Genomic DNA, 136818 nt, shown 5'->3' with positions numbered 1-136818 from the left:
AGAATATAATTTATCTAGAAGACCATTTAAGAAAAATGTATATATTTAATTACTCGATATAAATATAATTTGTATGGGATGGTGGCCAATGATGGAGCACATGGCCACCAATCATGTTGATTCGATTAATTGGATACTCAAGAAATTTGTCAATAGGTACGCTGGTAAAATCAACATATTTAAGGTATAATGCATTGTTCAATAAAAGAGAGAGAAGTCGCAATCATGCTTACATCCGACCAAGTTTATATGTAAATACTAAACAAGGTCATCGAAGATGCACAGAAAAAGGCAAATGCTCACACTGTTCTTGAGTTTGATTAATGCAACACACACTTCTTAATCCAAGAGACAATAAATCCTAGAAAGGTTCAGTTTGCTGGAGATTTCACAGTCAAGCTGGATGAAAGGTAATGTGACTATAGCAAAATTCCAGAAATTGCACATGTCTTGTGTAACAATCGTGCCTTTTGCCTTTTCTTTTAAATAAAAATAAATAAATAAGAAAAAGAATTAAGTCATCAGTTTCTTCACTATAAAAGAATTTTTAACCTTAAGCAACTTTAGAAAACATTTATATTCTTTTTTCTCTAACTCTCAAGAACCCTAACAGAACAATATGAGAATGAGCTCTAGAGAGCACCAGAAACGCCACCATTACTAATGGAGAATGCTTGAGCGACTACATCGAGGTAATTGATGAGTTACTTGTGCTTAGAGATTAAAATAAACATGTGTAGGGATCCCTAGAGGATTAATTTTGAGTTGTTTCTTTTTTTTGAAATTAAATTTTGCTTTTTTCCTAAATTTGTTGCTTGTCACTGATATTAAATTTCACTCGTGCAAATTTGATTTATTTACATATATTTCAAGCTTTATTTCACATAAATCATTTACATGTTTCAAGTTTTGATTTCAATTTTGAATTATATAATAATAATCATATATATATGGAGCTATACGGTTTTTTTTATATACACATTAATTGTCATTACGACCTATTGCATTGGTTTCAATTTCAAAACCCAAGTGAATTGCCAAACCTTAAATTGATTTTTCGTATGAATAACTCTTATGGCCTGATATTACATGTAATTGTATTGTGATGTATTATATATATTTTCTACATGTAAATATATTTATAAACTTTGAAATTAGATATATTTTATTATTATAATACATGCTTACTTATTAGTTAAATATTTTTGTAGTTAGTTAATCGAGACTTAAAGGATGCATATCAGTATTTTATACTTACTATTTTGATTTGGTTAGTGCATATAAACTACCTAGAATTTATATTGTTATTAATTAATTGACATTGAAGATGTTATAGTGTTGTTTTGATATAATTTTAAAAATTATTCGAGTTTATGTGTATGTATATAGGTTGTGTCTTATAAACATTATTATGAATGTATAACATGATATATGAGTATAATTGAAGTATTCGATGAATTGTGAGTTCATGTGTAATGAGTTTTGGTGATGGTTTTCACCGTGGGAATCCGACAAGTTTAACCATTAGAGGCGCGATGAGTTAAAATAATTTTGAAAATAATTGAGATTTTGAAAAAATTGAGTAATTGTGTATATTGCATAATTTATAGGTAGAGTATGTGTGTTAAAATATTTTATGGGTTGGATCTGAATCAGGGGGAAAAAATCCTAATGAACTTCTTGGAGTCTAAGCCTTGGGGTAAATATTTGGTTTGAGTGTTCCTTTAAGTCTGTATGGATCCCACATGATTGGAGCATTTTCGCAAAACAGACTAACTCTGACTGGTGATTTCACTTAGTGAGGGTGACCTAATTTACCCATTGTGAGACATGTCTTGTCATATACTTTTATGCGTCCGATAAGGTTTTTTACTGAAAATGGTACCACATTACATGTAGGCTTGAGTCCCGTGTATATGTTGCATAACGTTTGTGTTTAACTTCCATTGAGTTAACGACTGAGATTTTTGTATTATTTTCTGGAGTGTGTGAACTTGAATACGTGTGAATAATGTGTGTGATTTTGTGTAATGAGATTGTTTATCTAAATTCAACTCTAAGTATTATATGTTTTGCATGCTCTGGTGTTTTATTATATACGAATGTGATAACTCACTCTCGGTGTGTGTTTGTGTTTGGGCTGAGGTGAGCTATCATATGATGAGTTTCATGTTATAGATGGAGAGGTTTAGCCCATACCAGAAAAAATGCTCTGATAATTGTGACCTTGAGGCATAGAGTTTAATTTCATATATTATAATTTCATGAAAAATAAAGTTGTTTTTATGATTTCAACTTTAGTGTGACTTCTTTTCATTTAGAATGAGTGACTTTGTTTTGAGCCAAAATAATTTTATCATTTGTTTGAATTATGATTTCACTAAGTGAATGTGAATATTTTATCCTTGTGAAATGCTTTTATTTAAATGTGTTTTAAAAATTTTAATTAATTAAGCATTATTATTTCTTTTATTATTAGTATATATGTGTGTGGAGTAGAGGGTGTCACACCTTGTTCTCATGGTGTTGCTACTTGTAAATATTTACCATGAGTACATGAACTACATACATCTTGTGTATAGGTTAAAAAATGTCTCAAACATATCTAAAGAATTTTTTGGAGAATTGCATAACGAAACGTATTAATCATCGTATCACGAGCCAATGATCTACCTTGACCCAGACAAGAACATAAATTCTAAGGATCATCCTCTTTTCTCATATCCACACCAAAATAAATATCGAAAAATCAGATCAACCAAAGTGATGTTCAAATTCAAAAGACTGCTTATATTAAGAAATTAATTATTGGGAAATCAATTTCATAACATCAAAAGTAATTTTTTGTTTGCATTATTTATGTAAATAATTATTTTTATTATTATTTACGTGAAAAATCTCTATACGGTAATGATATATATGAATTGAAAATAACGGACTAAAAAGTTCAATTTTTTTAGGGTTGAATATATAAATTTTTGTATGTAAATAAACAGTTTTTCCTATTATATTCTTTTTTACACTGACCCAAATAAATAAATAAATAAGCGAGATTACATTTTTATTTGTTTATTTGGATCAATACATCTCAATTGCATCCTTCTTCTCTTTCGTTTTTGTTTGCTCCTTTGTTTTTTATTTTATTCTTTCTTCATCTAAACAGAGCAAAAGACGACGAGAAAAAAGCAGGGAAAATTCGAAAGCCTTGAGAATTAAGAATCTTTGCCTTTGTTTGTTGTGTAGCTGTCAAATTTGGTTCGTGCTACACGTGTTAAATGATGACCCTAAAGTCAAGTCAAGTGTTGCAAAAGAGGCCCTGAATAGAATAAGACAGTTGAGGCAAATATTCAAAGCCAGGAACAACCAGCTTTGTTGTAGCTCACTAGTCATCAGGATTGCGTACGGTTAAAGTGACTTATTCCGGCAGTTTTGATGAGTTACAATTTCAGCAAAAACAAAAAATGAAAAGTTAGAGTGTTAGACAATTCCGGCAGTTTATTCTCTAGTATTTACATTATATAAATATTTATATAATTGTTTTAAAAAATATTTTCAAAATAGTTTATAATATGTTTGTAAATTATTTACAACTTTACGGTATAAATCATAAATATCCTCCAAAAACAATTCAAGAATTTAATAAAATCACTGTATATTAACAAATTTGTTCTTTTAAATATTTAACATAATTATACATTTAAAATTTAAAATCAATACATTAATTAAAGTAAAATAACTCATACAAATTGGTTCATATATTATATAGCAAATATTAATAATTATTATTTCTTTCATTTGTAACGTATATAACTAACATTTACCTAAGAAAATTTATACACAAATTATACAAATCAAACATAATTTTTTTAATTAAATATATCATTTATCCACATGTGAACCAAACTTACCTTACACTGAGTGACATGCATGTTGTGAGCAAAGAAGGCAATTGTCCCCACAGATTAATTTATTTTACTTGAATATATTTAATAAATATATTTTTTGCCCCCATAAAAAAATAAGGATTGCTCCCATAAGATATTTTAAAAAAAAATAGGAACATAAAAAATATAAATAAATAAATTGGTATTATTTTTTGAAACAAAAAACTCATAATGTATTTCATCTATGAAAATATTATAGATTATTTTTTTCTCCCACTAAATTTTTTTGAATCCGTCACGGCTTACATCATTGCAACAATCCAATAAGTTAAAGAATTAGCACTTTATTTTGGTGTTATTTTCTAATGATAATCAGAATTTTATCTCAATAACTTATATTGACCTTTAAGGCAAATATTTAATAGCAAAATTAACAAATAATTATCAAATTACTACTGATTATAAAATCCAAAGATAAATGAGTATCCAGTTTAAGAAGTAATTATCAAATTCAAAGATTAAGTTAACTAGTTTATTAATTAACTCCTGTAAAAAAGAATTAAATTAAATGATATTATCAATTTTAGAAACCCAATTCATTTATAATTAAAACCAGAAACTATTTTTTTTTCATAATATGTAAGACCGAATTAATCGGCAAATCTAATCTCAACAACTAAATTAATGTTTCACTATATTAAATAATAACAACAAATAAGATGAAAAATATATATAGAATAATATATAAAATTAATTTAAATATGATAAACGGCTCAAAATGTTGAAGTGAAAGTAAAATCAAATCAATCATTATTATAAAGTTAAGGCTCGGATCTGACGACTCTTAATGATTCAAGTGGCAAAATCAAATCAATGGTTATTTTAAAATTGATGTTTTGATTTGATGACTATAAAATCTTCAAGTGAAGTTTACATAAATATATAAAAGATAATAATAATAGATCATTATTTTTTAAAGTTAATAATCTTCCATTAATTCTAGATGACAATAAATCATACCAATGATTGTTGTGAAGCCAAATCAAATTTTCAATCTAATGGCTCAAAAATGTTAAAGTGGAGGTTACATAATTCAATAAGATCAACGGTTATTATTAAGTTAAAATTTTGATCTAACAATTCTAAAAACTTCAAGTAAAGTTTATATATAGATAGATAGATAAATGTCATAAAATATAAATTAGTAAGAAGTCAAATAATATACATATATTCAATTTAATATACTAAATAATCATAAAATTAGTAATTATTAAAAGTAAATATTATAATGTAAATAATTATTTTTAATTGTAAAATTAAAATTACATTATCACTTATCTATAATAATAATAAATAAGATGAAAAATAAATACAAAATAATATATAAAATTAATTTAAATATGATAAACGACTCAAAATGTTTTAATCTGATGACTCAAAATATTAAAGTAAAAGAAAACTATATCAATGACTATTATAAAATTCAAATTTTAATTAGGTGGCTCTCGATGGTTTAAGTGATAAAATCAAGATCAATGATTATTTTAAAATTAATGTTTTGATTTGACTACTATAAAAAACTTGAAGGAATATATATATATATATATATATATATATATATATATTAGCAATTCATATGCATACCTAATAGCTTGGCCTATTAGTGAAACTTTTAACATTCCAACAGAAGGCGAATAAATTTTTAGGTTAAATTGTATTTTTATCTTCCTAGTTGTTTCTAATTTTGATTTTAGTCTTCATTTAAATTTATTGATGAATTTCATCCCCTAGTTATGTCAAGTCTTGAAAATGTGATCTTCAAGTTCAGATTTAAACATAAAGAAATCTTAGTTGTCATGTGTCACGTTCTAATCGAACATGAAAATGTGTGTCCAAGAGCCCACTCTAACATGTTTTTGTTCATCGTCCAATCAAAACGTAATACGTGACCGTCAACACAACATTTCTATGTGACACTCAATGTTTAAATTTGAATTTGAGGACCACATTTACAGGATTTGACATAATTAAACGACTAAATTAGTGAATAAATTTAAAGAGAGACTAAAATTAAAATTAAAGACAACTAATGAACTAAAAATACAAATTTACCAAATTTTTAAACACAATCATAAAGAAACACAAAGTATCTTGAACAACATAAAAAATCCATTCCCCACGTCAACAACATCAAAACCTCCTACAGGTCTCTAAAACCTTCTCTCGTCATAAACTTGATTGATTTTCCTTAAAGTTTCAGAATCACTACATCTTTCCACGAATTCCAACCTAATTCTTGAAGAATACTCTCCAATGGTTTAGACATACCCTTAATACAAACAAAAACAAAACCCATCCAAAAATAAATACATCAAATTTTTCTACTAATAAGTTCTTCAAATTGTATTATTTTTTAACTACTTTTTTATTTCCAAACATTCTCAACTAATATAATCTGAAATCGATAATATATCTCCAAATGAAGTAAAAGAAAATTAATAAATAAAACTTATACTCTAATTTATAAGTTTTGCCAAAAATTTACTTTAAAAAAATTTAAAATACAAGTACTTTAAGAATTGAATATTTGCTATAATTTGAATACAATATAGATAAAGATAATAAATAAACATATATATATATATATATATATATATATATATATATATATATATATATATATATATATATATATATATATAGAATCCAAAGACAAATTCCTTTCCTTAAACTTAACAAAATAAAGATATGCGTGATTTTTCAAACAAGAATACCAAATATTTAAAATAAGTTATCTCTATTTTATACATGTGGATGTCAAACATTTAAGGCTCTTGTTATTGGTCGGGCAATAGTTGGATTTACAAAGAAAAAAACATCATATTATTTTAATCTTTTAAAAAAATAGTTCCAAGACGGATTATCTTCTCTCTTTTTTTGGCATAAATGATAAGTGAAGGAGAACGCAAACATGACAATCCCATCTACTTTTTTTGGCATCAAACACCATAAAAAAGATAAATACTACTAACAAACCTTTGAGAAGAAGAAAAAATAAATTCAGTGGGTGCAAAAGATAACTAGATAACCACGTCCAACTACGTGAAAATAACAAAACATACACATAGCAACATAGGAATGCAATTCTTTTCAAAACTCATTGAGGCTCCAGCTATGATTCCTGTCCATGACTTGTTTCGACAATCATTATGGACCCCTTCGCAATGTTCCCATGACTGATATGCTGAAAGAAAGTAGTAGAGGACTAATACTTGTTCTGATTTATTTTCGCTTAAAATGAAGTAGAGGACTAAAAGCACCTAGGAAAATACCACCGCTGAACCTAGTGTAAGCTTTAACGATCATTACCCACCACTAGAAATTATAAAGGAAATTTTAACATATTAGCCAATTTCTGAAAGGGAATAAACTTATAAAAGCACAGGCACAGGACCAACAATTTGAAAAGGACAAGCACCACCAGATATAAATTCAACAGTTCATAGGTAGATATAAAAATAATGAAAAATGCTAGTTAAATGGCACAAGAAATTACGAATGAGATTGTATTAGATATGATGTGGAACCCATATCATTTCATGAATCCAAGTCAATTTCAACAAATATAGTAAGGAGTGTGTTGGAGCTTAAAAAGAGTGTGTTATAGTGTTTACTAGCACTTGTCGAAGAATAATATAAAAGCACATATACCCCATTGGACTTGTAGTTGTAGGCAAATGCCAGTTAGTTGGCACTTTTAAAATCTTGGTCAAGTAGACAAACTCATTGAGCGATGTATGTCTCTTACAAAACATGAGAGCAAAGCCACAAAACTACCAAAGAAGAACACAACAGAAGAAACACCAATACAACCGTAAAAGAGAAAAGCCTCAAGATATCATTAGGATCACCAATTGAAGCAACAAAACAGAATACTAAACCACACAGCTATATGCTTTAGGGATATGCTTTGCATATATATAGGGTATATAGCTAACAACATGGTTAGTTATCCAAAAAAAATATTAACTATATACTGCTACACACAAACAACATGAGCAGATGACCGTCACGCATACAGTTTGCAGTTGAGGGCCAGGTAAAACTCCAAATCGAGCTCTCATGGTTACTACTCATTAGTCTGTGTGTGAGAAAGAGGAATAGAGAGAGCTGATTAAGCTAGAATGAGTAATATATCCTTCCTGAACCGAACATGAGAGAATGAAAGAGAAATCCTCCCCAGATAGTTCAAAACAAAGTGAGCAAGTATTGCCGCGAATTATTAAAAGACTAACATGACAAGAATAAAAGAAAGGAGCTCATCAGCATCATTTGGCGCGACAAGTACCAACATACAAGAAACTACCTACATGAACATGCACTACTAATGACCCTTAACCTTATCATCAGCAACAACATTGAGAATAGGCAAGCTACTAAGGAACTCATCCAGCCCCTCAAAAAACCCAATCCCTTCAATATTATCCTCAGCATTCCCATTCACATTCCCTTCACCCGGGCCATACATAGGCTCCTCCACCTCATTGCTAAACTCCACATTCAAATCCAACTTCCCCAAATTCCTCTCACTCCTCCTCCTTGATCCACCCAATGCCACCGCCTTCTTGCTAGATTCCGGCACCACCACCGCAATAGCACCACCAGTACCACCATCCACAGCCTCACCATTCTCCACATTGTCATTACCATCACTATTCTGAACCCCTCTTCTAGGCCTCTCAATTGTAGTAGGTACCCTTCTAACATCACCACCACCACCAACATTGCTACTCTTCTTCCTTCTTTTCCTTTTCCTCGTGGTCCCCTTCTGATTCCCGCCACGCCAGTCATCATCATCGGAATCATCCTCCGTCGTGTCGGAACCACCCTCCACGAACTCCGCAGACTCGTCGTCATCGTAAAAAACCCAAGGCCCCTTCTGGTACCTACCATTCTCCTCACCCCCCTGCAAAGCGCAAGGAAACAAAGGGGAAAAAGGGTTCCACTTGGAAGAAGACCCGTTAATGTCCTTGAAATCCCCGGAAAACCCCACAGGGAAAAAACCCCAACTGCAAAATGAGCCAAAAGTACCATCTTTCGACGGCGACGGTACAACCACCCCATGAAACCCCCTCCGACAATTCTGGCACCGCAAAGTACAATCCTCGTACACCTTCGGATACTCGTACATAACGTAACAGTAAGGGCATGCGGTCCAGAAACTCACCCCTTCGGTCTCGACGTCACTCGCCCGAGTCAATTCGGTCGCATTGTCCACCTGACTCGGCGGCGGCGGTGGAGGCTCCACCTCTACTCTAGGCCTAGGGCTTTCCCTTTGAGGGAATTGGTTCGGGTTTAGGTTCGGTTGCGGCGGCTGAATCGGAAAGAAGGCCACCGGGGCAGGAGAAGCGAGAGGTGGCGGCGGCGGAGGCGGTGGTGGTTGAGGAGGAGGAGCGGGTTGAGTGAGGAGTCTGAGTTGGTTGTCGTAGAAAGCCTTTTTGGTTGGGTTGGAGAGTACGGACCACGCGTCGTTGACGAGAGTGAAGGCGTGAGAGGCGAAAGCGAAGGGGTTGTGGTGAGGGTCGAGTTGGGTGGCGAGGCGGCGGTACTGGGCAGTGATGTAGTCGATGTTCTGAGTATAACGGAGGACTTGGAGGATGGCGTACCAGTCGAAGTGGTCGTTGATCCGGGCCTCGCCGGCCATGAGTGTATCAATGACCGTTAGAAGGAGCTCCGTGGGCTCGTATCTCGGGTCGGACTCTCGGGCCCGGATCGCGAATGAGCGGGCCCCGTGCAGGTCACGTGCGCTTAAAACCTTGTTCGCTGTGTAAAGCCATCTCTCCGCTTCTGCTCTGCTCCCTCCTCCGTGACCCTGACCATCCATTTCAAACTACACTCACTTACTCACTACCTAGCTTAGAATGTGTCAGTGAGTGAGAGAGGTGAGAGCCTCAGAGGGGTGTTTTGGTAATTAAAAATAGGATTTTAGAAACGAGTATCACATGGGGTGACATTGACCTTGACTAAGGCTAACACATGAACCAAAAGGAAAAAGGAAAAAACAAAACACCTTGGTCTCACATATAAGGCCCCCCGGTCTCGGAAGAAAGACAAACAAAGTTTTAAGGTGAGACTCATTATCCCACATTTGACTTCCCAATTCACTCCCACTCAGTGTGTTCCGTTTTATTTTAATTTTATCCACTCTTTCTTTATTTTTATTCCCGTGATCAATTTTGTTCATTCTCTTTTATATTTCCTATATTGTCATTTTAAATTACATGCTTAATGTTCTTAAGTTGGATTTGATCTGTCTTTTAAGACAATAAATTATTATAATAGTATCTCGTTTAATGACTTGGTATTAATTAATTATTGGTTTAGAGTAATTCTGATTAAACCATGTTTTATGTTAATTTAACAATATCTTATTTAAACTTGGTTTTAATTAAATTCATGCACTATTATGATCTTTGTTTGGTTAAAGAATAAAAGAAAGAAAATAAACATCTCATCTTCTTTACTTTGATTTCAATTTTTTTTTCTTTTTTTTCACTCTACAAAACCAATAAAAAGAAAAAAGTAAAAAAAAAAGAAGAAGATAAAAAGACACAAATCACAATGTCATTTCCTTTGTTTCATTGGATAGATGGTAAAGGAAAAATGAGAAAAATAATACACAATAATTTAAAATTTTGTTTCCTTTTATTTACTCTTCAATTTAAATTCAATTTTTTCTTTCTTCCTAACGTAGGGTTAAGTTTTCTCAAATTTAAATTCAATTTTTGAATCTAAAGAGTCGACCTTAGCCAAAATTAATACCAACTAGAAAAGTAAACGTGACTCGTCCCAACCTTCTTGACAAAGGATAATAACAACACATTATTACTATTCAAGGGTCAATTAGATACCGTGTATTCGTGGCCTCATGTAACATATTCATATGTTTATCCAAAGTTTTTAAGCTACTTAATGTAACTTGCATTCATAAATTACTTTTTTAAGGTCTCACTAATAAATGTACCGAAAATATTTATCAAAAACAATTAATGCGATGTACTACTAAATATTTTTATATTTAATTTATTAAATATTTATTGATTATTTTCTACTTTTATTGCCTTAATAAATACATTAGAAACATTCATTATCGTTTTCCTTATTTTTGTTTGCAGCTTATATTGACACTTTCAACGTCTTTTAACGGAAACACAGTGAATTTATTGTACAATTCTTACGACAGTAACTCCGTTCTTTTTACACGAGCTATTTTCTTTCGTTAACAAAAATGACAAGAAGGGATAAAATCCTAAATTTTGTCACCCAGGGCATCGGTAAAATATTATGAGACTAACTGAAGTTTAATTCTGAAAATTATTATATGTACCTAAAGTAAAAGAAAATGTATTTTTCTTCTATATGTAATTACTAAACTATCAATTGGACATTAGTACATTTAGATAGAAAATTTTAACTGAAAAAAATAATTTATCAAAGAATTTAAATTTTTTTAATCTAAAATTTATTGTTTGAATTTTTTTATGAATAATTTAAATTTTTAGAATTTTAAAACAGAATTTTAAATAACTAAAAATTGTGAAATTTTAATTTTCTTATAAAAATGAGAAATTGAGATTTTCTTATTGATCATAACTCTTCTCTCTCTCACGTCGATGATCTTCTTCTTCAAGCTTGCGGAGCGTCGATCAGGTGCGGGCATAGAGGAACATGTAGAACTGCACCCGTCAGTCAGGGGAGAAATCGTCGTTGCCCATCACACGGCGGAGGTGCTCGCCGGCGTGGAGGGCTTAGGTCATGCCTTACGTCGTTGACTAAATGCTTTGATCGAATGTAGTGGTGTATGTCGTTGTGTTCCGATTTCCCTGCGACTCTCCATGCCCAATCAGTATTCTTCTCTTTCGAAGCACACCAACCTTATCTTTTCTTTTCTTTACATTCATTTACTTTCACCCTTACAATTTTAATTTTTTTTATTCAAACACAATTTTAAAAATGAAAGAATTTCAATTGAAATATTTCAAATTCTTAACATTTAAAATTTTCTCATAATTTTAAATTCCCCCATCAAGCATACTCTAGAGGATTTCTTCAGAAAATAATTTCTACTACACAAGATGTTTAGAAATTCAAACTAGTGCATATAATCAACTTAACTAGACATTTTTTTTTATTATTAAAATTTAATTTCCTTAAATTTTATTTTGTATATATATAAGTATTCTAAATTTTAATTTTGTCTTAATCAATCCTTAAATTTTATTTCTTTTACAAATAGGTACCGTTAACTTTATTTTTTTTAAAAATGAATCTCTAATTTTACCTTTTTTTCACATAAACACCCAAATTGTAATTTCATCTCAGTTAATTCTTAAAATCTATCTCTTTTATAAATAATTTATTACCTTTTACGGAATAAAAATACAATAATGGTGAAGACTAGTCTTTATTTTGAATAATGAATGGTGTAGACTAATCTTTGGGTCTATTAGAACTCCAGTATATTTTTCTCTATGATTTTTTTTATCCAAAACTTGTAAGATACTTGAGTTAACTTGGATTGACAACTTACTGTCTTACTAATAATGTACTAAAAATATCTATTAAAAATTTAATACAGTGTATTAAGTTTTTTTAGTTATTTAAAATATTAAATATGTTTATACTTTTTAATTTTATTGATTATTTTTTTACCTTTCTTACCTTAAAAAATATCTAAAAAACTTATATAGTCACTTTTCCTTGTTTTGCGTTTTGAAAGAATACATTGAATTTATTTTACAATTGTTATGATAGCATCTTCCACCAACCAAACTATTTAAGCAAAATAAAATCTTCCCCTAGAAAAAAGTAAAATAAACTCTTGCTCTCATTATTTTGGCGAAAATACATTCATTAACAGCGTGAATCATGATTAATGTGTTTAACAACAAGATTGTTCATCTCTAATTATCGAAGTTGTATATTGATTGGGGGGGCGGGGCGGCGGATACATAATGTATTATGAAATTTGATCGAATCGATATTAATACAAAGTTCCCCCGGATTCAACTTCTTACAATTTAATCCTCAAAAAAAATTCTTACTATTTGAATATTGATTTCGTATATTAGGGAAATTTACTTATAATTTTGTTTTTCATTTTAAATTTTTATCTAAAAAACTGCCATATTATTTTCATTATATTTTCTGTTTTCAAATATTTGTATAGGAAAAAGCATAATAGAAAAAAAAAATTATTTACACTATTTTCTGTAATTTTTAAAAAATAAGAAATAGGATGAAAACAAGTTGGCAATAAAAGCAAGAAATTATGTACATATTTGGATTTGGATACAAGTCATAAATTATTTTGAGAACTTCTCTAGTAAAAATATAAAATATATTTTCAATAAAGAAACTTTTAAAAGAACTTATAACTTGTATCTAAATAGACTTTATATGATACACCGAGTTGTTATGGAAAACAAAATAACATTTGGACCCATTCAATTTAAAAAAAAAAAGAACAAAAAAAAATGAACAATAAAATAACAAAATAATGTGAAATTTATATTTATATATATATTTTTAATGTAAAACTTTTATTTTAATTTATTTTTATTCATCTTCTTATTGGCATCCTGCAGAGATTTAGCAACACGATAGGCCCCCTCGTGCACGTCCTATTTTAGGTGCAAATGATCCCCCAACACTTTCAACATTTTGCTAGCACCAATTTCCCAAGTAAAATTAGGAACTTTGAAAACATTCGTTTGGCATTCAAACAACCATAAAATTTCATATTAAAATTACATATATTTCACGTTATCATATCACATATTTAGCACATTTTTATTTTTAAATTATTATATAATATCAAAATATTTTATTAATTTCTAAAGTAATAAAGTTTAGTTTAAGTACAATTTTGTAAATTAAAAATAACTAAGTTTTAAATGAGTTAAATAAACTAAAATCAAGTTTTAGGTTTTTAAAACAATTCAAGTTCAAACTTTTAAGTAGACTTATTTAAATAAATGATTAAATTTTTGCCATTCATTTTTTTATAAGTGAAACTTAAATTTCTAATGTTAGACTATGACTCGACTCTCGTTTACAACTTTAGCCCTTACCATGTGCGGAAAGCAAATCCAGATTTCTGATTATTTTGTCGTTCTAACTTGAGTGTGATATGACTGTAGAAACGGATAATTTACAGAGAAGATAATTTCCAGAAAATAAGAGAAATGCCACTTTAATTACCTCGGTTCCTAAGGTAGAGAATAGGTATAAACTTTCTCAATTTAGACCTATTAGTCATTGTGATGTGTCATACAAAGCATTCATAAAGGTCTTGTCTTTTAGATTAAGAGAGATTATGTAAAAGGTGGTTAACTCTACTCAATGTAGTTTTGTACCTATAGACAAAGCAGAGATAATATTGTCATCACTAAAGAGGTGATTCATTCTATGAAGCTGAAGAAAGGAAAGAAAGGGTGGATGACTATCAAAATTGACCTTGAGAAGACTTATGATAGATTGAGCTGGGACTTCATCAAGGATACTTTCCAAGAGGTAGGTCTCCCATCAAATTTCATAGATGTTTTTTATTGTGTCTCAACCTCTACTTTTAAGATGTTATGGAATGGGGAAGCTTTGCATCAATTTTCCCCTTCTCGAGGTATAAGACAAGAAGATCCATTATCTTTGCATCTGTTTGTTCTTTGCATGGAAATATTGAGTCATATTATCTTAGTGATGGTGGAAAATAATTTCTGGAAACCTATTAAAGTGGGAAAAAATGGTCCTGCTCTTTTACACTTAGCCCTTGATGATGATTTAATGTTATTTGCGGATGCTTCTTTAGATCAGGTGGATGTCATTTCAACATGTTTAGATTTATTTTGTGAAAGTTCTGGAGAAAAAGTTAGTAAGGAGAAAACAAGGAATCTTCTTTTCTCATAATGTGCACTGGAGTGTGAGGGAGGAAATCAATAATGGCTTGGGTTTCCAACGAACAAATGACTTAGGAAGGTATTTGGGGATTAATCTTCATCACAAGAGAGTTTCTAAATCCTCTTATAATTGTATTTTGGAGAGAGTTCAAAAGAGACTTAGCAATTGGAAGACTAAAAATCTCTCTTTTGCAGGTAGAATAACTCTTTCCAAAGCTGTTTTGAGCTCAATTCCTATGTATGCTATGCAAACTGTTATGTTGCCTGGATCTATTTGTGACAAGGTGGATCAACTCTGTAGAAGTTTTTTATAGGGGGATACAACCGATGAAAGGAGTGATCATTGGGTCTGTTGGGAAGGAATTTGTTCACCAAAGGAGATTGGAGGTTTGGGATTACGACAGGCTCGTCATGTTAATGATGTCTTTACGATGAAAGTGGCTTGGGAACTTTGTACCAAAAATGATGCTTTGTGGGTACAAGTTATTAGAGCCAAGTATAATTGTGGGGAGTTGGGGTTTCCTGTTGTGAATAAAGCTAGAAATGACTCTAATCTGTGGTCAGTAATCAAATCTGTTAGGGATAAATTTGTAACTGGGTGTGAAGGAAATGTGGAAGATGATGAGTTAATTTGGAGAGCTAGTAATAAAGGTGTGTTAGATATCCCATCAGCTTACAAAATGATTGCCAATTTGGATGGTAGACAGAGTATTCCTATCTTTATTCTGGTTTGGAGGTGGGAAGGATATGAGAGGTGGAAGATTGCTAGGAGGGCTCTTCCTACCAACCTTGCTCACTGGAATAGGAAGATGACTTTGGAGTTTTTGTGCCTGTTGTGTAATAAGGAGCCAGAATCAGTGATGCATTGCCTTCGAGACAGTGAGGAGGTTAGGTAGATAAATAAATCTTGAGCATCACTTGAGGCTTGGAGACAATCTGTACAAAGCTGGAAGCTATAATTACCATCACACGGAAGCATCTATGTTACGTTGGAGACAACTTCATCTAGGTTTTATGCGACTGAATGTCGATGGAGCGTGTGGAGGGGTTATCGGAGATCATACAGGAAAGTTTCAAGGAGCTTTTGCTTGCAACCTGAAATCTTGTTCAATTACTCAATTGGAGTTGTGGGCCATTCTTCATGGTATCAACATGGCAAGGGAACGAGGTTTTATGGCGTTGGAAGTTCATTCGGATTCTGAAGAAGCTATTCAAAGAGTTCAAGGTTTACAAGTTTCTCACAATCTTGACAAGAATATTGTGGACTCTATAAAGACAAGAATAGCAGCCAGAGATTGGAAAAGGATGCATACTAATAAATTCAAAATTCATGAATGAAAATTTCATGGAAATTTATCTATGGCCTGACAGTGACATCTACAAGAATGTTGTGATGTGCTACTGCAGACAAGACTCGTGAGCCAAGGTACATATACGCTGTGTGCACACTTTGTACTTTGTCTCTGTGATGCACTAACCTACCTATTCGTTTACTTCTGAAGCATTGTTTTGCCTTGACAGGAAGTTGAATGGGGAAGAGCTGCTAGGAGTAAAAATTCAGGAATTACAGAAGCTAGAGAAACTAATAAGGAAAGGTTTGGCTCGGGTTTCAAAAGCAAAGGTTTGTTCTGTACCTTTCTGTTCTCTTTAATTAGTCATTATGTATTTGCAAATTTAATATTATTGGAGTATAAGTAAGAGGAAGAAGTTTCATGTTGATTATGGGAACCAACGAATTGAATAATATATTATTGACAAAGACTTGTACACCTTGAGACAAATTTTGATATGAGAATGAACACATTAACATATTATTGACAAGGGCTTGTAAATCAAAAGACAAAGTTTAGGTATAAACTTAAGCATTTTAGATATTATTTTTCGACTCGTACAATAAAGGTCAGCTTCTAAGGTACTACACCTAGCTAGTATTGCCCAATACCTAATTAATATTTGACGGTTTTGATTAGATGTGTTGTTTAGTCTACTTGTGTGCTTTGTTTTTGGCCAGTTGAAGGAGATCTCCTTGGTCAATGTTTATTGGAATGGTGCTCACACTTTGCGAAAATTATTGTATATATATTGCTCTTAATAGGTGGCATATATTGGTATTTCAGATTAAATAATAATTGTAAAGGATACAGCAACACTCAGGAAAAAGATAACACCGTCAAATTAAAATGTTATGGGCCTCTTTGGTTCATTTTTTATTCACTTTTAATTTGTTTTTAATTTGTTTTCTGTTTTTAGAGATTTGTATAAGAAAAAAAAACTAAGTTATTTTCAACATTTTGTGTATAAATGTTTAAAACAGAAAATAAATTGAAAATAAAATGACAATTTTAATTTTCAGTTAAAAGTGAAAACAGAAAAATGTTTTTTTTCAAAGTAAACAGGCCTTATTGTTTTCTTACAAAGAAGAAAATATTCATATTTCATCTTCTGTCGTAATAATTCTACCAAATCTCAAGAATTACTGATTCTTTTTAAAAAGTTAGTGTAAGATCTATGAAGGGTGTGTGCATTCCAACTATGTTGGCATCCACATAAACCCACCAAGAAATCACATCAACTATTATTAAAAGAGAGAAAAAAGGATGAACAAATTGGGAAGATTATGCCAAGACCTAATCATGTTAACAAAATCTGTAATTTGGAAATGCTGCCGTATTGCAAAGGAATTCACCCCTAACTAAACTTGGGGTATTATCCCACCAAGTGTAACTAATCCTAGAGTCATAGCCATAGTTAGTCAAAATGTCAGTGCAAGAATTCCCCTCCCTGAATATATGAGAGTAAACAAAAACTATATATTTTTACAGAAAAAAAAAGGACAGTTTTCCCAACACCCGCGAAGCTGCCAAGGGACTAAAGAAGGTTTCTTAAAAGCTTGAATCACTAAGAGTGAATCACATTCTAGTCTAATAGTCTTCCTCAGAACTCTTTCAATGTCCAAAACTATTCTTCATGCAGAGAGTTGAACTAACGTAAGACAACCAACAAACGAAACAGGTAACTGGCTTTAAAAACTTATATCATTTGTACTAGTTTTTTAATTATTGAATCAGATCATTATATATGTGTGTTGATTTTACATAGGAAGTCTTGCACACGATCAAGGGCAGTCATTTGGGTCATCTCTTCCTGGGGATAGTTTCTTGATCATTCTATTTAACTCTGCATATATACTTGATTTGAGTGACTTGAAGTTGTTAGAAATCTTACCTTATAGATTATAATTCTAAAATAGGTATATGGAGTAAAATGTTGTTGACAGCGACCACACAATGAACATAAATCAATGACAGCAAAATGTTATTAGGTTTCCAGCCTGTTATAAAACGCATTCAAGGTTCCTTCATGCTTTAGTATTCAAAACTTATTTAAATCAAGATCTTGCTTTCAAATCTCATGAAAGCAAAAAAAAAAAAAAATGTGATGAGGATGAAAATTTTTATAATAAATGATCAGTCAAATTTTCTATTAGCAACATGTTTTTTAATTTGAAGCGAACCTGGGGCTCGATCGCATATTCTTTTGTTACTTGTCTGTTTGATACGGATACACAAATCTTACATACTAGAAGACAATAAATGCAAACATTTTTCCATAGAGTCTCAGATACAAGGCTGAAGCTAACATGCTCAGTAGCTCATTAAATTTTATTTTATTTTTATCAAAATGAATGTTCTGGGAAACACAGGTGTGTAATAAATGTTGGTGGAGGAGAATGTAGGCCTGTAATAGATCTAGCAATGATAATCCATGCTGGATATAGTTATTTTTTCACTAACAATTTACAATCTTTGTCCTCCTGCGCGGCTTTCTTTTGCTTTGGCAGATGGAGTAGGACGATGTGATTTTAAATGATGAAATGAGAAACAAAAGTATCACCTCACTAAATCTAATCATTATTCATTTAACACGTAATTAAATTAAAATGATGTCATTATTTATTATTTAATTTATTTTAAAAATCCACAGCGCCACTAGCTTCAGCACTGTCCTCACCGCCTCTTGGTGCCACTGTGCACCACCGCATTCGGCGGCACTCTGGGACCCCAGTTCACCTTCCGATACTCCTCATCCCCAACCCCAACCCCCTCCAAAAGCCACCGCTCGTTCTCGTTCTTGAAATGGAAATAGCAATCTCCCAATGTTGTTATTGAAAGAACACAGGAACTGAATCAAACACTTGAAAGGGTCTTACCAGAGGACTCGGGCACTGCTTAAGTGGGAGAAGCGAAAAATGTTTGCCACAAGTCGGCGAGAAAATGGTGGAGTTTAGGAAGTCGAGCAGGATCATTTCGGCATTGTCGGGGAGGTGTTTGAGAGAAATGAGGTGGAGCCCAATGACGCCGGTGTATTTGTGAAGGGGTAGTGTTTTTCTAACGGAAGGTAGAGTTTGTCACAGGTGAGGCTGAGTGGGGCTCGTGGGGTAGAGGGAGGAGGAGGAGGAGAGAAAATATAATCAAAAAAGAAAAAGAAAAATAATTTAAATAATAAAAAATATATTAATATTTAGGTATTGATGACAAATTTCATCTATCATGTTATTACTTTACAAGAATATCCACATATATTAAATTGAAACATAAGAAAACATAAAAATATAATATGTCAGTCAGGTAGACGATAAAAAATAAATTATAGATAGTAAATTAAGAATAATCTATTTTTTAGATATGATAAATATATTTAATTATATAAAAATTAAAATTGTGAAAAAATTACAAACACGGGATAGTACGGTCTCCATTTATCCTTTTGCAAACAATTTGTTGTAGTTAGAGCGTCAAGAGAGATTATGGCAATCTACAATCATCGGAATTGCTACTATAAAGTATACACCACAAAAAATTACTAACATTGAAAAAAACATTTACATGTGTTTGGATTGAGAATTTAGTAGGAGAATTTATTTTTTTTAAAGAATTTAAAATTATTCATGATAAAATAATTTGTTTAAATAGAGTATTTGAAATAAGATTTAATTTCTGGTATTTTTATAAATCATTTTAATTGACTAAAATAGTGGATTTTAAATTCTCTCAAAAATATAAAATTTGAAATTCTTTTTTCAGAGATGCCCACTCTAACTTACATTCTTACTCGTGACTCTTTTTCGCTCAAAACTCACAACTATGGGTGACCAAAGTTTTTACAACCAATATCGACATAAGTTGTTTTTCAATGATGTTGGTCAAGATTTTTTCGATCAAAATTTTTTTGTATGATGTCAACCAAAACTATTTTTTGCTATATCTGCTATGATTTTTTTTAGATGATGTTGATTAGGGTTATTTTCTCACTAACGTCACTCATGGAAAGTTTTTGCTAACGTCGACCAAGGATTTTTTTTGTCGTTGTCATCCAGGTTTTTTCAGTTGATGTTGACTAATGATTTTTTTTACCAACGTTTGCTAGATTTTTTCTACTTACATCGGTCCGGATTAACTTTTGAGTAAACATCTATTAGGGTTTTTCAGCTGACGTCAGCTAGATTTTTTCAGCCAACATCAGTCAAAGCTATTTTTAGCCAATATCGATTAAGGTTATTTTTTAGCCGATGTTAGCTAGGGTGTTTTGGCTGATGTCAACTAGATTTTCTTAGCTGACATCAACTAGGGTTTTCTTGCTGACATCAACCAAAACTATTTCTTAACCACATTAGCTAGGTTTTTTGGTTGATGTTTTTTCTGCTAACACCAGCTAGATATTTTTGACCAACATCAGACATAACTATTTTTAGTCGACATCGATTAGGATCTTACAGTCGACATCTACTAGAGTTTTTTCGGCCGACATCAGTCATAACTATTTTTTAGCCAACATCAGCCAATATCATTTTATATCTGATGTTGGGTAAGATTTTTTGTCCGACATTGGTCAGAGCTATTTTTTTTGCCAATTTCGACTACGGATTTTTCGGCTAATGTTGACCAATAATGTTTTTCAGCCAACATCGGATAGGTTTTATTGGTTGGCATCAATCAAGCTATTTTTTAGCCGATATTGGTAATTTTTTTGTCAACGCCTGCTAGGATTTTTTAGGCCGACGTAGGCTAAAAATAGCCTTGGTCAATGTCGTTCGAAAAGACCCTAGCCGGTGTCGGCCAAAAAAACCCTAGTCGACGTTGGTAAAAAAAATCTAGCCAACATCGACTAAAAAATAGATTCAACCAACGTTAGCCAAAAAATAGCCCCAACTGACATCAGCTGACAAATATTCCCAGCATATTTTGACAAAAAAAATCTTATTTGATGTCGATCGAAAAATAACCTTGGTTGATGTCGGTTTGAAAACATCACTGGTTGTGGTCAGACAAAACAATCCTAGTTAAAATTATCAATATTTTATATTTATAAATTATTAAAAATTGAAAATATTTTTTAATTAATATTTCAAAATTAGATTGTGTTTATTTCTATAAAGTTTAATATTAAAAATTTTTCTATTTAAAATATAAAATTGAAATTTTGCATATGAAAAAAATTGAATTGTCCTATCCAAACAAATAATTTAAAATGAAAAAAATTTAAATTGATTTATCCAAATAAAACATTAGGGTTAATGGTTAATATTTTTTATGACATCCAACATTGAAGGAGAAGAAACCTACCTGTCGCTTTACAACAATAAATCCAAAATCCAAGTACTAATATAATCAGTTTTGCTGATCTTTAGGATTAATGGTTAATATTTTTTTTGGTTGTAACTCAGTATATGTCTTCCAAGTTCCAACCGATACTTGGAGATTAATTCCTTTTTGAAACGTAAAGTAATACTACAAAAATTAAAAAATTGTGAACAGACCGTTTAAATTATATTTATATCATATATTTTTGCAATTGTAGACAATTATTATTATAATTCATTAATAGGAAAGAATTTTATGTTTTAATACACTAGATGAACAGTTATTTTAAAATTATTTATATAATTTAAAGAATTTAATTAAAATTTATTAACAATGTAAAAAAAATTGAATCATAGGTTGTCGGTCATAGTAAGATTATTAAATTTTGTAATAATTAGTAAAAAAAATCATATTTAGGATGATTACTAATTGATTGACAATAGACAAAATTTTATACTAACAATATAGCAAAATTAAACACACGATTTAAATCGTATAAAAAACATTTTTATAGTAATACTTAATTTAAATTTATATTTAAAATAATTAATTGTTAAGGACAAAATAAAAATAAAAATCAACAGATAAATTATTAATTTTTAATTATAAATTCTAAAACATTATGTTGGAAAAGTTATTTCCTTTGATAAAAAAATAGTAAAGATTATAATCAAAATTTTAATCGCATTCTAAAAAAAAACAGTGCTCTGACAACTTTTTCCTACCCCGACCATTTCTTTTCAAAATAGTTAATATATTATCCCTGCATTGTACGTATAAGTGAAGATTGGTTCAATTGAATTGACTTATGGCGTATTTGCAAAACACGTTAAGTCAGATTGTTAATATGAAGTTTCAAACAAAAGTTTGAGAACATACTTCAGGTTTTATGGGAAGTCAAAGATTCTAATAATTATTAAAGCACTTGAAATTAAAACATCTTTTTCTTTTTCTTGTGAAATATAACTTTTTTTTTTTGAAAGAGGCAATAGTACGTTAGAACTTTTCATTTATAATTAAAAATACAAGCAGGGTAATAGCATGAAATTCAGATTGGAAGCATGTATCTCAACTCAAGTATTGGCATCTCCAATATCATGTTGGGTATTGTCCTCATAAATACTTCTCTACGATTAGCAAATTGAGTAGATGAAAAAAATAAATCAAATAGGTCCCGTAGAAACGTCGCAGAGTAAGACAACACGCACACGCTAGCATTACAAAATGCAGACCATTGGTTCCTACTTCCTAGTAAGGTGGGACCATACCCTAATGAAACCGACCAAACAGGGTAATGGTTTTTTCATTTACCTTTTTTTTATCATTTTCATTTACTGTTTAAATTCTATAAATAGTTATTATTTTGAGATAAAATATTTAAAAGTATATTTTTTGTCATTGTGTATATAGTGATTAAAGTAGTAACTTGTTATATATTTATTTTTAATAATTTTAATTTTGTATATATTTTAGAAATGTTATTGATCTATATCTATTAACCAACCTGTTTGACTCATAAATCATTAATAGTTGAGCTAAACTAGTAAAGTTTCAATCCACTAGTGAATCGAATCAACTCAATCCTAAAATCCTAAAATGAGTTGATGAGTTAAGAAAAAAGTAATAAATAAATTGAACTAATAGGTTAACCCAACTCAATTTGGGCCAATTTTAAGCTAAGCCAAAATAAGATCAACTTTAGATTTTCAAAATCTAGACCAACCTATGCATCAAGCTAATCAGGTCAACCATCAAACTTAACATATTTTAACACTTTGAATTTAAACTTACTTATTATCATTTCTATTTTATCCATGAAAAGGGTGACAAAATAAGAATGACATACACTACTATGCTCTAACTTATCCTAGCCCACATAATTAAGGACTCATTTATTTACTAGAATAGGATAAGATTTATTCTATCTCAGTCTGTTGTTTCAATAAGATATTTTATTATTTGATAACTATGAAATTTGAGTTTAATTAATAATTAATTTTGATTAAGAATGATTAAAATTTATTTATTTTACTGTTGTTTTTAATAGAATAATGAGATTTTTGACATCATCTTAATTCTTGACCAACAAGATTTAAAAGAAGGAAATTTCAAGTACTTGAAAGAAAAATTAATGCAAAAATTTGAAGAAAAAAGTTGAAGACTAGACAGCTCGTTTAGCGTGAAGAAGGTCCCATGAAGAAACCCAAAAGCGTTTTTAACGCAAATCCCCTGCTAAGGGCATGCTCGCCGCCATACTCGCTAAGCCTAGATGTCGTTGCGTTCAACGCGTGATCACTGTCATACCCGTTAAGCCCAAAAGAAAACGCTTAGCGTGAGGTCGCATGAATTTTAAGCTACCGCCTATAAAAAGAGTAGGAAACAAATGAGAAAGACACATCAATCTCTCTATTGAATACACCAAAAGCCTAAACATTTCTGATAAGGGAAACTCTCTTTCTTTAGCCATTCTCCCCTTCTCCTCTATTATCCATTCCTTTTCTTCTTCTTCTATCCCCTTCAACCTCTAGAATGTAAAGTTTCTCATGGCAATGAGGCTAAACCCTCCATTGTTGGGAGCCTAGGACAAACTCTTGTAATGTAATTCTTCCTTATTATCTATTTAATACAATTCCAATTTTTATTGTTCTTTTCTATGTTGTATTGTTATTGATTGTGCTTTGATCACTCATGTTCATGTATTTATTTAGGAATTAATGCATTAGAAAATGATTATTTTCTAGATAACCGAGAAAAAACATCTAAATAAAATAATGTCTAAGAATATAGTGATGTTTATTTAGCCTATTTCATGCATATTTAATCTTAATGTGATTTACTATTTTATCTTTGCAAAGGAATTTGGGAGAGTAAATAGATAAATTAGACTCTTCATACAGTGAACCAAAGATAGAGTATCATAGTAGATGCGAGTAAAAACTGAGATAACATTAGATAGAGAAAAATTATCAACATTGTACCACAAGTAGTTTTGGCATGTTAGACTCAACACATTTGCATTTTAAATTCATCTTTCGCATTCAAGTTATTGTTTATTTGTCTTGTTCTCTTGCCTTTTACTTTTTCACTTATAATTCTTTATCTTTTCCACTCTATTAAAAATTGGGTTTGTACCAATCTAAAATACAAAGTCCATGTGGACTCGACTGAAACTCAAACTTCTGTTTTACTTTATCACTTGTGACAATATGATACACTTTTCAATGAGTTAACATTACCTCATCTTTTTTGTTATCTTATCTTATTAGTTTAATGTATTTTTTATCTTGTGAAAGGTACTAAATAAAATTACATGATAAGATAGTACATACATATGTCTCTATGACACATAATATTATGACATATAACATTTTGCAAGAAAAATATATTATAACACACATATAATATTATGTAAATATATAATATAATAATATATACATATGTATTCAACATATTTCCTTATACACATTCATAAAACTCTGACATATAAAATTAAAATATATTATTGATCAAAATATTAACATATGAAAAATTAAATAAATACCATTCATTTTAAAAGAAATTATTCAAGAATAATATTAATGATAAAACTTATATCATTCATCATGTTTATATATGTTTCTTTATGATATTTTTTCCCTTTATGATTTGTTATAAATTTTTCAATATTATTCATGTCATTGATTTTGTAGTTAATTTATATATTATATAATTGATCTCATACATAAAATAAAATAGCATATATATTATCTCTAAATTTATCTAGTGTACATTAAATATGAAATATTTTTTTTATCAAATTCTAGATTTTTAACTATTTTTTATCTATCTTATTAACGACAAATAGGATCGTATAAGATGAGATGTATCTTTTAAGGATAAAAAAATTATCAACATTATAATTTAATTGATTAAATAGGATATATAAATGTTATAAATCGATAATAATATATTCAATTCCTACCAAATAAAAAAGTGTAAAAAAATTAGATCACCACAGAAATTACAGACAAAAAGCAATCGCTTCCGTACAATTTGCATGTACATGATGGGATCAAATTGAGTTTAATTTAATTAGAACCTTTTTTTGGCGAAAATTTAATTAAAACGTTTGGTGAATGATGTCATGATGTTTTTTAAGGAATTTAATTTGAGTAAATAAAGCATATATTGTAATTGTAAAGGATTTCTATATTGTTATATAGTTCCTGTAAAAACAAAAATAGTTATATAGTTATAAATTGTATTTTTGATAGTTTTTTTTTGTAATAATTATTTTTTAAAAATAAAATATAAAAGGAGAGAAAATTTTGCAGTTTAAACTAAAATATAAAAATACACTTAACATGTATTATGCGGCATTCTATTATGCTGCATTATTTCAAAATCGTATAAAAAAGTTAGATAAAAATCTAGTTAGTTAACGCACAGGAAAATAATTGTGCAAGGAGACCATAAATAGTTTCTTTGACTCTGACATTTTTATTTTTAGCAAAAAAAGAAAAGGCTTAGCAAAGACAAGAAAGCGGATTTGATGACATAAGTCATAAATAGAATTTATAAATAATCTTTACTAACGTCACCCTTGAAAAAATTATTTTAAAAGTTAAAAAATAATTAAAAATATTTATTATATTTATATAATTTAACATGATAAAATATTTTTCATTAAATTTTTTCTTAATTTTAATTGCTTAAAATTAACCAGTACAAAAATTGATATTAACTACCACCAATAAATTATTGATTCGAGTGGTATTAATTTGGATTTCTTTAAGGAAGATATTAAATTTGAATCTTATAAATAAAAAATATATAATTGAAAGAAAAAAAATCTCAACTAAATGCGTCCAATATGATTTTTCAGATGAAAATTAATCATCAATAACATCAATAAATACTTCTACCAATAATATAACTAAAAAAAGATGATATAAATTATAAATAAAAAAAATTAAATACTTTTTTGTCTCTACATTTTAGTATTTTTTTAAATTTTGTTATTGTAATTTTGTTATTTTAATTTTTATAAAATATGTTTGTTTTATTTTTTTTATTAAACATTTTTTTCTATCTTTTTTTGGCATAATTTTGTTTTTGGTTTAAATAAAAAACCCTATTTAAAATAATTTTAAGAAAAATAATAAAATAAATACATTTTTAAAGAATAAAATAGAAAAAAATTATAAAAAAAGTAAAATTAAAAAAATGAAAAATATATTTAAATATAAAAAAATTAAGGGTGTGTTTGATTTGCATTTTCATTTTTTGTTTTCATTTTTAAAAGATTAAAATTCTGAAAATATGTTTGGTTTGACTTTTTATTTTCTGTTCTCAAGAAATAAAAATACTGAAAGTGTGTTCTCAAAAGGAAATTTATTTTTAAATTTGCTTAAAATTACATTCATTGTGACCGTATTTTTATTTTACTAAAAATGAGATTTCTAATTTCAACTGAAAACATTGAAAATAAAATTTTATTATTTCTAATTTTTAGTTCATTTGTAAAAATACTTTTATCGAAAATATTTTTAAAAATCTAACCAAAAATATTTCTATCATCATTTTCTATTTTTAATAAAAATAAAAACAAAAAACAATCAAATCAAACACCCGTAAAACATTACTAATGTTTGCCAAAATCCTCACACAGCAAAGAGATCAGTACAAATGGCTAGAGATCATATCACATCAGTTGTCAATATAGCTGGCGATTGATACCAGTAGCTATCTGTACGGAAAGGCTTAAAGGAATTAAGAAAATAAAAAAAGTAGAAGAAAAGCTCCCAAATGGAAAAACCAATAAAAAAATAAAATACTTTATTTGGTAAACAATATAAAGTGGTCTTCCCTTCTATCTAAATTCCAAACTGAGCAAATAGCAGCCAGAGATTGGAAAAGGATGCATACTAATAGATATATCAGAGTTACCCATTAGCTAGGGATAACCCCATCATCATTCATTTTCATTCCCTTCTCTTTTAGCTGCCATTAACGTGTTTTCAGGAATCATTCTAGCCATCCATTTCTGGTAATACAAGGAATTAAGGTAAGGGTTCATTTCATTTCATTTCTCTCGTATGATAACTTCACTGTTCAAACTGAAACACCTTTTATCTGCAAAATTTCCAACCCGTAAAGGTTTGTCCCAGATTCCTTGCAAATTAAGGCCTGTATGTTTCTGTTATTTCAGTAAAGTTTGTGTTTTTTTTCCCTTGTGTATATATGCTTCCCATAGTCTTAATTCGTTGTTTGTTCTTGGAAGATCTATCATGGTATATGGTTTTCTGTCAAAACGCCCCATAACCGTACATGCATATATATGTTGTTTTCACCTTGATCTGTTGTGTTTATGATACTTGTACATGTGGAAAATGTTTGTCTACTCGAATATCTATGTATATTGGGTCGGAATTTGTATATATATATGCATGATTATGAAAGGTGTGTAATTGTATGTATAGAAGAATTAATATGGCGAGAAAGAAGATACCGATCAAGAAGATCGATAACATAAACGCGAGGCAGGTAACATTCTCAAAGAGGAGAAAAGGTCTTTTCAAGAAGGCTCAGGAACTGTCAACTCTTTGCGATGCTGAGATTGCTCTCATAGTCTTTTCCACCACTAGCAAACTCTTTGAGTACGCTAGTTCAAGGTATATATATATATATATATATATATTTCCGTACCATTCTCTTTACTCTTTTTTCTTCATCATTTTCTATGTATGTGCATGTCAAGGGAAATTACTCACAAACGTACTAACACTAACTCATAATGTCCTTTGTCATCATCTTATTCTTATCCATTTCGTTACTCCTTTTTTTGGTGAATTTTTTTATACTCCTCTATTTATTTTTATAGATAGAGATTGATAAGTTTTGATCAATGGAATACCAAGGTTTTAAAATAAGGTATGCAATTATGATTTTGGCTGCAACGTCAAAGTTTTTGAAGTAATATTGTCTACAATCACAACACGATCATTATTGATTATTTGCTGCATTTGTCTATAATTTTTTGCATTATCATAAAATTTTGCAACCATAATTTAAAACCTTAACAATTTTTTTATAATTTAAAAGTTAAAACCTTGCACAATATCGAATGGAAACTCAAAAATTGGGTGTGTGACTAAAAAGAAATAAAGAGAGAGAAAAAAACTAGACGCAGAGAAAAATAAGAAAAAAAAAAGATGAAAGTGAGATAGAAGAGAAAATAGATATATGATAATAATAACTCTTGATGAATTTAATTAGAATATTTTAACTCTGTAAAGTTTCTTACACTATAATTTAATTATTAATTATCATGTAAAATTTGAATTTTATAATAATTATTTTATTTTAAAATTATATTTAAACTGATTTCTAAGTCGACGACACTAAAAAAATTTTACTACATGAAAATTAAACTCTAAATTTGATATACCATATTTTTAGAGAAAACCAATAATGCACTGTGAGTTCATCATTATACACATGTATATATGCTGTATTTTCATTACTGGTTTTTATAGCTCTGAGATTTTCAATTAACTAGTTAATAGTTTTCTACCTAAACAAAATAGTTGCTTCTCAATACCAAAATAATAGAAAAAATATTTGCGTTCTTTACAACCTTCTCCGTTAAACTTTTTCTGAACATGTTCTCAACAATCACGCAACTTTGTTTTCCTTATACTGTTTATTATTTAGCTAGCTGCTTGCATGCATGATGCATGTATCTGAATTAACGCTTATTTAAGGATATATTACTTTTATGGCATATTATCATGTTCTTAAAAATTATATTTTCATGAATATATTGATTTTAAATATTATTTCGGAGTATATATACTTCAAAACATGCTTGGTTAAAATTTAATATTTTTTTAAATTAAATGATAAAATAAAGTAGAAGTGAAAATAAATATATATAGAAAAGGATAAAATTAGATTATATAAAATATCTCATATCCTCATAAAAAAAGTAACATATCACCATCGGTTACCAAAAGTCAAACAAAATATGAAAATGCCATTTCAATTTCATGAGAATCAATAATGCCTAAACATACTTTTTATTTGAAACTTACATCAAACATGAGAATACATGATAGCAACATATATAGTCAAGAACTATGATCAACACTACTAGTACAATACTATAGGAATACTAGTACAATACATTTTATACATCAATACACATTCTCTATAGTCTACAGAACCTGGTAGTGGCCGCAATATATATATATATATATATATATATATATATAATGACAGCTATAAGTTTGAGCTTAGAATTACAAGCAGACTGTCTAAACCTTCACCACTAACACTAACCTATCCTAATGAGTTTAATCTCTTAGTACATTTAGTACGTGATCATGCAAGCAATAATATGCATGCATGCCTCTGCCAGAACACGAGCCGGAACCTTTCCTGATTTATAACTTTTTATCTCTTCAAGAAAATTTTCTATGCAAGAACAATAATCGGTACCGGCGGCTCATGTTGAAGAGATAAAAAAAAAAAAAAACTCAACCTTAGTAAAGTCCGATAAAGAAATCAAATGAAACAATTAAACTATATCAAAAATAAAATTTTAAGAAACCCACATGCTTGAGAGTATGGTTTTACTTTTCCAATAATGACTAATCACAGAGGAAGAATGTATTCTAGGAAGACTTTATCTAGCAATGTCAAGGTTTGAATCCTGGAATCATATATTCTGGGAAGACTTTACTTAACCACCATTTTTTACATCTTGTAGTTTTGCCTGTGAGAATTTCCGGTCAAAGAGTCAATTTTTAGTGGTTTCTCTGAAAGTTATATTCGGTCTTCTGCTTTTTTAAATTGGAATATTTTCCATATATTGATTCACTTTTCTTTAACCTATATTTGTCTTCTCCATACACACGAGCTAGCCATTTGATTCCAAAGCTACAACTTGGCTTTCGATCGAATAGTCAATTTTCTCAACATATAATATAAGCGGGAACTATATGCATTGAGGCACTAGTTAGCTCATAAATGTACCATATATATACTAAGTCTTGAAAATAATCCAAGTTCCACATCGACTAAAAATAATCTCACATTAAAATATATAAGTGAGGGACAACCCTCACCCCTTAAGTTAGCTTTTTAAGTTGTGTTAGGCTTCTTTCATTATACATTTTAAGACTAAGATTATGAGCTTAATGCACACCTATTAATATGAATTTAAATGCTTAATTTGGTTACTCCCCAAATTTGATTTTAACTACTTGATGTAATACAATTGGATCAAAAATAATCTACATTGACATAATATAAAGTTATTGATTCCATGAGCCCATACGTTGGTTCAAAAGAAATAGTAAGAGGAAATTTTGAATTTTAATTTTAATGTCCTTGTTATTTCTCAGCATGCAACAAATACTTGAAAGGCGTGATCGGCATTCAGGGATTCAAGGATTAGTTAATCCATCTATTGGTCAACAGGTATAATTACGTTTACTTTCCAATATTCCTTGAATGATGAATTAATAATTATGCACCTTTTTTTTATCATGGAACCATGAAAAAGGGGCCTCTGTTTCTGAGCGGGAATTGAATATTTTACTACAATGAGAAAGCAAGTTCAGCGCAGTACTCCTGCTGTTTGCTTTTTTTTTTTCTTAGTTTTTTTCCTTCTCGGATGATTTTAAAATGTTTTATTTTGAAGAGTCTAATGATTCTACCTAGTGGAATAAGTATTATTGTTACTTGTTACCGGCTAAGCAATCTCTCATGGACATTTGAAAATTGAAACAATTGTCTCACGATGATTCTATGGATTTCACGTCAGTTATTTTTCAATTTTCTTATCGTAGATTAATATTGATGCAGTTGTATATCTAAAGTGAATCTGCTCTTGTAAGTGCTTGGCAATTAGTGAATGAATTTTTTTTTTGAAGTAGACAATTGGTGAATGATATCACAATGTTTCTACAGCATTCTGCATCCTTACCTCGAAAGGAAAATTGGAACAATGAAAAAAATAAAAATTGATTTAGATAAAGTTTTGACTTTTGACATAGCTAGCTTGCTTAAGCATGCACAATTGGAAATCAGGAGAGGCAGTTTTTTTTTAGTTTGAAGTTAATTCTGAAATATTCTATATGTACGTATAGCTTGGAAGTGACTCCCTTGGCATCCTGCGAAAGGAAATAGAACATAAGACTAATGAAATGAGGTATGCACTACACTGCAACTACTTTAATTTAGACTTATATATATACAATGCATGCGCCATAAAAATATACATCATTGAGAGACATCTTAAAAAATAGTGGGCCCTGAATGTTAATTGCTGGAGGCACTTGTGGTTGTTTTTTTCGGGATGTCATAGATAGATTTATTTGGTGTAGGCTTTGTATGTTAGTCCTTGCTGGGTACATCGTGGTATTTCAATTCCCCGGTTAATCTATATTTATATTATTTCAGAATATAACTATGGGGTAACCTTGGGATGATAGGGGAGTTTTGGGGGTTTGGACAATATAGATTTGTTTTGAATAAGGGTTAGGGTACCCTTGATATATATATATATATATATATATATATATATATATATATATATATTCTGTTAGTTACTGATAAAAAAAAATTTAAGACATGGTTTCCATAAATGCATCTTTAATGCAGTCAGTTGAATGGGGAAGAGATCCAAGGATTGACAATAAAAGAATTGCAGAAAGTGGAGGAACTTCTTCAAAGACGTTGGACCACTATTTCAAAAATTAAGGTTCGTCCCAAATAAATTGCACTCTCAGTTCATTAGTTGATTTCCCTTATGGAATGAAATCTAGAACTCGATTGTACCTGTAAATTTATTCAACCTTGTGCTTAAGTTATGCATGCTTTTGACACGTGTTAATTTCAGGATGAAAAAATTATACAAGAGATCAATCACCTTAAAACAAAGGTAAAAACAACAACGCTCAGATACATATCAAATATTTTGTTTGAGTTATTTATTCGTAGTTTTGGTCAAATAAATTTCATCCTTTGTGATGTATGCGGAATTAATTTAGTTTTGAGGACAACGTATCATACATAGTCCTAAAATAGGATTAAACAGTTCGAAAGCAAATTAATTTCTAAATGTGAGTAATCTATATGTGGAAAATATTTGTAAATTATTTCAGCGTATCATACATAGATCCTTTGTGATCTATAATAACTTAAACTATATGTGGAAAATATTTGTAAATTAACTTTGTGACGTTATAGCCATTTGTGAGCAACTTAGGTGAGGAACTAGATATTGGAACTTGTAAAAGGTTGCGAAGAAAACATTATTTCTCAAACTTAACGGGAATCAAAATGAAATGTTGGGAAATCTAAGAGATTGGTTTACTGATAGAATCGGATATATATATATATATATATATATATATATATATATATATATATATATATATATATATATATGTCCAGAAGCCAAGTGACCTAAATCTGGAGGCTTATGAGACCTCAACAATCCTAAAATGTGTGAATGATCGGGGGGGTATTGAATGCGATTGTCCTATATATGTTGGCCAGTTTGTTTGGTTGAACAGTCCACTGCCCTTAATTAAGTGCCGAGCCTAGAAGGCATGGGTGCTTCTAGCTGTCAATTTCTATGGCTTGGGCACTTGTAATGGTTGGCCTTTGTGACAGGACGATTCGCAACCCTTCAAGTGCCAACGCCTGAAAGACCCCTCAAGGTGTCAAACCTAAAAGGTGTATGCTCTTCTAATCATCAACCTTTTTGTAGTTGGACAGTCCATAATCCCTCTAGCGTTGAGCTTGAAACACTTGAAACACATAATTCAGTCTGCTTCTGTGGTCACCACTTCCCAAAACTCTTAAGTATTATTTATGAGTCACATCTTTTATATGTCCTTCATTACCAATGGGACACATTGTGTGACCATTCTTATCATTAAGAAGGGTTGATAGGCTCATAACCAAGACTACCAATATAGAATTCGACATTGCATATTCACCTAAAACCTTAAGACGTTAGTTTTTTCCTAACCAATGTCAATCACTCAAACTTGATTTCCAACATGAAACCTAAAAGATACAAGTTCAACTCATGAAGTTATTAAAATAATTTGAAGAAGCCATCTATCTGATTCAGAAGCCGGAAGAGGTCCACGTGATATATAGAAAATAAGCTGAAGGTATTATTTATTCGTTATATATAGTAAAAATGAAGTGTTAAAAATGTGTATTTTATTTTGTTGTTTATAATAATACAGCGTATAAGCAATTTTTCATCTATCTATATTCACACAACCTTTTTCTGCAATGATGTTTGGCAATGTTGCTCGTGAAGGAAGCCAAACTTATGGAAGAGAACCAGAAATTGAAGCAGGTGGTTACGCCTTTCAAAATCTTGCCCATTTATTTCTGGTCCACGAGCTTCCTGATAGAGATACTTTATGACTTAGCAATAACTGGTGTAAATAATGTAATAGAAATTTTTATGTACAGAGCTTCGTACGAGAACAAAGGCAACCATACGAGTCATTTACCTGCAGTTCATCTGAATTTCCTCCAGACTGTGGTAATTCTGACACATCTCTCAAGCTGGGGTTAGTTTACACTTTATCCTATAATAGTTAGAACATTTTATTACAAGCTTAGTCATTCATAATACATTGTAATTAACATCTCAACATGTTTAATAACATGTCTAGTAATAAAACTTACCGGGGAGAATACAAAATTTATGGAATACTTCCATAAATCTGGTGTTACTTTAGAAGCTTAATTCTTCTGATTTGTGGTTATCTTATCTTTTTATTTTTTTGATTGGCAATTTGTGCTTATCTTAATATCTATGTATATGCAGGTTGTCTTTATTTGAATGAAACAAAAATGTTGGTTCAGAAGACTATAGTGAGAAGTTAACGCATTTGGTTCTATTTCTGTCTCAGCCAAGATCAATGTTGTTTTTTCGTATTTAACAATTTGCTGGTGAGTGGAGTGCATGTAATGCTAGATTTTACAGGGAAAAAATTCACAGCTGGAGCAACTTATTTGCTAAACTAAACAGAATATTGCAGTTGCCATTATGTCAGATGTGATAACCCAGTGTTTGGTTTATTTTTATTTTTTGAAAAATAAATAAATATTATTTGTCTTTCTTCATAATTCTTAAAAATATGAAATAATATAAAAATAGTATAACTTGGATTACAACTATAACAACTAAGAAATAATATAAAAATTTATTTTTGATCAAACTATATAACTAAGAAATAAAAATTACAAATTAACATCTAATGCCTTCTAACTTGGATCCCATCAAAAATACTATTTTCCCTTCAAGTTTGGATTGAATACCTTTTAACTTGGATCCCATCTAAATACTTTTGTTCTTTTTTTTCTTCTTTTAGGACAAATCAAATGAAAGAACAATTATAAAGGTTTACCGTTAATCTCCTTCCTCTACCTCCATTCAAAGAGACACAAAGTACAAAATATATGAGTTATCATAAATTTTCTTATATCCGATTCTCGTCTATAAAAAAAAATTATTTTCTTTAATTTTGAAATATAATTTTTAAATGTATGTATAAAAATATTTGTACCTTTCAATAAAAATATTAATGACTATTGAAACGAGAATCACGTGCCCGAGTTTTCATTTAGTCCTGAAACCTGACCATGTGTCTCACATTAATGCATTGTTGCATCAAGCTATTCGTACAGAAAAGAAAAGCTGAATGCATATGTAAAAAATTAAATTTTAGAGCATGTGATCTACCATCTACTGTAGTACTTTTTCAGAATACGCCCCTTAGCTAATAAATGAAAAAAAAAATCAGAATTAAATCATATTTCAGTTAAATGTATAATTTAACTTTATTATTCAATTATTATAATTTAAATTATACAAATTCTTAATAACTAAAATATATTTCATAATTATAAAAAAGTATATAAGTAAAAATATTAATTCTAATATGTTTCCAATTCCAACTCCACTTTAACAAGTTAGCAAAAATTCAAACTCGATCTCGACTCTTATCAAAATGCGTTTTTTCTTTCAAAGTCAACTTGAACTCAAAGTATATACGCATGTTCATAACTTAATAGTCATAATTAATTAGTTGTATGCAATAAGTAGGATCAATTATTTATCAACTATGTTTCATCTAATATAAAAAGGAGTCTCATGTACAAAATAAAGAGATGAATGAAAATTTCAAACTTTACCTTAACTAAGGCTTTTTTTTATTTTCTTTGGTTTTTCTGAGTTCGTATTTGCATAAGCATTTATAATGTAACCTTGTGCTTGGTACGTAACGCGTTTCAGGACAGTACGTGCACGTGGATCCAATGATTGTTTTTGCTGTGTGTTCGAACATGAGAATTTATGTTGAAAGCAAAATGACGAAACAAACACGCACTAGGTTTTCCTTCGAATTTTCGTCAAATGACGCAAAAAAAGCCTAAGTAGCTTTAGTTGGATTCATGTCCAACAATAATAACACGCGTATTACCAAACATGATCCAATTTAGTCCAACAATAATAACACGCGTATTACCAAACATGATCCAATTTAGTTTTATCATGAAAGTTAAAGACAGCTAGGTTCTACTATATGTTTGTATTAAGTTGAAAAATATATCATCATCTAGTATTAAAATATATATTAAATACTAAATTCATAAGTTGAAAAATAATTCAAAGGAAAATTTCACATTAAAAATAATTAAGTTATAAATAAAATAAATAAATCAAATTAAAGTTATATTTTTTAATAAGTAAAGTTCAAGTTTTTAATTAAGTTTCTTTTAAATAAATGTTAAGTTTGAACAAATTATTCTTTCACAAGTCATATATAAACTTCATCAAGTTTGAACAAATTATTCCATATTGTTAATTAATTAAATATCATCTTAAACATAATTTTGAAAATCAAGTAATTTTTTTAATTCTATAACAATCAATAGCTAAGATTTATAGTAGTACCTTAAAAAAATGTGCGAGGTCCTATAAAAAATGTGTTGGATGACGGGTATCGATCAGTGCGTACGATGATAATAAATGGAATAAATGGAGAGATAAATGACTAAATGTGGCATATTCATGTCTTCCCCCACACCGTTTTTTCTTTGGAATCAAAGGACTGGGGTTAGTTTTTGTATTTAATTTTGATTTGATTTTCTTTCTTTACTTTACGCTTCTTTCTTCTTTATAACCCATTTATCCTGGCTAGCTAGGGTTGCTTTCGCTTCTGCATTCTCGATCGCCAAGGAATCTTCTGCCTTCCATCGTAACAAGTAAAGTAACATAATCAACTTCCTTTTCCTCTTTTACTGGAATAATTTCTCTCACGACACATTTTATTTTCGCCAATCACCATTTTCCTTCGCCCTTATCTCTGTAAGTACGAAAACGCCCAAATCATAATGAGTCCTTTTTTTTTTTTTAATCTTATTTCATGTGAAACTGGATCACCCTCAGAAGCAAACAGAATTGAATATGCATAAATATTTTAAAATTTTCTAGCTAGAGTTATATATTCCCGTGAGTTGTTGCTCAGGAAAATGGTGAGAAGGAAGATACCGATCAAGAAGATCGACGACGTAACTGCGAGGCAGGTGACATTCTCAAAGAGGAAGAGTGGTCTTTTCAAGAAGGCACGTGAGCTCTCTCTTCTCTGTGATGCTGAGATAGCACTCATAGTCTTTTCACCTGGTGGCAAGCTCTTCGACTATGGTAGTTCAAGGTACTTTAATTTCCTCTTCTTTCTCGCACGCTTGAGTTCGAACAAATTCACCAGAGAGAGAGAGAGAGATCAATTCACAATAATCGAACTAGAAATTTTTACTTAGCTAGGACATCCAAATTCTTATTACTCGTATCAATTAGTACTAATTGCGTTGATATAGCTAGCCTCTTTTTTCTTTCATCTTATTCATGCACTATTATTTTCACTCGCTAAAATAGGTTCCTACGTGCCATATAGCTAGCATTACTGTTTAATTAATTCTTGATGTTATAAATATCTTGTAGTACCACTTTCCTCTTGTTTCTCTATTTTGTCATTTGATTTATGTGTTTAAAATTTAAAGGATAAATAATCATTTTTGTGTTTGAATGTGTAAAATGTTAATAAATTCGTTCATGAATGTGTCACGTATATCTTTTCATTAAGACGAAAGTTAACAGATGAATGAATTTATCACATTTTTTTTCATTTTCGGAGATTAAAATTTGAATTTTTATCTTTCGAAGATAAATTTATCAAAGTTCTACTTATTTAGGGATGAAAATATGTATTTATCCAACTTTAAACCAATAGTAGTGGTTGACATGTAGAACTGTTAAATATATACTTTATTCACATGCTCTTTCAATAAACTAGTATATAAATGTACTTTGGTCTGTAACAATTGCTTTACGCAGAAATATGTAAATGTGCAGTCAGGATGTAACTCAGTAGGGAATGATGAGCTGTTGTATGTAGTGATGTGTAGTGCAGGTATATTTGCAAGGGTTATGTAAGTCAGTAGGAATTGAAGGGCAATTGATGCTCTTTATGTATAAGGGTTGGGATTATTTTTTTTTTTTCACATACTATGGGTGTCTCTTAATTCATTGGATCAGAGATTAATCTTTATCGTGGTGCATATTTGCTGTTAGTCTAAGGAAATTTTGCACATGGTAAGAATCAAATACAAATTCTTCAATTAGATAGATCGTTCTCATTCATGTGAACGCAACAGAATCTTATACCACTACATCGGGTCGGGATTATTCTTTGTATATTTAAATAAAAATTTTTGGTTGAAAAAAAACATATAAAGCAAATAGGAATAACTATTTAAAATAATTATCGTGCTTAACTAGATTTTTAATCTCTCAAATTATTTTTCCTATTAGTGCATATTTTTATGACCTTTTTAGTTTATCTCCTTAATTTGTAACCAAAAAGGAATTTTATATATGCTGAATGTGCTCCCAAACAAAATCCATCATATTTAGCAAATGATAAGAAAATTATCATTTATAAAAGGTTGGACTTGTAATTCATCCTAAGAAAATTAGAAACTCTTTGAAAGAGGAAAAAAAGAAGCTAATCTACCAAGAGACGGGAGAATTCTATATGTTATTTCTTCTAACCTTTGTAAACTTTTTTTTTATATAATAAATTAATTACTAGCTAATAGTTTTCTATATGAATTAATAACAACTAACTTAATTAACTTTTATATTAATTAACTTATTCTATATGTGGCCGGTTTACAATTAGATGACATATAAATATTATTTACACTTTTCACCAGAAAATTCTTATTCAAGAGTTATTTCTTCAAGAAAATATCTTATGCCCCAAAATTTAGCCGAAGATTCCCCCAATTGGCTAAAAGGAGATATAGAATTTTATTATAAACATCAAGTATTAAGTGGAACGAATTTAAAAGGAATTAAAGGAAACATATAATTTACAAGTTTAAGTTTTATGTATCGTTAATATAAAAAAATTATCAACTAATAAAAAATTATCTTAGGTATAACTTTTAAAAAGTTATTATTAAAATCAATAAAGTTGCTATATATAATTATTTATAATTAAATAATAATTTTTAAAATCAGTATCACTACATTCTAATTAAATTTCAAAACTTATACAAGTTATTTATACATGAGTTTCATCATTATGCATGCAATGCCAGAATTTTATATTGTCAAACAAATAGAAAATCATATTTGGTTTGACTTTTTAGATAATTACACTCTTTGTTCCACTTTATATGTCTTAGCAAAAAAAAAAAGTTCTAAATTAGTTATCATTTTATAAAATCAATGAAGTATTTTTTCCTATGAACTATCCTTAGTGGAAGTAACTGTCATTGTGCAATAAGTGAGAAAAAATCTAATTAATTAAAGAGATAAAAGATATATGAGGAAATCATATAACATTAAATCCAAAATATTAATTATATTTCTTAATTAATATCCATGTCACAAATAGAGTAAAACAAGAGTATAATAAAAATTAATAGATTATCATAGTAGTTTATGATTGAATAGTAGCCTAAAAAAGCTTTAGGCACTATGTGTGTGTGTTATATTTATTTTTTATACGTTTAGTTGTTTAATTAAACGTGGATATTTATGTAAGTTTTTCTAATAGATATTTAATATAAGTTGTTTATTATTAGAAAGAATATCCAAATGTGTAAACATGATGATAAGAATACAAATAATTAAATCCAAGTTTTCCCCCTAGAGAGATTAATATGCAGTCTTTTTTGTTGTTTGAAGTATGCAGAAGGTAATTGAAAGGCATATTTTACGGTCAGAGCTTAACCTTGAAAAATTAGACCAGTCGTGTCCTACGGAGCAGGTACATTTCATTTAATTTTTTAATTTCACTAGTGATGTTCAATTGTGTGTTCAAGCATTTGAATGACAAAAAGAAAAACAATATTTGTGATTATGTATGCTCTTGTAAGTTGTAAAGAGGAAGAAATAATGTAAGTAATTAGTGAGAATGTCCCATTAATTTGAAATAAAATGATTACTATAACAGAAGTTGGGGGAAGTAGAGAGAGTTAATTTCTAATAAAGTAGTAAATTATGATTTAAATTCCTGTGGAGAGATAAATTTATATTTATGATTATGCCTTAAAATGAGATTATCTCTTTCATGGAAAATACTGGTGTCGAGAGAGAAAAAATTGAATGAGAACGACCGTACTTGTCTTGAAGGAAATCTAGGCACATATAAGCTGGTGTCTAAACTTGAATTTCATCTTTTGGACATGTGCTTCAAAGCCAAATTTTAAGGATGCTACGTATAGACAAATTTTGCATTAACTGTAACGTACTATATATTGCACCGGTTTGCTTTATATATCTCAATCTACAAGATTTAAGTTGACCCTTAAAAAGTAAGAGGACAACACAAACAGGATCTGTCATTTCTTCTCTTGCTAGTGTTTTCTTTGCTCAAACCGTTTCTTTTTCCTTTCCTGTTCCTTTTTCTTGCATGGAGGTTTAGGTTCAACCTCGGTCTTCTTGGCAGGAGGAAGACCCCACTAGTCGCAGCTCCAAGAAAGTAGAGATATATAAAGGATGTTGGAGATGATGGTTCAGGTTTTAGCCATATGCGTTTGGATGTGTTGGGAAAACTCGGACTTTCCCGTTTCGTGAAGTTAAGATAGACACTTAGTAATTAAAGATAGTATTGGGAACACGATTATAATTCTCTAATATGGAGATTCTTCCACTATACAAAGTGATAGTAGGGTTACAAGGATATGTTTACAAAATTGACTTACTCTATGGTGGCTCACTAAAGTTTGAGGATAGAGACTTCCCAAGCTATTTTTCTTCTCTCTCAAAGAGGCTCTTCCTCACTCTAAGAAGTGGATTCACTCTTGTCTTGAATGGATAGGAATGAAGGCTCCTACCCTTATTTATACTACTCCACCTCCACAATGAATGGTGGAGATTACTTGTATCCTAGGGTGGAGACTAATTCTCTAGAATGCTCCACACATTCTAAGAGTCTCTACACTTTTCTACTCTTTTTCATACTTTTTCATAAGGTTCCAGAAGCTTCCACACATCTCTAGAATATTCCAGAGGTTTCCACATTCTTTCACAAGCTTCTAGAGAGTTCTACACTACTCTAGAGTTCTCTAGGACGTTCTAGAAAATTCTATACTTTTCCAGAAAGCTCCAGAATTTTTTAGAACCTCTCCAATTAAGGAGAGATCCCAACAAATCTCCCCCTCCCGACTTAATTGGGGGGTAGTAGCAAACCGGCACCTTGGATACCTTATGTCAATGTGCTTTGGTCATCATGCAAGGATTGCTTCTCTTCTTGCATGGCTCTTCTCCACTCCACCAATTCATAGGTGTTATTCTCATGCAAGGATTGCATCTCTTTTTGCATGACTCTTCTCCATTCTTCAATTTTGTAAACACATCCTTGAACATGTCTCCATCATGAGCGACGTTATCCTTTATCTTGAACTGCACGAGCTAATGACGGCTCCGGATGAACCTGACTCTTGATACCACTGTTGGGAAAAAAACTCGATGCGAGGAAATACCGGGGAGATTCCTAACGTGGGACTTCACCTCACACTTGTACTCCAACAGGATGGTCCACACAAAACGCTTCTAAACACCTTTTTACAAAGACAAGCTCGTTGAACTAGAAGATTTTCATGGATCATGGATGAACATGGAAGATTCAGATGAGGAGGACCTACCTGAAATAGGCTCCCTATTGAATTATTCAATGATTGTTTCCTGAGAACTTAGAAGGATAAGTTCTGCTTGGGAACATCTTGCAAGGCTATGTGTGGAGTTAGACCTTAGAAGGGCGTTAGTGACCCACGAGATAATTAGAGGACATCCATTGTTCCTTGAATATTAAGGTCTGCATTCAATATGTTTTGCTTGTGGAAGATATATGGACATAAAATAGATCAATGTGATCATGAGAAAAACCAATTAAGAGGCTATACTTCACGGAATCACGAAGATGTAGGCCAAGCCAAGAATAGAGAACAAGTTGTCAAGGAGGGGAAATCTTCGATTATCAAGGAGAAATCCACTGTGAAGTTTCGTCCCTATAACGGAGAGCATGCTTGCTCTTATGGAAATCCACTATGATGCTTCTAAAGCTAGAAAAATGATTCAAAGGCTGGTTTTGATGACTGTGCCATAGTCGATTCGAGAGGCCACCCAGTTCGGGGGGATTTGGTGTGTCTGGAAGACTAGTGATTGGAAGAAGGTTGAGGTCCTATCAAAGATAGGTCAAACCCTACATCTGAAAACAGTCAGATTCCATGTGCTGAGGATCCTTCGTTTGTAACTACCGTTTATGGGAGCCTAGCTTAGGGAAAGTCTTCGAAAATAGCTTTTGCTGGAACTCTAGAATATCTTAAAGTTCTAATTGGTGGAGCTAGCCATGGGTTGTTCTAGGATATCCGCGGGTGCAAGTTTTTATTTTTTTTTCATCCCTAATCATAGGTCTATTTTGCTTAAAACCTCTCTTAACATGAAATCATGATGTGTTTAATTCGTAGGCCCTTTAAGACAATTTGGCTCACTTTGCGGAGTGTACGTGTATCAACAATGATTCCAATCCCCGTGATAATTGGCTAGTCTTCATTCAGTAGTTTAGAAGTGATGAATTGAAAGACTAGATCAGAAGAGAGTGTATGGAAATATATTTAGAGAAGCTTTGCTAAAAGATTACAAGGAAATTGACCGCACAAGATGTTGAGTTTCCTAATCCGTTTTAAGTCAATCTTCAAAAAGAGTTTAGAATGAATTAAAGCTTTTGATGTATAGGGAAGAAATCTTTTGATTCCAGAAATCAGGAGGATGTCAATTGCTTAAGTTCGAGGACAAGAACTCCAGATATTTCCATTGCACAACTATCGTTAGGAGGAGAAACTTTGTGGAGAAACTACAATGTCTTTTGTTATAGTTTAACTTACATTAAACAAAGACTACATATATATGCTTATCATTTTTCTTGTTAGTATATGACATTTTTTTAGTAGTGTGTGTGGAGGTCTAATTTGTTTAATTTGGTGATTGTACAGGTGAGATGTAATTATGCTGATTTGAACAAGGAATTTGCAGACAGGACTCGTGAAATGAGGTATTTCTAACTCGGAATCGGTTGATGATTTTATCACAAAAGTATTCATTTTATGATGCATTTAAATTCAGTCTATTATAATTTTACAATTTAATCATAGACAACTGAATGGAGAAGAACTGCAAGGATTGACCCTAAGGGAACTTCAGAAATTAGAAGAACGACTTGACTCATCCTTGAACCGTGTTTATAAAGCGAAGGTTTATGAATTATGATTCCCTTCTCTGACACTTTTAATTTCTGGTTTGGACACATTTATATTTCTATTCATACTCTTTAACAGGGACAACATGTGGCATGTCTTTCAGGTTGAAAATTTTATAAAAGAGATCGGTATTCTTAAGGAAAAGGTAGAGTTATTCTTCATCGTCAAAATAATCTTGTGCATTTATTTTTCCCCCGGCCCCGGTTATAATGAATAATAACAAAATCAATTGCTCACTATCCCTTGAAAACAACTTTTTTGAGAGGGGAAATATTAAACTTAACACACTGATCCCTAAGATTTGAGTTGAGAGAATTCTTTCTGATTTGAAATCGTTGCAAACGGGATGGATTGTAGATGTGTTGGAGAAAAGAGCGCAGCCAAATGGAACCAATCCTGGTTCTTGCAAATCCTTTTTTTTTTTTCTCACTCTTTTACAAGTCTAAAGTAATTCGGCTCGTAAATTCTGAAAGGGATCATCTTAGGCAATATAAAACTTTGTTATCGTTAAATAGTTAAAATTTTAAAATACTATCAATTAACGTGATGTTATAGTGTAATTGATCATATAATGTAAACACCATATTGTTTCAATATCTTAAAACAAATGCACTTACAATTTGTTGAACTAAGGTTTGATGTGTAAAGCACAAGGCATCACTTAAAAAAATCATATACTAATGATTAGTTGTTAAATCTGTCTCAATTTATAAAGGCATTATCTAATGAAAATATAATTATTAGTATAAATATTGAAAGTACTTACAAACATTATATTTGGAAATTGATATATAGATGATGCATCATATTACAATAACAGTTCTAGATCTAGACATGGGATTAGAGAGATTTTGTATAAAATTTATTTAAGCTTATAAAAATAATTTATGACTTGTTTTTTAATTTATTTTAATATTTTTATGATTAAACTCATGACAAATTCTTATTCGATTATGTTTATTAAATAATTATTTAGTTAAACCATTTACCTAGTAAAATGTCATTTACCTAACAAACAAAATATTAGGTATTTGGATTAATTCTATTGTTATAGCCTTTATCTATAAAAAAAAACTCCAAGTTATTAGTATAGTCATGAGTTTATAGTAAGAATATGATGGTTTAATACAAATATTTGATGTATTGAAAATATGTATTAATTTTCTATATCAATTAATTATGAGAAAAAAGTTATGCATCAATTATGTAAAAAGTTTTATTTGATAATCTAATTATAATCTATCATATATAGTAAGTTTGTTGACTTTTAAAATAATTATCTTAGTAATTCAAATGATTATGATTGGATGAGGGTGTTCATATGTGCATAAACATTAAACTCTTAAATTATTTATTATTATAAGATATCACACTATTAATATAAGAGAAAAAAAATTATGCATTTACGGTATAAAAAGTTTTATAGTGTCATTCAATTATAATTTATCATGTATGATAAATTTATTGACATTTAAAATAATTATTTTAAAATAATTCAAACGATAACTTGTGATTGAATGACAATATAAAATTATTTTAAATATGCATTACACTCTTAATATAAATCTGGAATATGTTCAACTGAAAAATGTCATATAGTTTTTCTTTCTCGTCATGTTACTGTTGCAACATATGTTTGTCTTATAATCTCTCTCTCGGCTCTATGATGTTTAGTTATCACTTCTCATTTCTCAATACAGGGAAAAAAACTCATGGAAGATAACATGCTGATAAAACAGGTAATTGGTTTTCACGGAATAGTCTTTCTATTATTTCATTACCCAGAAAAAAAAATGAGATAGAATCGGTTGCATATATAGTTACAAGTCAAAAAGACTTGTACTAAATTTAAACTATCAATTAATATAGATAATCCTATAGTTTATAGTATCTTAACATATATAGTATCTTTAACATTAATTAATTAGTTACCTTTAAGTAATCACAGTCCCACGTACAACCGTAGCCTTCCCAACTGCACATGGGTATTTGTTCATAATTTGCGAGTTCTTCCCACAATACCTTCAGATTCCCACTTCCCATTATACTTGCTTGCTTACACTCGGCTATAGATCTCATGCATTTTCCATGTTATAAGATATTGCAAAGTGCAAATTTGGTCTCACCGTACGTGTGTTCATGATCTATGACACTAGCAATTGCATAGATTGAACTGTCCACGAGTCTTCTACTTCGGATTCAATGTTTCCTTCCCTCGGTTTGTTTACAGTTCATTCCATAAATTCCCATTTTGTTCTTGTTCGAAAGGATTTTTCATGGCACGTGCTCATTCCTCATTGTTGTGGCCTCGCAATGTGGCTGCCCTCTTAACTGGTCTGTAGGGATGAACATCAATTAAACGGAGATCTTAACAACCAGGATCTTTAAAACATTGATTAATGAACTAAAATGAGAAAACATTTATTGTGGTGATCATAAAAGAGTATTAAAAAATCATGAACATCACAATTTTACATATTCCAATAATTTTTTTTTTAATTCCTTCACCAATCCCTAAGTGTTTGCCTTCAAACAAGATGTTATACCAAATGACATTCTTATCAAGTATTATCAATCATTTTTTTTTATCAGCAAAAATAAGTATTTATATTAATGAAGTACCAGGGGTACTCTAAAATACACATAGTGGGATCAGATTTTTGGTTCCAAGGCAGACTTAATATAGTCTATCAAAGAATCAATTTCTGGGTACAAAGCATATAATAAAATCTAATAGCAGTCTATCATTACACCCTGAGCTACCTACTAAAACCACTTGTGATGTTAGTAGACCAGTGGTTGTAATGGATAACAAAATCCTTCGCCAAGTTTGGAAGCCACGTCCATAACAAAAAGACTGCATCGTCCAGCAGTTTGGTAGCGTTAAATATATCATTAGAAAAGATGATTTTGTTCCTGTGTTGCCAAATAGTCCATGTCAAGGCTAACCACCACCATTTCCATCTATTAGTCCTTATCCCAACATTCACTTCAGAAATGTGTTGGAGGAAATGTTGTTTTGGGTTCATTGGGAAGACCCCTACCATGTTCACCCAAGACCACGATGCCCACCAAACTGGTATGACCTTGCTGCAGTGAAAAAACAGGTGGCCTTCAATTAGTCCTCTCTTTTTTAAGGTTGACATGGTTTATTCCAACACACCAATAAGCTACTCTCTTATTTATATGTGTCTCTGCTTCTCCAAAAAAAAGACCTTTGAATGTTAAGAACTCTCTTTGGGACTTTAGAAAAATTATGTAAGAAATATAATGGCTACATGTTAGAATATATTAATAATTCGGCCACTAAAGAAAAGATATGCTTACCTTTCGTTTTTACTGATCTCTTTCTCATAGAATTTAATAACAGTTGCTAGGTTGAGAACTTTCATGTATTTGCCCCTACCTGTATATCTATGTCTATACTAACATTTGCAATTTTGTTAAACAAAAAACCCATATCAATCAAATTAAGCTTAATAACTAATTTTTTTTTTTTGGAAAATACTAACAAGTATCTTTAAGATATTGATTATGAAATTAAAAGTGATGAAATGCCTTTTATGAAAAAAGTGTTAAAAGTATTCTCTACTGTGATTTCAATGTAATCCAATCATAATTACCAATAAAAAATATTTATTAATTTCTTAAATAATATTTTTTTTTATAAAAAAAATCTCTTAAATAATCTTTTTAAGACATTCACTCGATAACAGGACTTTTTTTGTTAGCATATATTAGTTTTTTTCTTCTTAATATTGTTCCTCTTCTTTCTCATTGTAGATGATAAAATTACCGAGGAATGAAATATGTTCGGTCCAGAGACATGAGCATGAACAAGGCCAGCTCTTTGACACCTCCCTCACGTTGGGGTAAGTTTCTTGAAGATGTGCCACTAATTCTTGAAAAAAATCATAATGGATTTTGTTTTTATAGAGTTTTAATTAGAACATGTGAATGAATGTATATTGTGAGGAATAGGAAATCATAAGACGATTAAAACTTAATTATTTTCATGCGTGCAACTCGAATGATTAGTTGTTTTGCTATGCCTTGCAGGCTACCTTTTCCTGCTGGCTCAAAGTAGAGTTTCTGAGCAATGAGGGGACCATGATGCTGCGTTTTAATTAGTGTGAAAACTGAAAAGGAAGAGTGAATCACCAAGGATAAAATGGTTCACGTATGTTCAAGTATAATAGATTCTAGTAATTCATGTTTGTTATTAGTGGGACCGTAATGGATATGGTTTAGCTATGATATTATTTCAAAAGCATATGTTTAGACTGATTGCTTTGTATCATTTATAGGTTTAAGAGTTAATTATGTACATGATAACCCAATTGAACACCATTGACATTTAGGAAGTCATGATTTGCACTAGTTATGCATCATTGTTGCATAATTGTATGCACAAATAGATCTCGTTAATGCTAATAACTAGTTTACCTTAAGCACAAATTGTTCAGCACTTGAACTCTCTATTCTAGCCACCAACAAAGAGCACCAAAGGGACTATAAAGCACTAAGCTAGTGTGAGCTTATGTAGAGGTTGTTAGCTATGTTGATCTTATTTCAAGGTTTGATCATAAATCATGATATACATCTTTGTGCTTACTGATGACCTAATTGTTGGTTTAATTATTCGGCATCAAAACTAAGCATAAGATCGGGCCTACGTTGAGTTTCCTTTAATTCTTGGGCAAAAAGTTATCCAAGCTTATTATAAAATTAATGTATGGTTCAATTCCATCCAATTTAGATTTAATATCAAATTCAAATAAAAGCAATGTTTTTGCATTTTGGTTTCGATTAGTTTTTCAGTTTTTTTTTAAAATTATTTATTTATTTTTATATGAATTTTAAGAGAAAAAAAACCATATATTGATAATGTAAAATATTTTTGAAACTTCTTTAAATTATAACTCATCATATATAATAAATTTATTAAATTTTATAAAAAAATTAAAAAATATACTAATCATTATTTGTAATCAATGAATGAAAATGTAAAAAATCATTTTATACCATATATCATTAAACTCATTTTAAAATTAATTTTATTTGAATGACTAATAAAAAAAATTAATATAATGTTGGATTTAATAATATCTTAAAGTCTCCTGGACTTTAAAAAGGACATTTATATCATCATAAATAATAAAATAACAAAAGACCAATATTTTTTTAGATTAATTTGGTAAATAAAATAAAGCTTCGGTGCAGTTTTCCTCTAAAAAAATTGTTGTTGTTTGTAAATAAAATAAAGCATAGGACTTTTGTTATTTTATTATTTAGGATGATATAAAATAGTATATTATCATTTATTAGAATAATTTTTTTTAAAAAAAAATCAAATTGACGGTCTAAATGGATTTAATTTGGTAGTATTAAACTCTAGAAAAGTAGTACCGTGGAACGGTGGAAGGTAGTTGACTGGAGCGACTGAAGTGAAGAAGGTACATACATACAACAGGGGTCCATGAGTTGAAAGGGGGAAAGTAAAAGGAGATCCAAAAGACAAACATTGCTTCTACAAATCCAAATGCATATTTTTTATATATAAAACGCATAACACTTCATCAACCTCACAGCCATTTGTATTTTTCTTCCCTTGGCAGATAGTTTTCTCCATCTATCCGAATCGCTTTCACTCACTCGCTTCATGACTCGGCGCAAGCGATCATCATCATCTTCTTCTTCCTCGACCAAGAAATTCGAGGTTTTCGAATTCAATGACGAAGACGAGAACGTCGAGAAGACCTCTCGGAAGATTCTCCGCAAGTTCGCAAACCCTAGCACTAGTAGTAGCAGGTCTCGCTCTTCCACCGTCACCAAATACGACTTCCTCCAAGCCTGTAAGTCACTCACTCCACTCTTTCAATTTCCCGTTCCTTCATTCCCATTCATCGTCATTCTTCTCTGCAGTGGCGAGCGGTACCAATTCCAAACCTCTCTCCGATGACGTTACCGCCGATCCTATTGACCTCGATTCCGAGCAAGGTACGGATCATCCATGCACCAACTCTTTCGTCCTTCTTCCTGTGCCTGATTATCGTTTATGTGCTTTTTTTCTCATTTTTCGAGTGATTCAGAAGAAGAAATGAAGCGCTCACCGGAGGAAGTTGCCAACAAACCCTTAGAGGTTGTTGTTGATGATGATGGTGGTGGTGGTGGTGGTGGTGGTGGTGGTGGAGATGGCGGTGTTGTTGATAATCGAGGAAAATGTGATAATCGGTGTTCAATAGACACACCGCTGCTAGACTCCGCTGATGAAGAGATTCCAGGCCACACTGATTTCGCTGAAAGCGATTTGGACTCGAAAGTAGTAATAATTAATCATTTTCTTTTGCATGCCATGCTTTTCCTTGCTTCGGGCGAGAGAAAGTCGTGGATATTTTCGTTGAGTTTTGATTTAATTTTGTTTCAGAATCAGTCACTTGATGTGGTTTCTGATGACGGCGATAGTAATCAAATGAGTTCCTCTTCGACTTCAACTTCAAATCCCTCAGAAGATGAAGGTATTTTTTTTTCGTTGCTTTAAGATTTTCCAAGTGATATTTGAGGTATTGTTGTTTTGCTAATCAGTACTGACCCTCTCTTATTATGTACTGGTTTTTTCCTTTACTAATTGTCAGTTTTGATTCTTGTTATTTTAGTTAATTTCGAAGAGCAGCTAGTGGAGGATGATTCTGCTGCATTTGAAATTGTAAGTGTACTTGTCATGGTTTATTAATTATTTGCTTAATTGCGTTACCTGATTGCTGTAATCTGTGGAAATTACATATGAAAACTTCGGTTTCATTTTGGAAAAAAATGAAATGCATTCTATGTTCTCTTATCTCATTTGCTTTAGGGGGAAAGAAATCAGATTATGGCATTTTAAATAATAGTATCATGACAACTGAAGTAGGAGAGGAGAGACCACAAAAAACAATGAATGAGGGAAGGTGTGTGTGTATAGGGGTTTTTTCAGACGAGAATTTTTTTTTTTTTTTTGGCAAATGTTAGTTGTTAATTGTTAGTGGGGGGTTTGAACACATGACATCTGCCCCTCCCTTCACCCTACACCACCAAGGCAACCTTATAACCCCTAACAAGAAACTTCTTAAGATAAGAAATGGGAACCTTTAATGATAGCCTTCAGATTACAATTAAAAACAATTAACAACTAAGACTAAAACACCCTTAAGTGAAGGCACGTGCCTCTATTATCTTCTCACTTGCGACAATTTACATTCAGGAATCATCGGACTTGTTATTAACTTGTTTAATCAGACGAACTCCCACCGCTGCCATATCTCACGCTCAACTTTGACAATCCCCCTGTAATACCAGAATGAAAACACCCTTGGCTTCCCATGCGACCCAAGCGACAAAGGCCTCTTGCTCCAAAAATCACTACTCCATCACTGATACTTGCACGATGAAGCCATGTCAGCTTCCGTTGCCATCCTCTCCGACACGAGACTCTGCTCGAACCCAAACAAAAAAGACTTCTTCATAAGAAAATCCTCTGAATTAATGTTCACTTGGTTTTGGTTCTTTCTTGGAGAGTGGTCATTGACAAAGGATAAAGGAGAGGGTCTATGCTGATGTGGTGCAAAATTGTGTCATCGTTGAGGCTTGGTCAGATTCTCACGACCATCACCGGTGGAAAATTGGCATAAAGGGCGAAGCAGCGTTAATCTTAGTTTTAAAATTAACTTGATTTTGATTAATTGTTGATGTTGAAAGATGATTATTCATGTGAAAACTCATCATAGGATAATTTTGAAACTGGAAGAAGTGTATATGTAGAAAATAATAAAGTTAAATGACCTAAAGGTATGTGTAGTGTTGAGATTCCTTACAACCATCACCGGTGGAAAATTTTGCGTAAAGGGTGAATCAGCGTTAATCTTTAGTTTTAAAATTGACTTTGATTTTGATTACTTGTTGATGTTAAAAGATAGTTATTTGTGTGAAAACTCATCATAGGATAATTTTGAAATTGGAAGAAGTGTATGTAGAAAATAATAAAGTTAAATGACCTAAAGGTATGTGTAGTGTTGAGGTTCCTTATAAAGGAATGCTGTATAAAATGGAATTATTTATTTCCATTCTATAGTGTTATGTTATTCTGCACTTGTTTTGGTTTTCTAAAATCATTAGTTTCCTAATGGTTGATAGACTTTTTTTCCCCATTTATTTTGAAAACTAAAATCTGTTTACCCTCTTTTATACTCTTCAATTCATTTGGTCTGCATGTGTGATCTGATCTTGTCAACTCAGTCTTAAAAGATAGTTTCCAAAATCCTGTTTATTATTGTACATACATGTAATTGTAGGTCTTTCATTGCAATTATTTTTATTTAATAATATTTGCTCTAAAGTGAAATATTTTATATGCTTAATCTAGTTCATTGAGATATTGAATGTATGTATGGATTTCTTATTTTTCTGATAAACTGAACTGGTTTCTTGATGTGCAGAATGACATAGAAAAGGTGGTTGATGTCATCCCTAATTTTATTCAATATGAGGATTTATATTCCACTAGGTCTCGATTAACATTCTCATGCAACTCCCTGAAACTTGAAGGCTCAACAAACAATGGAACTAGGGAATCTTTTAAAATTGAGTGGGCAACTGAAGAGATTAGAAAAATTGAATCGTGTTGGTTTGGAAATGTAAGTTGCCTTTTCTTTTTTTATTAATCCCTCATAAATAAATTTGATTTTCTTCTGTCTGTAGATTGAAACAGCCTCAATCAACCTTCTCCTTAAACCCAAAGATTTTACAGAAGCTGGAAATACAAATCAAAATCCAGGTTTGACTATTTTTTGAAAATTATGTTGATGATATTTTTTCTGTGCATCAATACGGAGTATATATGTTCTCTCCTTATGTTTTTAAATTTGAAATTCTTAATTAATTGCAATTGTGTTGGTGAGTATATGGATATTATATTCATTTCATTTATTCTATTTTTGTTTGATTTGATATTTAATCTTAATAAATTCCTTTTCTTATTCAAGAATAATTTAGACGGACACCATACCGTTTGCTGGTTATAATTTTCTGTCTGTTTTTTATTTTTGGGTTGATCATCTTGTTATAATTTAGACAGCTGCACCTCATGTAAAAGCTGTCAATAATTTGCTTAACAATTTGTGCAGGTTTTAAGCTGTTGAAATTCGCTGTTTATGATTCATGTTGGTACAAGGCAGAAGAGGCAATCAAACTATTGGACATGAGATACACAGATATATGGAGTACATTTCTTGAGTAAGAATGTTATTTGTAATTCAATGGAGTGTAAAATGTTTTGTAATTGCAATGATGTTTGCTTTTACAACCCAAATTATATATTTTACTATTTTTATGGATCAAAGCAAGCATAACAAATTCTCTTATCATTGCTGATCAGAGGAAATGAAGAACAAGGCTGAAGGTGTATCTATATAATGTGCTCTCTCTGCCTTAATTAATATATAATTCAGCAGGGTGATCATTTTCAACTTAGATAGATTTCATATGTCTTTATCAATTAGTATTATGTTTTAGTATCTCATCCTATTTAGTTTTCAGTTTCTGTTGTGGTGAGATGGATTTCAGTTTGTATTAGTTTTCAGTGTTGTTTTTTGTGAAAGTTGTCCACATTTTTTCGTTTGATAGTTTTTTTTGTTCAATTGTCTGTTGCTAACTATTATAAGGTGTTAATTAGTGTTACATTTTATTTCCCCCATGCAGTGTTGATGCAGATAACAGTGGAAGTATTTCTGCATTGGGGCAGGACTGCTTTTTCTCTCAAAAACATTATTTTCCCAAGTAAGTCCAACATTTTCACTTCTGTTATTGCAGTTTTTTGAAATATGATCTGTGACATTGAGTGTTATAAATAAAAAAAAATGTACCCTTAGCTTTTTTTTGCATGCCACACCATAAACCTTGGTTCTGATGGTTATTAGGAAAATTATCATACTACACCTTAATAAATTCCTTTTGTTTGTATTTATTTAGCAAATCTATTTTTGGTATTAGGAAATCTCTATCGGTGTAGCATGATAATTATTGAGGAGAACTTATTTGTTAATGTAATAATGTATTCTGCAGCTTTGATGAGGCCTTTGATGAGGTTATTTATCCAAAGGGGGAGCCTGACGCTGTTTCTATTAGTAAGAGAGATATTGAGCTTTTACAGCCTCAGACATTCATTAATGATACTATCATTGACTTTTATATCAAGTAAGCATAGTAGCAGAAACTATAACCTTTATGGATTCAAGCCTAGGATGTTGCTATAATTTATTATTCAGAAAGTAGTGTTCACCCACCTTTTCTCCCACACATAAATGCACATATTTGATCTTTATCAGTCTCATCTTCGTTTTTTAGCTTGATAGAAATTGATTTGAACATCTTGTTATAAATTTCCCCATTCTTTGTCATATGAACTGACATTTGCTAAATCTGGCATATCTATAGGTATTTGAAAAAGAAACTCCCAACTGATGAACAGAACAGGTTTCACTTTTTCAATAGCTTCTTCTTTCGTAAGCTTGCTGATTTAGACAAAGATCCATCAAGTGCTTGTGATGGTAGAGCAGCATTTCAACGTGTACGCAAATGGACAAGAAAAGTGAACCTTTTTGAAAAGGATTATATCTTCATTCCTGTAAACTACAGGTAAGAGTCCAAGGCAATATCTTGCTTGCTCATGGATTTTGTTACCTTTCAAGAATTATTAGCATCTCAAGTATTATTGATGTGTCTTGATGACAGTCTTCACTGGAGTTTAATTGTCATTTGTCATCCGGGTGAAGTGTCATGCTTCAAAGGTAAGATATCTTTCCTTTAAGTTATTATTCTATTGCTTATGCGGACATTCTTCATTTTATTTGACTGTCTTGTAGATGAAGAAATTAAGGAATCTTCCAAAGTACCTTGTATCTTGCACATGGATTCCCTAAAAGGAAGTCATAAAGGTCTCAAGAATGTTTTCCAAAGGTAGCATGTTGATAGCTGAGATTGACATATATGTCCACCTTCTATTTTCTAGTTTATGATGATTTGGAGGTCCATTAAATATTACCCTCTTCTTAGAATTTCATTCCATACAAAAATTGGCATTTTGCTGTTGCAAGAAGTTGCTTGAATACATTTTTGTAATTTCTGACTTAAAAGTCGAAGTAACATGGGATAGACTCATGGAATTGGTCCTGCTGGTATAACTGTTGGCCATTGGATTCTGGTTTCTTCCAGAAACCTAACTACTGTAGAATAGATTCTGTGTGATTCGTACTCTGGTATTAATTTGTGGAGGCTTTTTTTTAAATCTTTTTAGTGCATTAAAAATCCAAGACAAAGCCAAGATAGGATATATACATGAGATGTGTAAATAAATTACATCAACTGACAATAAAAAATTGTGAAGGACATCTAAGGAGGCAAATATACTGACACCAGTCTGGAGGAGTTTAATTCTCTCTGGATTGTGCATTCATGAGAATCTTTACATGAAAGTGTTAGCCTTCCATGTATTGTAAAAGTATTTCAAAAATCATTCCCTAGATTTCTGCCCAATATTCCCACATATTCATTCTTGTGGGGAGGTGGATATGTTCAATTCCCATTGCATGGGAATATATTTTGACTTGTGAAATGTCTAAAGTACCTATCCATCTATTATTCTATTATCATGTTATCAAATATGCATCTCCATTTCATTGATGGTTGTGACCACCAGCCACTGTCCATTGTCACCAGTTGCCAAAATTCAACCACCATACACTACTACCGGTGATTGACAACTTCAGCCACCATCATCAATCACCGAAATCTCACTACATTTTAACCCTACCAATGGTTAACTATGAATGGTGACTTTGGCCACCATAGGCATCACTAATCACCAAATTTCAGCCAACTCTGGACCCTACCAGCATAATAGTCATTCCTGTGAAAAATTTGTTAACCACAATCCATATCAAACAACTAATTACCTCAAGCCATTGAGGTGTAAACCATTGAAGTTTCATCGTAGGTGGCAAACAGCTTGAAACTTCACAAGGTTATAAAACAGCATAGTAACTGATATTTTGTCTGAGGTTGAACCAAATGGTTTCACAAGGCTTTATTGGCACTGTTTTATTTCCTTACATTACAGGAATTTTGATTTTTGATAGCCACTACAGAAATTTGTTTTAACAAAATTTAGTTGAAATGTACTTTATTTAATCCAGTAAAAACTTGTTTAAGTAGAGTTCATCTGTTTTCTGTCATTGTACTGAATCTGACAATGTTTTCTTTTATATCTTTTGAAATGGCAGTTACCTATGTGAAGAATGGAAAGAGAGGCACAGTAATGTAGTGGAGGATGTTTCTTCTAAATTTTTACATCTGAGATTCATCTCACTTGAGGTAGTCCCTCTCCATACAATATAAGGAATCCAGTGCAACTTTTTATTGACTTCTGTTTTTCCTTTATTTTCTATTTCAGCTGCCTCAGCAGGAAAATTTATATGATTGTGGCCTCTTTTTGCTCCACTATGTGGAACGTTTTCTGGAAGAAGCTCCAATCAACTTTAACCCTTTCATGATAACGAAGTCCTCCATCTTTGTGAGTGACTGCCCATTGCATCAAAACTTGAACTTGATATGTAATCTCATTTTGCATTTTCAGTGATATAATGTTTGACTTTTAGTTTCATTTCAATTTCTCAAGTGGCATCATTGCTGTTGTATCTTGCATTCAGGTTTCTCTGATGATGCTCTGGCTGATTCTATCAATTGCTATGCTAGACGAGAAAATTTTAGGAAAATCATGACAATATGCATACACCTATGGCACTCTGCCTTTTTTTTTTCTTTCTGAAATTAAGAAGAGATTAGGGAACTTCAACTAAGGAATGTATGAGCTAAACTAATGAAGTCATTCCCTGCATTTAGTTCCAACCTGCTGTAAAAATATTTTATTTGGAGAAATCTTTTGAGCAATTGGTTACTTGTATTGTAGACATGATATGTGAAATGGTTCCTTAACTCATAATTTAGTTCATGACATGTACGAGTGATGCTCCTATTTTTCCTTACATTCGTCTTTTTACCCCCCTCCCAAAGATTGTAATGTTCTTATGCAAAGTGTTTTATACTGCATTCTGTTTTTTATTATTTAATTTATTTTACATAAGCTCGTCAATTTTAGATTGCATTTGGTGCTTGTGCTTGGGTGTATCAGATGTGTGTTTGGTTGCTTGAGTTTACCTTTATTTTCCCTTTATTTTCAGATTGGGTTATTTAGATGAATAGTCTTTCTTAATTGCCAACATTCTTACATGTGTGTTTTTAGTGGCACCTGCATTTATATTTTATAAAAAAACATCTCAACAATGGTCTGTGTGAGAAGCTACATGTTTCATTTGTTAATTTTTACAGTTGACTCACGGTTAAATTTCTTCTTTTCATTTTCAGTTGAACAGCAATTGGTTCCCTCCACTGGAGGTTTCTCTGAAACGATCTCATATACAGAGCGTAATTTATGATATATTTGAAAATAATTCTTTGCAAGCACCTCATACTGATTGCCTTGACAAAGATCTTCTTTTAGAAGACCCTGCCATTATTGTCAATCCCAAACTGGAAGAAGATTCCCTAAGGGGTTGCTGTTATCCAACAGCTTCACCCATAAGAGTTGCATCATGTTTGACAGGACCTGGACTTGTTTCCAAGGACTTAGTGGCTGTTGTAACTTCACGTTCTGCTTGTCTGCAGATGTCAGCATGTCATCAGAGGGGCTTCCTGTCACCATTAGAGGTAAAGGAATTTCAATCATTGAATTGATTACTAATTTCATAGTTATTTTATCTACAATTTGTTCCTATTCTGCTGGTATGTTTTCTACACGACATTAGCCTACCTTGAAAGATAACCCAGGGTTACAAAATTCAGATCCATTTAATTTTCTCTCTGGAATTGTCATAATATAGATGTACGTGTTTATTAGAAGCTTTAAGTACATTTTTTGAGGCGTCTAAGTCATGTTAAAAAAAATTCTATGGCAGATGGAATTAAAAGGAATGATCTACTGGCAACATAGTTCAGCTTCTGCCCTTGATTCAAGGGGGTAGGCGAACTTGGACAGCCTGTGAAGAAGTCACCCCAAAACTCAAAAAACTATATATCACTAAATCACAAAAGCAAAATATAAATGAAATGTGTAGAAAAATTCATTAGTTTGACATTTAGAATAAAAAAAGCTTGTGATATTTCACAGGCTAGAATGTCAAGTCTACAGTCCTATGGTGTTTATAAATATTTCTCAATTCCCTTCACCATGATGCCCCTCCTTTTTTGTCTATTTCACAATGTAAATTAGTAGAACTAGAAATGAAGAAATAAAATGGTTACCCAGTTATTCATCTGCTTAAAGTAGTTAAATTGACAGAAAAAATCATAAAGCAACTGAAGATTTTCTTGCTCTAATACAGGAAATTGAAGAGTCTAGTGAGGAGACTGTTTTATCATTAGAGAGAGAAAATTCTCAAGTTGGTATATTGGCATATGATTTCCCAGCCACATATGTCAGCAATGATCATGGAGCATCAGAAACATTTCAGGTTGGGTTCTCTGTAAATTTTGTGGAAGCTGTTGAGAGCCATTCTCATTCAAGAACATCTACTGGTGTATCCTGGATCCCATCGAATACAGCTACTCATGAAGACCAGCCTCTTGAGAAAATCGAAGAGTCCAGCATTCCTGATAAGACAGCGCTTGAGTATTTATCAACCTCAGTCTCTGGTGAGGAGCTTACAGACTACACTGTTCCGGATTCTCCTGTCGCAAATGATGTTGATGTGAGTGTTGAATCTCATTCCTCATTCCGGAATAATATGAATTCAGTAACCCATCAAATATTTGATCTGACTCACAATACGAGTCTCGAAGATAATACTTTAGTTAGCAAGGAAGAGTCACTAGCATTTGAATCTGATGAACGAGATGCCAAGAGGCCTAAGCTTATGAATGCAGGTGGTCCAAGTCGTAGATTCACTAGAAGCATGGTAAAAAAAGCATGTGTAATGTCTTGTGAATAGTGTTAGTAGCAGCAGGGTGGCTATAAGCAAATTAAATGTTAATATATTAAAGAAAGCATTAACCGCAAATTAAAAAGGTTTTGGTCGTATCAACATAGCCCCGAATGGTGGAGCATTTTGTGTAAACCCCTTGCCTCACCACTGCAGGATGACGTATAAAAATGTATAATTTTGGTGGGACTGTTTAAATAATTTAGACAAAGCCGCTCATATTTCGTCATTGTGTAAATTTGAAAGTATCGTTTAGCCCTTTCAAATGTGGTGGATCTATATATCATCTAACATTTGTACAACAAATAAATCGATAGTATTTAAACTCAGATAGAACCATCAGCATCATTGTGCAAGTCCGTGTTAATGCCTCACATGCACATGTGTACCTTTGGGTGCTGTGCACTTAGACTTCTAATACAATTCATACATTACGATTAAGTCCATATTAATCTATAGCAACCTTGTATGAAACTGGGAAGCAACCTTAAAAGATTAAAATGCTAATACTATACTGCAATAGTAAAAAGATAAATCGGGTTAGTTTAATAAGTGTCACATACAGTACTATGATGGAGTCAAACCGAATCTTGAAACACTGTTTTTGTGATATATTTTTTCAGTGGTGACCTCATACATTCAAAGTGCAGTGAGTGTGCATAAAAGAGAGTGCATCTCATAACTTACTAGACTCCTCTCTAATAAATCCCACGGTAAAGAATCCTTTCTCACTAGACATCTCTCATTCCTCAACTCTCCCTTTGAATCAAGTAATTTCCCAACTAGCAATCTCAAGTCTGGACTAAAAATCACAACTCCTTGAAAGCAACTTAATAAGAGTTTTAGAAATCGACTAAGACTCCCGTTGAATCGAGTAATTTTCCCACTAACAATCTCAAGTCTGAACTAGAAATCACAACTTAAAAGCAACTTAATCAATGATTTAAAAATCGACTTGGACTCTCTTTGAATCAAGTAATTTTTCACTAACAAACTCAAGTTTGAACTAGAAATCACAACTCGTTGAAACCAACTTAGTTAGAGTTTTAAAAACCGACTTGGACCCAGTGGATTTTTTAGAGACTAGTTTCACGGCTTGTGATTGTAGGGGTATCCGACTACAATCCCAAATAAAAATTAAAAAAAAAAAACAGCAAATAGAAAATCCCAGAAATCAAAGGTCAATCCTTGGAGCAGGTCAAATAAAAAAGTTAATAAAATTTTGCCACCATGAGAAGAAACGAAGACAGAATAAGAACTTTTCGGGTCGGGTCGGGTCGGGTAAATGATCCGAAAGTTGGGTGGTAGGTTGCTCTGCATATATTTATATTATTATTAAAAAGAAATATCAAAGTTTGAGGGGAGACGGAGAGAGAGAGAGATGGAGGAGAAGACGGAGAAGGTGAAGTCTGAGGCAGTTCAGATAATTGAAGCGTTTGAGGTTCTGCCTAAGCTCGTGGTTTTCGATCTCGATTACACTCTCTGGCCTTTCTACTGGTTCGTTCCTTAACCTAACCTAATTTAATTTATACTCTCCAATGATGAAATTATTGTGAATTGTTGTTGAAATTTCAGTGAGTGTCGATCGAAGCGCGAGATTCCTTCTCTGTATCCCCACGCCAAAGGCATATTGTTAGCTCTCAAAGAGAAAGGCATCGACATTGCCATCGCTTCTCGCTCGCCAACGGCAGACATCGCAACCGCTTTCCTCAACAAATTGAACCTCACCCCAATGTTCGTCTCACAGGTATGTCTTATTGGAGTTATAAGGTTGACTTGGTCGTAAAAGGAGAGGGAAAAGTCGTGGCTTCAATTCTCCTGTTAACAAAATAGTTATCTAGTGCTGTTCAATTCCAATTTCCATAGCATGCATTTATTTGAGTTCACTTGTGATTATTTGCTTTATTTCTTCAGGAAATATATTCCAGTTGGACACATAAAACCGATCATTTTCAGAGGATTCATTCGAGGACCAGTGTCCCCTTCAACTCCATGCTCTTTTTCGATGATGAGAATAGGAACATCCAAGCGGTAATACATACATACTTACTACTTACTTTTTTATCCATGAAAATTAAAGACGGTGTCAGAAGATTTACAATAATTCACGTATTACATACTCACACTCACACTTTTGATGTTAATTCGTTGGATCATCATAGGTGTCTAAAATGGGAGTAACTAGCATTTTGGTTGGAGATGGGGTAAACCTTGGGTCGTTAAGGGAAGGCCTTACACAATTCTCTCGAAACTGGAATGCGTCGCAGAAGAACAAGCAGAAATGGCTTTCCAAGTACTCCAACAAGTCAGATACTTCCAACCCCACTGCATGAAATTTAACATCCCATTGAATTTTCTCTATCTGGATTCTATTCAGAACCACAGTATTTTGTATCAGTCGTTTCCCTTAATGAAGCAAACTGGGAGAACTTGAATAGAAACCTGGTATTTCCAACAGCTATATACTTGAATATTCAATTGGAATTTTCTATGGATTTGATTCAGAAACTATTTAATGAACTTAAATAGAAGTCACAGCTTTCGTCCTGTTCCCTATTTGTGAGTGTTGTTATGCAGCATTAATGTTATTGGATAGTAAAATTCACTTTACCGGAAATTTTAGATGGTCAGATTTGTTCAGAAGTTAGATGATCTTCTGGAATGCAGAATTCGGCTTCTCTAGTCTTTGTGCCTTTCTTTCTTATCCTTTGCCTTTCGTTTATGCACCAAAATATACATTTTTTGGTACTATTAAATTTAAAATGTGCTAAAAGAAAGTTAATGCAACTTCTGCATAAATTATCAAAGAATTCAATCATTTAAAGAGACTTGCCCATGTGGCTAAAGAATCAGAAAGAACTTTTCCAACACTTTGTCAATAGTTTTGACCACTCACCTAATCCAAACGTCTCAGAAAGAAACGTGTGGCAATTACTGAAACAAGAAAATATACAGATATCGTCAATTACTTAAAACAACAGAATACGTCGTTTGCTAATGCAAATGTAAGATGTTTGATTTCCAGCTTGCTTGTGAAACGGGCAAACGGCCAACACCTGCATATTCCATAGAACTTCTCAGATGACTGATATCTTAAAAGTATAGCACCCAATAAAACCAGTTAAAACATGGCTTAATTAAATTTTGTATTCCTTATAATTTAGTTTATATGAAATTTTGATCCCCAAGTTTGTTTCTAACTAGCTGAAATCTCTTTATTGTTCTTTTTTTTTATATATAAAAAATCTTCAAATTCTCATTTTTTACTCATTTTTCATACTCAAATTTCACTGACTAAAATATCAAATTCTATCCAAAATAAAAGGATTTCTAATTTTTCTTCTTCTGTAAATCTTAATCTTTCATCCTACCAAATCCTTTTAATATTTTCAAATTCTCACTAAATTTCTAATTTCTAAACCTTTAAAATCATTCCATATCCTAAATTTTTCATAAGCCTCACAAATATTTCAATAAAAAAATGAGAATTTTTGGATGTTTTAGGTGAAAGAAAATTGATAAAAGGACTAAATTTACTTAATTTTAAAAATAGAAAAACTAATAAACTTGAAAAAAAATTGAACCAAAAATACAATTAAACCTATGGTCTTATGAAACAAATTAGCACCAACTTACACACAATTATGGGAAATTTTTGGGTGAATGAATTATCCACAAGGTAAATTCAGTTAATCAAGATCTGAATGTTAGCCCACAGTATTGTCTTCAATAGTGTTGTAACAGAATAGTAAATGGCTTTTCTATTATTGACAAGATGACGAGTAATAGGGCTTCGCTAAAAAAAAAAAAACAATGAGGTTCAGGGAAAAAATATTATAAGCTTCCTATCTGTAGCCAATTTATTACCTCCATTTTCAACTTATCTTGGTACACATTTTTTTCAATATAGTTTTGAGGGACGGTTCGCCTACATGTGCATTTAATGTCATCAACAATTGAAATGCCAATGCGAAGAGGAAATTGTTTCTGAACTTGTACCTTTTTGGCGTTTTCATCAGCAAGATCACAGATTCCTTTTTTGATCTACATATGCAAACTATTAACCTCTCTCAGTGGCGATCGCCCATCAAAATTTTCTTCAGTTTTTTTAGTTGTGGGAAGAAAAAGAAGACTATTTGCCCTATCTCTAGCAGACTCATGTGGATTGTCACAAACTACTGAACCCATTTCTATTTTATTTTCATCTTCAGAAGTATTCAACACCTCCCCCAACATCTCCGTCAATTGCATATCCCCACTAGACAACTCTCCAACTCTACCAAAGATGTCTTCAAATTGTGCCAACATATCTCCCCTTTCTGTCGATAAGTTCATGATGTCTTGCAGCAAATTTCCGTTCTCAAACTTGAGCTCTGTTATCATGAATTCCATGGTCTGCTGTTTATCTGTCAAATTTTCATTTTCAAACTTCATGGCTTCCAGTGATGCTTGAAGCTGCTCTGCTTCTTGTTTTAAATGGAAGATTGATTCTTCTGATTTCTCTATTCTCATGTTCCTTTCTTCAATTTCTAGCTTTGCCAGGTATTCTACATTTTTCAATGCGTCCCTAAGCACACTGACCTCGACCCACTTTTCCACTTGTTTTGAGAAGGAAAAGCACAGCGCACCTAACAAATCTTGCTCTGATGTTGTAGCTAGCCCCTGAAGGTGATCTATAGTTTGATCTTTCTTGTCTTTAATCTTCAAAAGAATTTCTTTCTCCTGCTTGAGGGCTTTCTCTGCATCCAGCTGTGCATGAATTGCATCTTTTAATTCTTTTTCCATGGATTCTTGCTTCAAGCATTTGACGGCTATATCTTTTTGAAGATCCTTTATGCAACATTCCCTCTCCTCTACAATTTGAATAAGACCCTTGTTCTCTTGCTTACATCTTTCTGCTTCCTTCATTTTCTCTGCATTGCAACTTTCCAATAAACCAATCTGCAGTAGTAGGTCTTCAGTTTTTCTCTCCTTATCCTTGAGAACACAGAGCAGGTTTTCATTGGCCTGGTTAAGGGCTTTCTCATTCTCAATATGTGATAGAAGGGAAGCTTCCATCTTTTTACTAGTTCCCTGAATTTCTTCATAGGAAACTTTGAGGGTTTCAGCAGTAGACTTCCAATCCTGTACTTCACGATCTAATCGAGATATTTCATCATTTTTACCGGCTATTTCATGTTCCAGCACTTCTAAAGCCTCAAATGCTGCACTTTTTTCATATTGTAGGGTGTATTCCATCTGCAGTAGTTGTTCTTCCAAGATTAGTTGACCCTCATATGATTCCTCAAGCTTTTTCTTTTTTTGTTTAAGCTCTTCCTCCAACAGAGAATGTTGTTGTGAAGCTTGTGTCATAGTTTTTAGAGACTTGTCTTTCACTCCCAATTGCTCTGTAGAAATTAGAAGCATATTTTCATTCTCTTTGACATCAAATGCTTTATAAGAGTCTTCCCTGCCCCTGAATGATTTGGAGTAAGTCTCAACAAGTACAGATTTAAAGATCAAGAGTCCCAAGCGATTCTCTTCAATGGCATAATAACAATTTTCCAATTCCATCTGAAGCTCTCTTATTTCTTGTTCTTTGTTGGCCAGTGTAGACTTGAAAGTAACAATATCTGCTTCCATCTTTGCCACTTGATCACCACATTGAGATTCTTTAGACTTGAGAATTGAGGCACAGTTTTTATGCACCTCTTCCAACCGTCTAAGCTTGTTGCGGAGCTTTGATGTCAATGAATTTGCTCCACCATTATTGATCTGAGCTTCCCTGAGTTCTTTAAGTAAATCTCCCAATTCCTTATTATCTTGTTCAAGTCGAACAATTTTACGTTCTAGTTCTCTCACCACCATCTCTTTCTCTCCTAGTGAGTTTCTCAGCTGTGCTATCTCATCATTTCTCAGAATGGTCAATTGTTGTATCTCTGACTTCTTTTCCTCACATTGACTGAAAACATTCTCAAAGCTAGATTTGAATTCAGAAAATTCAGCCTCCAGGAGTTTCCTCTTGCTCTCTTCATGAGCCAATGCATGGTTACACATCTCCAAACGTGATTGAAGTCCCTCCACATTTCTTGTTTGAGAATCCAAGCTAACCTGCAATGAAGACATTTCCTCAAGCAACACAGATCTCTCCTTGTCCCACTCCTCCTTGCTCAATCGTAACTCGACTTGAAGCTTTTCATGTGCTTCTTCGAGATGTTTAAACTGTTCATTCCTCCATTTAATCTTATCTTTCATGCTGATATTCTCTTCCTCCAGTTGCAGTATCACATCATCTCTCCGTTTCAGCATTGTAGCTTCCTGCGCTTTTTCCTCTGCTTCTGAACACTTCTTCTCTGCAGCCAACAAGAGTTCCTTAAGGCTAGAAACTTCTTTACTGCTGGCACAGGCATTCTGCTCCAGAGAATCATTTCTTGCTCTCACTTCATCTAAAGCCAACCCCAACTCTCTATTACTTTCCTCCAATTTGAGCAACCTGTCAGCAGAACTGACTTGGATCTTTTTATTCTCCGAACTCAAATGTGCAATGTGTGTTTCCTTTTCCTGCAAACTAGACTTGAGATCTTCTAGAATCTTCTTCAGTTCATGGATCTCCTCAGACTTGAGATCGAGCTCACGTGCCTGTACCTCAGCCAGCTTCTTAGTTTCTTGAAATTTGAGAAATTCTTCGGCACGATCTTTCTTCAAACCGTCGAAAAGTTGTGTTTTGAGTCGGCATTCAGCCTTGAGCTTCTCCACTTCTGCTTTGGCATCGTCTAACTCAGCATACACATTGTCCATTCTACTCTCACCCTTCCAACACAGAGTTTAACTCAGGAATGATATAATATAACAATAATAATAATATTACAATACATACGGACACAATGTTATTTCGATACAAGCATTAAGCCGTTAAATGCTCGAGCGCAAATCAAACTCAAACAACAAAAGATTTGATTTGAGAAATTAAAAGATGATTGAAGAATGGCAACTGTAGCAGATCTGAGAAATTATACATTCGTGGAATTGAAAAATATTCGTATTAATGAAACATAATCTAGGACATGCGATGTGTAGTGTAGCGAAGTGCGTTAAACAAATGTGAAGAGTATATTTTAGATTCGGTTAGGAGATTTACCTACCTGGTGCCGGGCGTTGTTGAGAAAGGGAACAAAAGACGCACACAAATCTGAATCTCATACGATTGCTTGAACTTATCAAGCAGTGACTGCGGCGGCAAGGACGCGCTCTTTTTCAATTTTGAATTTTCAAAGTTTGTTGAACTAAAATCATTTAAAATATAGAAATTAAAAATATCACTTTTAAATTATAAAGACTAAAAAAAATCAATTTTAAAACACAGGAATTAAAAAAGAATTAAAATGTAAAATATAGGAATAAAAAAACATTTTCAAACTATAGACTAAGAAGTTATGAATTGTGAAACTATATGGATCACATGAGTAATTAAACCTATCTAAAAAAAAATCGTTCTTAACATTTCTTGCTTTAATTTTGACTAAGCTCCTTTATTTTAAATTTTTAAAGTTAAAAGGTAGGTTTTCTACAAAATTAACAATGTTTGTTTTAATAAATAACAATTTTTGTTTTTAGTCTCTTAAAAAAATTGTGAGATTTGTATCTCATTATATCTTCTTATGCACCTTTGTTGATGCTTTTTTCAGTAAATAATAAAATTTTTTTAAAAAAAATCACTTTTTTATTTTTATTTGTTTGTTTCAGCTATTCAAAATAATCAGATTTTTTTTAAAAAAATTTGATTACAATTAAAAGCTATTTGAAACAACTTCTCATAGTATTAAGTACTTCTTTTGTTGCACTTCTATTCATAGTGTACCAAAAATAAGTATTTCTTTTGTTAAAAAAATGTTTTTTCTGAATATAAACAAACATGAATAATTTTTTCCACTTTTTTTTATAAAAAAAAATCTTCAAGAAATAATCATTAAATTATTTTACATCAGAATCACTTTTTTTTTTTAATTTGAAACAAATTGGACATTAACTCTATCATGGATATGTAACTTGCTGATATTTAACAAAATGACTAAAAAAAATACTAATATAAGATTCATAAGGAATCACTTTGCTAACAATTTTTTATTAGGGACTAAAAATCAAATATGATTCTAAGATCAGATAATAAAAATATATTTTAGCCTAAAAAATTCTATATCAAAATTTACTATTATCTTGCTTTTAGAATAAGAACATCCAAATATATAAAATTACTTCACTTTTAAAATCATTTTACTAAATTAAATTAATTCAAAATTAATTTTACAATCATTTATCCAAACACACTAAAAAATTTAATCTTGACACGGAGAAATAACTCAAAAAACTGTTATGTCCTGAAAGCATTACATTGATAATGGATCAAATAAATTGTGATACTTGATAATAATTAAATATGATCCCCAAACTAAATTTAATGAAGGGACAATGTAAGTCTTATGGTACAGTACATTAGTAAAGGACATATAAGAATGTCTTCGCTTATATGCAACACACATAATTTTTTTGAATGCCCTTTCATCACCTAGCTCGGTATTGCTCAATTATCCTCTCCTAATTTGGAGGAAAACTGGCTGCAATGGATGGGCAAGATCCTTATTATTTGCGGTGTCATTATTCCTGTGACCATGTGGATCACTTGGTGTTCTAAAAACAAGCTTGTTTTTTAGGAGAACCAGGACATCCTTACGTCTTGGGCCAGTAAGGTGCATACTTTACTGAAGTGTTTCTAGTGGTGATTTCATATTTTAGTTGAGATTATGAATTCTGTTTAGCGGCTAATTTCATACTATCTCAGCATCAAATTATAATTTTTAGCGACAGAAACTACTCTATCAAGTCATTCTTCAAAGAAGTTCACGAATATAAAGTGTTTATCTGAACATCGGTTATGATTGAATTCATTCTTAAGAATAGAAGTTGAAACATCATTTTGAATATTGCTTATACATATTTACTCAATAGGTCAATTTCTCCCCTTAAAGAATGTAATTCATTAGTTTAATTGAACGAACAATAGTAATCAACAACACTACCATAATCAGGTATTCATAGGTTGTTGCCTGTAGAGGTTTGTTCACTGTGTAATGAGACAATTTCAGCACTACTTTCAAAAGCTTCGAACCTATTCTGTTATAAGCAGTTGTTCAAGTTCTTCTCTACGCCGTTCCAACTCCTGTTGAGTGTCCATAGAAGCAAGTAAATTTTGTTGATCTTTCAGAAAAAGAAAAGAAATTACTATGGATTAAATGGAGATAGAAAGTCACAGAGAGATAATATTAGGAACTCTATCAGCCATTAAGAGTGAAAACAGAAGTCCATGCTATGAATCTTTATGCCAAATCTCCACGAAGGATGATGGAGAAAGGGGGCAAGAATACACAAACAAGGATAGTAGTATTCCAATCTGAGAACAATGGTGTTGGCAAAGAGAAGCAAACCTCAATTCGAAGATTATTGAAATAACAAGTAGGGTATAGTCCTGTAGATACAATCCTTTAAAGAAAAACAACAATAATCTATGATGTCTTTTCTCTATCAGGTGGATAGAAAAAGGTTGCAATAAAAGGGCATATAAAATGTTCCAGCATTTAAGTTTGCTCATAGTACAATGTTATGTTATTAATTGCTATTAAGGAAAGGCAAAAACTACAGATATGCATATGGAATGCAATCTAATCTAAGCCATATTACCTGAAGATCCTTTTCTGCTTGCTCTCTAGAGATCTCTTGCTTCTGGCGAGAACGTTTCAGTAAACCAACGCAAAGGATTCCCTTCAAATGGTAATACAATGGAACAGTAACTCTTAGAATATAGTACATAGAACCCTGTCCAAAGGTTTATCAAACAAAGGCAGTGGAAACTAAAATAGATAGCAAATCTTCCGGGAAATAAAATACACGGTATGCAAATTAAAACATTTTAGAATGATTTTTTGTAGTGAAAATGAAAAGTATTAAAACAAGGGTAAAGGCAAGATGATATAGAACCTGGTTTAATACAAATCATGCTCTTTAAAATATAAACCTCTGTCTGTCTGTCTGTCTGATGGTAAAACATTCACAGCACAATATTTTTGAAAAATCAATAGAAAAGTTATAAATTACAAAATGAACATAACTTCATATATATAAAATAAAGTAAACATCAAATCGTTTGTATTATCTATAAAGCATACCTACATTTTTGCATACACAACTAAAGAATTTAAGTCATGTCAAATTAGTTTGTCCTCTTCAACAATCTTACCGACACAACATAAATTGAGCCACAAGCAAGAAGCATATAGCACGCTATGCCCTGGAAAATTACAAGTTCTTTTCGCTCCCCACTATAGTCAGGGAATGCCCTAGTCATGACTGCTACACTGCAGAACAGAAAAAACCACGACTAAGAAACCAAACTACGAAGTTTATGCATCATAAATTCATAATGCGAACATAAAACAATTGCAATTCTACACTCTACAGTTATTGGAACACTAATTATAGGCAATAGTAGACAGCCAATTATGGTAATACAAGTGTTGTGAACTCAAAAACTTCTACCAGCTAAAACCCTATTGTGTAAGGAGAAATTAAGTAGTCCATAACCACTACGTGCCTATGATCCCAATCAATTTCTCTGTGACAAATACTCAAGTTTTTAATTTATGAGAGAGGATTAATAACACTTAATCATGTATCCTGTAGAGATTTGTAAAGATCATAATGGTCCTAAAGTACTTAATATTTTATTGTTGTGTAAGGTGTCACTGTTAAGGACTAAGAAGAAAACCAAGATAACCTAAGCAACAAGCAAAAGTAAGCATCATAAAGCGAAAACGTACAAAATCTGCAGCATACCCCTGCCAACCCAATACTCCAGAACCTGTAAAGCAATGCATGAAATCAGGTTCAAGGAAGTGAGAAAACGGACATTATTAGTTCAGTCAGCATCTACAATTCAATGGCTATAACTAATTAACCTTCCAGAACTTGATGATGAAGTTCCATTCCGTCTCAGCCAGAACCACGAAACACGCTAGGAAGACCGCGTAACACCGAAATATGCCATCGAAAATCTGAAGGACAGGACACAACAAAACACGCAACGAATATTGAATTAGAAAAGCCAATGACATTAACATTAGGTTTTAAAGAAAGAGAAATAGACAGAGGGATACATCGTACATCGGATTGGTGTTTGAAGGAGCGAATAGCAGAGAGGACGTTAACGGCGATGCAGAGAATGGCAGAGAGAACGACAACGAAGCTGAAGCATTTGCACAGCGACAAGAAAGGGTCTGGTCTCGTTGTTCTTAGGCTCAATCTTCTCGTGCTGGAACTTGAAGTTAGTTGAGGCACTGCCATGTTCTCTCCCTCACCTCCTCTACGCATTTTCACATAAGAAGAAACAAACTCTTTGTTATACAATTTTATTCATTCCTGTTTTTTCTTCTCTTTCACTCTTGTTGTTTTTTTCAATACCAACTGCGTGTATTACACTTTGCTTGCTTCTCCGGGATGGGATTCTTCACCTGCCATTCAACCCATGCATGCATTACGTGTCTGTCTTGTCCCCTTTCCACCACCCCGTCAAGGGTATATATAGCAATTATTTTTTTATGAGTTATATATACTGACACTATAAATTCAATTTTATACTATTATTTAATTATAAATTCTCATAATAAGTAAGAAAACAAAAAAAGACTAAAAATAAATACTAAAATAAAGTGAGATTCACATTTTTACATTTTATTTTAATTTACAATTTTCATTTCATTTTCTTTTCACACTCTAGGGAACGGTAGCTTCAATTTGAGTGTCAATAATACACAATACCTATATTTATTTTCAGGGTTGGTTAAGTTAGTCACATTCCACTGGTTTCATTCTCAATATATTTGCTTTTCTTTTATCGTTATATTTCTATCACGAAATTTTCCGTATCAAGAAACTAAATCAAGTCCCGAGTAATTTGAATAAAGTCGAATGATTCTATTGACAGACTGAAACTCTTGTTTAAAAAAAAAATAATTCCTTACTACTAATTATTATTTTTTTTTATCATATTAGTAAATTAATTTGGAAAACAATATCTTTTTTTTTTCAACAGAAAAAACCTGCAACACGTCCACACGCGCAAAGCTTGAGGCATGGACTACGGCCAAAACGATGAAAAAGAAAAAAGAGTCAATTTTAAAAGATTTAAATAAAATTAAAAAAAATGGGAATGATACATAGTTTCAGGAATTAAATGGATTATTTATTAGAGTAGAATTGTTTCAAGTTTTGAGTTCCTCTCAAATACAGTAACTAGTTTAGTTTATGATATCTCATGTATACGCCGTTTTAATCTCTGACCAAGTTAAGGTGGTGACACCTCATCGAAGCATGTAACAAAGTTCGTCCTTATCTTTTTTGTTGCTGAATCAAATTGTTTCTAGCCTCCCAACTTATTCACAGCCTCATGTTTATTTGTTTGGTCAGAACTCAGAACTGAAGCGCATTTCAATCACCAGAGAGAACAAGTGGTTCATCACAGCCACACGCAACCAACACACACGTTTTTTCTATTTCTGTATTTCATTTCACCTTTGTTGCTTAAACATGACATTGACACATCCATCCATGGCTTCCCTATCATCATCTCGAACCACAACACAGTTTAACTTACCAAACTCCAAATTGTGTTCCTCTCTTCCATTCTCATTCTCAACAAGACCCTCATTTCTTTTCTCTTCCCTCAACAAATTCTATTCCTACTCCAATTCTCTGCGCTGCTCTGCCTCCGTGGAAGACACCGAATGGGATTGGGAACGATGGCAAAACCATTTCCACGTGGTCGATGAACAAGAGCTTCTCCTCGACATTCTCAAGGTACACACACTACACTACCAAGTACAAATGTTGTTTTCAATTGTTTGTTTGAACAAAGATTGAATTATGTGTTATGTTGCTCTGACAAATGACAATGACATAACAGTCTCGCTTAGGTGATGCTCTGCGTTTGGAGGATTATGAAGATGCAGCTACACTTAAGGTGGCCATTGCCACTGTAGCTACCAAGGACACTGTTGGAACAGCCATATCTCATCTCAAGGTACCAGTTTTCACTCCCTTACTTTTTCTGCTTTCTCTTTGCATTCCTTTCGACTTGTTAGTTGTTACTTCCTTAGTTTCATCTAAAGTATTATTATGTGTCTCTTTAACATTTCAGAGGGCCATAGAGGAAGAGCGGTACAGTGATGCAGCTTTCTTGAGAGATGAAGCTGGCACTGGACTTGTGAGTTTTCATTGGGACTTAGTTAGGAGCTTACCATTACCAATAATAATATACTTTGACATCACATTCACATATGTTTTGCCTCTTGCAGGTGGGTTGGTGGGCTGGAATGTCAAAAGACATTAATGATCCACATGGTCTAATTATTCGCATAACTCCAGAGCACGGAAGATATGTAGCAAGGAGTTATAGTCCTAGGTAAGTTCTATTTCTTATGGATAAAAAGTGTGTAAGGAAATTTGGCTCTTTAATGAAAGGGAAAACTGATTTTGGGGAAGGAAGTGCCTACCACTTTAGCACCGTAATATTGAGGAATAATTTATCTGAATTTGTGAAAAATATTCAGGTGGTCATGCTATCTTATATGGCTTCTGGTGTTGACCCTTTCACCATAATTTTTCAGGCAACTTGCTACTTCTGCTGCTGGTGTTCCTCTATTTGAATTTTTTCTTACGAAGAATAAAAATGGTGAATTTAAGTCACAGGTATCTCTTCTCAACTGTTCCATTAATTTTTTTTTTCTGGGATCATTACAACATAAAAGCAGGCATTCATCTCAAGATGGATTGTTGTTGCTCACTGAAATTTTTTCTAGCTGAATATGAGTATGATGGTGCTAAGGATGATCTTCAGTAGACTGCTATACAAATTTTCTTTTAATAATTCTGTTGAAAAAAAAAATTAATTTTTATCGTATTCATTATGGCAGAAGAATCAGGGATTATATGCAAGAATGAAGATGAAGAATATTGTTTATGATCCAAAAATTTTGTTTCTTCATTGTTCCTACAATCTGATTTGTTATCATTAGATCTTTTACACAATCTGAATTGTAGGATTTTTCCAAGACATTGCTAGTTAAACTTAACAGTGAAAACTTAGGTGTTATGTTTCTAGCTGTGGCCTATTGGTTTCATCTTCCAGCTTGATTTGTTCGAGGCTCAGACTTTAAAACCAAACCATGCTTCACGGTTTACAAATTTCAGACACCTTACCAAGTGACAAGTCATTTATTTAAGAATGGCCTGAACCAATCCATAGTTCTTGTTTTAGTTTTGATTTAATCCACAATCTGTTGCTAACTTAATAGTACCTTTGATCTTATTAATTCTTATAATTTTCAGGTTGTGTACTTAAAGCGGAGAGAGGCTTTCCATACTCCCCCGACAACATCCTCTAAAGCGTTGGATGCTGCTGAGAGATTGAGATCAGTGGAGTCACCTGAAGATAGAAGTGAGCTAGTTGTTGGGAGTCCTGAAGATCCTGAGGTTGTTGATGATAGGAATGATAACTCTGATCCATCTGAGGCAATGCCTGGATTTCAGAATGTCTTGAAAGATACAATTCCTGGTGTAAAGATGAAGGTTTTGAAGGTCACAACTCCAGACAAGGTAGACAACGATACAATATCTAAGGTGATTGAGCAGATAACTGATGATGAAGGGAATGAAGATGAAGATTCAGATGAATGTGCTGGTAAGGACAATGAGACAGAAAATCCAGAACTGAGTGATATCAAAACTGAAACTGATGACGAGATTGAATTAAATTCTAGTGTGGAATCTTTTGAACGTGAAGAACAAAATAAAATTGCAGTCAAAGTTATCGTTGGTGGTCTTGTTCAGAAACTTCCCAGCAGTTTGACTACTAGAAATTTGCTTCGAGTTCCTGCTAAGCTGGAGAAAACCGGACAAGGTTCATTTTCCCTTACCTTTGAAAAGGTAGCCAATCAACAGGTTGGTCATGGCAAAGGGAAGCCTTCATCAGATAAATCAACAAAAATTCAACGCCAAAATAGTGTTGATGGTGTTATGGTTAATCTTGCTAAGTTGATTGGAAGGGGGAAGGTACCCTCGAAGGTTGGTCAAAGTTTATTATTTGATAATTGTTATGATCTTTTGCTGAGTAAAATAGAAACCTGTAAATTGTAGTGTTTGCAAAGGTTGGTCTCTTAGTTGAGTCTATCTGAAAGGTTGCTTATATGATAATGTTTTGCTTCAATCTTTTAGGTGCTGAAAGATTTGGGAGAATTAATAAGTCTTAGTCTTAGCCGGGCTTGGAACCATGAACGATTGTCAGGGTCAACAATGTTCAGTCGCATTGAAATACCAACTTCTTTAGATCCTTTAAATGGTGATATTTTAGAGAACTTGTCAATTTAAGTATTTTGAGGTGCTGAAGTTGTCTTCTCACTGTAGGACTTCAATCTGAGAGTATACTGAATTGCAAATGTTTTCATTTTCATCAGGTCTATACATTGGTGCACATGGGCTTTACTCCTCTGAAGTAATTCAACTGAGATGTAGATATGGCCAATGGCAAGAAGATGGTGGGCCTAAGGAGCCTTCTGATCTTGAGTTTTGTGAGTATGTGGAAGCTTTGAAATTGACTGGGGATTCTTATGTACCAGTTGGCCAGGTAATACTGTAAATTTATTTGATAGATTTTATAAACAACGTATCATATTTTTTTAGTTCTTATAACTAGGACAATGCATTGACCTCCATCATGCAAAATGACAAGTTAGATGCTAATTTGTCAAAAATTTGTGAACTAAGGAAATAATATTGTGAAATAAGAAAAACTGAATTCATGGTTTAGGGAACACTTTCACTTCTTTCCTTGTAATTTTCAGATCAAAGTGACTGTGCAAGTCTGACTCTGAATAGAGACACTATAGTGTGGGACTCCAGTACCCGTGTGACATAATAAGTCATGGTTCAGACTTCAATTTACTTAATTCACACTTTATTTCCCACTAATTTTAAAACATGCCTTTAACATACATGTTTGACACTAGTAATTAGAAATAATATGTGAACAAACAAAAACTTAAAATTACATACTTATTTTAATAGTATTAAACATTTCTTTCTAAATATAAAAGCAAAATTTGTTGCTTATTAAATTGATAAGTATATTTGGATAATTAGATACTTAAAAATAGAAATATCGACAGACACTCAAGTTGCACCTGCACTGTAAGATTTTTAAATTTTGATATTTTGGCACATTTTCAGTTTTCACTCTCAATTGCCTGGTGAATTGATGACTTAGGTCACATATCTTAGAGATTGAACATGAGATCAAATGACATCACTGTCATTTAATTTGTGAGAAGGTGTGAGAGCCATTTTGTGGTCTTCAATTGCAGAGTTTTGTTTCTGGACTTTAGTGCTGTAAGTTGGAAGTGTCTCATCGAAGGATTAAATATTTAAATGTACAATAGAGAAAAGTGCAACTACTACGTGTTAACTCCAAAATATTACTTTCAGTTAATGCAAGGTATAACCTATGCTGAGGGAAAATATTCAATGTATTCTGTTTGGTTGGTAAGCACCAACTTCAAGCTTGTTACTAGGATGAGAGAAAGTATTCAATGTATTTTGTTAGCAATTTTTCCTCTGGGAATTAACTAATCAATGCAGTATTGACCCAGGGTTTAATGTAAGCTAAAATATTTCTTTGTTGCAGTTAGGAATTTACATTCACTTTTTTTTTTGCTAATTTTGTTGTTATGCACTGTATTGTATACTTATTAATGTGTCATGTTCCTTCCTTAGGTAGCATTTCGAGCAAAAGTAGGAAAGAGGTATCAGCTTCCTCTTAAGGGAATAATTCCTAAAGAATTTGGAGTGGTAAGCAATGTGTTGAAAGACTCACGACAAGTAGTCATGGATAAAAATGGGATATGTTGAAGGTCCACGTTGACCAAAGATAGTACTAAGATAAACCCACATTCTAAGAGTTTTGATTAATGTTATGATGTTACTGTCATCACAGATTGCACGCTATAAAGGTCAAGGGAGGCTTGCAGAGCCAAGATTCGAGAATCCTCGATGGGTTGACGGTGAACTTGTGATTCTAGATGGAAAGGTTGTTATTGTTCAATCTTGTCTTATTGTTTTATCCTGGTATTTTTAATCTGGTTTGGAATCATCCTTTATTATTGTCGTGCAAATGGCTCTGATTGAAACATTCCGTATGTTGATTTGCAGTACATCAAAGCAGGTCTTGTTATTGGATTTATGTACTTGACCCCTGAGAATCCTTTTTTGGTCCTCTTCAATCGGCTGAGGCTTCAGAAATAGGGTTTTGCTGTACATATTGTAAATATTGTAAATTCTGTCTACTGATTTTGCAAGTTCTCCATATTTAAGATTTAATAAAAGCAGTTACTAATGATAATATGATATTGATCTTCTGCACAAAAAATTAATTAATTAATTTTCCCCTTTAAAGCAAAGAAATTATATTACCAAGAGAGTTTAACTCAATTGGTTGAGCTGTAAATCTTTTTATACCTGCCTTAAAAAAAATTAGATGATTACTATGGATAAAAAAAAAAGCAAAGAAATTATATTGTTGGCATGGTTAGTGAATAAAATTGATCTAACAAACTATTTGAACCTACTTTTTTGTGATGATTTCTTATGGTGTTTTAGCGTTTGTTTATCAATGATTGGGTGTTAATGAAATCTAACTTTTTCTTGGGCCAAAGGAAAGTAAGCATCTGGCTTATCAAAATAGAAATTCAACTTTTATCTGCTTTGCTAGGTTGAGTGTTAAGTATTCGTTGGTAACCTTTATTTTAAGAAATAATAATTTTTTAAAGCTCTCTTCGACTCCGAAATAAGTTAGCTCCTGGTTGTTGTAATTTTGAAGTTATAAAATCAATTCATGAACTTTCTATTGAAAAATACACACAGTTCAATGTTAATATGTACTATTTCAGATTAATTTTGGCAAATAACTTGATCACATTTAACAGTTCAAAATGAATTCTGCCAAATTCAACACCAAATGTTTGCTTAATCTATACATGCAATAAGTTTTTCTAGTTTGTCTTTTATTTTTTATTCCGGTTATCTCAAAATTCATCTTCTTGTCTTTTGTGTTCAAACTCAATAGTGTGAGCTGTTCAAGGATACATCATTTAATTTTATCGGCACATTTCTTTATTCAAGGTTGCACGAAGTTGAATGGATGAAAATCGTGCAAATTGTTAACCGTGAGCATATGAATCTTGTAAATATGCTTTTATAGTGTTATAATATTTATATTTTATATATAAAAAAAGACACCAAACGAGTCTCCTCTTGATCTTCATTTTTATTCTCCTTTGCTTTTTTAGGTTAAAGAGAAGTTATCTTCTTATTCTTATTAAGGAGAAGTAATCTTGACTAAAAAAACACTAAATGTTTGCTATGAGTATCTTTTTACTTTTAAAATTACTATGTCAAGGTATATATGGAATTGAAATATTTTAGTTTATTAACTTTTTTTTAACTTGGGGATCGAAGCATTTTAACATTTAAATTTAGTTTCTAAATTGAATCATCTTTATTAATTGTTTAAAATATTTAAATAAATTTAAATTTAACCTTTAAATATTTATAAATGAAACTATATCAAAATACTTAATATTTCATAACAACGAACAAAAGTATATTTTTGTCATAATATTCCATCACAAGTATAAATATCATATACATACAAGTACATTATATATATTCCATCCATACACAAGTATAAAAATTATATTCATACAAGTGCACGGTAACCTTCACATCTAAGAACACAAAATAAAGTCTATGAACACATATTAACAAATGAAAAAAACATATTTTTTTATATTATTTTATATGATAAGAATTGAAAATAAATATAAAAAATTTATAACAATTCACACACCTTCCTCAACCAATTCACATCAACCCTCTTGATAAATAATTCGTTGTCCTAAATAAATTCTTAACAAAACATGAAAAATATAATAAAAATTAATTTTTAGTAAAATTCAATCTTTTCATCAGAGTTCGACAGAGACTCCTTGTCATCCAGTCGTAAACGTGGCCCCATACAGATCCTCGGTATAAAACTGAAGAAGAAAAAAAGTGAAAGAGGCTATTTCGCGGGTTCGGTAACCCTAGGTGCAGTGCGCGCACGAGGCCCTTCTTCTCGGCGCATTTTAGCATAAGAATTCAGAATTCTATTACACTGTTTCTTTTACTCTTCCTTTTTGGTAGCTTCACACAATTCCGAATTCCCACAGAGAGAGAGAGAGAGAGAGAGAATTATGGGAAGCAACTTTCTCTCTCCGCCAGCTAAGCGCTCCGCACTCGACCCGAATCCGTTTCCTCCAAACGGACCTTCAAAGCGCTCCAGGCAATCCAAGCCTCCGCCGCCGCTCTCCGTGCCGCCCGGCCACGTAGCCTTCCGCCTCCTCTGCAACGCCTCCCGAATCGGCGGCGTTATCGGCAAGTCTGGCTCCGTCATCAAAACTCTCCAGCAATCCACCGGCGCCAAGATCCGAATCGAGGACGCGCCGCAGGAGTCGCCGGACCGAGTCATCCTGGTGATTGCCGACGCCGCACTCAGCTGCAAGGTTCTGCTGAGAAACGAAGAAGTCGTTGAGGTGTCGAAGGCGCAGGAGGCGCTGCTGAAGGTGTTCGATAGGATCCTCGAAGTGGCAGCGGAGATGGAAGGAGTCGACGTTGGGGACAGGGTAATGTCTTGCCGGCTGGTGGCGGACTCGGCGCAGGCTGGCTCCGTCATCGGCAAGGGCGGGAAGGTGGTGGAGAGGATCAAGAAGGAAACCGGATGTAAAATTAGGGTATTAACTGATGATTTGCCACTTTGTGCCTCCGCTTCCGATGAAATGATCGAGGTAATTTTGCTTCATGCTCTTCTTCATTTCCGCACTTGTCATTTAATGTTTTAGGTTAGCACCACATAGTCGTGCCATTACTACTGATAGTGTTTGTTTTGCTTTGTTGTTTAGTGTGCATTCAAGTTTATAGGGTTAAGAATCTCAGGTGGAGCTGATAGATATGGTTTGTTAGTTTATGGTAGAGGGATTAGTTTTCTTTTCCCCTGATTTTGTAATATACTGCTTTGGAGTTGTTAATTGAAGAAGATGTGATGTCAGAAAACATCATTGGATATTCTTGAATTTGAAAAGGTTAATACCTCTAGAGTAAAGGGGACAGTTTGATACTAGATTGTTGGTTTATTACCTACGGAGAATGATTGAGTCATTTATTATCTATGATGGAGCATGAACACTCTGACATGGATAATGTCTGAAAACTCCGGTTCAACACACACATTCCTGAACCCACGCGTGGTCATCACATACACATGCTTGAACCCATGCGCATTCATCACACGCTCATGTGCAAACAGCCTAACCCACGTGCTTTTTGCACACTCGCATGCCGGAACCCACGTGCTCACACACTCACATTTATATAGAGAAAAACACTCAAATGAAATGAGTTTCTTTTTATCAACAAAAAGAGATATATTAAAAAAAGGGGCATAAGAAACACCCAAACCAAATTACAAACGTCGTATTAACCAATACCTCAAAAATGGTTTCATTGTATTTGAGATATTTAGCCCAAATACTGGGTAACCATCATAAATGCCTCACCCTCTCATTCAAAGCTACACACACCCCACCCCACCGAAACCCACCAGAAATGAAATATAAGTTTATAACAAAATATCTAAATTGATAATAATATTTATATATTCTTGTATAATCACCTATTTTCTTATGATAATGAGCCCTATAAAAGGATGTTAAGAGACATTATTTTACAATGAAAGAAGCTGATTTCTTCTCGAAGAAATCCCAAAATAAGAAGATGAAAGGTGTCCCTTATGCTTTCTCATTCTCTGATTTGGTTCATGGATTGGGTGGGTTTTTTAATAGTAAGTTTGTAGTTGACTTTTCCTTTTAATACATTTGAGTTCCAATTCTTTATTATATAATTAGAACCTGAAGGTGAGAGCTTGGTTGCTAGCAGTTAATGTCGAGAGGGTACTAGGGGGAGGTCTTGTGTCTCAGGCATCATTTGCCTTTGATGCATATTAGATAGGATTTAAATTTCATGGGTTAGAATTGGTAACATGTTCTTAACTAACCATTAAAGGATACATGAATATGTAAATGAGCTTCAAATTATTTATGCTGTTCAAAATTACTCTCTTTATATGCTGAGGAAACATCTTTTGGATTTGTGGACTGTGGTAGATAGAAGGCAGAGTGTCATCTGTAAAGAAGGCACTTGTTGCGGTCTCCCAACGGCTTCAAGATTGTCCCTCTGTTAATAGAATAAAGATGATGGGAAACAAACCTTATGAAATAGTTCAGTATGAAACTTTAGATGCACTTCCTCGTGAGATTTTAACTGCAGCTCCACGTGGGACTTTAACTGTAGTACCACATGAGACTGTAGATCATCTTTTGCTTAGGAGCTCTGCACTTTCTACTTTATCCAGTTCCTCTAACAGCTATGCCACCAGAGTTCATTCACTGTCAGCAGAAGTTAATAGAGTCTCATCCTTGGAACCAAAAGCACTTCAGCAGGAAGTCTCCTTCAGAATACTTTGTTCAAATGATAGAGTTGGAGGAGTTATTGGAAAGGGAGGCAATATTGTTAGAGCTCTTCAGAGTGAGACAGGGGCTACAATAAGTATTGGTCCTTTGGTAGCTGAGTGCGAGGATCGATTAATTACTATTGCTGCTTCAGAGGTCTGTTAAATATGATCTTTTTGGTTTTACTTACTTTTCTTGCAGTTGTTTGCATATCATTATTATTGTTACTGTTTTATCAACTTATTATTTGGTTGTGGCTTCATCTTTCTACAGAATCCTGAGTCAAGATATTCACCAGCACAAAAGGCTGCTGTGCTTGTTTTCTCCAGGTCCATTGAGGTTGGTTTTGAGAAGGAGCTAGACTCTGGATTAAATAAGGGGTCAACTGTTACTGTGCGTCTTGTAGTTCCATCAAGCCAAGTTGGTTGTTTGATAGGAAAAGGTGGAGTAATAGTATCAGAAATTCGAAAGGCAACTGGGGCCAACATAAGAATAATTGGGACTGATCAGGTGCCAAAATGCGCATCAGATAATGATCAAGTCGTACAGGTTTGGAGATTATACTTGGTTTTATTTTGCTGATAAAAAAAAAAATACTTGGTTTTATTTTATTTTATAATTAAAACATGCTGAAGAATGCTTTTTTTTTTTTCAATGAATGTAATTCTGTGTATCTGGCAACTCTAATAAATTGTTCCCCCTTAAACTAAAATAAAATTTCTAATCCTTCATGATGCTAATTTTATAGTGATATTACCAGACTTTTCTTCCAAATTCCTCAATCTTAATTATGTGACATTTAAATATTTTAAATTATATGCATCTACTCTTGCCACTTGAATTCTGCAAATAATTATTATCCTTAAGGGGACGTTTGGTATACAAAATCTTTTTTCATCCCTGGAAATAATGTCGTGGGAATTATATTTTCTAGGAATCATGTTATCTGGGAATGTCATAAATATGTTTGGCATGTCTAAGATATTCTTGGGAATGAGAGACATAATTATAAAAAAAAATCTTTTCCCCTTTTATGGGAAAGTTTTAGTGGGAAACTTAATTTAAAAACAATTCCTGGGAATGTTAGATTCTTGAGAATGATTCTTAAATTATTTATACCAAGCATAGGAATTTAACATTCTCAACCTAAGATTTCTAAGAAACTTATAAGAATAGCCCTACTAAACACTCCCCAAGTGTCTAACTGTTTATCTGTATTTTTTCCTTGCACTGATTAGAATTGACCAGAGAGCAATCTTGTTTCCCAGAGCAATTCTATGTTTGCCTAAAACTCCTAATATATGTTCACTATATTTATCTTAAATTGTCATGAAAATCCTTGGGGTGATCTTTAGGTGTTTATTAGTTATACTATCTAAATCCTCTTTTTTGCCTCAGATATCAGGAGAGTTTTCAAGTGTGCAAGATGCCTTGTATAATGCTACTGGTAGACTGCGAGATAATCTTTTTGTCAGCACACAGAATAGTGCTGGAACAAGGAGCCTTTCTTCTCTACGAGTTGATACCAGTCCCTATGGGATACAGCAGGATTTTGTTCCTCATGGAAGCCAACTGCCTGCAACCACTTCTCACTGTCTGAGTAGACATACTTTTGCTCAGGGCATTGATCATCTTGGTCTTTCTAGAAATTTAGATCATCCTTCGTCACCAGGGTTATGGACTAGAAATTTAGACCGTACTTCTTCACCTTTGTTATGGACTAGAAATTTAGACTGTCCTTCTTCGCCAGGGTTATGGACTAGAAATTTAGACCGTCCCTCTTCGCCGGGGTTATGGACTAGAAAATTAGATCGTCCTTCTTCACCGGGGTTATGGACGCAGCCAGTATATCTCTCTCTCTCTCTGCGCTGGTCGATTTTACCTTCACCAACTGATGATTACTTTTTTATTAACAATTTTGTGATTAAAATTTGATTGCAGACAGTGGCTGGGATAAATTCAAGAAGCATTAATGATTTTAGTTTGGGATTGACATCTCGAAAAGGCGGCTTAGAACTTGTGAGGTTGTTGATTTGCAAAACAAATTAAACTTGTTGTAATCCAAATTGCAAATCTTGTTTTCTTGTTATCTCAAATTTTAAGATTTTAATAATATTAACAGCTATTTATGGTGTGATGTAATGGATGTTGATGTCTGCGGTATACACGTCCCTTCACATTTTCCAATCATGTTCTTGAGTAGTTGTTTATTTGTGTCATCTTATAATGTTTTCAATAAGTTCTGCTACCCTATCAAAGCCATGTTTGTGTGGAACTCAAGAATATTTAGTGGTATTGTACCTTGCATTGTAAGTACTCTCTGTGATGGGAACTGATAATTATAAATAGTCATGTTGGAAATTCTTGGCAGAAGTCAGGAACAATAATCTATTATTAGAATATTTAATAGAAAATACCTTGGTGATTAGCTGTTCTGTAGTTATTCTGTATTAGAATTACAAACTACCTTGGTGACAGTTATGCATAGAATATAGCAGATGAAAGTTGTGTATTAGCATATGTTTGATAGTAGGGTGTGTTATTAGGCTGGTGTTGTTATTTGTGGACAAAAAATACTTTCTGCATCAGACCTTTGTCTAGAGGACAGCATGTGTATTGCTGTATTGTTTGTGATTTGTGCATTCAGCATTATATTTTATTGGTGCTCTATCAATCCAGTGATTGACCGTTATACTTGACTGGTATATATACTATTTGATTTGACGTTGCTTTTCTTGGGTCATTGCTCATTTGCTCTTATTTGAAATCCTTGCTTTGGGGTGAAATTGTAGTTAACAAGAACATGGTTTCTAAAAAGAATGATGGAAATAGTCAGTTTAACATATAAAATAGAATGCCAAAACTGTCAACTGTCAATTTCTTATTATTGTTCTTTTTTTGGTCAGCAGTGGAAGTAAATCTGCTATCGTGACTAATACGACAGTCGAAATTGTGGTTCCTGATGATACTATTGACTGTGTATACGGGGAAAATGGTCGCAATTTGGTTCGTCTGAGACAGGTACACAAACTTGGATAAGTTTATATGCGTATATTTTTTGTTTTCTTGTTCACCAGCTTACCATGTTATTCTTATGAACTTGCATTTGTGATCACTAATTGGATTTGATTTCAAATTACTTGATACTCTGTTTTAAGTTATCTATCTTTTAAGGAAAGCCATTCTGTTTCAGCCTGTCATTTTTGAAAACCAAGAAACTGTTGATTTTTTATTCATCATTATCAACTTTATGTCTTGATATTTTCACTATAAATGGAACGAGTGAGGGCATTGATGGAGTGACAGTTTTTTAATAGAAGATAAAATAGTTCAATGCTCTTACATTTTCAATAATTGAGGTGAATCAATTACTTTTTAATCCTTTTACAAATACATTAATAAACATATAATATAACATGCAGGGAGTATTTTATGTTTTATGTTTTTATTTAGATATGTTGCATTACCTACTAAAATATTGTGAAAAATGCCTCATTATTTTCCTTGGTTATCTAAACTTGATTTATTGTCCTTATTAGATATCGGGTGCCAAGGTTGTTATCCATGAACCTCGTCCCGGAACAAGTGACAGGATTATTGTCATATCCGGTACACCAGATGAAACCCAAGCAGCGCAGAGCCTTCTCCAAGCATTTATTCTTAGTGGCTCATGACATATCCCCTCTCTCCAATGGCCCCATTATTTAGTTTGTTCGCTTCCTTTTTCTCTCCACCTGAAATCATGTAATATCCAGCCTTGTATTATTCCCAAACAGTCATCCGTGGTTAGTGGCGTAAGTGTAGTTATTTAAAATCAATAACTTGATTCATTAGTGCATAACAAAGTATCGTTAAGCCTTTCATTAAAAAAAAAAAGAAAACTCTCGGGTTGTTGACCTGGTTTCCTTTTAAGATCTGACCTAGGTAGTATCCCTACTATTCAATTACTGATATAGTTTAGTTCGGATAATTTAAATGAACTCCCGATGACTATCTCCCATATTATTATCCATAATGAGCAAATATAAGTCCCAGGAAATTATATAGTTTTAGATATGACCAGGGGTTAAAACAATATGAAATATCGAATTGATACCGGGCATGTTTGGATAAAACAAGATGAAAAAAATAAAGAATTTTTTTATAAGTTAAAGTTAGCTTGTGTATAATCTAATTTGCAAAAAATAAGTCTGCACACCCTTGGTGAAGGAACCTGAAACGAAAACAGTTTTTCAGTAATATGCCAATCTCATACACCACAATCTTTTGGTTTCCCACGAATACATTTCATTTCAAAATCCCTTTTATTTCTTGCAAGGTTTTGGTGTTTCAAGTAGGGGTCTAACTGGGTGTGGAGGATTTGTCAATCCGAACTGATTCAAATCAACAAATTTAACCGATTGAGTTTTGGGTTGGGTCATAAGTTTTAATGTCTACACCTGCTGATCTGTTGACCCATCAATTTATATTAAATTATTATTATTATTATTATTATTAATATATGTGATATGTAATATATATTTTAGATTTAAAAAAATTAAATATTATTGACTATTGATTACATAAACTTATCAACTTGAATTGAGTAAGCATTAATGTATTATTAACCTTCAAGATCAAGGCGACAAGAGTTTTATTGATTGAAGTCACTTCATATGAACATTTAAAAATATTTTGAATCTATTTACAAATAGTAGGTGTTGTAATGTCCCATTAGTTTTGGTAGAAAAAAATATTTGAAATTTATTCTCACTATATTTATTGAAGTTTCTTATCTCGAATATGATAGACTTAATTTTTCATTCCCATGGATAGATAGAAGTTTAACAAAAAAAATTATCTAAAAAAATAGTTATATCTGATTCATTTAATACAAGTTTATCTTGTAAAAAATATTATATTGAAAAAAAAATTAATATTTTGACTTAGTTGACCCCATTCAAACCCTTTGAATTGGGTGGTGATTTTACCAAACTCAACTCAAACCCTGATCTCAAGCATACCTGAACTTCTCTCACGCTAAAACAGATTCTGTTAGTTTCCTAATTTCATACAGAGAAGTTTTCGTGGTAAAACAAGTTTGAATTCAGGTTACAATTGTTTAGGGGATTCTCCAACGTGGGGTCAGGATTGGTGGTGAATCAACAATTATGTACAGAAACAATTCCTTGATTTCGATAACACTGCGTGAGTTCATTGAAAAAATCAATACCTAATCAGATGGCGGCGCCGCCAGAGTTCATACATGACCATATGAAACGCATCTTGTCTGACTGGAGGTGTATTCCACTTGAAATGCTTTTGAATCTGAACGATAAAAGCAGAAAATTAAAAGAGATACACAGGAAAAATAGAGGTTATAATCTTCTGACTACAAATACTAAATGCCTCACTTTCCTTTCTTTGATTTAGAAATTTGGGAGAGAAAGGGGAAGTTCGAGGAGCGGGCAAGAGTTTATGGACTGCTCTTACTAAATTATCTTTAGTTTGAATAATTGAGATTAATGATTTTATTTATCTACTTAAGAGTAAATTAGTTTAAAGGGTTCCTCCACTCAATTTTAACTCCGTCATATTAAGATTCAGGCCGCACTACAAAGTACTACTAAGATATAATAACTTCGGGAACCAACATTCATGTACGGATAGAATCATAGAAGCGATCCTCTATATTATTGTATGATTTGTTATCTTCTCACTTCACCAACTTAACAAGTAGTACGAAGGATGTTTTAACTGAAAAGAAAGTAGATGTCAAACTTTAAACTTGTTAAACTAGGATAAGTAATATCAGTACTATCCTCACAATTTCTCACCAAATCGTTTAGTTTTTAGAAGTTGAGAAACTGAACTTTAATACTTTTATTGATAGTACCTTCACTATGTTATGATTCAATGTGATGAAATGTTTCTCAGATATGCTTCTGAGAGTATATTTGAGCTGATAAACGTCGGTTTCCTTCAGTACAATAGAAAATTGAGTCCAATCCAGAATATCATTAAAAGGCAAGTCATAATATTTTGACATGATAACTGCAGAAAGGCAGACAAGAACTTCCGTTAGGAACAGCATATTTTTTATGCATGGCAACTAATAGTACAGCTTATATGTGAAATACAACCAAAAGTCTGAGGTAAGCTACGTAAATAGACATACAAGAAGCAAATCACTCTCCTGAGGCTATTTCTACATAACTTTATCCATTATGAATGGCAGAAATGGCTGAAGCGAAAATTCAGAATGTCAAACTTCCACAAACATCCCACTTTGCATGATATGTGCAGGTAAAAGATACTTAGATGAAATAACGACATGATTCCATAACTGGTAACGACATGATTCCATAACAGGTGCACAAGAGAAGGGATCTATTTACTCTGACCATTTTCTTTTCCTCTTTATTTTTTAGATTTTCTTCTCCTATGTAATAGATTAGCTTCCCGTTCCCTGGTTCATGTAGCAAATGAAATTTGATAAAATAATATATCCACACTTTTGTCACAAAAGTGGGAGTGGGAAAGTTTATTATATATACTTAGAGCTTTATCCTATGTTTCAAATGAGAAGGTATGTTCTCAAGAGAAAAATCCGTTGGGTAACCAGCAAATATATATAGTATATTACTCCCTATTGGAGTCTGGAGACTCTTTCCAATAACTATAATAGTTTTCTGGATGCCAAAAAAAAAAAAAAAATCATATCCATGGGCATTGCTTGTAGAAGAGATATAGACAAGTTGATAAAACAAGGAGGTAACTAACAAAAAATTGAAGAGAACAAAACAGAACATAAGAAGTTGTGGTTTTCAACTACCATATATGGTTTACCTGGCACACACCCAAAGTGGATTGAGTCTGCGATACGACTGCTGCCGATAGGCCCATGAGGGCACAAACAAAACTTGGATTTATAAAGTTTCTCCATGTATACCACTGGCCCAGTCGCTCGAAGGTCAACTCTGCTGTTCTGTATGTCAATTTCAGTATCATTGTCCCAAATAGCTATTAGATCTTCTTTCAATCTAGAATCAGAACGACCAGCCCAGAAAGCAAGAGTGTTCCTGCAATATTTCCATTGACAGTAATTGAAATTTCCATTTCTGGTGGGTGAAAAATTCCAGTTTTTGTGGAGAAACTAATTCTGTTGGATTGATTTAGAAGACAAAAAGTAAAAGTGAAGCTACCTATTCTTAATGTCATTTCCTCCTGGAGGGTGAAAAAATGGCAGTTGAACTTGTGGGAGGGTAACATCCTTATGTGGAATATAGCCGTCGTCGTCATACCTTGATGAACAAATCACTCGAATCGAATTTTTCATCATATGTGGAACTCCTTTAGTAGCTTTGACACCGATATCGTGACAAGTCACAAAAAAGTGATCAGCACCCAATGTTCTGTTCCAATAAGGGTACTCAAACTTTAGGTGCTCCACATACTTCTCTACTTCATCAATCATACGCTCGTTAGTCAACCCCTGCATATTCATATGTGCATTACAATTCACATCGGAAACTATGCTAGGCAGCTGCCACCACGACTATATAACACTTGAATGTCATACACACAAACATACACCAAGGAGAAATAGTATTCAAGAATCTATTGCTACTTTATAAAGAATTTAATTTTTAAGCAAAAGAGAAGTTAGTAGGTGATCATGATCTCCATTAATATTTATCTAACATATAATTAAGTGTTAGTTAATTGTCTATCCTAAATTAAAAAAATTAAATATATATTACTTAGAAATTAGTGAAAATCATAGATACACAATAAGTTTGAATCACCTAATAATTTTTTTGATAAAAACTTATATATTGTAATAACTATAAATAAACAGTTTTGTTGGATGATTAGACTAGTAAAAAAACCAATTTCATTAGATTATCTTTTTTCCTAAATTGTCTTTATAGTAAAAGAAAAAAAATACTCAAACAATCTTAGTTCTTACAGGTATTAAAAATCATGTTAAGTAATTCTCAAAATATTAAAGAATCATTCAAATTAGTCGCTGAATTTTACTTAAATACATTAATTTCAAGACTAAAATTATTTAAATGGTTTTATCACAGACTATTTAATTAGAGAGATTAATATTTCGGAGACGAAATTAGTGGTTTATTTTATTCATTTGAGAAGAAACCAAATCCAATAGTGAAATAGATTTTATTAAGCTATTTATTTATTTATTATCTGCAATACAAGATGAATTAGGTACATTACACAATGGATATGGTTTTTTTTCTTCTTATATCCAACAAAGCTTACGCTCGAAAAACAGTTTATGAATTCGTAAATCGACGTTGAATAATTGATGAAATTAAATTAAATCAATGCGTAATCTCGAAGAGGAGAGGACGTACTCTGCCTCGCATTTTGTGGCAAGAAATAGGAAGGAAGAAAAGGTGAGCTCGACGCGGATCATCGGTGAAGAATCGGCTCTCTCTGATGTTCTTGAAGAAGTAGCCTTCGCTGGCGTATTTTCCGGTGAGTTTCCTCGGCGTGTGGAAATAGGTTTCGGGATCTCCGTCGGGATAGACGAAGACCTTGAACTCCTCCTCCATCTTCTGGTAGTCCAAGCGGAAAGCCTCCTCCGGAGAGTGGAAGACGCCGGAGGAGAACGGCAACGTGCGACGAAGCGCATCGGAATCGGACTTGAATGAAACGAAAGAAAGGATGTTAGATTGAATTTGGAATTGGAAGGAGAGAAAAGAAGATGAAGCTTACGGGGAGATCAGGAGGTTGTTGCGTGTAGAAGATGAAGAGCACGAGGACATAACCGCCAATGCACACTCTGGTGTCGGAGAAGACTGCGATTGCGTGGCCGCAAGAGCTGCGAGCCCGATTCCGAACTGCCCAAATTGAATTTTCTCGGGAAACTGGCATTTCGGCGGGAAAAATCAAACAAAGTCGTTGTAACGGTCTTCTTCCCTTCCCTCCTTTTATTTTGGCTACTAGTATTCAAGACTTTTTATTTTGAAAACTAATTTTCTATATAGAGGATGCAAAAAGAATTATCCACTACCAAATGAAAGAAGGAAGGTTCAGTACTCAGCTCAAATAATGTACAGCACAAATCACATGATGGCTCAACTAGATGAGTCCAATTACACTGTCTAAGATTAAACGATTGGCCAGGTTTGTAGTGGGACTCCACTTAATTCCCAAGCTATATATATAATATACCTATTATTATTATTATTATTTTCTCAAAAAGAATATGTGCAAATACATATAGAGGACAATGGTAGTCACAATCATGAAATCAATAGGAATCCCTCACAAATGTCAGATAAAAAACATTAGGGAAGAAAACCAACTTAAAGTGATTACTTGATTTAGGGTAAGCACTAATTAATGTCCTAAAAATATTGGCTAAATAATTGAAGATAATTTTTTTTAGAGAATATTACTAATACACTTCATCTGAGTTTTTATTTATTTTTCATACAGTTTTAATGAGATATTATGATTTTGCAATTTTGAGATATTGAATTTTAATTGTGTCAATTGACTTCATTATTCTTTTTCTCTCATATTTATTTTTCATTCAATGTTGTTTTAAAAAAAACAATAATATACTACCAGCATCATTGACACAACAATTAAGTCAATACCATCAAAGCGTATCTTTAGATCATTGTAATTAAAATATTATATATATTTTTTAGTTGATACATTATATTTATTCAATACTCATGTTTGGCTGGCTACCATGTGAACTCAAAATTAGATAAAATAATTTAATTGTAGATAAGAGAAAATTAAAGAGACCCATTATTAGTGTAGTTATTTTAAGGATAAAATATGTTTGAGGTGGTGTAAAATTTAAAAAAGTATTAATTTTATTTTCATAAAAAAATTATAAAAGTAAAACATATTTTTATATGCTTTTTAGAACAAAGTTACAATTAAGTATCAATAAAAATATATTTTATTTTCACAAAGATCAAATTAATAAAAAATTTCAAAATTAATACCTTTCAAATTTTAAATGATCTTAAACATAGTTTACTCTTATTTTAAAAATATTGATTAAAACACAAGTATTTGTTCGAATATATAGTTTTTTTAAATACGAGTACAACAAACAGACATTACATTTACTGGTACGTTTTAATTTTAACAAAAAAACATAAATAATGATATATATTTATGTTTAGTTCAATAAACAAAAAAATGATCTTGAAAGAATAATTTTGCTTTTCTTTTTTATTCACTTTTGTTTGGTTTCAAATTTGAAATTTTGATGTCGTCCCGAACACAGGAGGGCAAAATAGGGTTTAGGCTGTGTTGTGTTGTGTCATGTGTGTGACGGTGTGAGTTGCCCCTTCTTCCCCAATCCCCACTCCTTTTATTATTATTTTATTTTATTTGTTCCCGTCGGCGTATATATTAACCTAGTTAATCTAGCGATTGGTGGTCACGCAATTTGGAACGGAGAAGGCAGCACAGTACTACTCGAACGAGCTTAAAGGCCCACACACGCAACGCAAATCGCACCTCTAATATCATTCATTCATTTCCATTTCAACCTTTTCAAACGCCAACGCAATACAAATTGAAATTAGAATAGACGCTAAGGCAAAGCCAGGCATACACAACAACGTGTGCGGGAGTGAGTAAGCCAGTCCCCCATTTTTTTCAAATCAAAACCCTAGCTAGGGTTCCTTCCATCGATCCATCGATCCATCGATCATGGCAGACGAGGTTCCTTCTCCTCCCGCAGCATCTGCAGCTACTGCTCCTCTTGGTTCCAGCGTGATCTCCCTTGTGAACCGCCTTCAGGACATCTTCGCCCGCGTCGGAAGCCAATCCACCATCGACCTCCCCCAAGTCGCCGTCGTCGGCAGCCAGAGCAGCGGCAAGTCCAGCGTCCTCGAAGCCCTCGTCGGCCGCGACTTCCTCCCCCGCGGCAACGACATCTGCACGCGCCGCCCCCTCGTCCTCCAGCTCGTCCAGACCAAGCGCAAGCCCAACCTCGACAACAACGACGAGTACGGCGAGTTCCTCCACCTCCCCGGCCGGAAATTCCACGATTTCTCCGAGATTCGCAGGGAAATTCAGGTCTTTCCGCTGCCCTACTCTCTAAACTTCTCATGTTTAGCTTTTACACGTGCTTGTTTGTTTTGCTTGCGTTTACTGTGTATTCAACACTGCTTTCCCTATTGTGGATGGGAGAAAAGAATCCTTAGCCTCGATTGGGCAAATGAGGAGGGTGACCCCTTTCAATCATGAAGATTATTTTCTCTAAGTGATGAAGACTAGCTTGGAGCTTGAGCTTGCTTTTCCTGTTCACCCACTAACAAAACACCAACCCCTCACTGCCACATTAACCATCACTGGACTCAGTTGAACTTAGGTGCGAGTGTGCATATGTTTCAAGTTTAGAGACTTGATCCTTTGACATTAGTGAAATGGAGTATAATTGAATGAATTTTCAGGTATATTGTTTGCTGATTTGACACTCTAGCTTTGACTGTAAAGTCAACGTTATCATCATATTATTAATAGTTAATACTGTCTTGATTTATTTTGGTGTTTTAAGCTTAAAAAGCAGTTGAATTTGAGATTTCCATTATTTGCGATTGCATCTGTGTAGATGTAATGTAATACTCTTGATGGCAATGTACGGATAAGGTATGTGGTCTACTAGTTTAATACTCCGCCCCATCTCTCTATTGACTTGTATATCTTCACTCTCTTTTCTGCAGGCTGAAACTGATAGGGAAGCGGGTGGGAACAAAGGTGTATCAGACAAGCAGATCCGACTTAAGATTTTTTCACCAAATGTTCTTGATATCACACTGGTAGATCTCCCAGGCATTACGAAGGTTCCTGTGGGTGACCAGCCTTCTGATATTGAAGCTCGCATCAGAACAATGATCATGTCATATATCAAAACTCCCACCTGTCTCATTCTAGCTGTCACACCAGCTAATTCAGATTTGGCTAATTCAGATGCTCTTCAGATGGCAGGGATTGCTGATCCTGATGGTGAGTTTTTGCTTCCATGTCTCTGAAACTTAAATCTTTTCACACCTCTCTAATTAATTGGTTTTTAAAGTTTCTTGTATCTGTTGCAGGTAATAGAACAATCGGTGTAATCACAAAGGTGCGGTATACTCTTCTAGCATTTTAACTGACACATATTTGTGAATTTTGTTAAGCTGTTGCCATGTTCTGACATTGTTAGGCATTTGTTATTTGGAATGTAGTTGGATATAATGGACAGAGGTACTGATGCCCGGAATCTGTTACTAGGAAAAGTTATTCCTCTCCGACTTGGTTATGTAGGTGTTGTAAATCGCAGTCAGGAGGTAATCACACTTCACACTGTACATAAGGGTATTTTTCAAATGCAAATAAATATAAACATGTACTTTGCTCAATTGACATGAAGGTTAATATGCAATTTTTAATTTATTGTTTCATCATATTAGGATATTCAAATGAACCGGAGTATAAAGGATGCTCTTGTTGCTGAAGAGAATTTTTTCCGCAATCGTCCTGTAAGGAAGTTCTTATGCATAGTTAACAGTAGTTTTTTTTTTTTGCTTATATTTACTTTTTTTTATCTATTTATGTTATTCATAGGTATACAATGGTTTAGCAGATAGTTGTGGTGTTCCTCAACTAGCAAAGAAGTTGAACCAGGTAGAGTCTTCATGACGCTGAAAACACAAAATAGTCTTCTGTAAGAAATTTTACAGCTTGTTATTTAGGGCTTTCAGTTTCCCTTACTCATGCAGAGTTAAAGTCTGCTTCTGTCTTCACACTTTTTCCTTCTTTTCTTTACACTATATATCTAGGTTTATCCTTTGTACAGAGGCAGTCAAAATCATTTAATTATATCCTTTAACTATAGGAGGGAGTTTTCAAAGAAATGTACTTAATTATTTCACCTTCAACGTTGATTTGTGGTGGCTTTGAAATTTTTCTTTGAATAATTGGTATCATCCTTTGGAAAGGGAGGGGAGGAAAGAGATTGAAAGAATGGGCCTTCTTTTCTTTTTTGTCCTGTGAAAGAATGAACTTTATTTGTTGCTTGGGTCTGTTAGGGATAAATGAGTTTAAAGAGTGTATGAATATGGCCAAATTATAACTTTCTCATAGTAAAGGCATATCATGTTAACATTGAAGAGGGAAAATTTATATAGTTTTTGGACAGAACCGAATTCTTCCAAATCCTGTGAAAGATTAAACCATTATGAATTCATACCAGGATCAAGGTTTCTGGACTAATATATGCCAATATGGCATGTGCATTTGCCTGTTCATATTTTTGCAGATTCTGGCACAACATATAAAGGCTGTGCTACCTGGGCTGAGAGCACGTATAAGCACTTCACTAGTTGCTGTTGCGAAGGAGCATGCAAGCTATGGAGAAATCACCGAGTCCAAGGCATGTGTTAATACTGGGATGCGTCTTGGATGTCCCTATGACTTGCTAGATACTTAAATAGTTAAATATACTGTATAACTATTCTTCTTATTGTGTTAAAGAAGCAGCGATTTTTCTACTTTGGCTGGAATTTTTCCCTATATGTTATTTATAGTTGTTCATCTCTGACAGGCTGGTCAGGGTGCACTTCTCCTGAATATTCTTTCAAAATATTGTGAAGGTACCTAACTATCCGGCCATCTAGTTTCTTATCTTTATTCATCATAAACTTGTCTTTTCTTTTCCTTTTGTATTTTTTGACCAGTATTCCACATATTGTTACCTTTCCCAATTAAATGCTATCTTCATTTTCCTTCTTTTGGAAAACAGCGTTCTCCTCCATGCTTGAGGGAAAGAATGAGATGTCTACATCCGAGCTATCTGGTGGAGCACGAATCCATTACATTTTTCAATCCATCTTTGTCAGAAGTTTAGAGGTATATAATGCTGTATTTACATATGATAATGTTAAAAATATGCCTGTTCTCATGCTACACTTGAATTAAAGATGGAAAGTGAACAGGCTATAATGAATCCATTAGTCCTGTCAACTTTATTGCATTTCTTGGATGGATATGCGATTACCCAATCGTTTATATGGCGTTGAGTTTTAAGCAATTGGCAAAATGTGCTAATTCCTTGCCTTATTGTTTAACTTAATGCTATCATGCAGGAGGTGGATCCGTGTGAAGACCTAACTGATGATGACATCCGTACTGCCATACAGAATGCTACTGGGCCCAAATCAGCATTGTTTGTTCCAGAAGTAGGTCTTTTTACCTTTCTTTTTAAAGAAAAAGAAGACATAGAAATTATATTTAGAAGTTTCTTTAGTTGATTTTTGTAAATGCTTTGCTATATTCTGTGAATCCAAATTTGCATAAAAAAAATTCTACCCTAAAACATGTTTATCCATTTATTTTCGTGTAATCAGGTGCCATTTGAAGTCCTTGTGCGAAGGCAAATATCGCGTCTATTGGATCCAAGCCTTCAATGTGCCAGGTTTATATATGATGAATTAATAAAGGTAGGAACATGGCTTTAAAAGTTTGTCATCTCTGCTGTCTTGCTTTATGAAGAATGTGCCTAAACAAAATCCCTTCTCTTCAGATCAGCCATCGCTGTATGGTGACTGAACTGCAGCGATTCCCTTTCTTGCGGAAGCGCATGGATGAAGTTATAGGGAACTTTCTACGAGAAGGCCTTGAACCCTCAGAGAACATGATTGCGCACCTCATAGAAATGGAGGTATTGCACTAAAATGAGTTTACCTATTTTGCTTGTTTAGTTGCCTGAGTATGGCTTGGGGTGCTGTCTTATCAGAACATTGGTGAACAGTCTCTCTTCAAATAAAATGGAAAAATCATTTCAATTTAAGATCTTCATAAGTTTTTGGTGTCTAGTAGGAACCATTGACATGCCACGAGTCTGTCAGTCAGCTTATTCATATCAATTGTGATGGTCAGTCTATTAGAGTGAATAATCAATTTCAATGTCCATGATTTCTTATTTGAACTACTCAATTATGCAGATGGACTACATAAACACTTCCCACCCAAATTTTATTGGTGGAAGCAAGGCATTAGAAATAGCTGCGCAACAGACCAAGTCCTCTAGGGTTGCTATACCAGTTTCTAGGCAAAAGGTATACTTGTTATGAGATCTAATTCCAAATATGCCCCATATTTTTCATTTGAGATATGTATTCTTATTTGTGTTGGCCTTTCTTTTCTCTTTAAATTTTCTTATTAATCTCCTATAGGATGCTCTGGAATCTGATAAGGGATCTGCCTCTGAGAGAAGTGTGAAGTCTAGGGCTATTCTAGCAAGACAAGCTAATGGAGTAGTTACTGATCCGGTTTGTAATTGTGTATTGTTTAATTGACATGAAATTTTCCTTAATATCTTACTGTTATTACTCAATTCTTATGATACAAATGAAAAACAGGGTGTCCGTGCTGCATCAGATGTTGAAAAAATTGTACCCTCTGGTAATTTGTATATTCCATTGGCTTAAATATGTTTGAGATCCCCAATATATATCCGATTTTTGTTTTGAATTTTCGTTGTTCTGAGTCCATGATATATTAAAAGTTTTGTTCCTTGTCCCTGCAGTCAATTAAGTGATAACGTGGTACCATCCTAACATATATTGAAAGAGCCGTTGAGATAATGTCACATCATCACTTAACTCACAACAGGAACTTGAAACAAAACTTTTAATATATCAGGGATTCAAAACAACGAAAAAATTTATCAAGGACTCAACAAAAATTGGATATATATCAAGGACCTCAAACATATTTAAGCCTATTCTATTTAATGTTTTGGTTCATTGCATTTATTTTATTATGTATTTGTTTTGGTGTCCAATCTTAGTCTAGTGATTTTGGTGTATCAATGGGCTTTATTATAATTTCAAGATATTTACTTTTTTCGATGCTCAATATTTTTTCAGGAAACACTGGTGGATCAAGTTGGGGTATCTCATCGATTTTTGGTGGAGGTGATAGCCGTATGACTATGAAGGAGAATATAGCTAGTAAACCACATGCTGAACCAGTTCACAGCATTGAGCAATCAATCTCTATGATCCATTTGAGAGAGGTATTTATGTGTCACATTTATCATCACTTGATCAATATGTTCCATAGGTATAAATTTCATAATGTGCTTTGGTTTTTGTAGCCACCTCCTATCTTGAGGCCATCGGAGAGCAATTCAGAGACGGAAGCTATTGAAATAACTGTGACAAAGTTGCTTTTGAGATCATACTACGGCATTGTCAGAAAAAATGTTGAGGATCTTATCCCCAAAGCAATTATGCACTTCTTGGTACTTTACTACTTCATATCCTTGTAGATTTTTTAAGGTATATAAATCTAAAAGTAGTCATCTTTTGCTGTCTTTTATGTTGCATACAGAAAATTAGGGTGTGTCTGATTGTGTTTTTGTTTTTAAAAACGTAAATCATGTTTCAAAAACTATTTTTTTTAGGGAGAAGTGGGGAAAGATGTGAGTGTAACAAAGAACATTAGTAATAAAAAACTAGAAGTAGAAAACCAAAATAACTTCAAAGATTTCTGATTTTTTTTCCTTTTAGAAACTAAAGAGATATTGGTTTTGAAATTACTTTTAAAAACTACACTTTTGAACCAAGTTTTTTTTTAAAACCAGAAAAACAATTTTCAAAACCCGGATTGAAACATGTTCTTATATGCTGCTTTTCTTTGTCCAATTTATAATGAAAACCGTAGAGAGGTGTCTACACAAAGTTGTGTGCACTATACCAATAAACAACAAACACAAATCACTTTAAATGCTTAACAATGGTACAATAATGTATGTGGGTATTTTTTTAATATAAAATGATTGTATGTCAAAATAAATAATTCCTGTCTATACAAGAATCTCTGGTTTTTAATCTAAATGACATTGTCTACTAGATCTGATGCATAAGCATAGTGTCTCCCAGTGATGGATCTAGAAACCTTATTGGGGGGGCTGAAAAAAAACTTCCTTTATAATTGTTTAAATGTCTAACTTTCATTAAATAATAATTTTTTAAAAATTTACTATTTTTACACATAAAATTGAAACTAATTTTTATATTAAATGATAATAACAACAAACACACAACTAGTTTTGCACAATTTTACACTAGTTATCACTTTAAACATTTCAATTAAACAACAAATACAACTAATTTTACACAATTTTGCACTAATTAATCTTAACCATTATTATAATAACAACATACAAAATTAATTTTATACTAATTCATTTAAAATATATGTATATACATGAAAAGTTCCCAGAGATGGGGAGGGGGCTCGGTCCCCTACTGCCCCCCTCTAGATCCGTCTCTGGTGTCTCCTACAGAAAATGGTGAGTTTGCTTAGTATGTTTAAATCGAGGTGTTATTCGGTAGGCATATATTCTTTTGCACAATTGCAAAGCAACATGAGAAATTGTGATATCTCATCCATGAATATATGAACTATGCTGTTCACCTTTTTGAAAGAGAGCAGGTGGGATGTTCTTTTGCTAATGTTCTTGATATTTGATTTTGATTGTGTATTCTGCTATTTATTTTGGAGTGGTTGAGAATTTTATGCATTCACTAAATACTATACTGATGACTGTCTTTTACTAAATCATATCAGGTAAACAACACCAAGAGAGAGCTGCACAACGTCTTCATTAAAAAGCTATACAGGTAATATATAGTGGTTGTGGCATGCTAATACATTCTGATGTATACTTCTCTAATGTTGATAGCTGATTGTACTTTGTATGTTAAAATTCAAACCAGAGACAACCTGTTTGAAGAAATGTTGCAAGAACCTGATGAGATAGCTGTGAAAAGAAAGCGCTGTCGAGAACTTCTCCGAGCTTATCAGCAGGCTTTTAAGGTGGACAGTCCTAATACTTTTTATGGGCAATGTCTTACCAATTTTATGTGTTATTTGGCACATTTGTTTATATTTTAACTAAATTGGTTGCTTTATCATGGTGGAGATATTCTCAATCTTTGTTACTCTTCTAGTTAGAAGAGTAGGTTATCGCAAGAGGTGACAAACAAATCCTACCCCTAATAATGGCCAAAATTAAAAGTTATGTGATTTGTTGAGAAAGTTACCTCACTTTTTTTTAAAAAAATCTTAATTAATTATCCATATAACATCTAATAGTTCAGGATTTGTTCCTCACTTTCCCAATAAGCCACTGCTCTAAAGAGAAATTTGGTTCTTGATTCTAATTGATGACTTCTGACAATATTTGGTCCATGTATTGTCTTACCCATTTATTTTCTTTGAAGCATTGGTTTTCTGTGAATAGCGAGGGTTGTAGGTTGCAACATGATGTGACACTTTTCTAAATACATTTTGTGGTTGCAATATGACGTGATGCTTCTTTTCTACATGCATGCTTTTGACTTGTCACTGATGCTGAGTCGATTTTATTCTCATTACTTTCATTGTATGTGGTTCAATATTTATTTATTTATCTAGGCTTTTCTGTCTAAAAATACCTGTAACAAAATATAGACAAAGTTCCAAAAAAAAACTTCATATGTACCAATAACATATAGACACTGTTTAAGAACTGTATTTTGTTTTTGGTAGGACTTGGAGGAACTGCCTCTGGAAGCTGAAACAGTTGAAAGAGGATACAGTTTGCCTGAAACATCTGGTTTGCCTAAAATTCATGGATTACCAACATCATCCATGTACTCTACAAGCAGTTCTGGAGACTATTATGCAGCTTCTCCGAAGCACTCTAGGTCAAAAAGGTCTTCCCATTCTGGGGAGCTGCAATCACCATTGCATGCCAATGCAGATTCCAATGGAAGTGGAAGGCCATTCATGTCAGGTTTTTATCCCACGGTGGATGCATGAGCTATAGGTGAATGAGCTCATTGGTGGAAGTAGTTTAACTCAAGGCATTTTATTCATTTGATTACACTGCAACTTCCGGGATTTAGAATTCTGCCTCCCGGAGCTGGACTGCATGAAATTACTCTATCTAACTAAAATGGTGTTGAATGTTGGTCACTGCTTTCTTTACATATGTTCACTTTTTCTTCTCATAAAGCATTGACATTTTTTACAAGGCTCCAGAGAAAGAATAATAGGAGCAGGTGATTGTTAACATTTTTGAGAATCGGCTTTCTATAAATTCGTGTATATGACCTTATTATCTTTTTTAGTTAGTCAGATATCTTTGTCATCAATAGACAATTATGTAGTTCGAGAGTTTTTTTTTTTTTTTTGGTTGAATTGGCTGTGTGAATTTGCAAGTAATACTGAACTATCAAGTTTAGATAAAATGTAGGGATTTCCCTTGTGATTGTTATTGCAATTATTATATTTAGATGAACTTAATTAAACGCATAAGTTATAGTTCTTATTTAATGAATTTAACTGAATAGGATTCACGTAATTTTCATTCAATAATAAAATTATATTAAATATAATAAACTAGTATACTACTAATAAAATTTCTCTTATAAATTCGAAGAAATTCTTTTACTCTTACGCTTGTTTCATTTTGAAAGTAATAAAAGTTGCATGCGAGTTTTCTTTAAAAAAAAAATGCATGAGTATTGGACCTCATGATAAAATTAAGGCTAAATTTCTAAGCCTGCTTAATTTGATGAAAAAACTGATTACGTAGTAGCATGAAGTATAGAACTCTTGCTCACTAAGCAGTTTAGTATAGAAATTTAGAATGTTCTGGTAAATTAAAACATAAAATTACACAGTTTATTGTTTATCAATTTTTTTTTAATGACTTATTATACCGAAAGATGTGGCATGTGAAAGGGAGATCTACTTGCCAAAAAATCAGTATATCCAAGTTAAAATATATTAATAATATAATATAATTACCCTTTTAGTGAAGAAGAAGCACAAACTTTTTGAGTTTGTTTCGATTTTTCTTTCAATGAATAAGTTTGTTTCGAATTTTTCAATTTTTTTTACATACTAAAATCTAAATATATACAATGGTTTTTAAATACTTTTGTGACAATTAATTTTTATAAAACCATTTTTATTGAATTTTTCATAATTCAGTTTTTCTATATTTAATTTTATAGAAAAGGCTTACCAGAAAAGAAAAGAAAAAATTCTGTAAAATTAAAATGGCAACATTTTAATTTGAAGACAATAATTTAGGCCATGTTGGATTAAAGTTTTTTTTTTTACAAATGTTGGATTAAAGTTAGGAATGTATTTTGTGAATTCTTATGCATAAAATGGAGAAATAAGAATTTATTACTTTGAGAGCAAAATCACTTTAATTCTTTCAACTGAAATCCAAACATATATAGTAATTATTTAAAAGTGCTACTGAAAGAAATGCATTATATGACTGCATTTGAGAATTGAGTGAGATGTGAAAGATATATGTACTCAGCACAAATAGCTAAAAGACAAATAGTTTTTTTAAAAGGAAAAACAAATAGGTTTAAAAAACTAGAAACCAATGAGTATTGGGTTTATCATGTCAGAGTATAAATAAATAGTAAAGGATTAATTTAAAGATTTGTTATCAATTCTTTTTTTAAGAAAAAAAAAAACTTTTTCTTCTCCCGCAAGAAATAATCTACTCGGCACAACGTGAATACGTCAAAATCCCAGAAAGGGACCAATCAGCACCCGCCACGTCTCGCACCAGCCGTGACCTCATCAAACAATTGAAGCTATAATTATAACGCATGAAGTGCAACAGTGTTCTATGTTGTTCAACATTCACATTCACATTCAAAATCTAGAACAGCATCAGAATCAATCAGCATATTCTGTCTTCTTCTTCTTCTGAAAACAAAAATGCCTCGCGGTGGTGGCGGTAGCTCCGGTGGCGGTGAGCCTCTTCATCTCTTCCCATCCATTTTTTTTTATTTATATGCATTATTTATGTTTCTCTAGGCTTGATTTTTTACTTAATAAAACATTCACTTTTTATTTTTTACTTTTTGTAAAATATTCTCGGTTTTGTTGGTGGCTGTGTTGAGTATGTTATGCGATGTTTATGTAAAATTGTAAATCAAGCTTTCTTTGGCATGTTTACTTTTGTTGCTTCCATGATATATTATAGCCATATAGGATCATAATTGAAGAATGCCTTTAATAAGTGTTAGTGTTAGGAATATTTAACAGTTAGAACTTCAAAGAGATTATATTGGACGAACAATAGTATAGTAACATGGATTTTGCATTGCAATGCCCTTTTCTGGTTATATGAATCATAGAGTCATTGCTTATGTCTGCAGGAAGATCTGCTCATTCAGCTCGAAGTCATGCTTCACGGCCAGGTGTGAATGAATATGATAGATGAATAGAATGTATCTTTTGAAAACGCATCTAGTTATTTCAATTTTTGTCTTTCAAGTTTCAACTAGTAGTAACTGGGGGTTTTAAATTATTCTGCTGATTTGCCTTATATTGATGTCTTGGTGAAGTTAACCATGCTCCACCTCCAGCTCCTGCTCAGAGTGACAATCGTGGATCTCTCTTTGGGACTGTAGCTGAAGGTATGTCATTAAACATGACTGTTCCATCTGCTATATGAAACCTATCATTATAATTTTTCAAATATTACTATATACTTTTCTGGTACTGAATATGGTTTTTTTTTTTTTTTTCTAGGATTGGCTTTTGGTTCTGGAAGTGCTGTGGCACACAGGGCTGTGGATTCTGTATTCGGTCCTCGAACTATTCAACATGAAGTAGCAGCTACTGGGCCTCCTCCTGCTTCTGCTGCTAATAAGCTGGGCGGTGATGCATGCAATGTTCACGCAAAGGCTTTCCAAGATGTATGTAGTTCTCAAGTTCTGTGTTTTTGGTAGATACTACTAAGGTCTTGTTTGTTTACTGTTTTCAAAAACAGTTTTCAATTTTCTAAAATTTGTTTGCACATTTAAAAGTGGTTGTCTCTTGACTACATTTTTCTTTTCTAAAAGTTTCTCCCTCGAGTACTTGAACAAAACACTAGAGGATACCAGAAGAAGAGGATGAGAAATATTTCCCAGTTGTTTCTGGTTTTAAAGTGTTTTAGAAACAATTTTCAAAACTTTTAATAGTTTTTGGATGAGAAATTGATTGTTGAGTATTGTGAAATAGATTTAAAAAACAGTTTTAAAAACAAAACAAAAAAGTGAAAGAGAATCAGACATGTCCTAAATCTGCTAATAACTCAGTATTTTAGTATCAGAAGCTGAACTGAAACATACAAAGATATCTCCCCATATATGATGTAATATCATTCACTAACCCTGTAAGCTATAGCAGCTTGAACAGGTGTGGGAGGGACAACTTATCTTTCCATATTTGAATAACAGAGTAACAGATTCTCAAGAAATGTAGATATGATAGTTTTCTTGAGAAAGGAGAATGTAGGTATATTGAACTTTGAGAAAACCCTTTATTTGGTCTTCCAAGGTTACATGCATCACCCCATTAGTCTTTACAAAACTTTAGTCACCATAGTCCCCCAAATATTTTAATCTTTTACCCATTAGTTCCTCTAAGAAGTAAGAACTAAAATATCGCCATTATTTTTCTGGGATGAGTATTAAGCTAATAAGCTATATATATCATTGTATGGAATCATGCTTTGAGTTTCTAGCTGAATTTGTTGATGTTGGCTGACTAGAAGCAATTTTTTAGCCTCCAAAGTAGTAATTTTCTTTATGATAGCCGCCAGTTTCAGTGGTACAATGCCCTGCTGTTCATAGGCTATTGTTAGGGGGAGCCTTTATATAGAAGTATAATATTGTCCCTCGACGCTCCTATATAAACCAATCTCGGCAAAATTTTATTTTCTATGTACATATTATGTTATGTTACGTGTTTTCTAAGATAATATTACTTAATATGACGTTCAATTGCTTGCAGTGCCTGAACAGCTATGAGAGTGACATTAGCAAGTGCCAGTTTTACATAAACATGCTAGCAGAGTGCAGAAGAAATTCTGGAGCCACATTGAGTGCATGAACATGCTTGCTTCATTTGCTTTGCCTTGCAATGGTATAGCTTTGGAGTTTGCATTGGAGTCCAGATGTGTCTCATGGTTAGAACTACGTTTTTTATGTTACTAAGTATTCCACATTGCTAATTAATAAATCGGTTTTGTCCGATATTTGTCCCAATATAATTACTGTGAATCTAATGACTCCGAGTTTGCATTGGAGTCCAGATGTGTCTCATGGTTAGAACTATGTTTTTTTTGTTACTAAGTATTCCACATTGTTAATTAATGAATCGGTTTTGTCCGATATTTGTCCCAATATAATTACTGTGAATCTAATGACTCCGAGTTTGCATTGGAGCTCAGATATGTCTCATGGTTAGAACTACGTTTTTTTTGTTACTAAGTATTCCACATTGCTAATTAATAAATCAGTTTTGTCCGATATTTGCTCCAATATAATTTCTGTGAATCTAATGACTCCAAGTTTGCATTGGAGCCCAGATGTGTCTCATGGTTAGAACTACGTTTTTTTTGTTACTAAGTATTCCACATTGCTAATTAATAAATCGGTTTTGTCCGATATTTGCCCCAATATAATCTAATGACTCCGAGTTTGCATTGGAGCCCAGATGTGTCTCATGATTAGAACTACGTTTTTTTTGTTACTAAGTATTCCACATTGCTAATTAATAAATCGGTTTTGTCCGATATTTGCCCCAATATAATTATTGTGAATCTAATGACTTCGAGTTTGCATTGGAGACCAGATGTGTCTCATGGTTAGAATTATGTTTTTTTTATTACTAAGTATTCCACATTGCTAATTAATAAATTGGTTTTGTCTGATATTTGCCCCTATATAATTACTTGAATCTAATGACTCCGAGTTTACATTGGAGCCCAGATGTGTCTCATGGTTAGAATTACGTTTTTTTTTTGTTACTAAGTATTCCATATTGTTAATTAATAAATCGGTTTTGCTCGATATTTGTTCCAATATAATTATTGTGAATCTAATGACTCCGAGTTAATATGTTTAAATTACCTGGTTGGGCACCACATACAATAACACAAGAAAATAATAAAATAAATTTTAGTAACGAACGCTGGAGCCTGGAATTCAAGTGCATTTTTTTTTCGAACATTCAATTCAAAAATAATTTTCGTTTTTTTTGTTTGTAAGTTACGACGTTAAAGACAAAAAGGAAAAACTATTCGATTGAAATTTACTCTGAAGCAATATATTTCTTCTCTGATTATTAGACTTTACCCAAAAAATATCCAATACATTATTAACTATGAGATGACTCCTTGAGTTTCACTTTCACTATAACATTAGGAAATTTTGTTACTTAAAATTTTAAAACTGATAAATCAAAACAATTAATCAAATTAATCATTCGCTGGCAATTTAAACAAGTACTACCCTTGGAGAGTACTAAAGTCTAGGAATTACTAATAGTTAATTGAATTAGAATGAAGAAATTAGATAATTCTTGTGGAATACCGGGGCATTGACTGCACCCATAGTCATTGTTCATAATGGATACCAACCTAGCAATAGCATGGCTAACATTAGGCAAAGGCCACACGCAGCCCAAGTGTTGCTTCTTCTAATTAATAAAAACCCTCTTACACAATAATAATATCTCAAAAATATTATTTGTCTATTCATATTGAATTGTCAGTCACAATCGACCCTTTAGAAAATCAACGCACAATCTTTTCAATATCTCTTTATCTGGCTCTTGCGATGCCGCCTTAACCTTTGCATCCACAGCAAACGCTTCCTGATATTCCAAAACATCTATGGTAATGAGTAACCATTAATTTCATTCGAAAAACCAAAAGAAACAAGCTTAATGCAAGACAAGGAAAATGACCTGGACCAAATTTCGCTGAATAATACGGTCAATAAAGAACAAGAGAAGGTCATAGGTGAATTCCGGGTGGCCTTGGATGCCAAACATGTGGTCTCCATAGCTAAACATCTCAACTCCAGTCATTTCTGACCAAGCAATCACCTCTGCTTTTGGAGGGAGCTCTAGGATCTAATTTCATTTATACAATTAATTCAACATACCCAGTTTAATTTAATGCTATATACTAGTATCATAGTTCTAAAAAATATAATAATGTTGGAAGCTATGAGTATGTTTAGATCGAAATTACACACTTACCTCATCCCGGTGACATTTGTAAATGGAAAGCTTTGATGGGAGCTTAAGAGATGAGAAAGCCAAGGGTAAAGATGATGACACGTTTATAGCTTTAACACCAATGTCCCAACCATTGGGAGAGCGACCCACTTTTCCTCCCAATGCACGCCCAATTATCTATTTACACATAATGTGAAGGTTGTCATTGGATACAATAAATCATAAAACAAAAGCCATATATACCTACTTTATGAGAAAAGATTGGGACTTTTTTTTTATAATATAACACCGATTATATTTATGGGATACCCTGATCATTGCTTAAGCTCTAGTATATGCTACACACTTTAAAAAGATTTTGATGTCATAAAAAGGTGTCAAACACGCTTTAAACATATTATTAAATATGTTAATAAACATTTTTATACTATGTATCCATGAACAAGCAATTGAAAATAATAATTAAAAAAACTGAAAATGATAAAGCAAAAATCAACCACCGGAAGTCATCAAATGATTAAATTGACAAATAAATCCCATTGATTTTTAGAGGTTTAAATTCGTTTTAAGTAAACGAATTGCATCCTTATCCTGACTTTATTTTCTCCTTTATCAGAACGCAGGCTGACCACAAACTTTTTGTTTTGGTAGGACCCAAATAGACAAATATTTCCACACATAATGGAATATTAATTCAACACAAAAGTCCACATAATATATTTTTAGCGGTCCTGAATACTTCTGCTTCTGCGTACGAAATACGACAGGACTCAGAATAAGTAATCCTCGATCATTTCATAAGTATATTAGTATATATAAGACTTAAAGAGTTAAGACCCTCCGAATTTAACCTAAATTCTTTTTATCCCAGAATGCAAATGGGTCCACCAAAACTTTCCAACATCTATGGTCCAGAGTAATAGGACATAGCATCGACAACATGTTTCTTCCGACGGACTGGACCACACATCAATAATGAAAATCGTGTCCACCTTTCTAAAATCTCTAACTCAGCTTATTTGTTATTTTTTTAATACAGTTATTTGTATAATTGTATCCTCTCGTTTGTACATCTCTAACATGAGACTTGTCTTCAGTACTATGTTTTTCTCTCTCAAGATTTTAAAAACTAAAATCGGCCAATCGATAAGCCCCCGTAATAATATACATGTTCCAACTAGATAAAAAAAAAGAGAATAATAATTGAGACGATGGCAGAGCAATGAGAGAGGCGAAACTAAAAAATATAGAAGGGGTGGCAATTAACTAATGAAGATCCAAAGGATGATTGATAGGGATGTGAAGTGTTAAGCATAAGGAATTGAACCTGGTGGCCAAAGCAAATGCCAAGGATCTTCTTGTGCATGGAGTCCAATTTGATAACGAGAGCAATGAGGTCAAGGATCCATGGGTCATTGGCATGTGCATCATAGCAGCTTCCACTGATGACAAAGCCATCGTAGAGAGGCAAGTCATGCTGCTCCGGGAACTCTCCTTGGACGAGCTTGTAGAGGTCCCACTTTTCCTCTTGCTCTTGGAGCAACTTCATGAATACCCCATAGGTGCCTCCGTGCATCTTCACCAAGTACTCCGAATCCTCACCGCACATCAATAGCGCATACCTCTTCGAACCCATATCCTCTCTCTCTCTCTCTAATTATTTTATGTTAGTCACACAGAGAGAGAAACCCCAGGGATGCCTTTCTTTAAACTTCAAAGGCTTATGCCCATATATGAAACTGCCCACGTTGGGTCCCTTTTATTACAACACTGTCCTCTCCTCACTATTCTATTTACTAGTATTATCATATTCTCTTAGTTTCTATCCATTTTACTCACATCGCTATCCATCCGCATTACGCGTAGGAACTACTGTTTTCATGCGCGTATTCCAAGCTTCGGCAACAAGATGCTTTAGTCTTGCGTCTTCTTATTATTTGACGTGAAAGGATATATTAACGCGGTAACAAGATTCGATCCAAACTCCAGCGTGTTAATTGCTCAGTGTGGCTGCTCCATATTCCTTCAACTCATCCATCGCCCTCTCCCTCATGCTTTATTCGCCACAATCAAAATAGACTTGTGCAAAAAGGACAAGAATTTTAGCTTCTTTAGTAATTAAAGAGGAAAATATAAATTATTTTTTTTCTTTTCCAAATTAAATCTTCATAATATTAGAGAAAAAATAATCCTTTTTCATTTTCTTTTCCTTAATTAATCTTCTCTCCAACCCGATACATACTGAAAGACCAAGACAAAGAGGAGACTTGAGCCGTTCAAAGGAAATATGGAAAGAAAATTGCTATAGTGCTATCCCATGGTAGTGACTTTACTTCACGCATCCTGATACTTGGACTATAGATATGCCGTATGCGTCTCGCAAGATAGATGCTCTCTCAACCTATTATCACTCTCCATTAGAAACAGATTCCACGCCACAAATTACGAAACTATTAATTTCCTCACACCTTTATTCACAAGAAGTAACATGGAAGTAGCATAGGAGTACATTAGTCTCTGAGTTAATGAAGTGAATTTTCAGGTCAATAAGTTCGTGCTTAAATGAACTTACATATCACCTTATATAATTTATGAGTTAAACGGATGGTTCATAGACTCAAGTTCATATACCTTATTACACTATATGATTTTGATGGTGTAAAACAATCCTTTTTTACAAGACTCAATTTCAAATAAGTCATCATTCTCATTTTGAAGCCCCTAGTCATGAGATAAAATCTATCGTGACATAACTCATTAACTGCCGAGTGTTCTAGAAGTTTTGGCACAAAGGATGTGAGCTAATAACTTGTATTCTTTTCTGTTGAGTGTAAGTAGCACGGTGGAATTTAGGTCAAATGACCTGTGGCCTGTTTGCTTTGCCATCTCATCACGCTGTCTCAAAAACTTTACAAGTTATTAGAAGAATTTGTGTTTATACAACACTGGTTAATAGTGTGTTTGGATTAGATTTATGATGAGAAATAATTAAGTTTTGTTAATAAATATTTGTTTCTATATTTTTATGATTTTGAAAAATAGAATTGATTTCTGGTGTTGTCCAAATTCCAAACATACTACAAATAAACTTAAAGAAGTTAGAAGTTAACTGTAAATACTTATAAAATATTATGACTTCTTTGAAAACCGGTTTGACCAGAAACAGGTCAACTATCCGTCCAATATTTCTTGAAAATCGATGCATCATAAAATTGATTAAAAATTGATAAATCCGATGGTTTAACTGATTTATTTAAAATTGTTTTTTTATTTCCAAAATGATTACCACCATTTTGGTTTTTTTTTTAAAAAAATATTATAACTTATGAGACTTGTAAGTGAAGTTTACTTTTTTATTATTATTAATTTATGTGTATTATGTTATTTTAAAAATATTTTATTAATATCGATCCCGAAGTACTTTCACCGATTCCATAACCAGTTCGATTATGCGAACTTTCAATATTATACTACTAATTTTTAGGATGACACTATAAAGATAAGTTTTAAAAAATAACTGATGAAGCATTTAATTTAATTTTAAATGTTTTAATAAGTATTACTAATTAAAAACACTCATTTTTAATTATTAAAGTATTATTTAATTACTCTCTCTGTTTCATTTTATTTTGATGTTTTAGTAAAACAAAAATCATTTAAATTAATTGTCATTTTATAAAATTAACGAAACATTAAATATTTTTCATAGAATAATTTAATCGGCGTCGTTGTTAGTGTGTAATACATGAGAAAAAAATAATTATAAAAAGATAAATGACATTCATATATTTTATGAAATCTAAAATATTAATTTATATTTTTTGTACTTATATCAAAACCTAAGGTATATAAAATTGAAAGGGGTGAGTATATTTTTTAATAGTGAAAGCGAGCTCCACGTGAGTAAATGAGCAAGGACAGACTGCGACAACATGTTTAATTTTCCGTGAATGGCTCACCAGTCACCACGTTTCTGTGGCTGCATAAAGTTTTTTTTTTTCTTCTTAAAAATATTATATAACAAAATATACTTATATTTCTTGAATATTTTTTCACAGTTACACATAATATTTTGAATGTTTAAAAATATTACAGTATTCTTATAAGATAGGATTATTTTAGGAGATAAGAGAAAGATTGTTGTAAACGTTAAATATGAAGATATTGTGTGCAATAAAAAAAATCACAGAAAATATTAATAAAAAGATAAATTCTGACATGTAAGATATCAGTTGAAACAAAACTACAAAAGTGAGACGCGTAATAAAAATACATCTATTTATTAGGTATTATTCTTACTTTCTTTAAAAAATAAAACATATTTACGGCAGAATTAAATAAGATAATATTTTATATTTAATCTTTTTTAAATGAAAGATGCCTACTAATTAGGTGTCATTATTTTTTAACGTGACACCCTCAATCCCTCTCATATATATTAATAAGAAAAAATAAAATTCAAATATTAATTAAAAGTATTTTTAAAACACATTTTTTTTACAAGTCTTTCAAAGGGGAAAAAGACTCGCATTCATTTTCTTCTACCTCATATTCAAACTTGTCCAAATAAATAATAAAGTATTCTCGACTCAAATAAAGTCGCTTAAGCTTCATACAATTAATATAGAACCTATATCCTAATGTCACATCCTATCAGAGCGTTGTGTTCTCGTGTCCTCTAGCATGAGGTCCTTCATAGTCATCCACCTATTCATCTGCTCCCTCGAACACAAGTTCAAGATCATCACAGGATCCAAACACAACAACACACATGGAGTGAGTTATCACATTCCTAGCTAATAGAGAAACAAGACAATTAAATATGCATATTATATAAATGAGATACCACTTGCTTAAACATATTTCACGTAACTTCATCACTTCGTCATTCAAAATTCACTTTTCAATCATCAATCACATTACACAAGAATCTCACACTTCGATCAAGAAATAATAACACATCAATCAGCAAACATATGCAACAGTTATGCTAAGACTCAATCCTATATGCAATGTGGTACCATGTCAGTGAAAAACCACCCTGGGACGCTTAGGAGTACATAACAAGACACACCACACCATGGGTTTGTCAGGTCACTATCACTAAGTAAGATCATAGGGAGACTAGTCAGGGTCACGATGTTTTGCGAGAATGTTCTAACCATATGGGATCAACATAGGCTTAAAGGAGCACTCAAACCCGGTGACCCCCAAAGCCTACACTCCGAAGAGTCCGTCAGGGCCTCTCCCTCCTGATTCAGGTCCAACCCCTAAAATAATTTTTGCATGCAGACACTGTTCATGAATTATACAATACCAACGACCTTACACTTGTGTTTTAAACACGTTCAACACAATTGCGCTACGATTTAACACTGGTTCCTAAATAGGAAACCTACATTTTCTCTTTAACACTGCTCATCAATGCTTTTCTCAAGATAACGATGGTCGGGTTATTGTACAATTCATAGCTTACAACACAAGTGATTTCACATCAAGTGTTAACTACACACTCATCCACAACTAGAACTCATTCACAATTTCACATCTCATAGTGTCACAATCCACCATTACATGTTTACACGTATCTCACAAAGTAACACATGTTCAACTTTACACTTATACTCAATCTCAATAACAATATTATAATCTCAAAGTAACATGTTATCCTACAATTCATCACATACTCACAATTTGAATCATCATTTCATATCCTCAATATAACAATTTATATAAAAGACTATCACAACATGAGGACTAAAACCCCTCAAATAATATTACACAATTATATCAAAATCATAGGTCAAAATATACAAATATCAAGAACACAATTTATCAAGCAATTTTCATTAGGACATCAATATTTTATTTGTAATCATAAAGGAAAAATTGCAATTTAACAAACATCCAAAAATAAAATCCTCTAAGGATCCCTACACATGTTCTCACTAATCCCCAACTGTGAATAACTCAGCACTTACCTCTAAGCGGACTCACGTGTCTTCCGATAGCGATAACAGCATCTCTAGCGATTTCCTAAGATTCCTCAAGTTTCTCCTCCGATTGCTCCGATAGAGTTCCTAAACGTCAGAGAAACGTAAAAGAGATTGAAGCCTCCATTTAGACTATCTTCATGCGATTCCTTTTTCTCTCTCTACGAACATCATCTCGAAAATCCCAACAGTAAAAGCGTGCGCAATTTAATTTCGAACAACATATCCAAATTTCACAATAATCCAACGATTAATGAAACCGGGATCATAGTTATACCAAAACAGCTCTTGGTTTCTGCGGGAAAGAAAAAAGCTACAATGCGAAGGATATTTATCTCAGTTCAAACATGATATCGAAATTCCCAACGGTGAGAATGCTCGGAATTGGGTTGCGAGCGTGGTGCTCAAATTTCATGACGATCCAACGGTGAATGAGTCTGAGATCATTGTTTTTCTGAGACAGGTTTGGCTGTAGGAAAGAAGAAAAGGTTTTGAGAGGAGAAGGGAAAAAACGAGAAAAAAAAAGAGACAACGTCAGTGTGAAAACTAACCTAACACTATTTATAGCTAGGTTTACTCTATTTATTTATTATTTTATAAAAATAAACTCTATTTTATTCTCTATCAAACAAATAAATAAAATACTTTTTTATTTTCTCTTAAATCATTATTTTAATTAATAATTATATTTCTTTATTTATTTATTTATAAAATCTCATCATTTTTCTAAAACTCTATTTATTTATAAATAAAAATTATTTTTTTAAATTAACTTACGAAATAGGATGTTAAAATATCAAAAACTAAGGTATATAAAATTGAAAGGTGTGAGTATATTTTTTAATAGTGAAAGCGAGCTCCACGTGAGTAAATGAGCAAGGACAGACTGCGACAACATGTTTAATTTTCCGTGAATGGCTCACCAGTCACCACGTTTCTGTGGCTGCATAAAGTTTTTTTTTTCTTCTTAAAAATATTATATAACAAAATATACTTATATTTCTTGAATATTTTTTCACAATTACACATAATATTTTGAATGTTTAAAAATATTACAGTATTCTTATAAGATAGGATTATTTTAGGAGATAAGAGAAAGATTGCTGTAAACGTTAAATATGAAGATATTGTGTGCAATAAAAAAAATCACAGAAGATATTAATAAAAAGATAAATTCTGACATGTAAGATATCAGTTGAAACAAAACTACAAAAGTGAGACGCGTAATAAAAATACATCTATTTATTAGGTATTATTCTTACTTTTTTTTTTAAAAAATAAAACATATTTACGGCAGAAAGTTCTGTACAAACAAAAATTGATGATGACAAATTACTTGCATTTGGTATTTTTATGTGTATAATATACATCCTTTTAATAAAAAAAGTCTGTATAATATACATAAACAATATAAATTAAAAATATTTGTATTAATATTAACAAACATTTCACAAATAATAACAAATTATTTTACTATATTATTTTTTATATTGTATTTTATTAAAATTAAATAAGATAATATTTTATATTTAATCTTTTTTAAATGAAAGATGCCTACTAATTAGGTGTCATTATTTTTTAATAAGTAGGTGTTTTCCATTTAAAAAAAACTTATTCGTTTTTTAAATATTAATATCATAAAAAAATATAATTATTATTTACGAAATATTTATTATAATATCCATATTTTTATTCTAAATTTTGTGCTAAATATATTATGATATTATTTTATTTATTTTATTATATCATCAATTTTATTATTTATATTCTTTAAAAAATGAATGTTTTGTAAGAATAATAAAAGATGTTTAAATGAAATCTAAAATCAAGGCAGGTGACTAAGTGAGCATGTTAGCTTTGCTCCTAATCTTTCACTTACAGAAATGTTAGAAATAAACTTTCTTAACAGCTTCTTTTATTAATGAGTTCTATATTTCATGACTCTTTTCTAGATTTATAGTTTTTAATATATTTTGACAACAACAAAAAAATGTGTTAGAAAATATATTCTCAGTACTCCTCTAAAATAATAAAAGAGATCTAGAGTGTGTTTTTACTGATTAATTTGAAATTTTAAAATTCAAGAAGCTGATCTTGAAACAGAATTTTGATCACTGAAAGAGGCGTTTTGTGGCTCTGGAGTCCAGAGTATAAATCCAGAGAAAAAGTCATATGAGACTTTTCTTATTTGGTCACGAGGCTTGACTTGTTGCAAATGATATGTAATATTATTGGGTTAAACTCAAGTGATAAAATGGCCTGAATATGTCATTAAGTCTTGTTAAGAATATTGCTAAGCAAATTAATAAGCAATGAAAAGTAAGTAAACCAAAAATAGTATCCTCATGCACCTAACTAAATTTAATTAATGGGTACATCTTTTTGGCAAATTATCAGTGTAATTCACCTTGATTGTTTTGAACATCAAAATATTATTATTTGGCACCTAGTAAGAGATAAAAGAGAAAAAAAATATAAATATAAATATAAAAAGTGATATGATATGATAAAAAAAAAATAATGTTAATGAAACTTAGAAAAATGAGATATTAAAAAATCGTACAAGTGCGTTGGATTCCTAGTAGCACCCCAACTTGCAAGTTGATGTACATATGCATGCGTACAATAAATTTTCATTAAGTATAGGGACCCCGCGAATATGGTTAGAAACACTAGATTCATGGTGAAAGTGAGATAATTTCAATTGCCTCGAGTTATAATATACTCACTACCTACCACTCATGGTATTTCATTTTGTATATTAGAATTAGAATTTTTAAGCGGTTTCAGATTAAGAAAACTAATTTTTTGGTGTTATTTTATTTACAATAGTTAGGCAAAAATGTTACATATTATAGTCAAAGATCGTGATGGACTGTATGTTGGAAACTAAAACAAGGGAAGGCTTGTTTTGAGTTGAAAGCTGGTTACATATTATTTACTACACCATGAATAGATACAAATAGACATTCACAAACCAGTAATCACACTGCACTCTCAAATCTCAATATCAAGTCTCCAACCCAACCAAACTCCATTGCTCTCACCAAACCATGAAAAACTCACAAGAGAAGAAACATGTCGCAGTGTTTGTTTTCCCCTTTGGAAGCCACCCTGTTCCCCTCTTAAACCTTGTGCTCAAGCTAGTTCATGCCACTCCCAATAACTTGAAATTCTCATTCCTAGGCACTGAACACTCCAACAAACCTCTTCTCTCAAAACCCCACATCCCAGACACCATCAAGTTCTATAGTATAAGCGATGGAGTCCCAGAGGGTCATGTCCCAGGTGGCCACCCAGTTGAGAGAGTAAACTTTTTTCTTGAGGCTGGTCCTGAGAACTTGCAAAAGGGTATAGACATGGCAGTGGCAGAGACTAAAGAGAGTGTCACTTGCATCATCGCTGATGCTTTTGTCACACCTTCTCTCCTTGTGGCTCAACACTTGAACGTTCCATGCGTTCTAGTTTGGCCTCCTTTGTCATGTTCTCTCTCTGCACATTTTCACACCGACTTAATACGCCAGAAATATGATAACAACAGTGACAAAAACACCCCTTTGGATTTCATTCCTGGGTTGTCAAAGATGCGAGTTGAAGACTTGCCAGAAGATGTGATCAACAGTACTGACAGCGAAGAGGAGACACTGTTTTCAAAGACACTAGCTTCATTGGGAAGTGTCTTGCCACAAGCTGAGGCAGTGGTTGTGAATTTCTTTGAGGAACTAGATCCACCGTTGTTGGTTCATGACATGAGGTCAAAGTTGAAGAGTTTTCTCTACGTTGGTTTTCTGACTCTTTCAGTGCCTCTACCACCCTTGCCTCCATCAGACACAGATGCAACAGGGTGCTTGTCATGGCTGGATCACAAGCAGAAGCAGAATAATGGTGTTGGGTCAGTGGCATATGTTAGCTTTGGGACAGTGGTGACCCCACCTCCTCATGAGATTGTGGCAGTGGCTGAAGCATTGGAAGCAAGTGGTGTTCCCTTTCTTTGGTCTCTCAAGGAGCATCTGAAGGGTGTTCTGCCAAGAGGGTTTCTTGAGAGAACAAGTGAGAGTGGGAAAGTTGTGGCTTGGGCCCCACAGACTCAGGTTTTGGGACATGGTTCTGTGGGTGTGTTTGTGACACACTGCGGGTGTAACTCGGTGTTTGAGAGCATGTCCAATGGGGTGCCTATGATATGCAGGCCTTTCTTTGGGGATCATGGGTTGACTGGAAGGATGGTTGAGGATGTTTGGGAGATTGGTGTGAGAGTGGAAGGTGGAGTGTTCACCAAAGATGGGTTGGTGAAATGCTTGAGGCTGGTTCTGGTGGAGGAAGAGGGGAAAAAGATGAAGGAAAATGCAATCAAGGTGAAAAAGACAGTTGTGGATGCAGCAGGACCACAAGGGAAAGCAGCACAAGATTTCAACACTTTGCTGGAAGTGGTTTCTAGATCTTAATTAATTAGTGAGAAAAATGTTTTGAATATCAACTTTTTTATTGGTTGAAGTTTTTAGAAAACTAGAAAAAATGATGTGTTTCATATCGTATTTGATGATCCAATAAGATGATTTTGTAATTTTTAATATATTTCAACCAACCAATAAGAGAGTGTATATTTCAATTAATATGAGTGTATTAGAGAGGATATTATTAGTCGTGGTGGTCACTTTCCGAAAGTGTTTGGAATGTTTTATTTTTAATATCCTTTTCTCTTGTTTTATGCTGTGAATGTATGGCGAAAAATAAATGTCTCATGATCGTTCATTGCTCGGAGCATTTGAACAGAAATAAAAAATGGAGAAAGTTGGATTCTTGGATTGAGGATTCCCACCAGTACGTCAAGTGAGAAGGAAACTTGAATTTCAATGATCAACTAAGATTATTCATTAACCTAAAATCTTTGTTATTATTTACATTAACTTTGTAAAAGAAATTAATAAATTTTACTAGTCTCTTTATATTCGACTCTACAATTATACAATTTTTTTATATAAAAAAGTATAGAATTAAATTCGTTTGTTTATGTCACTCGTTAGTAAATATGATTCCATGAGTTCCTAATCTCCTTCTTGATACTTTGTCATTTTCCTCGTTTTGAACTCAAGCTCTGACCTTAAACGAAAAAAACAAGTTGAATCATATTTTGTAATTAGTAATTGAATATAATATTGTGCTAATGATAACATAATTATAGTTTCCATTCAGCACCAAAAAAAAAAAATTATAGTTTCCTATATTTAGAATGTATATAGTGTCAGGTTGAAAGTTCATACCCTTGCTCTCGAGAGATTCAAGTATTCCTATAACAAATTAACAATACACAAATACAAGAATAATTTTAAAAGAATTATTCTTTATTTTAATTATTTATTGATTTTTCTAGAATCTAATGAATAAAATTAAATACTTATTATAATTATTAAATTTCAATAAAATGAATGCAAAGAATGAGAAGAGTTACTCTTTAGAGTAAACTAATTCCTTCTCTTATAAAAATAGGTGGGTGTATTACTTACATAAGAATTTGATAAGGATACGAAATGAAGTTGAAAATATAAGATAATAGTTTAACAGGATTTATTTGAGTAAAAAGGTTTCTGAGGCAATATATAAAAGTTAACTCCTGCCTTGCCTATCATTCGAAAAATTGTACCAATTTCAAATCCAAGGGTATAACCAATATCACATGCAAAATTGAAAAGGAAGAGCTAGCTTAGGGAGAAATCACTATACCGTAGAAATTGAGATCGCCAGCAAATGAGGCCTTGTTGCCAGTAAATGAGAAAAAGGGCAAAGGAACTGGAAACATTGATGCCCACCTAGTTCAAATGCAGTCACACGTGAGTATCCATAATATATATATATATATATATCTATATATATATATATATAGTGAGAGGACCTTTTTCATGTGAGAGTGAGAGAAATAAACATTGAGTGTTAAATCTCATTGTGAATGGTGAAGATTAAAACACAACTCATCAAGTTTTTTAAAAAGTCACATGACTTGGTAGAAAACATCCCACTAAGTTGACAAACCTGCCCAGCCTCAATCTCGGCCTGAAATTTCCTCGCAGCCACACTAGATGTGGTAAATATAGAAGCACCGTTTCCATACCTGTTGTAAAAGTCACAGTAAGAGATAAATGACAGTTCAACAAATACAAATGAAATGGATTAGTTGTTAACCAATGTACTTGTTTTCATTGATAATGTTTATGGCCTCTTCCAAGCTATCAGCCTGAAGTTAAAAAGTAAAAATGAAAAACTGTGTCAGCAGAACATTATATTGAGCCAAAATGAAAAATCCAAGGCAGATGGGGCCTCTTACTTTAACAAATAATGACAAATAAAACATTTCCAAATTAGAGAATGCTAAGTATGAGACAAATAAAATGCACCTCCATGAGAAGAACTGGTCCAAAGATCTCCTCCTTCACAGGCCATGATAGAGAGATATCAAGTTTAGCTTTAAGTATAATTAACACTCAAGTCTTTCTACTTTCTGGAATTCTTTAGTAAACACCAACAGATTGGTGATTAAATTAGTGCTAAAATACCTTGTAGCACTCCATGTTGGCAGTGACATCTGATAAGATGGTTGGGTCAATAAAATTGCCAGATTCATACCCTAGGACCTACTTGATATGCACGAAAGAATTGTTGAGCAGTCTTAATTGAGGATTATTACTTTGATTACAATCTTTGTATGCATAAACCTTTCTGCTGCCTTTGAGTTTCAGAACATTCCCAGGTCAATTGCTATGCTAATTGCTAAAGATTGAAGAGGTATATTGATCGTATATGAAAAAGTATAGAAATGTCTACCAACAACGCAATATGAAATGAAGTGATTGAGACTATAAAAGCTACCACTATATTTCTTCCATCGAGCACTAATCTGGCACCACTTTCAACCCCAGATTGAATTAATTTATGTATTCGCTCCTTTGCCTGTGCAGTGGGTAAGATTGCGAGAATATTTAAGAAACATATAACTACAATGTATACAAGATCAATATGGAAATGTGATGCACTGAATAGTAATTCTTAAACAATAATCTGAAGATTTGCTATTAGTTCAAGAGCCAAACACATACCTGTTTGCTAATGACTGGACCAAGGTCTGCATCAGGTTTAGTTCCAACATTTACTTTAAGAGCTTTGGCATGCTCCAGAAGTTTACTTTCCCTGGAAAAATATTGTAAAGGCTAAAGGATGAAGTTATTATACTTGAAAGATTATAAATACATGGTTAAAAGTAAGTTTTATGAGGCCAGATAACTAAAGTCAATTTCCTCACCAAGACTGCATCACAAACAAATCGAAATACTTGGAACAGTCACCAGTATTATCAAAAGGATGGAAAGAATTAACCATTCCTGCTAATTTGCACAGCAGTATCAATGTTCAAAAAATGTGATTATATTTTGGAGATGTTGAATTATGTCTTGGGAAAGGAAGAGTGGTGATTCAGTTTGGCACACACCAAAGACATCCAGATCATTTTGGAACAAGCACTAGAGGAAGAGCATAAAATTGCTTCAAGCGCAAGATGACACCACAAAAATCATAATAAAACAAATTGAATAAGAACTTGATAGAGAAAGATACCACAGTTTTGAGCCTCCAACAAAAACAACAGTGCTGAGAGCCATGCACCTTTGACCAGCAGCACCAAAACCTGCAGCAACTAAAGCATTTACATTAGCATCAGGCATTACAACCACATGATTTTTGGCCCCCATATTAGCCTGAATACAAATTTTTATTAGGTTCAAAATTTCTGATCACTACCATGAGCAGTAAGAAACAATTTTGCTAAGGGGAGGAGAAAGCTAAGTGCATCCACCTGAACACGTTTCCCTTTAGCTGCTGCTCTAGCATATATGTGCATTCCAGCCTATACAAAATAAAAACATCAAAAAAGGATATTTAAGAGGAGAATTTCAGTTAAGAAAAAATAGCATTTGAATCACTAGTCATCTTGCATCTTTTTATGTAAGTACCGTTAAATTGTAAAATAATTCAATTTTGCTAACATAAAACAGGATTGCCTAGGCATCACATAAAAGCAGTAAAGCTAAACGAAACATTAGATGACTTACAACATTTGAACCAACAAAAGATACGGCTTTGATGTCATCATCGTCTCAAATAGCATTCACAATATCCTGTCATCAATTGGATTATTAAGACAATTAATAAACAAGAAAAGCAAAGCACAGAAAGTGGCATGGGCGCATCAAAATTGTTGTTATATGCAACTCTCCGATTTAAAACTTGAATACATGATGCAATTAATTACCAAATACCAAATAAGCCCAAGAGTTCCTTTACTTGGAAATTTTTTCGAGAAACAAGTGAACAAGTGAAGAACAAAAGTTTAATTAGAAAAGATTATAGCATACATGGGTTCCATGAACTATATTTAAGACACCCTCAGGCAAACCAGCTTCCATTGCCAATTCTGCAAGCATTACAGAAGCACCTGGAAAAATGCCAAAGTTATGATATCCAATTCTTTCTGCCATAAGTTGCATGTAACCAAAAATGATGAATCATGAAAGTGGACAGCATACTGTATATTTCTGAGTTCTGCCAGTTAAGTTTGCTATTACCATAGAAGCATGCTGCACGTACCATTACATGGATGGGGAAGAAAAACTCAAGGGTGGACGATAATATTTAGTATTCCATTACTTGATGGATAAATAAGAACACATTTATCAGTCATCACAAAAGCAAAATTAATATAGACTTCTCAAACTGTAAGATCTGACATTCTTCCTAATATTATCTATTCAGAAATTAAATTTAATAAGATGATCCATGTGAGGCAGAAACATGGACACAATCAAAAAGGCAAGACACACATTTTACTTCGGTGACACTAGTTTCCTTTCTTGCTAGAGTATCACTTGCAAAATGCAAACTTAATCTGCAAAGTAACTCGTCCTTAATTAGTTTAAATGGATTTAATGGATTAGTTTGATCAGTGCCTATGGCTTTCATGGATTTGGTGAACAAGATTTTAATGAAATGAACGAGAGAGGAGTGAAACCTGATGCAATAACCTTCCTTGCAGTTTTATCTGCTTGAAATCATGCTGGCCTTGTAGCTGAGGGGCACCAGATATTCAAACAAGTACAAGCAGATTGTAAAATTCCATTAACTATAGAGCATTATGAATGCCTAGTCGATCTTCTTGGAAGGTCAGGGAAGCTTGAAGATGCTCTGAAAATACTGAGAACAATGCCCATGAAACCAAGTGCAAGAATATGGAGCTCTCTCGTGTCGGCTTGTAAGCTTCATGGCAGATTGTACATAGCAGAAATGGTCATTGGCTTGATACAGAACAAGTGAGGGAAGCCATGAAACTACAAAGGTTAAAGAAATGCTATGGGTTCAGCCGCATTGAGGCTTGACATGATGAGAGTTTCGAGCAAAGCAGAATGTAGCAAGCTTTATCCAAGAGTGGAAAAATTGTTTACATGATTATGGATAGCAACATATTGTACTCTGGTTAATATCTATTCTTAACATATATCTTTACTTTTTTAGCAAAGACAGGATTGAGGAGTAACAAAATCAATGTTTTACGATTTGATTTGGATGAATTTTTACTGCTTTTTATTAAAATAAGTATTTCATTAAAAAATCTATTTTTTCATCTTTTAAATCAAATAATATAATAAAAAAATAAGAAATTTATCAATATCATATGTGGTATTTTCTAGTATTCAATCTTAATTATAATTAATTAATTAAAATTTATTTAGTTTGAACAGTTTTTATTTGTTTTTTGTTTTATTTTTATAATAATTATAAAAGCATCCCTATAAAAATATATCATGAAATAGATTTAAAAAATGACCATTGTCAACAAACATTTTTTTTTCGATAAATGAAAGTTGAAACATCTATGGCATGGTAAGCTAGCAGAGGAATATGCATGTATTTTGGAACCTAGACTCCGTCAACATCAAAAGTAACTTATTAAATGAAACCAATTAGTTATATTTCTCTAAAGTGAGGTTTTTGATAAAACGTTATTTAACAAACCAGATATATTAAATCAAGAATCAACATTATAGCCTGCACGACTGCACCATCTAGTTTCCTTGCTAGCTATCGTCTCTTTTCTTCATATGTATTTGACATATTGCTTTTAACTAAGTAATAGAAATATGTTTAATTCCACTTTAAAAAAATGAAATAAGACATACACTCAGAAATAGGAAGAGAATTTGATAAAAAAATATCGTTTCAAGTGGACCGATTACAGTTGCATTGTTACCTCAATCACTCGCAATATCTTTAATGTGACCCTTAACAATCACCTAACTATTTTGAATCATATTGTCGCTTTGTATTGAAATCTATGGTTATCTTACCTTTTGGAAAATAAGAGAAGACAAGAAACTCTTACTGGGTGAGGAAAAAGTGATGTTGTATACTAAATGATTATTTTTCCTTCTAAAAATGTATCTCTTTTCTGGTTAATCAGAAACTTCGCATAAATTGGACAGTGCGGATTAAGAGACAGTAGCGTTTTTAGCATAACAAAATAGGAAATAAGATATGCAAATATACAATGTTACTTTTTTTACCTTCTGGCAATAACGAAAAAGAACTCTTTCCTACAGGCAGAAAAATAAACAAAAAGGGATGTAAGAGATACAGATAAAAATCTGTGAATTGTATAATATAAATAGAAAAATAGATAGAGATAAGAGTTAATAGATATTCAATGTAACAACATAATTTAAAATGTTTTATATGATTGCATTTCTTTCTTCTTTTTTTTTTTTCTTTTTACTGGATGTGATTGCATTTCTTAAATTACATAATATTGTAAAAATAATTTACCGTGTATTAATATTAAACTACTAATGTCAAAATAAAAGATTAAACTGTCGTAAAAAAACTTAAAATAATAGTAATTTTTATTGAACTAAATAATTTTATTTCCTTTCTCACTTCCGAAATTAATGCTGATAACAACCCCGAGTAAATATTACAGGACCTTCCAAGCTTTTTAGAAATGTTTAAGTCCTTAATCATTACATTAGTTTGGATGAAAGGTTTACGAAATACTTTTATTAATTATAATCAAACATGATGGGTGGAAGCGCAAGCATACACACAGCACTTCACACATCCTGTCCTCAATTCACCCTGATGTTATCATGTTCATGTTTTGATGTAATGGACTCATTGGCAATCCTCTGCCCCGTGTTGTAGTGCATTAGTTGTTGCTTGTGGGTCTTTTGTCCTCACCCAAAAATACCAAAACTTATTCATATGTCGATTAGATGTTAAATTTAATTTCTACAATATATTTTTTTCTGAAATTTGTAAGAATCTTTAGAACATGAAAGTTGTTTTCGTTCTAAACTTCTTATTTTTTTCAAAAATAAAAATGGCAGTGCTACAGTGATCACATTATTTTAGGATGCTGTGTTAACATCAACTAACATTGTGTCAATACCGAGCAAGTACATACTCAAGAGTCTGAACTCTGAACATCAAAGGTTACAATTAATGTGAATATCTGTGTCATTACCTGAAGATTGAAACGTCTACAAGATGGTACGCTAACTGAGGAATATGCATGTATCTTGGAACCTAATAGTGCTCTTCATTTGAAGATTACTAATTTTTGAACAGAAATGAACTTCCTTTATAGTTGATACTTCATACACAGTCTCGTGTTATCACTAAATTCCAGACATTGAGAAATGAACTTCTAAATCTCCTAGAGGATTATGAAAAAGTCGAAGATATTAGGCAAAGATTAGTGCTTCCTACATTACCCGACAAGCCCCACTTGACACTGGCACTGGCCCATCTGATTGATTCAACCTCCAGTACCAGGTTGCTTTCTCATTCATGAGATGCCTAATCCTACTACCATCATTCAATGAAACTATCTACTTACATTTTTCTAAAGTGAGGTTTTAACAAAAGCAAAACCAGATACAAAATCAACAATCAAGATTGTAAATTATCTCCTCCGTATCACAATTTAAAACCTTGGTCAAATACTTGCCCTGTCAAGTGAGAACAATTAGTGTAGTAAACCTGAACCAACTTTAAACCTATTCCAATCCCCACCATGACAACAGACACACGCATTATTAACACATATTGTGTAGCTTTTCACCAACATTGTGAATAAAACAAACAAATAAATAAATACAATTTACAATAGAAAGGCAAAAAAAGGCATTTTTCATTGAGGAACCATGTCCATGTCCATGTGCATGTGGATGAGCATGCAAACTTACAAGTGCTGTGGTGTGTGTGGGGGTGAGTGATTTCTAGAAGAAGAAGCATCTGCATCATCATATTCAATAGAGAAATTCAAGAATCCACTGCTATCTTCATCACCATCATCATCATTACCATCATAATCATGATCATCATAATAATCATCATCACTGGCTGTGCCTTGGAGTTCCTGTTCTTGTTCTTGTTCTTGAAGCTGCTGTATCTCTTGATCATTGACGAACTGTCTAAGCCTCTCTCTCAAAACCCCTAACTGACGCTCTAGAAGGTTCTTCTGCGACTCCACCTGCACCACCGTCCACCGGAGCGACTCGATGACCTCGAGATCGTACTCCTGCTTCTGCTCCACCACGCGCTGGAACTGCTTGGCCTGAATCTCCACGGCGCTCTTCTCGCTCTGCAGCCGCAGAATCATGGACATGGCCTCCTCCGCCGCGGACGCCGCCGCCCCCTGCTCCTGCTCGATCTCCGCGCACGCCGCGTTGTACCGCTGCCGCTCCTCCTTCACCATCCTCCTGAGCGACATTACGTCGAACACCTCGTCCTCCAAACTCTCCTCTCTGAACAAATTCTCCTCCTCCTTCGAATTCGAATTGTCGTCTCTCGACGACGACGACGACGATTTCTCGTGGTTGGAGATGAGGAGCGGAGAGCGGAGAAACTTTAGACAGAAGAAGAAGATCAAGAGGAGGCCGAGGAAGTTGAAGAGGCGCGAGAAGTAACCGAGGAGGAGGAAGCCACAACCGAGTTCACTGGCTTGCGTGATGAACTTGAAGGTGGAAGGGAAATCCATGAACATGAGAAGAAGGAAGCGAAGAGAGAAACGAAGGAACCTCAGGTAGAAACCGAGAACAGGAGCAACCAACAAACCCAGAGTCTGCATCTGGGTGAGGTTAACAGATTTTGACTCAACAACACCCAATCCCAATCCAAAGGGAAAATAATGGAGGGATTGCGAGGAACAAAACAAAGGCCAAAAGGGGGGGTTATTGGCGTTATTGGATTGTCAATGAATGTTGTTGTATGTGGAAATGGAACATTGGTTATGTTATGTTTTTGGTTGGTTTGGCGTTACAAGGGTAGAGGAACAAGAAGTACTACCATTCTTCTTCACTAACTACCCTTGTAAGCTCGGAGAGAGAGAGAGAGAAAGTATTCTAGTCATGTTATGAAGAAGAAGAAGATGAAGAAACTGGGATTGGGGGGATCTGATCCAGAGGCGAAGAAATAGAGGTGTGAGCAATCAGCATCGGTTATGCTCACATTACTCGGACCATTTCAGAGATTAATGTTTCCATGCCGTTACACATGTATTAATCATTATTCATTATTCATTATTCTTTTTCAATGCAATATAAACAATAATCAACATAATCATTTATGTACAACAGTAAAAAAAAAAAAAAATCAGTAATGAACTCTTTTAACGTATATAAAATAGTACGTGTTCAGGTTTGGTCTCTTCCTAGATTTTTTTTTTTTGAGGAAGAACTCTCCTCCTAAATACACTCACAAAACTAAATAAGTAAATACGAATAATAATAACAATATATTTGAGTGATATATAGTATTATTATATACGCTTACAAAAAAAAATTGAGTGATCCTTGGTTAAAAATAATAATAAATTTTAGGGACGACTTATTACTAGTAACCAATCCAGGGGTAACAATTAAAAACAATACGTGGAGTTTGAGTTTTTTTTATTAAATTTTATTAAAGTTCCACTACTACTACAAATTAAGTTTAAATCTTTTAAGTTTAAGTTTTACGGATAAAAGAAAAATATGATTGAAGAAGATATTTTATTGCATTAAACTTTTTTTATTAAGAGTGATTAACTACTATATATGTATATATATATATATATAGAGGTCTAATATTATTGTAAAAAAACACAACTCGTCACTAAAGTGCTTTCTACAAAATTTCTACTATCAATCTAAGGAAAAATATTAAAGGGGAAAGGGTACCGAAATTCTTATTGAAGAAAATTTTCAAAGATTATTATCTATATCAATTACCAAATGAGATGGATTTACAATAAAAATAAATTTCTATATTTACAATATATTTATTATATCTTTATATTCCAGCTTCACTGATCTCTTTAAGGTAAAATAAATTTAAGTTATTTATTCTTTTTTTTAGAGTAAGTTATTTTTTTCTTTAAATTTGTCAGATTTTCCAATTTTAGATTGGAGTATCATATATTTATTTTAAATTTTTATAAAAAAAAACAAATTATTATGAACCTACATTGATAATAAATAAATATAGTTGATAAGTTATCAATTAATAATATTTTTATGACAAAAATAACTTGTCTTTGTCTTTTTTTCCCTATAAATTAAAATGCGTAAAACATAGAAAGTCTTTTACTATTATTTTGTATCTTATCTTTTTTTTTACAGTGTTAGAATATATTTCAAGGTTCAAAGCATACTTATAAATGTACTTATAACTTGTCCACCAAAATTCACCAAATTCAAATTTACCATATCTCTGTGGGATAATTATATTTCATATTATAAACTCTGTGGTGTCCTTTCTAATTATTTTTTTGGGAAGAGTAAAAGAAATTCTCTACCACATGAAAAAGTCCAAATAAAAGAAATTGAAATGGTATAGTTTTTAATTAAATTTGAAAAAAAAATATAATGCAGTAGACTAGGAAATTCTCCATCAAACCCTTAGGATTTTTGGCTTCAAATATGATTACATCTCTAATTATGCATCTCCAGAAGAAGAAAAAAATCTAATTATGCATTGGATCTTCTCAACTTCCATCTAATTTTAAAATTTTAAATTATTATCAAATTATAATTTAGATATAAGATAAATTTAATATAATAATTATCTTAAAAATTGCGTCAATCATAATTTATACTGTTATTTTACACCATCAATATATATATATATATATATATATGATTAATAAACTCTTTTAAGAAATTAGCAAAAATAATAATTAAAAAAATATAGCCGTTGTCGTGCGGTATCTTACTCGTTTGCCACGTGAGAAAAGGATAAAAGGATAGTAATATTGCTATGCCTTCTGAATTATCAATTAATAAACCAACGGCTACATCAGTTTATTATACCACGGATTAATGGGCTCATGTCAAGAAATTCTTCAATTACTGTATAAATAGTATATTTTAATAATTATTATATTATTTTATTGCTTTTAATTGAATAATATATTTTTAAAAAAATTATCGTTGAATTAAATTTTTTTCCACATAAATTATCCATACAAAATTTCATATTAATCTAAAATAATTTTTTATCTCTTTTATATAAATTAACATCAACTTAATATAAATATTTTAAAATATACTAAAATAGATCATTTCTTATTGTTTTTCAATTTTAATAAAATTTAATATAAATGATCTTTGTGATACATAAATATGATTCAACGGCTGGATTAATAAAAATCATAATCATCTAAAAATTAGATATTGACTTGTTTAAATTGAATTTTAATTTAATCATCTATTATTTTTAATTTTAACTTAAGTGTTGTTATTATTAATTATAATTTTTTATTATAAAAATTATTTTTATTTGAAGCACCTTGTGTGTATATATTAACTTTAGTTTGGATTTTTTAACATAGTTCATTTATTTTTTAATCGAAATACATTAATAAGTTATACTGTCAGTGAATTTTAAGATAATTCTTAGTTATGCATGATTTATTAATTAACATGCTCTAACTAAAAATAAATAAAATTATATACATTAATATATCCAAAAAGTATTTATTAAGAAACATTCATTTATTTTTTAGGTAAATTTTAAAATATACTCAAGTTATAACTTAATAAGACTAACTCTAAAAAAGAAATGAGTGTACGTTAATAAATCTCTATAAAGTTTGAGTTTGAAAAATGTTTGATGAAAATTTAATATGTTGAGTAAAAAAAAAAAATATATATATATATATATATATATATAATTAGATTTATGATGTGATAAGAAAAAGCAAATAAGAGAAATGAAATATACATGTATGTGAGATACATAAAATTATAATGGGCACATATATTTCTACTCATGAAGTTTCATGGGAGTACGGACTGCATGGGTTCTCCGTAATTCATCCCCAACCTCAACTACGTACGTACCATATATAAAAATGTTCCTGAAATAAACATCTCTATACCCACCATTATCACATCCCTATTTAGTATTTATCAATTCCCATGCTAAAATATTATTAATCGAATAAACTTTCTGAATACCAATTGATACAGATAGAATGATCATTTATCAATTTGTGTTCCCTTGAGTATTGACAGTCTTGGTCAAATTAGGAATGGTTACGTGCAAAAGATTCAATGCCATATTGCACCATGTATAAGGCACGAGAAAATGAATTCTTTTTAGGTTAGATCCTATCAACAATGTTTAAAAAAATGCGTTACAAACTAGGCAAATCCACAGTCTACAGCTCCTGTTGGAAATTGGAATATGCACACATGACGACCGCATCAAGACAAGAGATCATGATTCTTTGCATGTTTTAAAAAACCGCACAAGCTGCAGTTATTGATCAAATGTCTAACATTTGTTAAGTTTTTTTTTTTGTTATAATAAATAAAACATTTTATAAGGCTGAAATTTTATGCAATTATTTTGAAGGATAGAGGATTTGGAACTCTACCGCTAATTAATATTTGGAATGGTTCAACTATCCTTGCTTTTCAAAAGTAAACACGAAAAAAAAAATAGTCACTGCAGCTGATAGGTAAAACTTATTTAATAAGGAACCAAAGGAAGTAGTAGAAAATACAGGCACAAAGATGGAATCAAAGGTGCAAGCAGGGGTGCAGAAAGTAGACAAGTCCAAGAGGAAGATTACAAAGTCATCGTACCTTAAAGACTTCATATAGAAAAATTGGCTGTGCTGGTAGCATAATCTTGTTAGAATAAGTTGTCTGCCATTAGGGAATAAATATAACAAATTTGTTATTTGTAATATTTTTGCATAGCAAAATGACAAATTCAGTTATTAGAAAAGTATTATAAATAGCCATGTAATAAAGCAAGATAAGGAATGAAAAATACAAAATCATTTCCTCTAGCCTTCTCCTTCTTTCTTTGGAGGCGCTGGCCCTCGAAGCAAGATAAGGAATGAAAAATACAAAATCATTTCCTCTATTCAGTTATTATGTTCATTGCCCTTGATAGTTTGTGAATAAAACAACTTTGAATGAGTACTTGAACTGCTAATGAGATTGACTAGTCCAATGCAGTGCAAGTAATCTCTTAATAGTAAAAAACACGTTAGGCCAAAGATTTGAAATAATTCCAGCCATTGATAAGACCGATATGCATTCACACACATTCGTTGCATGCAGAGGGATAATAATATAATCTTAAACACTTGCTTTCAAACAAACCAACAAATATGGATACCATTTAATTTTGTTTTGAGAGAAATATGCCGTGAATGCGCCCAAATGAGTGAATCTCCTCTCAATGCATTACCAAATTAAAATGTTGAAAAAAGATTAGCTGAAAGAAATTATGAGCAACGGGGAGTTGATATATATGATAATCTAGTAGTATTTTTTGTTTTCTTCTTTTTTTAGATATGTAATGATTTATGAAATATTTATTAGTTGATACTTTTACAAATAATTTTTTTGAAGTCCTCAAAATGTAACTAAAGCAATATTTAATCTATTTTTTTATATTTAACAAATAAGAAAATTAGTAAAAATTAATGTGATAAGAGGATTCTTCAAGTTAGGTGCCCAGGCAAGGTCTGTTGTAACTGTTTGATGGAACAAGGAGGAGTGAAAACAATGTTTTCTCCTCTCAGATTCTTACAGCTGGTACCACCATTTTGGCCGGCATTAATTTCATCTGGCAAGGGATGTCATAGTCCAAGATTACAAGAAAAGACTCTTACCATGCACAATATACTTCCTAATTGCTATTCAGATTCATTCCCCCAAAGCCCCCACCTTTGAAGCAATCAATATTTTCATTTTATTGAATGTTCAGTGCAATATGCATGAAAAATAAATAAAAGAAGACCAAATTTGAAAATTTAAAGTGATTTTATATATGAAACAATTTTGGTGTAATAGTGTACAAATTAAAAAATATAACTTAATGTTGCAAAATTGTATATACATAATGTTGTGCATATATAAAATACTAGTTATATGGCGTTACGTTATTAGAAGGAAATAGCTTCATCATATATGTAAATAGAATTCAACTAGTTCATGGTTGAACATCAATGTGAGAAAAGAATGAGATATTAGAAATGAAACTAATATTTTAAATATAATATTTTGTTTATGCATGAAGTCAGAAAATCTTAAAACTCAATTTTATAGATTTTTTTTCATTTATGTGGTGTTCAATTTTTTCATTCCTACTTAATGTGAGACTTCATCTCACACTTTCACATTTATACTTCAGCATACATGCATGTGACTTCAACTATCATAATAAACAAAAGGGTTACATGTGAGAATACATATTACATATCATAGTACTCAATAGAATGCAGAAGTGCGGCAGATGTTTTGGATTCTGAGGAGCAAGTGTAAGAGCTACTTGACAAAAGCTCGGTTTTAGCAGGCCCAAAAGCATCAGCACTAGAAGATGGAGAGTTTGAAGATGCAGATGCAGTAGTTGAAGGAACAATGTAAGTAGCTTTTGGCTACGTCAATTGTAGGCATCTTAGATGGGAAAGTGGGCAATGGAGCTTCAAAATTAAGTACATGCATTGCTTCTCTAATTGTAGGCCTCAGAGTAATCTGGGTGAGCACTCCATAGGCCAACTATCATTAACCTTTCCATTTCTTGCTCATCAAAGTCTCCACACAATCTTGAATCAGATGCTTCTAACAGATTACCAATGCCAGAGTTCCCAAACCCATTCCACCATAACTACTATTTGTTCCTCACTGGCTCTTAATTCAATTGCTTTTCCACAAGCTATCTCCGAAACCACAACACCAAAACTGTATACATTTAGACTCCCACTATTTGTTCCTCACTGGCTCTTAATTCAATTTGCATTACACATACATGTGCACCTGATAAAAAAATACATACATGTGCACCTGACAAAAAAAAATACATAAATGTGCATGCATCATGCAAGGTCCTTGATTCATAGTTACTTTTCTTTCTTCGAGAATAAAAAATTGTCATCAGTCAAAAAAAAGAAAATAATTATTCAGAAAACTTTCTTATACTTCCATTTTTTTTTTGGTATTAAGGAAGTAAGGATCAACTATTACACATGCATGATTTTTTTTCACATGATTACTACTCCCATCATTTATAAGTCATAACTTGTATATGTTAATTGCGTTGAACAAACATTACTTTTGTAATATAGCTCATAATATATTTTTTTCATAGCTGGTTCAGAACATCTTCTGTAGTTTGTACTAAGAAAGCAAATGACTATTTACACCTCAGTGATCCAAAGCTGAAGATTGACTCATTTATTTTAAAGTAGTAGAATTGATTTTGATAAAATTAATTTTGAATCTGTTGTGTGTTCAAATTAATTTCAATTACAGATTTTACACACAAACGTTTGCGGTTAGAGGAATTGGTTTCTTCTTTGATAGAACTCAGACAACATCTATTTATTTTATTAAGTTGCTCAAATATTTCATAATTGTAGAATCACGTATAAGAGAGACTAATATACTTGATTCTATGCCTTTCTCTTTTCCACTTTCTGCTCTTTATTTCTTTCATTTTCTCTGTTTCTATATCACAAATTTACAAACGTACGATATCACAAGAACACAAGTGCACACACGCACATACAAATTACATAGAGTTTAAATGAACTTTACTCACAACTGTAAAAAGGAAATTTCACAGTTTCCCATTAGATAATGACTCGCCAATAGTCTGTAACCTATGCTGCATTAGAATGCCAGATGTCACCACCAAACTTAAGAAACATGGACTTTCCAGTAAAACTATGTACATCAAATTCCCCCTATTGGACACATTGTATTTGATTCTAACATGTAGCCAGAGAGAGAGAAGAAACTGAAGCAAAAATAGTACTCATTGTTGGAGAATGGTGATATGGCTCAGGCATTTTCTGTGGGAGAACTGGTAAAGGAGCTTCAAACGTAAGCACTTGAATCACTTGCCTTACAGATGGCCTGGAAGTATAATCTGGATTGGCACACCAAAGGCCAACAATCACTAAATGTTCCATTTGCTCCTCATCAAATGCTCCCCCAAGCTTTGAGTCTACTACTTCAAGTAACTTTCCCAATCTATAGAGCTCCCAAACCCACTCAAATATGGTTATTTGACCTTCCTTGGCATTAAGGTCAATTGGTTTTCTTCCACTGGCTAACTCCAACAAAACAACCCCAAAACTGTATATATCAGATTCCTTCCTAGCCTTCCCTGTAGTGCAATATTCAGGGGCTATGTAGCCCACGGTACCTGCTAAAATTGTGGTTTGTGATCCTTTCTCATGGTCAACCAGCCTAGCTAAGCCAAAATCCCCAAGCTTAGCATTGAAACTTAAGTCTAACATAACATTGCTGGATTTAATGTCCCTATGAAGAACACACTGCTCCCATTCTTCATGAAGGTACAACACTGCCAAAGCCAAGTCCATAGCAATGTTGTACCTCATCTGCCATGTCAAGATGCTTTTTCCACGATATAGGTGGGAATCTAAGCTACCATTTTGCATGAACTCATATATAAGGAGGAGATCTTTCTTCATGTGGCACCAACCAATTAGTTGTACTAAATTCCTATGCCTCAGTTGGCTGATGATCTTAACTTCAGCTGCATATTCCTTTATACCTTGCCTAGATTCTCTTGATATCCTCTTTATAGCAACATTGGAGTTTAGCTTTTTCAAATAGCCTTTATAAACACCACCAAAACCACCTTGTCCAATCTTTTGGGCCTCTGCAAAGTTATTTGTTGCACTTGCCAATTCTTTATAGCAAAATCTTTTGGGTCCAATGCCCTTTTGGAATTCATCATCCATGCTCAGATCAAAAACTGAATCTTCTTTTTTCAATTTAGCCCTCTTCCAAATAAAAATACAAACCAACCCTAAAATAAGGAAACTTGCAGCTATACCTATACCTGCTTCTATCCCCTTCAATAAACCTTTGTTGCCCTCTTGTTTAGGGCTAATATTAGCAGTGGGAAATGGTGAAGGAGAAGGATTTTGGATTGGTGGGGCTGCCATTGGAGGTATTTGATTTGACACCTTCTCATCACTTGGTAAACTTGAACGGAATGACCATGACAACAATGTGTTCATCTCAAACATAAATCCTGTAGCAGCTGAGAAGCCAAAAATAACCCTCTCTGGTAGGTAATCTCTCAAATTAACATTGCATGAGATATAACTTTTTATTGGCTTGCCATTGATTTGGTTTCCAGTGAAAGAAACATTTAAATTATGTGTACTTGCATTGTACTCAATTGCACAATAATAAACTTTCATTTGCCTAATATCAATGGACCATGGAACAGTTATGTTAGATCTCATAGAGTTGAAATTTATACCTACATGAGTGCCAGGTGGATCCCAGGAATTTTGGTGTGTGTCAAACTCCACTGCTACAAATGGATATTTAGTTGGCTTTAATAATCGGTTACCATCCACAAGACCAAGACCACCTCCTTGTTGTATTTGATTTGAAAGTGGAAGCTTTGGATCTGCAAAGAAAAAAGCGAAGCCATCTCCAAAACTAGTCTCGTTTGAGTAAATGACAAATGAAAATTCGGTAGTGAAGTCGGTGAGTTTTCCTGAGCTCATGTCCCACAGTTGCAATAACTTAAAACTTGTGACTCTCCCAACACTGTAAGCATTGCTTTGGTACCTTGTGGTTGCAGTAAGTTGAATTTCTGAATGTGACAAAGTAGCATCACCTTCAATCCTGGCATCATTATACTCAAACCCTTGGTAATGAAATGAAAGTGGGTTTACAAAAGTAATCATAAGAAAGAAAACGATTCCCCTTGCATAACAGAATAGGTGGCTGGTTGCATGGAGACCAACATGGGAAGTAGCCATCTCTGGGTGAGAGTTGATTTTGAAACCTTTCCTTGCCACTAAATCATAACATGCAATGTACAAATGAGTCTTATGTAATTGCTCAAATTTGATTTTCTTATTTATGTAACTTGGACAGTGATTTTATGAGTTGTTTTTTATGAGTTTTGTAATGTACAAATGAGTCTTATGTAATTGCTCAAATTTGATTTTCTTATTTATGTAACTTGGACAGTGATTTTATTCGTTGTTTTTTATGAGTTTTGTATCTGTATAGTTGTCTTGTAGTTCTGCCTCAGCTCACCTTGCAATATTGAAGATTAGAGTTCACTTTTTTAATTAAAATCAATATGACTAAGTCACACTCACAGGACCCATACCCATACGATATGAAGTCCAAACCGCTAGGCCTGCTGAGTATACCATTTCAGCTGATGAAGTGTTATGTTGACCAATAAAAGGGATGATGAAATGTAATGAACTTACATTCATTTTAATAATATTCGAGCTTAATGTTTCTTATATTTAATTCAATTTTTTCCAACAATATCACTTGCTTTCTTTAGTACAATTTTTTGTAATATAGCTCATGATATAGTTTTTTATACTCTGGTTCAAAACTACTTCTGTAGTTTGTACTACTAAAGAAAACAAGTGATATTGTTGGAAAATGTAAAGTTCCACATAATTGGGATGAAGAAAAGTGAAGAGTATATAAGTTGGGGTGTTATGTATGAAACTGTTTATTTGACCAACTCCTACTTCTATACCAGCCCAACAATCAGGACTCTTAAAAAGATCACTGAATTTACACAAAAACGAGTGGCATGATTTGGTGTCAAATCGGTTTCTACTATATTAGAAATCAGACAACATCTATTTATTTCATTAAGTTGTACAAATATTTCATAATTGGAGAATCATATATATTATAAAGAGCAGAGACTAATGTACTGGGCTCTATGCCCTTCTCTTTTCCACTTTCTGCTCTGTGTCTTTCATACTCTCTATTTTATATCACAAGTATACAAACGTACGGCACAATTCACAAGAACACAAGTGCACACACGAGCATGCAAAGAGTTTACATAAACTTTACAAATAACTGCAAAAAAAGGAAACTTATCAGTTCCCCATCAGATAATGACTCGCCTATATGCTGTAAGTTATGCTGTACAAGAATGTGAGATGTCACCACAAAACTAAAGAAACATGAACTTAACAATAACTTTATGTACATCAAATTCCCCTATTGATCACATTGTATTTGGCTCTCACATGTAGCTGGAGAGGGAGAAGAAACTGCAGCAAAAATTGTACTCAAAGTTGGAGAATGGTAATTTGGCTTAGGCATTTTCTGTGGGAGAACTGGTAAAGGAGTTTCAAACTTAAGCACTTGAATCACTTGCCTTACAGATGGCCTGGAAGTATAATTTGGATTGGCACACCAAAGGCCAACAATCACTAAATGTTCCATTTCCTCCTCATCAAATGCTTCCCCAAGCTTTCAGTCTACTACTTCATGTAACTTCCCCAATCAATGTGATGTCCCACAGGTGCAATGACTCAAAACTTGTGACTCTCCCAACACTGTAAGCATTGCTTTGGTACCTTGTGGTCGAAGTGAGTTGGATTTTTGAATGTAACAAAGTAGCATCTCCTTCAATCCTGGCATCATCATAGTCAAACCCTTGGTAATGAAATAAAAGTGGGTTTACAAAAGTAATCATAAGAAGTAAGAAAATGATTCCCCTTGCATAACAGAATATTAGATGGTTGGTTGCATGGAGACTAACATGGCAAGGAGCCATCTCTGGGTGAGAATTTATTTTGAAACCTTTCTTGGCTTCTAATTATATCATACATGTACAAATGAGTCTTGTGATTGCTCAACTTTGATTTTCTTATTTATGTAACTTAGACAGTGATTTTATTCGTTGTTTTTATGAGTTTTGGATTTGTATAATCGTCTCATAGTTCTTCCTCTGCTAACAATATAGAAATGAGCACGGCCACAAACCTCTTCTCGAATATCGAATGAAGCTTAGAGTTCACCTTTTTATTTAATAGTCAAACCGCTAGGCCTGCTGAGTATGCCATTTCAGATGATGAAATGTAATGAATTCATTCATTAATAATTTGAGCTTAATGTTTGGTTACATTTAATTCTATTTTCTCCAGCTATATTCTCTCTAGCCCAAATTTCTGTCCTTTTCATGATTTGTCACGGACTATATTTTATATCTTAACCTTAGGCTAGTTTAACTTGTTTTATGAAATGGGGACTAAGATTGGTACACTAGTATTAAGATTTTGTTACGAGAAAGATAAAAGTTGCATCACATTTTCTCAACATGGATGGTATTTCTTGACCAAACTCGATCGCAGACACACAAAACGAGTTTTGATTCCAAAATGAACTTTCAGAGATAGGGAAAAGAACAAACGCTGAAAAAGACAATAATCAATATCCAAGGGGATGATATTCTACGTCAGGGAAAGCAATAGAAGGAAATTTCCATGAATTCCCCACCCCCTAAAAAATAAAGGAGGGTTCATATAAATGCTGTTTTGTTTCTTTCTAGACACCCAAAAATTATATATATAGTTTGAGTTACCATGATGTTACAAGTTTCTTTCCCCATGGCAAGCGATGCCGAATGCTAAAATCCAATCAATAAATTTTGATTGAAAGTTGCAACCAAAGAGAAGCTATCCGTACGACAATGAGGTGAGGAAAATTTTAAATTAAAACGCGGTTTGAAGCATTGGTTAAATAATTAATTTAGAAAATCTCGATTAGTTTTAACAAACCGCAATTTAAAACTTTAACTATAGATTATCACACATAATGCCTGAACATACCTTGAATAAGATTTTACATTTTACGAAGAATATACTTGAGGAGGTGGGTAATTCGTTCAGACTAGACGGATGCATGTGATCTGAAATTTAAAGACTGATTATGTGTTTGGTTCACTCAGCATCAGCAGTCAATTGATTGGAGAATTAGTTTAACCATTTTTGTATCTTTTTTAATCCAATCATTAATTTAGCTCCCAGGTGATTTGTTATTATTATTTTAATTTATTCATTAAAAAATATTATTTTAATTTTAATTTTTATGTCAAGCATCATCATGTAGTACATATAACATATGATTCTTTTATTTTACTTTAATGCTTCTTCTTTTAGGAACAAAGCAAGCTTGACCTTATAGTAGTAGCTTTTTTTTTTTTGCTGAATATACCTTATAGTACTTTTTTTTTGGAATAACCTTATAGTAGTAGCTAGCACATTGTCATAATAATCTTAGAATAAACACTTACCAAGTAATT

The 136818-nt window shown here is 32.5% G+C and overlaps 16 protein-coding genes, 1 long non-coding RNA gene and 1 pseudogene across 27 annotated transcripts; 10 read left to right on the top strand and 8 right to left on the bottom strand.

Annotated features, from left to right (window-relative positions):
* Positions 1-8058: 8058 nt before the first annotated feature.
* On the bottom strand, positions 8059-9944 carry LOC114374329. Its single transcript, XM_028331967.1, has one exon. The coding sequence runs from the start codon at positions 9766-9768 to the stop codon at positions 8269-8271; it is 1500 nt and encodes a 499-aa protein (XP_028187768.1). The 5' UTR covers positions 9769-9944; the 3' UTR covers positions 8059-8268.
* Positions 9945-16219: 6275 nt separating this feature from the next.
* LOC114375171 lies at positions 16220-16650 on the top strand. Its single transcript, XR_003658723.1, has 2 exons — positions 16220-16265; positions 16361-16650. It is a non-coding gene; the product is annotated as an uncharacterized LOC114375171 (long non-coding RNA).
* A 10690-nt stretch (positions 16651-27340) lies between these two features.
* LOC114374896 (MADS-box protein JOINTLESS-like) lies at positions 27341-34632 on the top strand. Of its 4 annotated transcripts, none has more exons than XM_028332619.1 (9): positions 27341-27526; positions 27945-28133; positions 30870-30945; positions 31617-31678; positions 32131-32230; positions 32369-32410; positions 33812-33850; positions 33970-34042; positions 34331-34584. In XM_028332619.1, the coding sequence occupies exons 2-9, from the start codon at positions 27952-27954 to the stop codon at positions 34387-34389; spliced, it is 633 nt and encodes a 210-aa protein (XP_028188420.1). In that variant the 5' UTR covers positions 27341-27526; positions 27945-27951; the 3' UTR covers positions 34390-34584. The 4 variants fall into 4 exon arrangements, with proteins under 4 accessions (XP_028188420.1, XP_028188422.1, XP_028188419.1 ...); XM_028332618.1 differs by having other exon boundaries at positions 27342-27526; positions 27942-28133; XM_028332620.1 differs by having other exon boundaries at positions 27343-27526; positions 27942-28133; positions 33970-34070; positions 34331-34632.
* Positions 34633-36526: 1894 nt separating this feature from the next.
* LOC114374895 (MADS-box protein JOINTLESS-like) lies at positions 36527-47786 on the top strand. 3 transcript variants are annotated; one of them, XM_028332615.1, is made up of 10 exons: positions 36527-36622; positions 36708-36771; positions 37035-37220; positions 39764-39845; positions 43072-43130; positions 43231-43330; positions 43439-43480; positions 45036-45074; positions 47119-47207; positions 47395-47786. In XM_028332615.1, the coding sequence occupies exons 1-10, from the start codon at positions 36565-36567 to the stop codon at positions 47420-47422; spliced, it is 747 nt and encodes a 248-aa protein (XP_028188416.1). In that variant the 5' UTR covers positions 36527-36564; the 3' UTR covers positions 47423-47786. The 3 variants fall into 3 exon arrangements, with proteins under 3 accessions (XP_028188416.1, XP_028188417.1, XP_028188418.1); XM_028332616.1 differs by having other exon boundaries at positions 36534-36622; positions 36712-36771; XM_028332617.1 differs by lacking the exons at positions 36527-36622; positions 36708-36771 and adding an exon at positions 36786-36874.
* A 972-nt stretch (positions 47787-48758) lies between these two features.
* Positions 48759-58729, top strand: LOC114376072 (probable ubiquitin-like-specific protease 2A). Of its 3 annotated transcripts, XM_028333987.1 has the most exons (18): positions 48759-48791; positions 48954-49190; positions 49261-49335; positions 49428-49660; positions 49763-49853; positions 49992-50041; positions 51807-52004; positions 52069-52144; positions 52494-52602; positions 53068-53145; positions 53431-53562; positions 53803-54003; positions 54100-54155; positions 54231-54324; positions 55647-55737; positions 55817-55936; positions 56788-57129; positions 57804-58729. In XM_028333987.1, the coding sequence occupies exons 2-18, from the start codon at positions 48998-49000 to the stop codon at positions 58407-58409; spliced, it is 2745 nt and encodes a 914-aa protein (XP_028189788.1). In that variant the 5' UTR covers positions 48759-48791; positions 48954-48997; the 3' UTR covers positions 58410-58729. The 3 variants fall into 3 exon arrangements, with proteins under 3 accessions (XP_028189788.1, XP_028189790.1, XP_028189789.1); XM_028333989.1 differs by lacking the exon at positions 48759-48791 and having other exon boundaries at positions 48843-49190; positions 51807-51821; XM_028333988.1 differs by lacking the exon at positions 48759-48791 and having other exon boundaries at positions 48844-49190; positions 49428-49657.
* A 1011-nt stretch (positions 58730-59740) lies between these two features.
* Positions 59741-61049, top strand: LOC114376075 (magnesium-dependent phosphatase 1-like). The gene is made up of 4 exons (XM_028333993.1): positions 59741-59897; positions 59976-60147; positions 60315-60431; positions 60563-61049. Exons 1-4 carry the CDS (start codon positions 59782-59784, stop codon positions 60731-60733), a joined length of 576 nt encoding a protein of 191 aa, XP_028189794.1. The 5' UTR covers positions 59741-59781; the 3' UTR covers positions 60734-61049.
* Positions 61050-61178: 129 nt separating this feature from the next.
* LOC114376074 (uncharacterized protein At4g38062-like) lies at positions 61179-65634 on the bottom strand. Of its 2 annotated transcripts, none has more exons than XM_028333990.1 (3): positions 65518-65634; positions 62400-65189; positions 61179-61456 (listed from the first exon to the last, which is right to left on the bottom strand). In XM_028333990.1, the coding sequence occupies exon 2, from the start codon at positions 65175-65177 to the stop codon at positions 62445-62447; it is 2733 nt and encodes a 910-aa protein (XP_028189791.1). In that variant the 5' UTR covers positions 65178-65189; positions 65518-65634; the 3' UTR covers positions 61179-61456; positions 62400-62444. The 2 variants fall into 2 exon arrangements, with proteins under 2 accessions (XP_028189791.1, XP_028189792.1); XM_028333991.1 differs by having other exon boundaries at positions 65522-65630.
* A 1656-nt stretch (positions 65635-67290) lies between these two features.
* LOC114375500 lies at positions 67291-69951 on the bottom strand. The gene is made up of 6 exons (XM_028333290.1): positions 69591-69951; positions 69386-69481; positions 69248-69288; positions 68668-68785; positions 68112-68192; positions 67291-67593 (listed from the first exon to the last, which is right to left on the bottom strand). Exons 1-6 carry the CDS (start codon positions 69795-69797, stop codon positions 67543-67545), a joined length of 594 nt encoding a protein of 197 aa, XP_028189091.1. The 5' UTR covers positions 69798-69951; the 3' UTR covers positions 67291-67542.
* An 825-nt stretch (positions 69952-70776) lies between these two features.
* Positions 70777-75879, top strand: LOC114374026 (protein EXECUTER 1, chloroplastic-like). Its single transcript, XM_028331612.1, has 11 exons — positions 70777-71282; positions 71389-71505; positions 71623-71688; positions 71780-71886; positions 72092-72173; positions 72813-73547; positions 73698-73821; positions 73937-74106; positions 75252-75326; positions 75472-75564; positions 75687-75879. Exons 1-11 carry the CDS (start codon positions 71013-71015, stop codon positions 75777-75779), a joined length of 1932 nt encoding a protein of 643 aa, XP_028187413.1. The 5' UTR covers positions 70777-71012; the 3' UTR covers positions 75780-75879.
* Positions 75880-77585: 1706 nt separating this feature from the next.
* LOC114376249 (KH domain-containing protein HEN4-like) lies at positions 77586-84024 on the top strand. 2 transcript variants are annotated; one of them, XM_028334264.1, is made up of 7 exons: positions 77586-78358; positions 79733-80233; positions 80351-80626; positions 81476-81922; positions 82019-82101; positions 82987-83098; positions 83617-84024. In XM_028334264.1, the coding sequence occupies exons 1-7, from the start codon at positions 77768-77770 to the stop codon at positions 83749-83751; spliced, it is 2145 nt and encodes a 714-aa protein (XP_028190065.1). In that variant the 5' UTR covers positions 77586-77767; the 3' UTR covers positions 83752-84024. The 2 variants fall into 2 exon arrangements, with proteins under 2 accessions (XP_028190065.1, XP_028190064.1); XM_028334263.1 differs by having other exon boundaries at positions 82984-83098.
* A 1130-nt stretch (positions 84025-85154) lies between these two features.
* Positions 85155-88963, bottom strand: LOC114373325 (probable glycosyltransferase At5g03795). Its single transcript, XM_028330810.1, has 6 exons — positions 88805-88963; positions 88441-88731; positions 87262-87551; positions 86906-87138; positions 85953-86110; positions 85155-85384 (listed from the first exon to the last, which is right to left on the bottom strand). Exons 1-6 carry the CDS (start codon positions 88961-88963, stop codon positions 85283-85285), a joined length of 1233 nt encoding a protein of 410 aa, XP_028186611.1. The 3' UTR covers positions 85155-85282.
* Positions 88964-90364: 1401 nt separating this feature from the next.
* Positions 90365-99386, top strand: LOC114375508 (dynamin-related protein 3A-like). Of its 2 annotated transcripts, XM_028333303.1 has the most exons (20): positions 90369-91144; positions 91792-92074; positions 92164-92192; positions 92296-92397; positions 92521-92589; positions 92675-92734; positions 93369-93482; positions 93654-93702; positions 93852-93958; positions 94195-94287; positions 94456-94548; positions 94632-94769; positions 95053-95166; positions 95284-95379; positions 95470-95512; positions 95980-96128; positions 96210-96356; positions 97688-97740; positions 97837-97936; positions 98651-99386. In XM_028333303.1, exons 1-20 carry the CDS (start codon positions 90776-90778, stop codon positions 98921-98923), a joined length of 2481 nt encoding a protein of 826 aa, XP_028189104.1. In that variant the 5' UTR covers positions 90369-90775; the 3' UTR covers positions 98924-99386. The 2 variants fall into 2 exon arrangements, 1 of the variants encoding a protein (XP_028189104.1); XR_003658773.1 differs by lacking the exon at positions 98651-99386 and having other exon boundaries at positions 90365-91144; positions 96210-96393; positions 97837-97855.
* A 1372-nt stretch (positions 99387-100758) lies between these two features.
* On the top strand, positions 100759-103367 carry LOC114375644 (coiled-coil-helix-coiled-coil-helix domain-containing protein 10, mitochondrial-like). The gene is made up of 5 exons (XM_028333476.1): positions 100759-100892; positions 101302-101343; positions 101491-101562; positions 101678-101844; positions 102926-103367. Exons 1-5 carry the CDS (start codon positions 100859-100861, stop codon positions 103022-103024), a joined length of 414 nt encoding a protein of 137 aa, XP_028189277.1. The 5' UTR covers positions 100759-100858; the 3' UTR covers positions 103025-103367.
* A 1080-nt stretch (positions 103368-104447) lies between these two features.
* On the bottom strand, positions 104448-106891 carry LOC114375643 (gamma-glutamyl peptidase 5-like). Its single transcript, XM_028333474.1, has 4 exons — positions 106488-106891; positions 105182-105337; positions 104885-105052; positions 104448-104791 (listed from the first exon to the last, which is right to left on the bottom strand). The coding sequence occupies exons 1-4, from the start codon at positions 106794-106796 to the stop codon at positions 104690-104692; spliced, it is 735 nt and encodes a 244-aa protein (XP_028189275.1). The 5' UTR covers positions 106797-106891; the 3' UTR covers positions 104448-104689.
* Positions 106892-114034: 7143 nt separating this feature from the next.
* On the top strand, positions 114035-115955 carry LOC114377387 (anthocyanidin 3-O-glucosyltransferase 7-like). Its single transcript, XM_028335867.1, has one exon. It carries the CDS (start codon positions 114207-114209, stop codon positions 115593-115595), a length of 1389 nt encoding a protein of 462 aa, XP_028191668.1. The 5' UTR covers positions 114035-114206; the 3' UTR covers positions 115596-115955.
* Positions 115956-116535: 580 nt separating this feature from the next.
* LOC114373324 lies at positions 116536-123279 on the bottom strand (annotated as a pseudogene).
* Positions 123142-124739, bottom strand: LOC114373964 (myosin-binding protein 7-like). The gene has a single exon (XM_028331543.1). It carries the CDS (start codon positions 124313-124315, stop codon positions 123428-123430), a length of 888 nt encoding a protein of 295 aa, XP_028187344.1. The 5' UTR covers positions 124316-124739; the 3' UTR covers positions 123142-123427.
* Positions 124740-131109: 6370 nt separating this feature from the next.
* On the bottom strand, positions 131110-133550 carry LOC114375683 (L-type lectin-domain containing receptor kinase IX.1-like). Its single transcript, XM_028333533.1, has one exon. It carries the CDS (start codon positions 133499-133501, stop codon positions 131459-131461), a length of 2043 nt encoding a protein of 680 aa, XP_028189334.1. The 5' UTR covers positions 133502-133550; the 3' UTR covers positions 131110-131458.
* Positions 133551-136818: the final 3268 nt, after the last annotated feature.

This window comes from Glycine soja, chromosome 11, assembly GCF_004193775.1.
Source record: "Glycine soja cultivar W05 chromosome 11, ASM419377v2, whole genome shotgun sequence".
In the NCBI taxonomy this organism is placed as follows: domain Eukaryota; kingdom Viridiplantae; phylum Streptophyta; class Magnoliopsida; order Fabales; family Fabaceae; genus Glycine; species Glycine soja.
Note: the sequence above shows the minus strand (reverse complement) of the source record. Positions and strands in the feature narration are given on the sequence as shown.

Bases quoted from the DNA above. Each gene is read 5' to 3' on its own strand.
- LOC114374329 (XM_028331967.1), bottom strand. From the start codon at position 9,768: ATGGATGGTCAGGGTCACGGAGGAGGGAGCAGAGCAGAAGCGGAGAGA.
- LOC114374896 (XM_028332619.1), top strand. From the start codon at position 27,952: ATGGCGAGAAAGAAGATACCGATCAAGAAGATCGATAACATAAACGCG. The intron at 28,134-30,869 runs GTATATATATAT...GTTATTTCTCAG, and splicing joins TTTGAGTACGCTAGTTCAAG to CATGCAACAAATACTTGAAA. The intron at 32,231-32,368 runs GTTCGTCCCAAA...TGTTAATTTCAG, and splicing joins CCACTATTTCAAAAATTAAG to GATGAAAAAATTATACAAGA.
- LOC114374895 (XM_028332615.1), top strand. From the start codon at position 36,565: ATGTGGCATATTCATGTCTTCCCCCACACCGTTTTTTCTTTGGAATCA. The intron at 43,481-45,035 runs GTAGAGTTATTC...TTCTCAATACAG, and splicing joins TCGGTATTCTTAAGGAAAAG to GGAAAAAAACTCATGGAAGA. The intron at 47,208-47,394 runs GTAAGTTTCTTG...TATGCCTTGCAG, and splicing joins GACACCTCCCTCACGTTGGG to GCTACCTTTTCCTGCTGGCT.
- LOC114376072 (XM_028333987.1), top strand. From the start codon at position 48,998: ATGACTCGGCGCAAGCGATCATCATCATCTTCTTCTTCCTCGACCAAG. The intron at 49,191-49,260 runs GTAAGTCACTCA...TCTTCTCTGCAG, and splicing joins ATACGACTTCCTCCAAGCCT to TGGCGAGCGGTACCAATTCC. The intron at 52,603-53,067 runs GTAAGAATGTTA...TCCCCCATGCAG, and splicing joins ATATGGAGTACATTTCTTGA to TGTTGATGCAGATAACAGTG.
- LOC114376075 (XM_028333993.1), top strand. From the start codon at position 59,782: ATGGAGGAGAAGACGGAGAAGGTGAAGTCTGAGGCAGTTCAGATAATT. The intron at 59,898-59,975 runs GTTCGTTCCTTA...TTGAAATTTCAG, and splicing joins ACTCTCTGGCCTTTCTACTG to TGAGTGTCGATCGAAGCGCG. The intron at 60,432-60,562 runs GTAATACATACA...GGATCATCATAG, and splicing joins AGAATAGGAACATCCAAGCG to GTGTCTAAAATGGGAGTAAC.
- LOC114376074 (XM_028333990.1), bottom strand. From the start codon at position 65,177: ATGGACAATGTGTATGCTGAGTTAGACGATGCCAAAGCAGAAGTGGAG.
- LOC114375500 (XM_028333290.1), bottom strand. From the start codon at position 69,797: ATGCGTAGAGGAGGTGAGGGAGAGAACATGGCAGTGCCTCAACTAACT. The intron at 68,193-68,667 runs GTAAGATTGTTG...TACCATTTGAAG, and splicing joins GCTCAATTTATGTTGTGTCG to GGAATCCTTTGCGTTGGTTT. The intron at 67,594-68,111 runs GTAATATGGCTT...GACACTCAACAG, and splicing joins AAGCAGAAAAGGATCTTCAG to GAGTTGGAACGGCGTAGAGA.
- LOC114374026 (XM_028331612.1), top strand. From the start codon at position 71,013: ATGACATTGACACATCCATCCATGGCTTCCCTATCATCATCTCGAACC. The intron at 71,283-71,388 runs GTACACACACTA...ATGACATAACAG, and splicing joins TTCTCCTCGACATTCTCAAG to TCTCGCTTAGGTGATGCTCT. The intron at 71,689-71,779 runs GTGAGTTTTCAT...TGCCTCTTGCAG, and splicing joins ATGAAGCTGGCACTGGACTT to GTGGGTTGGTGGGCTGGAAT.
- LOC114376249 (XM_028334263.1), top strand. From the start codon at position 77,768: ATGGGAAGCAACTTTCTCTCTCCGCCAGCTAAGCGCTCCGCACTCGAC. The intron at 78,359-79,732 runs GTAATTTTGCTT...GGACTGTGGTAG, and splicing joins CTTCCGATGAAATGATCGAG to ATAGAAGGCAGAGTGTCATC. The intron at 80,234-80,350 runs GTCTGTTAAATA...ATCTTTCTACAG, and splicing joins TTACTATTGCTGCTTCAGAG to AATCCTGAGTCAAGATATTC.
- LOC114373325 (XM_028330810.1), bottom strand. From the start codon at position 88,963: ATGCCAGTTTCCCGAGAAAATTCAATTTGGGCAGTTCGGAATCGGGCT. The intron at 87,139-87,261 runs GTAGCTTCACTT...GAAATATTGCAG, and splicing joins GGAAATGACATTAAGAATAG to GAACACTCTTGCTTTCTGGG. The intron at 85,385-85,952 runs GTACTATCAATA...TTTATCGTTCAG, and splicing joins TGAATCATAACATAGTGAAG to ATTCAAAAGCATTTCAAGTG.
- LOC114375508 (XM_028333303.1), top strand. From the start codon at position 90,776: ATGGCAGACGAGGTTCCTTCTCCTCCCGCAGCATCTGCAGCTACTGCT. The intron at 91,145-91,791 runs GTCTTTCCGCTG...TCTTTTCTGCAG, and splicing joins AGATTCGCAGGGAAATTCAG to GCTGAAACTGATAGGGAAGC. The intron at 97,741-97,836 runs GTAATATATAGT...AATTCAAACCAG, and splicing joins TTCATTAAAAAGCTATACAG to AGACAACCTGTTTGAAGAAA.
- LOC114375644 (XM_028333476.1), top strand. From the start codon at position 100,859: ATGCCTCGCGGTGGTGGCGGTAGCTCCGGTGGCG. The intron at 100,893-101,301 runs GTGAGCCTCTTC...TTATGTCTGCAG, and splicing joins TGGCGGTAGCTCCGGTGGCG to GAAGATCTGCTCATTCAGCT. The intron at 101,563-101,677 runs GTATGTCATTAA...TTTTTTTTCTAG, and splicing joins CTTTGGGACTGTAGCTGAAG to GATTGGCTTTTGGTTCTGGA.
- LOC114375643 (XM_028333474.1), bottom strand. From the start codon at position 106,796: ATGGGTTCGAAGAGGTATGCGCTATTGATGTGCGGTGAGGATTCGGAG. The intron at 105,053-105,181 runs GTAAGTGTGTAA...AAATGAAATTAG, and splicing joins ACAAATGTCACCGGGATGAG to ATCCTAGAGCTCCCTCCAAA. The intron at 104,792-104,884 runs GTCATTTTCCTT...TTGGAATATCAG, and splicing joins TTCAGCGAAATTTGGTCCAG to GAAGCGTTTGCTGTGGATGC.
- LOC114377387 (XM_028335867.1), top strand. From the start codon at position 114,207: ATGAAAAACTCACAAGAGAAGAAACATGTCGCAGTGTTTGTTTTCCCC.
- LOC114373964 (XM_028331543.1), bottom strand. From the start codon at position 124,315: ATGCAGACTCTGGGTTTGTTGGTTGCTCCTGTTCTCGGTTTCTACCTG.
- LOC114375683 (XM_028333533.1), bottom strand. From the start codon at position 133,501: ATGGCTACTTCCCATGTTGGTCTCCATGCAACCAGCCACCTATTCTGT.